This window comes from Chaetodon auriga, chromosome 17, assembly GCF_051107435.1.
Source record: "Chaetodon auriga isolate fChaAug3 chromosome 17, fChaAug3.hap1, whole genome shotgun sequence".
Taxonomy (NCBI): Eukaryota; Metazoa; Chordata; class Actinopteri; order Chaetodontiformes; family Chaetodontidae; genus Chaetodon; species Chaetodon auriga.
In genome coordinates, this window is record NC_135090.1 from 5,181,392 (window position 1) to 5,324,810 (window position 143,419).

At 43.3% G+C, this 143,419-nt stretch overlaps 6 protein-coding genes across 12 annotated transcripts; 3 read left to right on the plus strand and 3 right to left on the minus strand.

The window, feature by feature from the left end:
* Nucleotides 1-3,943: 3,943 nt before the first annotated feature.
* On the minus strand, nt 3,944-17,442 carry zdhhc18b (zDHHC palmitoyltransferase 18b). Of its 2 annotated transcripts, XM_076754690.1 has the most exons (10): nt 16,571-17,435; nt 15,726-15,886; nt 13,856-14,005; nt 13,485-13,622; nt 13,168-13,219; nt 11,561-11,663; nt 11,182-11,291; nt 9,753-9,855; nt 7,595-7,676; nt 3,944-6,152 (listed from the first exon to the last, which is right to left on the minus strand). In XM_076754690.1, exons 1-9 carry the CDS (start codon nt 16,819-16,821, stop codon nt 7,635-7,637), a joined length of 1,110 nt encoding a protein of 369 aa, XP_076610805.1. In that variant the 5' UTR covers nt 16,822-17,435; the 3' UTR covers nt 3,944-6,152; nt 7,595-7,634. The 2 variants fall into 2 exon arrangements, with proteins under 2 accessions (XP_076610805.1, XP_076610804.1); XM_076754689.1 differs by lacking the exon at nt 7,595-7,676 and having other exon boundaries at nt 16,571-17,442.
* A 657-nt stretch (nt 17,443-18,099) lies between these two features.
* Nucleotides 18,100-23,296, plus strand: kdf1b (keratinocyte differentiation factor 1b). Its single transcript, XM_076754691.1, has 4 exons — nt 18,100-18,181; nt 19,164-20,110; nt 20,216-20,302; nt 23,129-23,296. The coding sequence occupies exons 2-4, from the start codon at nt 19,183-19,185 to the stop codon at nt 23,221-23,223; spliced, it is 1,110 nt and encodes a 369-aa protein (XP_076610806.1). The 5' UTR covers nt 18,100-18,181; nt 19,164-19,182; the 3' UTR covers nt 23,224-23,296.
* Nucleotides 23,297-25,277: 1,981 nt separating this feature from the next.
* LOC143335667 (nuclear receptor subfamily 0 group B member 2-like) lies at nt 25,278-26,255 on the minus strand. Its single transcript, XM_076755236.1, has 2 exons — nt 25,709-26,255; nt 25,278-25,618 (listed from the first exon to the last, which is right to left on the minus strand). The coding sequence occupies exons 1-2, from the start codon at nt 26,253-26,255 to the stop codon at nt 25,380-25,382; spliced, it is 786 nt and encodes a 261-aa protein (XP_076611351.1). The 3' UTR covers nt 25,278-25,379.
* Nucleotides 26,256-27,983: 1,728 nt separating this feature from the next.
* Nucleotides 27,984-34,936, plus strand: nudc (nudC nuclear distribution protein). The gene is made up of 9 exons (XM_076755290.1): nt 27,984-28,175; nt 28,955-29,032; nt 29,139-29,351; nt 29,437-29,517; nt 29,631-29,744; nt 31,776-31,970; nt 32,085-32,168; nt 32,257-32,375; nt 34,602-34,936. The coding sequence occupies exons 1-9, from the start codon at nt 28,101-28,103 to the stop codon at nt 34,651-34,653; spliced, it is 1,011 nt and encodes a 336-aa protein (XP_076611405.1). The 5' UTR covers nt 27,984-28,100; the 3' UTR covers nt 34,654-34,936.
* An 8,593-nt stretch (nt 34,937-43,529) lies between these two features.
* Nucleotides 43,530-46,072, minus strand: tbxta (T-box transcription factor Ta). The gene is made up of 8 exons (XM_076755136.1): nt 45,888-46,072; nt 45,284-45,548; nt 44,873-45,007; nt 44,718-44,779; nt 44,573-44,634; nt 44,171-44,344; nt 43,946-44,069; nt 43,530-43,788 (listed from the first exon to the last, which is right to left on the minus strand). Exons 1-8 carry the CDS (start codon nt 46,070-46,072, stop codon nt 43,530-43,532), a joined length of 1,266 nt encoding a protein of 421 aa, XP_076611251.1.
* A 36,298-nt stretch (nt 46,073-82,370) lies between these two features.
* Nucleotides 82,371-136,202, plus strand: arid1ab (AT-rich interactive domain 1Ab). 6 transcript variants are annotated; one of them, XM_076754843.1, is made up of 20 exons: nt 82,371-83,666; nt 103,517-103,738; nt 106,383-107,156; nt 108,017-108,133; nt 122,518-122,788; nt 123,476-123,565; nt 123,967-124,161; nt 124,698-124,998; nt 125,655-125,800; nt 125,940-126,037; nt 126,131-126,340; nt 126,464-126,668; nt 129,178-129,310; nt 130,131-130,306; nt 130,388-130,517; nt 130,705-130,824; nt 131,017-131,113; nt 131,331-132,150; nt 132,633-132,763; nt 132,869-136,202. In XM_076754843.1, exons 1-20 carry the CDS (start codon nt 82,767-82,769, stop codon nt 134,789-134,791), a joined length of 7,059 nt encoding a protein of 2,352 aa, XP_076610958.1. In that variant the 5' UTR covers nt 82,371-82,766; the 3' UTR covers nt 134,792-136,202. The 6 variants fall into 6 exon arrangements, with proteins under 6 accessions (XP_076610958.1, XP_076610959.1, XP_076610960.1 ...); XM_076754844.1 differs by having other exon boundaries at nt 123,967-124,140; XM_076754845.1 differs by having other exon boundaries at nt 122,518-122,758.
* Nucleotides 136,203-143,419: the final 7,217 nt, after the last annotated feature.

Below are 143,419 nucleotides of genomic sequence, written 5' to 3' on the forward strand. Positions count from 1 at the left end.
GGTTGACTCATTCCAATCAACAGCAAACATAGCTTCATCAGACATCAGTGTCAGTCTAACATGTTACTTCCCCGAAATATTCTATGGCCTAGATATCTGCTCTCTCACCTGAGCCAATAAGGTTTAAGAGAAACTTAGTATTAGACTGGTATGCAATGTTTCACTGATCAGAGCCAGCACACCGCTGACGGATGTGGGAAGCTCTGCTGCATCTGTAACCACACCTACAGTGATGTCACAGCATACTGACCGCACCCTGGAGAACATTTCTACCTCACTGCAGCACGATGAGAAGTTAAAGCACTGCGGTACGAGAGATTTTTAGATGGTCTAAATGGTCACTGAAGAAATGGCCTGAAAGAATCTTTTCTGGTGGACTCTTTCAATGCACAAATGAAGGCTCTGAACAGTCATCCTTTAAAACCCATGTCAGTTGAACGTTAGCTGAAGCCAGTAATGATGACATGATCAAGCTCTGGAAATGTTCCCTTTCTTTCCTGTGATCTTGACTTTGACTGTTGCAGAGAGCCTACACTAAATGAGAGTTGGTCACGGTATCTGATGAGATGTTATCAGAGCCAAGAAGTGAATGCACAGTGAAGGGTGATGAAAAGTTTTAACCTCAAGGCTAACACACAGACAAAAACCCGCTCATTAAGCAGCTGGGGGGGGGGGTCTCCTTGGCAACAGCACTGTGTTTTCATGACACAGCCATACACAGCAGACAAGGAAGGGGAGATCAGCGATGTTAAGCGGCTGTTCGCCATAAACATTTATTTGTTCTTCCAAGGATCTAATTAAACATTTTCTTGGCCTGGAGCGGCCTAATTTGTCTTGACATTCCTAAGATCGTATGGGGAGAGGGGAAGCCCCACTTCCCCTGTAAGCTGCACACAAGACAGACAGGTAAACTACCAGTTAGACAACTGCAAAAAAAAAAAAAGAAGAAGAAGAAACACCTGTTCAGATAGTATACTGCTGATTTGCAGTGTTTCATATGGTTGGTGTAAGAATATGTCGACTCTTGACTTCTTCATGGTATGATAAACTCATATGTTTTATTTATGTTTCAGACAAACAAAAGTGGTGATACATGACATCATATGAGGTCAGTGTTTTAAGATGTAAACACAGGGATACATCTTGTAATCCTCCATTGTATGTTTGTTTTAATAATGACAGATTGTAAGCAATTGACCAGCATGAAGACGATTTGGCTGCATTTGACATTAATGACTAAATCATTTCAAATCTTGCTCCTTACACGGACATTATCAGAGTTCATTTTGTTTATTTTCAGACATCATCATCATCACCGTGTGTATGCCGATGATAGCCCAATGGCTAATTTCCACTGCTATCCCTTTGTCATATGGAAAATTAGCCATTAGAAAATATACGGTGACCCTGTCATTAACACATTGATGGATTTTTGGGCCATTGTTGGGCAGCTGAACAAACTTTAAAAACAACGTCTGACATACCTTATAGAGTTGTTACTTCTAAACAGTTGCTTTTATGAATATCTGGCAAGCAAGCAAGCAGCAACGTTAGGAAGTCCAATATTCCCTCTCCTTTTAACTCTGTTTTTGTCTCCACCATCTTAAGAAGCGAAATGTTCGAGGCCACTTTGTCACAAGCTCGTGGCTTACGAGTCATGATGATAGTGGCAAGAGTGAACCAAGAGTTAAGTTGCTGTCCAACAAACCAAATCAGTGAGCTAAAAGTTGTTAAAAAGCTGCAGAGTGTTATCTGTGGGTATCTGTGGGTTTGTCACTACAAGTGACAGCTTTCAGCTTTAACGCTATGCCCCAAAAATATCCTTTCACAATATCATTTGAGATCACTGAGCACCTGCAGCGAGACGTAAACTGTTCTACTAACAGACAGCTTGATTTCATTCTAATCAACCTGCTGCTGACATAAGTAGAGTTTCTTCAAGGTCATAACGCCGATAATAGCACCACCTCTGGTGATGATAATGATGGGAACGATGTGTGCTTACCACTGACAATGAAACATTTCTTCTCACGTTGTGAATTGTGGACACAGCCAAGAAACACCACCTTTTTTCAACAGCAAGCCTGACAGGCAACCTGAAGAATACAAGGGTAATGACATCTTGCCAGTCTTCATTCTTACTATAGAGATCAAACGCATGTCAGGGAGAGATGGTATGCAATGGCATGCATGAGTGTGAAGTGCGCTTTAAAGCCATTCCAGTAACATACAGTGAGTGATGTGAAATACAACATACCCTGATTGTGCTCTCAGCACACTTCGTAATCTGATGGTGAAGTCTAGTTTACCTTGACATTTATGTTTAAATAAGACACCACATTGGCAATATTGAAATGTAAACAGGACATGGAACATTAGCTGCTTTCATCCCTTCAAATCTGGGAGGTATTTTTACTCCTGGAAGACTACACATGCATTCCTGAACTTTCTATGCAGCAGCATATGCTGCCAGTATTTCATAAAAAATCAGCTTTAAGTGAATTCAAACTAACATGTTCTTTGTTTGAATTTGGTTTCTGCACTTTGCAAGCAATTTCCATTCGAATGACTGGGCGCCACTTTGGAATCCGATATCCAATTTGTATAACACGTACATGAGGGCAGCAGGACAGCAGCACAAGGGGTCAGGAGGACAGTGCATTTTGAAAATGAAGCACACTGTACAAGACGTAGGCTCCAGCCTTCCCGCAACCCCGCAGAGGATGAGCTGATGTTAAAAATTTGCAGGTGAATGGATGTTTGTGATTTGTACCAAGATAACAAGCATCTCTATATATTGCAGATCCAAAAAGTGGAATCAAATTTCAGCTCAAGCAATGTCACCAAATAGCTGGTGTTCCGAGAATTGGAATTTGGTAGTTGAGTTTAGTGGGAATGGATCCTTTTTCACTTTTTCAGCAGCCTGTTGAACACATCAATGCCACTGACAACCTTTCTTTCTCAATTAAAAGCTTTTTTCCACAGCTCTGCTCACTGGTTTGAGGTGGGCAGGACTCTTTTGGACAAAGAAGATGTCACAAATTTGCATGGACCAGGATTTAGTAACATCAGAGTTAGAATCACAATCTCTCATGTTATCATCATCTTTAATTCATGTTTACTTCACTGATGATTATTATTATTTTATGTATTGCTTTTACAGTTCATAATTTATTGTCTATCATTGTGTTGCATTAACTGATGAGAGTTGTTGAGTTTTATTATGTTGCCAGGGAGAGGCCATAATCAATTAAATGTAATCAAACCGCACCCATGCTGTTTGGATGAAAATTATTTGGGCGTTTAAGAGTTAAACTGTTGTTAAATACACCTGTAAGTTGTACAAGGAAGTTAATGTTCTAGAAAAATAATTAAGATTTCAAACAGATCTGTCAGATGCTTTAACAACAGAAAGCACTTACGGTGGTGATGCTGATCAATGAAAGCTGCTGACAAAGGTGAGAAAACCAGCCTTCACTTCCTCCATCTACGGTTTCACAGACAGCTGTGGAATTCAGATCAGAAACCAAATGGTCACGTGTCCACGTCTCTAGCCTCAAACAACCACTGCACTCCATTTTAAAACACCTGTCTGCTCTCAGAGTACGGTTCTGCCTCCAGGCATCAGGTTTCACCAGGTTGTATGGCTGACTGGATAAACCCAGAGAGACTTCACAATAAAGACACAAAACGTTCAAAGCACTCAGTGTTTTCATTTCACTTTCAGTTACCAGCAATTACCAAGAAGGAGAGGAAGACAAAGAGAAACAAAGTCAGTGGAGAAGAAGTCTGAGGCGGAGCGGGAAGAGGAAAGTGCGTGAAACTATGTGTAGAGCATACAGTGGCTGAGGCTGAATGATCACCCGCTCCGTGTTCATAGGTCATCACTGTCATCTAGTGGTCAACTGCAGCATTTCAGTGGCATAAAAACAAACCGAGCCTCTTCAATTCACTGAACTTTATTTTCCTTTTCCTTGATTTTGACAGTGTTGGCTTCAGTAATCATACAGTTTTGTACAAATACAGTACAATATTTTTCTGCTCAGAAATGCACTGCTTCATTCACTCTCAGCGACATCTACAAGGTGTTGGGATGACTTTTGATGAAGTGATGCTGCTTTATTAAGGTGAACTACAGACAAACAGTGCGTGTGTGTGGGTGGATGTGTGTGTGTGTGCGTGCGTGCGTGCCTACGTTTTAGTGCATGGAGACGATTGTTCACATCGTTGCATTTTTGTGCAGCTATTGCCATCAGGTTACAATGTGGATAACATGATTCATGACACAGAGAACTTGCATATTGAATTTCTAACCCCTACAGCTTTCCACCTGAGAACAAACTGACGCACCCACCGTTCACACACATCTTAGATTTGTCTAAGCGCACAAAGTAAAACAGTTTTAAGTAGGAGAGAGCAGGTATTGCTGATACAGAGTGTGCAGGAAGTGGACATTCGAATAAATCATTGTGTGATGTTGATGATAAGACGAGCAGGCGGTGGTGCAGCGCAGGCAACAAACAACACTGCCGAAGCTCAGGTACACACCTATGTTCAGGATCCAAATCACAGCGTCTCACAAAAAGTGGTACAGGAACTCTCAGGTGTATAATCTGATGTTTGAATGGATAAAAATTAACAAAAAGACCATAAAATACACCTTTAGTCATTGTCATGCATTGCATTCGCTGCCATTTATACAGCACAGACATCAGAACGACACACACCGATCCAACTGATACACACTTGACTCACTGTGCTGTTTGAGCAAAGATAAAGGGAAAATCCACACAAAAACAGAATTCACATGTGCAGTTTCAAACCTCTGGATAGTACAGTCAACATCTTTAAACCAAGAAAGCAGTGATGATGACGTCACATGTGATTTTGGGGGATGGTCCATTGACACTGAATAACTTACTGAACTCAGTGGGCTCATATACCTCTGTCTGTCTTACAGACGTGTGACAAAGGAAAATCAAAATAAATGTTTGTAGGCTTTAAGATGATGCGAGTCTTACACTAAGGCCTTCACGCTCACTATATCCCAACCCAACTTAATACCGACTGGAAATTTTGGAGCAGTGCGTTAGACAGTGCCCTCCATCCAGGGCCAGAATTAACCTGCTGAAGAGCCCAGGGCAAGAGTGACCCCCATGACTTGGTCCCTAATTCAGTGCCTATATGGCTCAACTAGACATCATCAGTGCAAAGTGCCTCTTTGTTGTTCAGCTTCAGGAGAAACTGACTCATGACATACACTGAGCTGCACTGCTATAGAAATGACATGTGAATTCTAGATTTGGGATGGACTTTAACTGTAACTTTAGGAGCAAACTTTTCTCCTTGCAGATGCAAACCAATTCTGACCTTTAGCTCTCAAAGCTAACATCAAAGCTTCTATTTCACAATATTTGATGGATGTGACATGCTGGTAATATTCATGTTTAACATGAGAATCATCAGAAAGACATTTGGCTCAATCAGAACACCAACTTTCAAATTCCCTTGTCTCATGTGCTTTTCATTCTACACCAAAGGCTTTTCATCCTTTACAGCCAAAATAATCTTGACCCACTCTGCTTTAGTGTTCCTATTTCCACTGGAAACTCATCACACATTTCCGTATCTTTGTGATTGTCATCCTCAGACACAATGACTTGACCTCAGCGTTCAGAGAGCCAACAAACAAGAAAGAAAAGTTTGAATTCATACCACTTGTATCTGACTGTGTTACAGCATGCAAGCTTGAAACAATGTGTGTTTTCACTTGAGAAAGCTGTCATTCCAGTCAGTCAGTGCAAAGGGGAGAAGCTGGCACCTTTGTGGCCCCTGGCTTTGGAGCTGGGGCCAGCATCTGGAGAGGTAGGGGACACAGGGACATCGAAGGCAGGGTTGGGAATATGCAAAGCCGCTCCTTTACTTTTCTTTGACCGACTCTTGGTGTGATGTGGTGGAGAGGAATCCCCTTGAGAGCTAGCGGTATGACGGGCCCCGCAGCCCATGGAGAGCTCTGGTGAGGGGTCAAAGTTCACGGCGGGGCTATTGTCTGGGCAGGTATGAGCTGTCTGAGGTTTCCCCTGAGGACATGAGGTGGACAGGAGCGGGGAGCGAGTGGCCGACTCCAGCAGACCTTTAGTTCCCTGTGTGCACTGGGGAGGCACAAGAAAGAGGAGGGGGGGGAGAGAAGACCTAATGAGGCAAACCAGAGAAGTGAACAGGTCAAACAGCAGCATGCTAAATCACTGCAGTGAATTCAGCAACAGCTGTGCAAGATGAATCAAAGGCAAGCCGGGAGTGCAAGCAGGTCACACGAGTGGTCCCAAGCAAGAGGTCACAAATGTTTCATGCCATAGACCTGCATGGAGGTGCACATTAGACCTACGGAAGCATGCTTGATAGATGTGTAGCTCACATCTGAGAGCCATTTGGTGTTGTGCTTCAGTAAATTTTGGAATCTTGGAAGAGACGGATTTAAAAAATGATCCAATTTGAAGCAGCGGATGCCGAGACATCCTGACTTTTTCTCCTAAAAAGAAAAAGAAAAAAAATGGATCCTGCATGTCATATGGTGCAACTCAGCTGTGTCTGCTGAAGATCACAGCTTACAGGCTGTTTACAAGCTGCAAACACAACATTCACATATAATCACCTACAAACCAAACTTGACATAGTGGATGTGTTGCCTATTTATACATCCAGAAGATTTGTTCTGTAATTTGTCAGGCAAGGGAAGGGAGATGTATTTGTATAGAACCTGTCAGTAAGAGGGCAATTCAGCTTGTTATAGAAGACAAAAAGACATTAAGACAAGATGTTAAAGAAAACGGGCAATATAAAAAGACAATAGACACATTTTAAATGATTAAAACAAAGTAAAATAGAAGATTTTAATGTTCAACAGTCGAATAAAAATGACTGTGCCACTACAGCACAGAGCCATTGAGCCATTGTTCACATAAAAACATTGATTAATGCAGCTTTAAATGCTGCTTTTAACCTAAATTAAGTTTAAAATGTCCTCGACCTTGAAGCTATAACACACTCAGAGTGTGAATAATGGATGAACCTCACGAGCGTAAAGCCTTGGGACACATTTTTTTATTCAATTTTAAAACATTAACTGCTGAAGGCTGAAAACAGTTCACTGTGTGAAAAGCTCTTTAAGTTTTTTAAACAGCTAGAAGTTTAAACGGCAGCCATGCTTTAATTCCAGTTCAGTGCAGCCTGGCTGTCAGCAAGTCCCCACAACACTTCCTGATTTGTGCGTCCCCGTATGGAGCTGCTTCATAGAAAATCAACTTATTGGAGTAAAACCGAATTTTGGCAAATCTGTGGCATGACAAACATGAAATTTAAAGATATACTGACACAGTATAGTGGAATTGAGCAACAACTACACATTGTGCATTGTGAATTAATTTTATATACAGTACACCCTGTGCTGTGTTAAATTATGTACTGTGCTATGTTTTCAACATGGCAGCGTATGAGTAAAGCCGTGCAGCACTGCAGCAGCAAGCCAGGAGGACATGCAGACGCAGCGGTGGGCACAGAGGCTGCACTCGCCTTCCCCTTCTCTAAACAGGCTTACCAAGCTCAAGCATCGCTCTTCCTGCACTGACAGTGGCTACTCAGCCAGTGCAGGACACAGCAAAGTCTAGACATTTCTCCTCCTAGTGTTGGTGGCAGGACAGAGGCACAGAGACAAACCACATACAGAACAGCAAGTTAGGACTGGGTGAAGAGACACGAGGAGAGCCTACCGACGCCATGACAGGCTATGAACAGCTTTTCTTCCCTTGGAAAATAGAATTATACTCCAATATGCAAATTAGGAGGGTGGACGAACAAAACAATTAGGACACACAGGTGATGAATTGCATAGACAAAAATGAATGCTTTATTCCATTTTTAGATTTTCAGATATTGACAAAATAGAAATATGTATAAAAACAGAGTGGCAAAATGAAAAAAACAAACAAAAAAATGGAATGATGGCATGAAGGGAAACAAGTGGGAAACGCTTGGCTCCGTGTGTCATAAATAATTTGGCACTTTGACCTTTCATATGCAGACAAACACGACCATTAACATGAAACACGGGAAACAAACGTGGACGTGTTGGTGCAGAGAAAGCTCTCCTCACAGCTTGACCAGTGCATCAACTCAATTACACACTTCAGTTTACACACACACACAAAACAGATTTCAGACTGGAAACACTACAGCGTCAACCGGCTCTCGCTTTATTCCGCACACACAAATAAAACAGGGTTATGGCTGTCTTGTTATTTTGGCGTAAACAAAAAAAAAGAGCTGTTTGTCAAACAGCAGCTACTCTACTACTGTGGCTCAGGCTGCAACTCTATCTGAACTGCAGTAACGCCTTGTAAACAAAGTTGCTGTACAACTCTCCAGGCATCCCTTTATATCCCTGGCTGTCAAAGAGAACAAGAGAGGAGCTCTGTGAGGAGGCCGACGAGCCGGAAACAGCATCGGAGTCTTCACGTCTTGACTCCTGCTCTCCTTCTACCTCATGAAAGACCCTGAGTCAATATACTGCACAGGAAGAAAACGCTGAGGCGTAGATTGTGGTAAAAAACACGAGAAAATAGCTCATATTAAATATATATAGTGCATAGTGTCTCAAAAGAAAAATGATTTGTTCATTTCCACGAGGTAAAAATGACAAAGTTGCACAGAGCTGGTGTCTCATTAACTCATGAGATGAACGAAGCCAACCACATGTTACTAAGTCATAACTCAAAAGAACACTTTGAACTTTTTGTGAAATAGGCTTCTTTGCTTTTTTTCCCCTCAGAGAAAGACGAAAGGATTGATCCCACTCTCATGTCTGCACGCTGACTGTGAAGCTACTGCTAGCAGGCAGTTAGCTTAGCACAAAGACTGGAAACAGCAGGAGCAGCTTGTCAGGTTTGGTCCAAAATGAAAATACACCCACCAACACTTGTAAATTTGTCTGATTTGCATCATGCGTCTGCGTTGTTTACCCAAACACAAACAAAAAGTTTAGCTCCAGCACAGTAGCTCCACATAACCTCACAGGGAACGTGTGAGCTTCAGAGGTGTTGGGACTGTGGGTGGGTTTTTACACTTAGCGAGGCTAAACGCGTCCAGACTCTCTCTCTCATATAGAACAAGATGAAATCCGAGGCGATAAAACCCACCAGCGCTCAGGTCAGCACACTCAGAGGTTTGCTGCGACAGCCTTAACCAGTCTGCTATGACCAGTAGCTTGTTTTGGCTAATATTAGCAAACCTAAATGGATATTGCTTCATAACTGACATAACTGAGTCAGTCTGCGGCGTTTTTGCCTTGTCTCTGCTGGTGCTACCGTTACACTATGTTTTAGCATGTACATCCTGGCACCATTCAAGGCTAACACACAGACATGAGACTGACATTGAGCTTCATCTCATTCTCTGTCATTTTCCCAAAAACTTTCAATTATTCTTTTAACATGCTTCTCAGTTTGATTAAAACTAATCCAGATAACGCCAGCGTACACTAAGTTGACCTATCTGAATGATATGTGAACCTCTGACTGGTGTAAATTCAGTATAAGTAGGGATTGACCCGTACACAACAGTCAACAACAGGCAGCAGACAGATGCAGGCAACAAGGCTTCTGTCAGGCAGAGGAAGAGTTTTGGTGGGAGTTGGGGGGTGCAGGCACAGGAGAAGGGGGTTCCTGCAAGCCAAAAGCCAGCTGGGAAGATCCTCCTACCACGTTTATCTCGCTTTTAGTGGCCAGAGTGGGCAGCTCGATGTCCGTGCCGGCTGTCTGGACAGATTCATCCGCCGGCAGGAAACCTCGTCTGTCGATCAGGCTGAAAGAGACACAAACAAGGAAGATCTAAGCCATTAGCTGTTTGTGTTCCTGAGTCTCCATTTTGCAGAAAGAAACTCGAAAAGCAAGCACAGGCAATTCAAATACAGGCCTTTTTCAAAATAACACTGCATACTGTAGTTGAGGAGCAAATTCAACTAAGCGTTTATTTTATTTTGCAGAAACAGTTAGAGCGACAACAATGTTGATATTGGATTTATTCTTAAACATACCAAATGCAAAACACTGCGTGGTTGATTCATCAAATGTGTTCCTGACTGACAACCTGGCGTTGGGTTACACTGTGGCAGTGCCAACAAAAATTGAACCATTGTGGTTACTAGAGCTGCACGGTATTGGAAAATAAAAAAACGTTCAGTTCCAACGCATGTATTAAATCAAGCAAGCAAAGGGTGTGTGAGTGAGTGTGTGCGTTGGTTGTGCACGGTTAAAGACTCGTCCCACAGTCCCAGACTTCAATCCACTTGGTCGGGAGTCGGTTTTGTTTTCCCCACAACCCCAAACGGTTCAGGTCCAACATAGTTCAAAACCGCAAATAGACTCAAAAGTCTTCAAATACACTCTTCCACCTGATCATTCCTCCTCGTCACACAGAGACCAGGCTTGAGTTTTAACACAAGTTGGCTAAAAGCGGCGTGGACTTTATAATGTGATCTGATGCACAGGATAAGCTGGCCAAGAAACACTGGCGGCTCTGAGACGTACTGATGGCTTGCTGTGCATGCAGAGCCTGCATGTCACTCACTGGCAACAAGCTCCATGTATCCAAGAACCCTGGCATCAGAGGAAATGATCTCATATTAGACAGACTTCCCTTGTAGATTAGTCCTGGAAAACGAGAATTTGCATTTTGCTTGACTTGATTTGCACGTCCTGCGATGTGTGTATTGCACATGATCACGCAGCCCGAGTGGTTCCACCTTCACTTGAGTGTGCACCGCAGCCAGTTGTGAATGTTCTATTTAGAGTCAGAGGATGTCAAGACACGGAGTCCGTGGTTGCATCACAGTAGCAACAGCTCGCGACTGAACGTGTCAGTTTGTATTACAGCTTCATACTCGCTGCACCAGTCTGGTAAAAGCGGTCGATGCATTTTTAATCTCTATCAGAAGCAGGCTGGGGCTAAATGAGTTTTCTTAAGTTAAAAAAAAAAGAAAAGATTTGGATATCTGATAGAATTTTCTAATAATAATGTATTAGTCCTAAAAATAGTTGACAGATCATCTGATGATAAAGCCTGCAGACATAAATATTATGACCTGGTGCAACATGCATGAGGCATACTAATGTAATGTTTGAGACTCACCTGGGTGGCATGGGTCCACAGAGCATAGTACAACAGTTGACAAAGATGTTTTTATGACTGTATGGGTTGGTGACATTTTCTCCACTCTTGCCTGACCAGGAGCCTTTAATCTGGAACACACAAGATTAAAAATTAATGTGCAACAGTTCATTTCTGAGATGCTTTCCTCTACTATTAATCATCATTATTATTTGACATATTTTTCTTGTGCATTTCTTGACATTCTATTCAAATGTCATTGTAGTGTCATAATAATGTAATAATATATAATCAAATCTATGTAATGCTTTTATTTTATATTTTATATTTCATTTTGTACCAAAAGACACCAAACAGCTATAATTATAACGTTATAAATGTAAGTCAAGACTGGACTCACGTCTTCATTCGTGGTCAAGTTGGAAGCAACCAGGTATGTATGGAAGCCTGAGAGGCCCAAGATGGACCAGACTGAGAAGAAACATATCACCAGCTCCACTGCGGTGAAAGGTTGGGTCAAGGAGAACATCAGGAATGGGTTGCACCAACTGGTCTTTACTAAGCCCGGTCTTAACTGTGAAGCCAGCCTGTTCTTTGTGAAGACAAGTCTTTAGAACAGGCTTTACGCTGGTTGCACCAACCAAATATCTTAAGAGATACACGTCCACGTGAATGCCCACACAACTTTGGCTATTGCCTGGCAGCGTGCGTTGCTAGGACGCGTTGCTAACAATTTCCAATGAGTTGCTAATTTGTAGTTAATCATTTCTAATCTGCGGCAATGCTATGGAGGAACAAAGAGAAAGACAGTATCACAGACACTGACATATGAAAATGAAGAGCTTTTATAACCAGCACAAAAAACACTGGCTGCAGAGGAGTCCAACGAGATAAAGAAGAGGAAGAAGAAGAAGCATTGTTGACATAAAATAGATGACAGCACACAGTCTGTTTCAACTACCTTCACCATTGAATTACTAACTGCAAGACTCCCTTAAAAAATCGTGCAATTTTGAGAATGTTGACGTAACAGAAACTTATCAAACTTTGCAAAACAGCTACAGGAAATTCTTAATCATTCGTGGTTTCTTGTAAATCCATCATTAAATGCAAAACGTCAAGTTGTGTCTTTCAGTTGTTTGCAGCATCGCTGTACCAGCCTGTCAGCTGCTTTATGTGTCTCGCCTGCCAACATTTAGCAGCTGTTTGAACACACGGTTTCATCTGATTTCACCATTTACACTAAATTTCTGAAAGACACTGCATTTTACTGACACTAAACATGTCAAATTTTACAACTACACTAAACAGTAACCAATATACTGTACTTCATCACCTGCGGAGAAAGTCCCCAGACTCCCTTAAAAAACCTGGCAAATTTATGAAGTGTTGAGCCAGGATAAACCTGAGATGCTTTAAGAAACACTGTTGAGGACACATTCTTAATTTGGGCTTTGTTGTACATTCAGCAAATGTTATATATTCATAGGTTGTGTCTTTATGTAAACAACATTGTGTCCATTTGTCCCAGCATGTTAGCTGCTCTATGTCTCGATGAATTATGTGCCTCGTTAATGGCACATAAAAGTCAGCTGGACAGATCAGTGCAGTGCACACCGTTGCACACATTTATTCCTTAATGAATATCATTCATTCGCCAACTTTATTGCTTTCACTTCCCTCACAGCTCTGCAGCCTTATGTTAGATAAAGCATAAAAAAACAATGTGTGTTATGTAGCCAATGCTGGCTGTATATCTGTATTAATCAGCCTAGATTTTGACTTGGTATAAGATTCACAACCGGTCTTTGCAAGACGAAGGCTTTAACTTAGATTGTGCAACTGGCATAACTATTAGCTCGGACTTACTTATCTTAAGACCAGGCGTAAGCCCTGTTGGTGCAACTGGCCCCAGAATATTAAAGGGGGGAGAAATAAATAAATCATACTCACTGACAGTGTTCTCTTGCTCAAGAAATCTTTAAAGCATTTGTGATTAAAGGATATCTGCCTGGACTCTCCTGCAGAGCAAACACCAGGCCTTTTCCACCCTGAGCCCCTGAAAGAGAGGACAAAAGACACAAGACACATAATACACTCACTGAAAAACAAAACAAAAAAAACCTTCAGTGTATTTTTCTTATCAGACACCTAAACTGCTCTGACGTGGTAAACCTCGCCCATCTGGCCATCCATGCCAGACAAAACAAACACTAACACTTACTGGCAGGCGCTGTTTGAGCCCGGTGTGTTAGCAGTTATTATCAGTATGATCCGGGTTGCTTTTCAGCACCTGTGAACCAGCAAAAAAAAAAAAAACGTACTCAGCGCTAGATGTGTGGTGACACAGCCGAAGATGAACGCCGTCAGGAAGGAGAGTGACACGATGAAGGTGTAGAAGAAGCGGTAGTTGCGTTTTCCCACACAGTTCCCCACCCACGGACAGTGATGGTCGAACCGCTCTGAAAGAGAAACGCGCCAAAAGGAGAATCGACAATGAGCGGAACCGCTGGCATTTTCATTTCAATCTAAATGTAAGAATACTTCAGCGGTTTGAGAACTACGCCGATGACCTTAACGTCAGTCCGGCCTGAACTAGAGTCATGCAACAATGTGCACTGTCGCCCCTGTGAAGCCTCCATTCATTATTTATCGCTGGTAAATGTCAGAGTGTCGCCGTGTGGCCCCAGCTCACCCACACAGTTGTCACACAGGCTGCAGTGGGAGGTGCGTGGAGGCCGGAACATCTTGCAGGTGAAGCAGTATTTGAGCTTCACCACCTGCTGGTTGATGAGGACTTCCTTGGTGCGCGGTGGAGGCCGATAGCTGGCGTTTCCAGTGTTGTCTACAGAGGAGAGGCCAAGAAAGAGACGCGACATTCACTGATCAACCGATCTGAAGTGAGCGTGCCCTTGTGCTATCAGCACCTAAACACTAACCATGTAACATATACTATAAACTACTACACCAGCCTTTTTTTCCACACAGAAACCATCTGTTTTTTAACTGATTTGACTATAAAGCCAGCCCCTGCACAGCCATGGTCCAGGCTGAGACACATTCGGAGTCAATAGCCGTGCATTGACTCACTCTAATTAGCTCTGCACAGAGTTCAATCTGACTTAATCTGACGAACCCTTAAATGGGATCAGTCATTGAATTCAGTCTGTCTGAGGCACCTGTCCAGAGCATCCTGAGTCAAACTGCATGTGGAAAGCATTTCCTTATCGATGGAGCAGTAGGTAAATATGCAATACTTATGTCAGAGTCGCTTTCAAAAATAGCTGGACCGACAGCAGCACAGTTGGGTAATATCAGCATCTTACATCACCGCTGCCTAAACTTCGGTCATGAGTAGGAGTTAACAAGGTGCACATGAAGCCAGCTTTAGACACTAAAGGGCCTCATGTTTAAAAAGATGTCCTCCAGAATGAGTAAAAGACACAAACGGATAGAGTGTCACAATGGCAGTCGTTGCTGCCAGGGTGGGGGGACACGGCATCTATAAATTGGAAATGATGCTGCCAGTTGATGATAAACATAATCCACATAAAAGATGAAACTATTGTGGTGTATCAGTGGTTTTTCGTAGACTGCATCACACACACAGCGCAGCAACTGGAGTGGAAACTTCCATTTAAAATATTTGCTGAGTTTCAGTAATTTATAGTTTGCCACCACCAACTGACAGCCAGACAAGAGTTTGTGGGACGGGCTGCACATTCTCATGTCATGTTCATGTCTATACACCCCCTGTGTGCATGACAACCAGCACACACAACCTTTTAGTACAATATGTGCACACAGTTTACACTGTACATGAGCCCAAGGTCATTACATAGAAGCATGCCTGAAAAACATGAAAAGCAAAGACACTGCTGGCAAGACTTAAACCTGACAGTGAACCTAACCGATGGACCACTGCAAACAGGACGGTGGAAGAAAAAGGACAGATTGTGGTACAGGACCGACCGTAGAGATAAACTTTCCAGTCCAAACTTTAGAAGTCAGCAAGACACATTTCATCTTAACGGCTGCCAACTGACATTCATTCCACATATGGCAAAAGAGTCTTTAAAAAAGCCACTCAGGACCTTTGATGTGTCAAAGGTTTCATCATCATTAAAATGAACTGGCAGCAGAATGAGTGGTGACTGTTCCATTGGAGCTTGCTTTATGTTTCAGTTTCAGAGGAAAAAAGCTGACGTTGGCAGAACAATGCCTTCAGTCTCAACCGTGAACTGGGCTCTGAAGCAAAACATACAGTGTGAAAGCTCTTATGACAGAGCCCCAAATAGTACATCCTTGAAGTCCGGGGAGGGGAACTTAGAGAAAAATGAGCTGAGCTTAGCCAGTGTTGGGCCGCATTGAGCTTTCTAGTGGCAACATTGGCAAAATTCAGTGCCATAAACTGGCAGAATGCCACTCTGGGGGAAACACAGTGTATTCAGTTGGTTGCAATCTGCAACTTCACTGCTAGATACTACTAAATCCTACACACTGGCTGTTGAAAGCTATGATGCTGATGTAGTTCTGACTCCACTTACGACCGAGTCGGCCCTTACCAATCTGTCTTTCAATGTCGGCAGCCTCATCTGGAGTTGCTCTGGGCAGGATGCCGGGGTCAGTGAAGCTGGTCTGGAGCAGGGTGATGACCACAAAGACGAAGAGGCCTCCTCCAATAACAGGTATGCAGCTGGTCAGGTGTTTGACCAGGAAGGGACAGCTGTGATACGGGACAGTCACACACAGAGAGGATGATTATCAAGACACGCTGAGCATATCAAAGGCTGGGAAGGATCGGAAAAATAAAGAAATAAATGAGCCCTGTCTCCTACAACTGAGCCTACTTTATTCACCCACCAGGGGATCTATTTTAATTAACATCCAGTGCCTTTAATCACCGTCGGTATCTCCGGAGACAGAGCACACTTTTCACTGTTCACTGAGAGAAAGAGAGCCGCTGTCATATTCAAGCACTATAATACAGCAACTGTCACATTAACAGCTGCAAGAATGAGCTAAATTTTGATGAACAATCAAAACAGATATCCACACACTGTAAATCCAAATGATTGGATAGATAGTCTGATATGCTAATTTTTGTAAAACCTTACCAGACTGCATTATGAAATCTGACCTTTTTTAGTTGAGCTGTGTATTAGAGAGTAAACTGCGCTTGAAAAACAGGGATAAGGACGTTTTATTGATCATTAGGACCTGTTTTACAGTTCAGCTTACATCCGATACACCAGACAGGAGTCAGTTCAAAAAAATGTCAATTTACAGGGCTGGTTTGCCTCATTGTTGTGGAAACTGAGAAATTTCGTCCTGTACATTTCTACCTTTGTCGCCTGAACTCGCAGGCGATGTGACGCCACCGCAGAGCCAATATGAAACATGAACTCACTCAAATATAAAGAATAATCCACTTGTGACGAGAATGAGGCCCAGAGTGAGGGGCAAGACCCCACTCTGTCGCGCCACGATGATCCGTCCATCGCAGTAGAAGCGATTCTTTCCGGGAAAAACTTCCCACTTCCTCCTCGGTCTTTTCGGCTCCTCTTTCTTGTCACTGCCGTTTCCATGGTGAGGTGGAGGGGTCGGTGTTGGAGTCGGAAGTGCCTGCAGGTCGATCTGCTGATACTCGCAGTTTTTCATGATTTATTATATAGTTTGGCTGCTCTGTCCCAATTCGGACAACCAGTGCATTTGTCCAGCGATCAGCAGCATCACCGACGCTCGTGTCTGAAGCAGCTGAACGGAGCAAATGTCGTCATTCCACGTAGAAAACAAGCTAAGCCTATACAATGTGTATCCAGTTGTAAATAACCCGAAGACCCCGAGCTACAAATGACATCCTCGCTACTTTCCATGCCTCTTCATGTATCCCTCTTGAAGTACGTTTCCAGAAAGACTTGGCACAAATTCAGACGATGAACCACTGGTCATCGTTAGCTTGTTAGCGGTGTCACTCAGACGAGCCAACTCAGCCAGCTGCGGAATATTTCACATCAGTAAACCCAAAGTACCGCTACCTCAACCCCTGCTAGCTTGTTAGCCTGCTCGTCATCCTGCTCGCCTTGCACAGATTAGCTAACCTTTTAGCTAGTCTCCTGGGGTCCAAAAATGCACAAGTAAAAAGGGGCATTAAAACGTCATAATTATTGATGAATACCGCGCTCCTACCAAGAGATCTGACACATTCGTGACTAGTATTAGGGTGCTGTGTTGCCTTGGAGCAAAGCGTCCGGCTATATTGTCCGATGTCAAACTCAGCACAAAGAAAAATGTATTTCCGGTTAATTTTATTTCGAAATAAATATCCGATTAAAATATTAAAATTTTAGGTATAATGACAATGACTCAAATGTCACATATTGTATTGGTATTGGGACACTTTTTTGCAATGAATGTCAAATGTTTACAAATTGTCAAATGGCTACCGTCCGGTTAATCGAGCAGAACATGTGCAGGTTATCAACAGGACTCGGAATAACAGCAGAAACCGTATCAAAATAAAAGTGTAAAAATGTTCCCGTGTGTGTGTGTGTGTGTTTGTGTGTGTGCGGGTGTGTGTGCGCGCGCGTGTGTGACTGGACGTGTATGTGAGGACGTTTGCTCATCCAGTCATAGCGAACAAACGTCCTTGACATCCAGCAGTTCGGGTTAGGTAGGGGGCTGGGACTGTGCTGCGTGATTTAAATACATCTATGGTGAACGACTGTTCATACCTCAGGAAAAAATAATTCTAAGATAAAATGACAGTGGCAGTTTAACTTGCGTTTTATTTTAGATGTCAGAACCGGAAGTCGAACCTCTTGCTGTAGCCACCTGGTGTGTTTACTGCACCTTGACGCTCAGGTATACGGAGTTGGTCGAAATCTTTCCTGAAACTGACATTTTCTAGCGGAGCTGATATAGGGGACTTTCAAAATGGATTGAAAACAGACATGTTTAATGTAATGTGGAAAGGACAACATTAAGTCGGGAGTCTTTTGGTGGACGCACCGTGTACACTGTGAGTAATGTTAAGTGAGAAGTTCCCGAGTCCTCTAATGGAGGAAAAAGCCGCGATGACAAGTCGCCATGAAAGTGAAAATTATTTTTATACACTGAAGGAATCGTGACTTCATGTTTTTCAAACAATAACGTGTAATAAATCGCAGTGGTTAAATGTGGGGGGAAAAAAGCAGGAAAATAATGTTTCCATTTCACTTATGTTTTGATTAGCTAAGTATATGGTAGGACTACTGTAAACATTAGTTCCAGCACTTGCCTTCGTCGCATTGAACGCCAGATAGTATCAGAGAATCTGGCAATTTAAAAGTTTTTATGTTTTCAATGTATAGGTATACCGAGTAAAACATAAACGAAGTTAATATCAGATTCAATAAGATTTGTTCTTCAATTCGGCTTTCATGTAACCCATGAGAGTGCTCGCCTTTTCTAATAAAAAGATGTGTTTTTATAAAGCTTTGCTTAAATAGTGTCATAATAGCTGTCATCAGAATAGCCAAAATGGTTCTAGCTAACAGCCCAGGGGGGTGGTTCAGTTCGAAGATTTTTAAAAGGGATTTGGTCTGCCTTCATTCAGCCTCACCGTGTAAACACAACAGATATGTTTACATGCAGCAGTTGTCATTGTGGTTGCATATATTGTTTTTTTTGTTTTGTTTTGTTTTGTTTTGTTTTTTTAATTTTTACCGTTAAACATTTAGTTCCATTTTAGAAGTGACATGAATTTGAAGTGTGAATATTGTCTTTGACTGTGTTCTTATGCACTCTCCAGAGAACCAGTTGGGTTGGTTTACCTGCTACCTGGGGATAGTAGTTTCACATTTGTCTTGAAGAGAGATGCCCTCAGGTGGCTACAAGTGATTTTAGGTTTTGCCTTGCAGATTGGACTGATAAAAAGCACGATGTTTAGTCATGCCATTTCAACTCCCTCTTACCATTTGGTTACGCCTCAGTTGACCTAATTTTCTCTTATACTTGTCCAGACCTTGGAGCCAGTACGTCATGTCTGCCAGCAGCACTGGCAGTCTGAGACACAGCTCAGGACCTGGCGGCTACAGGCATGGACCCAGCAGGAGCAGCAGCCAGAGGTCATCCTATGAGGAGCGCTGCGTGGACCCAGTGGAAGACCGGCTCCCAACCCCAGAGCCAAAGACAGTCCACAAAGCCCACCTCAAAGATGCCAATGGAAAGGAGTCTGAGACCGTTGGCTTCATCCCGGGCGTAGCTGCCTCTCCCCCTGCGGCACAAACCTGCAATCCCTGTGCTTCTCCAAGGAGCTGCAGGACCTTTATGTGCAGCGTGCTCACCTGTGGCCTGTACAGGTTCTGCCAGCGTTCCATCCTCGCTCCATGCCTGGCGCCAAACGAGAGCTCCCCAGACGAACCAGAGAAGGTGAGCCTCCGAGCTGTGAACCCAGGAGACAACAAAGATGACGACGCCATAGACTGGCTTGGGGACGTCCGCATTGCTGGAGTCAAAGTTGACAGTCCAAGAGAGTATTTAGATGTTGAAACCAAATCTCCGTATGTGCCTCCGCCGGGTGGTCTAACACAGCCCAGCTATCCGTCCCTGCATGAGTCCATGAGGTTTGATGACTGGGAGGATGGCGAGGAGAACGTGGACTCTCTGATTACAAAGAAGCTGCTGGAGCTCTACTCTGAATATCAGATTGAGGAGTTGGTCAGGTGCACCTCAGACTCCGTGTTTCTAAAGAAGAGCAAGGCCATCAACCAGCTCATCAACTCGCTGGCAGAGGAGCACAAAATGGACGAGCAGGAGGCCGAGTGTCGGCTGGTGCGCGGCATCATCCGCATCAGCACTCGGAAGAGCACAAAGAGGAGGCCGCCCGTCTCCAGGAGGGAGAGGACGCTGTCGGACAGCGGGAACGAGACGATGAGGGAGAGCGATTCCTTTTCATTCAGCAACAACAGTAAGTTGTAGTTTTTCATCTCTTAGCTCCACACCACCTCTGAAAACACCATACAGCTGCTTTCCTGCCATCAGCCATCACTCTCATTTTCTCTGTTTCCTCAAGATGACTATAAATCCAATCCAAACATCCAAATATCTGAGCTGACCTCTTCTGACAAGTGCGCCAGAGAGATGTGGAGGAACAATGGAGGTAAGAATCCTGTCTGTGTTATGTTATTACACACACAGTAGATGGTGACATATACTCCTCAGTGAATTACATGCCTGTTTTGTTTTCCATAACTTGGCTGTGATAACGGGGGAAATCCATCATGCATTTATGTGCCAATGTTGGCTGGGATTGTTTTATCACCTGGTAACACTGGTTTAACTTCCTGATTGATTCTGGTACATCCACTTTTGCTTCTGACTAGACAGAGATTCAGAATTTTAAGGATATTAACATCATATTTCACTGCTGTAAAAGCAATTTATTAGATTTTTTTAATTAAATAATTTTAATTAAATAACAGATAGGATGTCTCCCTGTGCGGGCAGAGGGCCGTAGCCTAGATTTGATTAACAATGAGGTAATGAGTCCCCCACATGCACCCTGACCTTGTGATTTTTGAAAGAAAATCTAGATTAGGATTTTTCATATTTAATGTATTCATTTCAGTATAAATTTCTGTAAACTCTATGACCCAAACTGAAGGTCTAAATCAGTGCTTGTCAAACTTTTTTCTTTCATGCTAAAAAAACAGAGTCCTTCCTTCCCTACACAGAAATCAAATGAAACTGTCCAAAGCTGTCAGATCTAGTCAACACAAAAGACACATGTCTCTCTCTCTCTGTACTGATGGGGAACTTGAGAGCACATGACTCTGTCATATTTGACTGGTGTGTTTGGGCATCACCTGTTTTTCTTCCCTATCAAGTGTGTCATTGTGCAAGAATGCACACTTGAATTCTGACTGCGTGTCAAGCATCAGAGCACAGTATGTTTTCCACATTTTCCCACCCTGGTCATGCATGAGCCCCCCAGTTTGAGAACCACTGGTCTAAAGGGAGTTTCAAAGCCCTCTCTGCACTACCAGAAATAAAATTTTGGTGGGGAACATAGAATCTGTCACACATTTATTGTGTTGGCCTAGTAGTAAGTAGGTAGTAGTAACATATAAATATAGAAATAATGGACTCAGTCTATAAAGTATTCTTAATGTATGCATTGTTAAATGTAGGATTAGGGGTGTGTCATGTGTTATTCACAATAACACCAGTGTTATTTGTATTATGATTAAAAAAAATAAGTTGTTTCATGATACTCCAACTTGTTGACATAATGACATCATCCTGTTATGCACAGCAACAACAATCATGGCTGAAAGCGAAAGTAACATTGCTGCCTGCTCCACGGTGGAGGAGACGCCTCCAAAAAGGAAGCAGGTTTAGTCGTGTGGGAGCAAACCACAGTAATATAAATGAAGAGTAAGAAGACTAACAACAAAAGGCAATACAACAAACTTATTTCACCACCTCAAGCAGTAGCGCTCGGTTGAGTACGAGGAGCTCCAAAAATCCTGTGAGGGGAGCTCACGGCAGTATTTCAGGGCCGCATCATTCACCCCCTACGTAGAGTTTAATCTCCCACCAGGCTTCGGACACACACGCTTATTCCACAGAATAAATACAGAGGCCATGGCTGCTTTGTCCTTCATTGCAGCAGCAGTCCTGTGCAGGTGTTGGACTGCTGCTGTTATTACATAGTTTACCTTTGTGTGATTAAAAGTAGCCATTCAAAAAGATTGAAAGCAACACAACACATCTTAATGTGCCTTTCAAGGATGCACAAAGTAGCAGAAAAGAGAAATAAATGTAAAAGTGACTTTTAATTTGAAGAATTTACACTACAATAACAATGAGTTGGCACAAATGACTTATACAAAGTCTTGATTTTCTTCCATGTAAACTGTTTGATTGACTGATTTGTTAACATTTAGTCAGTCAACCATACAGGAAACAACCCAGACAGAAGGTAAATATTCATAAGGGGACTAACAAATGAGCATGGAGGTAAAGTTAAAATACACCCTGAGTCTATTCACAGGGCTTCACCAATGACAAACCAAGATGTAAATTCTTTTTATCAGTGCAGTGAGCCAAAGCCAAGAGGAGCAGGGTGTGCACTCTCCTCTATAGACTGGACACTATAGTGCGTGTCTCCATTGTAGTAAAATAACAGTCATATCTGTGTGCAAGATTTTAAACTGGGAATGTAGATACAAAGAGAAGAATACACAAAAACAGTAATGGCCTTCACACAAGAGCATTTTTGTATTCTTATTCTAAATCTCTCTGACATTTTTCTGAGGCTTGCTGGCACAAATATACAAAATTGGGTTCACCAAACTCTCTCCACCGCACAAACTTGTCATAAATGACTTGTTTCAACTTGATTAATGCAACCTGTTCACCTGCTGCTGCGGTGTGTCATCAGAGCAGTGCTGTGAACGTGAAGTTAGATGCTAAAACAAAGTGCCCTTTGATGGGAGGCGGGAAATGCTTCACTGTCAAGTGCAAAGGAAGATGTTCACCTGGACAGTCACGGGCATAATCGTTGTCAGTAAGCTGAAGTTACCATGCTAAAATAACATATGCTAGCAGGCCAAATACAAGAAGCATTAAGTTTATTTTAGTTGATTTCAGCATCATATTTAAATGCCTATGTGTTTGGAGTGGTGACACACCTGTAAACCCTCGACTCAGCATCCTCACATTCCAGATGGATGAAAAGCAACCTCTCACTGATTCGCAGATGAGAACACATAAATGCAGATTATTCAGCCTATAAACATTTTGGATGTGCGTGATCAAATCTCACCAAGTCTGAAAGATAAACTCTCCTGTTTTATATTTTTTTATCTTTCCAATGTCTGAGTGTGTTTCTACTTGCAGTGCAATGTGAATAGAAATGACAGCAATCAGAATGACCTACCATGTTTGTTCTCTCTTTTTATTTCTTTTTTTGCTCTTTTAGGTCACACTTCTAGTTCTCCAACAGCCTACTCGCCCTCTCACGCAGAAACTAATTCTTCAGGTGTCCCACTAATCCGCACCTCTGTGAGAACATGATTCCCGCTCCACACTGGCCATCTATGCTTGAATTATTTGTCGTGCTGTCTCCACAAGGTCACATACGGGACGTTGAAAGGCGACTCTACTTGAACAGGAGTCTCTGGCTGAGCCAAGCTCTTTGTAGAGAGAAAATGTGAACGTTCACATGTCTGAAGGACTTCAGTGAACTCAGGGCTCTGCGTGTAGATATTTATGTCTGATAAATATTATGTGTATATTTGAAGGATTGCTTTATTGAGGCAGACACCAGCAGTAGCTCTTGGTGGCTCGTAGATATTGTATCATGATTAACCGTCCCCTCGTCCTTGAAGGAGAACTGAGTCATGTTCATAAAACCTGACCAGGTCAGATTATTCTGCTGTTTTGCAAAGGACATTTTTGGATGTAGTTGTGGAAAAACAAAATCTCAAGTTGTGTTTTTGTGACACATTTCATTATCATAGATTTGATATTAAGCAAATTTGTGTGATTTTTAAAGTATATTCAGTGCCTTAAATGCTTTGGTTATGTATTGCACATGTACATGAGTGATTGATCAGAAATGATGATCTGATAGTTTCCATAATTTGATGTAAGAGTAATGGGTAGGAAGAAAAATATCATGGTTATATCATGGTTCAAAATCCTGTTGTTGTAATATTGGATAGAGATTTTTACGTGTTTATGGTGGTTTTGGTAATTATGCTTATTTGCTTTCTTGTAGAGAGTTGTATGATGCAGCCACTTAGCCTAGCTTAGCATATAGATTGGAAACAGCGAACCTGGTCACAAAATCCGCCAAGGAACTCCTCTAAAGGCCTTTCATTAACAGGCTTTTTGAGGTTCTGGTAGACATATTTTCACATTTGGACAGAGCCAGGCCGGTTGCTCTATGCTGAGATAACAGGCTGCCAGTGGTTGCCTCATGTTTGCCACACAGATATTAGAATAATTTTAGTGAGTCAATAATGTGTTATTTTTATTAAGAAAAACAAGTTGAAAGCTGCAGAAAAAGCTAATAAGTGAACCTTGAGTTTCTTTTTTTTTCTGTGTCAAAATTCAGGGTTTTTTTCTATTGTAACTTGTATGGTGTATGATGCTTTTTGATGATTTTATTTTCCCACAACAAATTATTCCTCGTGTTATGACATGAAGCCCATATGAAGCATATAGCTCTTAAGTTTTAAGTTAACCAGGTGTTTGAGGCATTCTGGGTGCTGTTTGTGGCCGTCCTGTCTTTAATCCAAATTGAATTGAAAGCTGGTCTGAACTGCAGACTTACGATTTAAGGTTGTATTGTGTACTATAGCTGTAATTTATTAGTGACATTAAGATAACTCATGAAGTGAATGTTTTCTTACCGCAATGTGCTCGCTGTGTTTGCTCCTGAGTGCTGATGGGAATTTGGCCTGCTGACTCAGTGGAATTTATTCAGCTCTGTGTCCTTATCAGCATTAGATTATGGTTACTGTTGGTCATGGATCTATCCTCTTCTGCCCCGTTTCAATTCTGTTATTATATGTTAACAACTTGTGTGACTTCAGGTGATATGGATATTTTAAAGAACTTAACACCGCAGTTTATTTTAGTGTGTCAAGAATTTGGCTGCAAATGGTGTGAAAGCTACTTGACCATTGACTTGACCAAGATGAATGTGTCTGTGTTGTATAAATGGCTAACTGTAACTATCCTAGTACACTTAAACTGGTTGAATTCTCTGCTGAAGGAAAGCATTTTCTTTTCATAATTTAAGTGTTATCCTTCGGCCTCTCACTGTGCTATGGTACTTTATATTTTCAGCAAAGTGTTTGTGTGTGTGTGTAGGCGATCTTTTAGCTGATGTCTCATCATAAAAACAATAAAGTAAATGAAGTGAAATGAAACATTTGATGTTTTTGCCTGTTTGCCACATAAGGCCACATGAGGGAGTCAAAGTATACTTTTTTCTTTTAGATCAGGCCACACTGCTTTGAAATTCCTCCTTCATTAGAAAGCTTAATGTAATACAATCATTTCAACGCTTTCACAGAAGTTGTGCATTTCTTAAAACCATAACTCCATCAAGCTGAAGAAGGTATTAAAAGATTTATTTCATGTGCTTTTCAAACTTGGTTTACTGTATAAAAATCCATTTACAACACTCACATATATAAGGCTTTCTCACTAGGATCTTATTACAAAAACAACATCTCTGTTAATAAATGGGACATATTTGTGTTGCCAATGACTGGCTTGAAGAAGAGCTCTGTGACGAGGCTGTGGCTGACAGCCTGAATGCCGGAAGCTGCTAGAAGGATGTGACTGAAGCGAACAGTGTCCTCGGGGTGCAGGAGGTGGATGACTTCTTGGAGAGCTCTGTGAGCTTCCTGTTGGAGCCCTTCGATGAACGGCGAGGCACTCAATCCTTGAACAGCTGTAACAGATGAAGAGAAGTTGCTTTTTAAGTTCACAATGCATATCCAACAAACTAATTAGCATGGCACTACTAATAAAAATGTCTTACCTGGGTTAAACAACAAAGCACCCTTCAGGTAAGCATATTCCTTCGGACTGAGATCCAGATTCCACAGATAATGCAAGCAAGTTCTCAATTTGTGGACTCCGGCAAGAGTTGGTCGGTGAGCCTCCCTTTCAGTGAGTCGTGGTCCGAGCAGAATCTGTCTAAGGATACTTGAATTCGGAACATTGGTCACTTCAAAGACTATCTTTTCTTGGGCAAGACCCAGAACAAATAAAGGAAGCCAGCAGTGTCTTAACAGCGATGACTGATCTCCTGATGGAAGCTGACTGAAGGATGGTAAACTTCTCACAAAGCAGATGGTTTTGACCAGCACGCTGGAGGCAACCTGGCAGGTGGCTGCTGGGTCCTTCAGGCAAACAGTCCTCCTCTGCTCACAGTGGCAGTTGTGTGCTGTTATATTCTGGTCCAGTTTGGTGTTGAGGTAGCCACTCTCCTGCCCGCTCAAGATGCTGTAAAGAATAGCGTGAGGATGCTGATCCAGGTAATGCGAGCAGGTGCTGTGTGTAATCTCTTCCAGAGGAAACATCATGAAAGAAGAAGTATCCCCAGAGGGCTCTCAGAAGGAAAGAAAGCAGACCGGTAAGCTGCAGAAAGCATGAACGGTGTCCTGCAGTGCCTACGCATGACTCCAGAAGCGCAGGGCCTATTTATCAGGATGTCACCTGCTAACGACAAGCCCAGCCTTGACCCTCCTTTAAACCATTGCGTTTCAGGGAAAAAAAACTGACCGTATACTCACCATGCAGAGGGAGCTAGGTTCCCTCCACGTGGCGGCGATAAGGCTAGTTAAACTCAGCAGCTGCGGGCAAGTGAAATACAGAAGCTGGTGGGGTCAATAGCATTTATCATGTTTACCTCAGTCATAACTCAGCCTGTACCAGTCTATCAAGGACTGCCGGGGTCAACGCACAAGCTGCCACCTGACCTGTGCCCCAGTTACTCCTTGGAACAGCATGAGAGGGCATAATGACTTTTTTTATATAGGTTTTAAGGATTACAACTGTGCTGCCGGTTTCAGAAAATACTTACATTTCTAAATCATTTAGTTTCTTGGTACAAATTCTGCCTTCATCAGGTTCACCTGACTGTAATAGTTAAAGATATTCTGTAATAAGCATCTTGTATATATCAAAATACAGACCCCAAACTGTTTTGGAAATCCAGAAAAAAATAGCGAGCTGAGTCAGTTTATGCATGAGTTCACAGATATATAATCTGAGCCACAGACAGAGTTGTGAACTCTGCTCCTTATCACTTTCTGGTAGTATCTGTGGTCATTTAATTATCAGTGAAAATGCTTTTTATGATGCATAACACATACTATACTGTTAATAATACTTTTACATTTTTTAACATCTTAAATGTATTGCTAGCTGGCTTATTTTTTGATGCTGGAGGCTTGATGCCAATACTCGTTTTATCTGACCAACAGTCCAAAAGTCAAAAATAACATTTGAAATGGTCTGAAACAGGGAAAAAACACTTCAACCACCTCAAAATCATTTCACCTATTTTGGCACCACCTCAGTCTTAAATGCCAAAACTTAAACGTGTTGGATGCTCAATCTCTCTTAAACAGCTTAAAGTGTAAATTAATACATGGTACAGTATTTCTGTGGCTTTTCCTCAGTGACTTTAAAATGTCTTGCAGCTACAGAAGTGATCAGCGCTGCAGGTGCTTTGCATGGAACAGATGGAAAACACCTGCTGTGAAATCACTGACTGGTGTAACAGTTTGCAAATGAGAGAGAGAGAAATAGAAAACTGCATTCACCTGTTCAAAGGATTAATCAGTTAATGAGTTAGCTGACTGAGAGATTAATCTCTTAATTAACAGGCTAGAGTTTTGATAGTCGTATTAGTCATTTATCAAGCAAAAAGCTGGAAACACACACAAGGGAATCAATATTTTTTGTTAATTTTAAGCTACTATATTATTATTAGTAGTAGTAGTAGTAGTAGTAGTAGTAGTAGTATTTATAAATATCCACCACAATGTGTCTATGAACTCACCAGGGCAGCTGTGAATTTAATTATGCAATTATACTCCTTTTTTTTATTGCGTCTTAAAATGATAGTATAGCGATTTAAAACTATACTCACAATAAAATGTAATTTTTTGGGTCACTTCTCCAGAAAATTCTCGTTCTTCCTGAGCACCTCAGTTGAGCCCTGAACCAATTCCCTCACTTTATTGGATATTTCGGCTGTCATTTAAAATCTAGTCTTCCAATTGGCCAAAGCAAGCGTAGGCGGAGTTTGTTGCCAGGAAATGAGTAGCGTGACTCTACGGGCCTCACACTGTCGCTAACCCACTTTTCTGCTTGTCATCTCGCAGATAGCGTTTTATTCAGATTTTTTGTAATTAACCAAAATGGGTGAAGATGAAGAAAAGTATGACGGCATGTTGCTTGTTATGGCGCAACAACACGAAGGAGGTGTACAAGAGGTAAGTCAGTGAGCTGCTGACAAGCTAAAGCTACCGTGCTAATGCTGGAGGTAATGTGGTTAGCTTGTAAGCTAATAGGCGCACCACGCCTGTAACGTTAAGCATTCACGTATAGAAAGAGGAAACAACTATTTTACAGGTTTTGGTAAATGTTTTTTTTTTATTATTATTAATAGGCATTCTTGTTGGACAGACCACATCCTTACGTTGTTAACATGTGGGGTGTTATTTAATTCGACATACATGTCACTAACACAGCAGCAAGAAATTTCAAGATCTCATTTTAGCTCTTAAACTCATTTTCATGATGGTCTGTTTTCAGAAATAAGAAGTCATAAGTATTCGTTACACAAGTAAACCTTTATGCAGCGCTGAGGTGCTGGGTCCTGGCTGGATGGTGTCAAATGGCTGAAATTTCTAGAACAATCTTAATTTTCCTTCCGCACATTAAGAAAGGATCATTTGAGTCGGTGAAAGGATGAAAATGATCTTGTTCAGTAGTTCGCTCAACCACATTCAATGCAAAGATTTGCAAGTAGACCAAAAAAGAAATAGTTAAAGGTTATGGAGGATTGGAAGAAAAATTGTGATGTTAATGTTGATCATATGCAATGGAAGCATGAAGCTGCAGCTAAAGGTTCAGTTACAGTGATGCTGTTAAGAAGTGCAAGCATGAAGCATATTTACAGACATCAATCATGTCAACGATTCTCTTGTATAAATTAAAGTCATAATCTGTGGGATGGGGAAAAAATGACTGCCTATTTTTCTCTCTACAGTTAGTAAACACATTTTTCAGTTTCCTGCGTCGCAAAACTGATTTCTTCACTGGTGGTGATTCAGGGGCTCCAGAGAAGGTGAGCACTGCTAGTGTATCTGACATTTAAGACTACATACTGTCCTGTGCAGGTACAGAGGAACACCTCCACTTATCTCTGATTTCTCACCATCTCTGTCTTTCAGCTTGTCAAAGATGCTTTTGCCCACCACAGTAAGCTTGCGCTGAAAGCCCACAAAGACAAGCTGATGAAGCAGGAGAAGGAAAAGAAGGAAAAAGCTGAAAGAGCTGCCAAGTTAGCAGAGGAAGAGAGGAAAAAGAAGAAGAATGAAGACGGTCCCAGAATCCAGGAACTAACAGATGAAGAAGCAGAGAAACTTCAGTCTGAACTTGACAAGGTGAAACCTGTGCCAAATGAGAACCACTGCCTTTGTTTCGTTGAGAATATTACTTTATTTACTTTTTGGATTATGTGTATTTTAGAAAAAGAATGAAGAAGAGAAGAAGGTGAACGCAACAACAAATGCAGAACAGTCATCTGACAAAGCAGAAAAAGAGAAGGGGGTGAGTGAACAGTTGAACAGTTTGAGAGTGAAACATCAGTCAAAGAGTTTGGTGTTGATGAGCATACAAATCTGGCTTTGCTGACGTACTGATCTTAACTTCCATTTCCCCAGTCTGACTCAGAAGGAGAGGAGGATGAGAAGGACAAGGATAAGCTGAAGCCTAATGCAGGAAACGGAGCTGACCTGCCAAACTACAAGTGGACGCAGAGCCTGTCTGAAATCGATGTGAGTGCCTTTTGACTTCAGGGTAATGCTTTTCCTAACGCTTCTTCATCACCAGCTTCTTGCTGCTTAGACAGCCAGACTTTTGCCAAAAGCTGTGACAGTGACCTCACAAGACAGATCCTCACCTCTTTTCCTAACTGTTCTGAAATAACAGGCACAGTTGTACTCGCCTGTGTGTTGTACTGACCTGGACCTTTGTTCTACTGAGCATGTGCTTGTCCTATGTCACTTGTCTGCCCAATAATGTTTATTTTTAACACTGATTTCATATTTATATTCAGGCTAGTGCCTGAATTTATAAAAATGTTGCAGTGTTCACTTGAATGTTGTTAATATTGTATTCTCACACCGTTCACTGGGTAAGAAATTTTTCAATTTTTCAAACAAATTGCTCCACTATGTATGTGGAATTCAAAGGTTGGAGCACATGCATGTCATGCACAGCGTAAAAGTGTCCATAGGGATTAAAATTTTATACCAAGATGGAACAAAAAGATGAAAAACAAAGATTGTGACAGGTGACAGTGTTCATGTTGGCACAGGAATCAACTTAAAAAAAAAAACCTCAGTTGCAGACTGTTTTCTTTCTGTGCACGTTTCACACTCCTGGCTCTATTTTTTGATAAAACAAGAGGACACAGAGCCTGATGGAGAAGGTGAAGACAAGAATGAGAAGAGCTTTCCAACGTGACTAGTGAACCAACAGGTGGCTGACATGAGACAGCAGCTGCTGAGAACAATGTTGAATTTTGCATAAAGACATTAATATGAAATAGAATGAGCACTAAAATCCAATTCTAAAATGTTTCATATTTGTCCAGTGTAGTAATACAGATTGGTATTGATTTGGCATCATTGGGTCACATGACATGGAAAAAAAATGGCCTTTGCATTTGCATAACTAATAACTTTCGCACTAGCAGAAACAAGTTGTGAACACAACAGTGACATATTGTAACCTTTTAAGTTAGTTATTAAGTTATTATTTATTACTATTAAGTTATTAATTAGCAAACAGTCGCTTGTTTGCATGTCTAGCATTTATAGAGCAAAATGATCCGTCATATGGAGTCATGTTTGTGGCCACCTGGCAAATAGAAGGTGAATATTCACTCTATTTTAGCTCTGTTTTTGCTCTCCATCATCTCCATAGTAAAATATCTGGCTCTTAAGCTGCTAAGTGTTCCATTATGTTCACCAGCTAGACGATAACTGTGTCTGTCTGCTGTTTGGTGCTGAGCAGGTAGCATAAAGAGGCTTCTTTTCTGAAGCTGCCTGGTTCAGTGTAAATGACATAATGACAGCAGTGAGAGTGAACCCAATCAGTAAAACTGAAGTCAGACAGCGAAACTGTTAAGCTGTCAAGTGATGGACTGTTATTGTAAAAATATTGACTCTAACCACTTTTAAGGGCAGTACACACCAGCAGTGTATTAGGTGTCAGCCCACCATTGCCCATTGTTTTCTGTGTAAGCCCATACTCTGGTGGTGTCTTGACACACACCATTGCTGGTTGACACACCTCGCCTCATGGGGATAGTGTTGACGTGCATCTTCCCAGGAGAAAAGCAGCTCCTGTATGTCGTGTCAAACAACATTTTATGTCATTTATCACCACAACCTTTGCAGTCCACAGTATATACTACGCGTGGTTTTACAGAGAAACACTGCTTTGCCATTACTTAATTACACATAATTCTATTTTATGAATCATTAATTTATGTAATCTTCATTTATTAAGTGTAGCTGTCGCCTTCCAACAAATGGGCATTTTGCCACTGAGCACATTTGTACATAAATGATCCAAATCGTTCATCTTTAAGCTTTACGTGGTTCAGACCCAGGAGAATTGTAAGTATGACTTCATCCTCTAACAGCTTAGACCCAGTGTGCCAACCTTAACAGTTTTACCAGTCACCAACACCAGGTGTTTCCATCCTCAGTGTCCTCTGCTGCTTGACATTGTAATCTTCATAGCCATCAATAAAACGGAATCTAATTCGCAGTTTCAATTTTAACATCCTCCTGCAGCTGGTTGTGCCTTTTGATGTCAAGTTCCGCATTAAGGGGAGAGATGTAGTGGTGGACATCCAGCGACGCTCCATCAAGGTCGGCCTGAAGGGACACCCTCCTGTTATTGAAGGGCAGCTTTACAACGAGGTGAAGGTAGAGGAAAGCTCCTGGCTCCTCGACGATGGCAAGGTGGTTACAGTCCACTTGGAAAAGGTGAGAACAGAGGAGTGTGTGTGTGGATGTGTGCCAGTCACTACAGACAGACAGACTATATCCATTGGTTTGTGAACTGCTGAGTTGTTGTGCCTCATCATTCTTTCATTTCAGATTAATAAAATGGAGTGGTGGAGCAAGATTGTTACCACAGATCCAGAAATCAACACCAAGAAAGTCTGTCCAGAGAACTCAAAGGTAAAAGATGTTCAGTTTAAGCCTTGAGGTGTTTTCTGCCCCCGATGCGTCTGGCCCGTCCTCACTGTATGCTTTTCCCGCTGAGCAGCTGTCAGACCTGGACGGAGAGACGCGTGGGATGGTGGAGAAGATGATGTATGACCAAAGGCAGAAATCAATGGGCCTGCCTACATCTGAAGAGCAGAAAAAACAAGAAATTCTTAAAAAGTAAGTTTCACATCACTGCCAAATAATGCGCCTGCTCATTTGCTTTTAAAGATCTTTCATTTTCTGTGAGCTGACATCTGTGCTGCTTTATTGGCGAAGTCTCCAAAGCAGACTCTGTATCCATAGTCAGTTTAATAGAATCTTTATGGTGTATAAAGATTTTATTGGAAGGGTGAATTTGAGAGCCTGTCTACTTTTGTCCTCAGTGTTACATATTTGTGCTCAAGGCCAGACTCACCTGCTGTAAGTACAGGCAATAAAAGATAACATCGGGCTTGTACCAGCTTCTGCCATGCACAGACATGACCTCGTTCACAGAGACACAGAGTCTGACCTGAAACCAGTGGGATTCTTTCACTCTATGTTTAAAATGCCATGTTATCTAGCCATGAAATAGTTTATTTTATGTTCCCTTTGTGATGGTGGCACCTGGTAACCTCATAGAAACCTCATACTTAGACCACAGGTGGTCCCAGATGATCTGTTTGGGTTTTGGTGTGCTTACATTACTGTGGTTTTTGCATATGTAGCCCATTAGCTACATATTGTGCTATTGTTTTCAGTTGGTGTCTGTGTCTACAAGGTGATTTTCACAGTTTAATGCTGAGATGTGTAATCAATCACAGAAGACGACGAGGTGCCTGAATCTTTCGTCAGTGTTGTGTCAAATGGTTTAACACAGTTGCAGCCACAGACCCTTTTTGAAGCTACTCTTGGTGGTGCATTTAAAGGACTCCACAGACTTTCCACATCAGCATCCGTGAAAAAAAGTTGTTCAAAGCCTTCTGTGTCTCCAGAGGAGCTGTGCGGAGTCTGATAAATGTTGGTCATGTGATGTCACCTCATCAGCATCAGTCAGGCCTGAAGAGAACATGTCTGAAACTGAAGCTGTGGAGTTAGAAAGAAGATGCTGCGTCGTCTCTGCCGCAGGCGATATTAGCCACTGCTAGCATAACACTCCAACTCTGACTGAGCTGTCGGTGGTACAGTAGCATTGTGGGTAATGCAGGCATTCTTGACAATGACAAGGCGACTCTGAAAGCTCAAATATCAGAATGTCTTTAAACACACTGACTGGAAGAGTGTCAGAATAATTGTTGCTTGGAGCAACACAAATATAAAGGCAGCATGTTGTTCCCTGTGATGGATTACTGTGGTCGAACAAGTTTCAGGTCTCTGCAGCCTGTTTTTGATTTGATTGCCTCTGATTTTGCAGTCAGTTCAACTGAAACCAAAGTCATCTCATGAGTAAAAGGTCTGCTTGAAGTGAATGGTCAGCCATAAAGTGAAGTACATCCCATTCATGGCAAATGAGCTAGAACATAAAACCACCTGTGTGCTGTTTTAATGTGCATATCAAAGAACTGCTGCAGCTCCTTGATGCTGAAAAATGCAGAGTGACCTCGTGATGATTGTTCAGGACATGGCGCTCATGATGTTAGTGGGTCATTTTAGGAACAGTAGCCTGAGCTTGTGGTCCAGCCATGAGGAGTCATGTTAAATATTAAACAGAGCAGGAGGTAACTGAGATAAGACCTGGATGTGACCGAGCGTCAGAGCTTTGAGGCAGATGTGAAGGATTCTCTCTTATCACGGTTGGTCATAAATGACCCCTCGACGTCCTCTGCTGCTCTCAGTTCAGACCAGAGGAGACATGTCTGCTGTTCAGTTCACCTCCACTTCCTCTTTAAACTTGTTAAAGCTGCCTCTCAGGGTCTTGTATAGTTTTATAGAAGTTAAACAATACTGCTGTGGTGACTGTAGTCAAGATAGCTGCGCTGAGTTATTTTCTTGACACAAAGGTCAAATGTTGTCCGTCCAATCAAATGTGAGGGGTGATGCATCTTTTTCCAGTTTTAAGCATTTAAACAAATCATCAGGTCGTCAGATGGAGCTGCTTTAGCTGAAGTTGAAAAATGTCCTGTCTGTGCCCAGCAGGGGAATGTTGGCAAGCCATACACACACCAGCAAGAGAAACGTTTTGGCTGCGCTATTATGTAGAAAGTGAATAAACAAACAGAGACATGTGGAGAAATAAATGCACCAGAACCAATCTGTCATTTAGAAAATGGTTTTCTAAATTTAATGCGATGCTTATTCCCTCAACAGAGTCACGTTTTCTTTAATAATGAAATCATTCTGTATTAAAAAGCAGCCTGACTTCGGCTTCCTTTTGTGGACAGCGTCTCGTCTCTTCTCTGACTCTGACGTCTTGTGTCTCTGCAGGTTCATGGCTCAGCACCCAGAGATGGATTTCTCTAAAGCCAAATTCAGCTGAGACTCGCTGCTGTCAGCTTCACCTGTCCAATCCACGTTACGATCCATGTCCATCATATCGGAGCCAGCATCAAACCCCCCCGCCCGCCGCTTCTTCTGATCTCTCCACACTGGACATGGTTTTTGTTGACTAACTTGTCTTGAGTACATGAGTTCATGCTTTGCTTTTTTTTTTTGTCATGATAACAAGGTTGATGACTGTAAAGCTCACGTTGTCCCATTGCAAGTCGTCTCAATATTTAAAGATGTGTCTGGATTTTTTAATAAATGAATTTAAAATCAAAGCGATGTTATGTTTCACTGCGCTGTCAGGACAGCCTGTAGTTGAGTGTCTGTGCCCCAGTATAGCAGAATGAAATGGAAAATGAATACAAGGAGTCAAGTTAAAACTCTTAGACTTTTGCCTGCTCACCTTGGTATTTTTACTGCTGTTTGATTGAGAAGCTCATAACCTTGAAGAGTTCAAGGCCAAGAGTGATGATTTTAACCGTCACCAGAGTCACTGAACTCAGCCATATATTCTGTTTGGATCACATCCAAAGGCGACTGGACGGCACAGAGCCAGGTTACACTGCCAATTACACTGCTCAAAAAAATGAAGGGACGATCACAGTATAACACCAAGTCAGTTAAACTTCAGTGATATCCATCTGTCCATGTAGGAAGCACAGTTGATTGGGACTCAGTTACACCTGCTGTGGTTCAAATCAAAGTGACAACAGGTGCACAGGTGTCACAGACAATCACTCTCTCCTTATCCTTCTTGACTGACTCTTCTCTAGTTTGGACTTCTGTTAGTGTCCTTGTCACTGCTGATAGCATGAGGCAGTACGTGCAGCCCGGTCAGGTTGCACAGGTAGTCCAGCTCCTCCAGGATTTCACATCCATCCATACATGCAGTCTCAAGAAGGTTTGCTGTGTCTCCCAGCACAGTCTCAAGAGCATGGAGGAGACACCAGGAGACTGGCTAATGCACAAGGAGTGCTGGCCAGGGCCATATGAGGGCATCAACCCAGCAGCAGGACTGGTATCTGCTGCTTTGTGTGAGGAGGAACAGGATGAGCACTGCCAGAGCCCTACAAAATAACCTCCAGCAGGCTACTGGTTTACATGTTTCTGACCAAACTGTCAGACACAGACTCCATGAGGGTGGCATGAGGGCCCGACAGGCATCAAAGAGTCTGGAGACGCTGTGGTGAACGTTACGCTGCCTTTAACATCATCCAACATGAATGCTTTTGGCGGTCATAGCCAATGGTCCTCTGATGGCTGTTAGGTGCCGGCATGAAATCGATTGTCAGACCTTACGCTGGTGCAGTGGGCCCGGGGTTCCTGGGTTTGAATCCTGTCCTCAGTGGGTTGATGATTTTGGTTTCCATTGACTGACTGTTACATAATTTTCTTCTCTTGAATAATTCGTTCATCATGATCCGGTGTGTGATTCAAGTGTTGCCTTCATTTTTTTGAGCAATGTAAATAATACTGGATGTCCTGTGGATGGAATGAGATTATTTTTTTGGTTAAGTTTATATTTAAAACATGTGACTATTGAAATGGTTATATTCTTCACTTCACTACTTGTGTACCAATGAAATGCTTAGACACTGTGCAGAGGCAGGAAAGATTTTTAGCTTTTGGGCCACAAGGGAGCAGTGTTCTCCTTTTAGTGTTAAGAGTGCTTTTGGAAGGTTGAGTGTTCGTCTGTATAGTTTTTCTCCAATGAGTGTGAACATGAATCTTACAAATGTGGACGATGACCATGAAGAAACTGATTAAATAAGTATCGTAGCTGTAAGTGAGCTTCAGTTCATATTTAACTAATTTCTAAAATTTCACTTGAAAGTGAAACAAAGTTTCTCACCAAAATGGAGTCTAAAACATTATCAAATGACTTCTACTTTGACTAGACCACAGTGTAGGCATCACCTGTGAGAGTGATCACATGAGGAATCATGTACAGGGCAGGTATAGCCAATCAGACGGCAGGATTTGTCTGCCTCACAGTCCACTCTTTAAAAAACAACATTTTCTCAGTGATCTGGTATTCTGCAGAAACAGATGCATGGTTTTCTTTTTTCAAAGGTTCATTTTATCTGTGTGAAATCATTATTATCCAGCAGTCATTAGCAGGTTCAAATAACAGTTATTTAATGTACTGCATACACTGACGAAAGGACAGAAATTTGGCTGCAATTGGGGGAAAACTAATACAGGGAGGAAAGTCTGAAGTGAACGTAAACAATGTCAGAGCTACAGTAGCTTTATTCTTAATTACCTCCATTGCTAATCCAATGTGTAATACTATAATGTAACGTCCTATCAAAATGTGTGTCTGAGCTAGCAGTTTAAAAGAAAGCAGCAGCTTAAACTGGTGAGCCAAACCCCTAATCTGAGTTCTACATAAGGCTTCACATTATGACCAATAATTTATTGTAGTGTCACTCCATGACATGAAGCAGCACGTTGATTTTCTGTGAGATAGAAAATAAAACAGTAACGCTGGGTTAACATGCATGTACCTTTCCTTGTGTGAAGTCAAGCAGTTTGAATGCTGGACTCTGTCATGATCAATGAAAACTACTACACAGAGAGAATTACTGAATTTAAATACAGTAGATGGGTATTGCTGAAAAAATGCTGATTATGAATAATATCAAACCAGTTTCATGAAGAATTTAAGGATTATAGCTTTATATTACAAAGTCAAGTCAAATTTCTATATATATTATTATGTATTTTACACAACTTTTTTCACATACTATCTGCAGTAGTACTCCCATCACCTTAAACCCGACTTTGATGTGTAAAATTATTGGGTTTTCCCTTTAAGTTTGTAAGTGGAGGTAAAATGAACGGATTCTTACTATTAACTTTCTTTCAAACTGAAATCACACGAAGTCCACCATAATCACCATTCAGACATATTTATATACAATAATTCACTCTTTGAGGACGGTACTCTTATGGTACTGACTTGCGTGAATGCAGTGATCGGCAGTTCGTCTGAACCCTGAGGATAATCAGCATGCTGCTACCAATGAGTGAAAGACACGCTTTCTCACTCAGACCACACTGGATATCATGCACCTCTGCTAAATGCTACTTCACTGAAGGCCAGTTTGCTTACAAGTCTTTTCTGCCTGTGTGACCGTCCACAGCTAACTGGACTGGCCTGTCGGGATGGTGAGAGACTGTCACCATCGCTGTGGTGACCGCTGGAAACATACATTAGCTTATGCTGCCTAGCAAGTCCTCCTAATGTGTGAAATTGCTCATGTAGTTCAAAAACGTTCCTCGGACATCTGTTTCATCGGGACAGTAGCGTTTTTGCAAAGACTGACTTGCTGACTACAGAGTGCAGGTCACCATGTTTGGTTTGTGGGCTGTGAGGTATATTACCACATAGAGCATATCACAGGCCGTTCATGTGGAGAATTTACTCTACAGTGGAGGTTTATCTGCAAGAGTTCTGACATCCTATGACCCAAACCTCTTCCAAAGAAACAGTTTGTGGGTCAGTTTTCAGTCATTTTCATGTATAAATGACTCGCTTCCTCTTTCTGATTATGTCCATTGTTTGTGTCCGGCTGTGTTCCTTAAAATTTGCCAGAAATGTGTCTAAAAGGAAAAAACATGGGAAACATACAATATCAGAGTTGCCTCTAAGCTTGACAGCAATCTACAGCTAATAATAACATTAAAAAATGAAGACATGCTGTCAGCCATCAGTTGTTACTATGCATCAGAAATTTGATCAGTGTACTAAAATTTCGCTAGCAATATGAAATGTGAGGATTCTGCCACAGATTGGGAGCCGTTGCAGTGGCCCAACTTCCAGTAGTTCCATTAACTGCGAGGGAGGTGAAGCCAGAGGCCTGATGGGATTGCGGATGGGTGGGGCGGCTGTATGACTGTGCAGGGGTTGAGGGCACGGAGGCGGCAGAGTCTGCTCAGCTGAGAGCAATGTCTCACCAAGGTACCAGAATTTCTTCATTAACGAAGACACACAGACATCAGAGGGACGGGGTTGGGGTTTTTGGGTGGACGAGGGGGCGGTCTGCAAACACACCTCCCCGCCGCTGCGCTGACTCGCTGTTCCAGACTTGACAACTTGTTTTTTGGCAGCGGCCCCCTCGTAAATCACCCGCAAGGCCCAGCACAATGTGACTCACCGTCATAATCGTAGTGTTTGTGGAGGCCGCTTCACCCCTCTGCCTTCTTCCATAAGGCTGCTCGGTGGCTTATTCCTGGAAGTGGAGGAGGGATACGTGAGGGGACACCAGGACAATGATGGGACAGGGGATGGCACCTTCTTCATCAGCCAGATTTAGATTTTCACTGTGCCCCAGTGGATGAAAACACAGCTTTGGTCCCTGTTTGTATCTCCGTTCTGTCTTTCAGCGATTGGTATTCTTTTAAGTTGATGTAATTAATTAACTTCATTTGTCACAAAAACAGCAACGGTGACCCAACCCAACATCTGCGTGTGTTGTTTAGAGTCCTCCGTCCTCTACACCTGGGTGCTGAGCACACTCTGTAAAGCGTATTTGGAACACACACTTCCAGGGGTGGAGAGGAGGCCAGCGTGCAAAGTCAAACTCCAATTGTCAATTAGTGAAGGCCAACACAGGCTGCAGGCTGGGGTGTACAGAGCAGATCAGCCATCTTGGAGGACAAAGGCTTCAGTCAGTTCAGGGTCCTCAAATCAACACACACACACACACACACACACACACACACACACACACATGCAACCACAAGGGAGGGCAGAGATGGCTCTGGGCCCAGCAGGACCTGTTTATCACTCCAGACTGAGCAAAGACCATCAGCAAACATCCTCCCCACCAAGTCTGGACAACTGCTCATAAACAGGCACTTACACACACATACACACACATGCATACATACACACACACACACACACACACACACACACACACACACACACACTGAAGATGAAACACAGGGCTCAGTGACTCTTATTTTTGACTTTTGTTGTGTACTGAACACAGTGAAGTCATTCAACTTCAAACTCCAGTTCAGTAGCTATAAAGAAAAGTACCTCGGAGAGACTCACCTTATGACATAGACACAGCAGAGTTACGAAGAAGTGATGAGCCAATATGATTCACAAATACCGGTGAGTACATACATACAGTATGCACAGTACTGTATGTGTACATAACATATATGTAAATGTTAAAAATGAATAACTCATACATTGCTCTTCTAAATACAATGACATCCTGAGAGAAATCCTTTCTTCTCCCTCCTCAGCATTAATGTTTTCTTCACACCATTTTTTTAATCCTTACAGGATTATGGATTTACATCTACTGCAGAGGTACTGTGATTTTTTTACCTCCTTGCAACTGGATGTTGATGACCTCAGAAGCATCGTCAGATGCAGAAAAATGCCAAACAGCTAGTCTACTTTAAAACAGCTTAAAACATAGGATCAAAGCTATCACCTCCCTTATTCCACACATTGTTCTCCTTGTCAAAAGCTGACCACGTTACCCACAATGCAACTCAAGCACAGCCAGTTCAGTCAGAGATTCAGATGTGTTAGGCTCAGGTGGTCAGTCCACCACGTAGGTCCAGACTGAAATGTCTCAATAACTACTGGATGGGGTGCAATGAAATTTGGTACAGACATTTATGTTCCCCACAGGATGAACTGTAATAAAATTGCTCATAACTTAACTTTTTTATGTCACACTATAATCAGGTCAAAAGTTTCCATATTATGCCCATCAGCCTCAGCTGTATTTAGTGTTTAGTAAAATGTGCTAACACACATGCTAACACGCTGCTATGTACCTGCTGGACATCATCATGTTAGCGTTGTCACTTGTGCATGTTAGCATGCTAATGATAGCATCCACAGCTTCATAACAATAACAATAGATCAACTGACTGTTGAACGAATATTTTCACCAAACTCTGCAGTTCTAGTAGACCTTTTAGCTTCTTTTAGAGCTTTGTTTTAGGTTTTTGAGCCTCCGCTCCAGTCCCATCAGCACAACAGTTGTTTTAAGCAAGAAGAGTCTGATAAATCAGCTGTATTCTACCTGCCTAAAAGGAGGGTGACAATTTATATTCATCAGGTGATCAGAGACACAACTCCAAATAATGCTAATGTTGCTTCGTGTCAGCTGGATGTGTTGTTTGTCACCACAACATGCAGTGATAGTTTGTCTGAACTTTTGTTTTCAGCTATTTTCACCCTTTTTTTTCTCGCTTCCCTCAAGTGCTAAAAAATGAATAATGCAGCATTAACGATCATAATTCACTGCTTATTAGTAACAGAAAAACAGCAGTGGAAAAGTACATTTAGTGAAGTACTGTTCCAAATTACAGTTTGTCTTGTACTTTGCTGTATTCCATTTTCATGTTACTTTGTTCTGCTGCTTCACTATTGTTCAGAGGGAAAGTTAATTTGTTAATTAAGATTGTACACACAAAACATATGATCAGTATTTAAAATATTCTACAAATTCATATATTAAACCTGTCAGTAGGCAGAATGACCTCCATCTCAACCAATTACAACATTAAAATGCATCTTAAACATCAATCTACCTGTAAAAATGATAGAAATGTATGTTAATAATATAACACGTTGCTCTGGGGGTGCTTGTATGTTTGAGACTTTTACATATTATGTACTTTTACTTCAGTACAACTCTGAATACTAATAATTTCAATGTGAAGAGTTCTGTATTCCACTGTTACAAAGGATTTGTATAGTTCATCCTATTGGCCCAACATATCTCATTACTGCTGCGGCGACACTTGCATATTCTTCTATGATGACAAGATAACAGCCTTCTCGTCTGAATGAATATTCATAATCTGAAGTGAAGGTGGTGTTCCGCAGAAATCCACATCTCAACTTAACAGTTTAACCAAAGACAGCTCCTGTATTTTGTTCAAGCTAATGGAGATAAATTCCTCCGTTTGGAAAGGCAGTAAAGTGGAGTTTTCAGAGATGTCAGCGTTTCATGAAGGGACCTTTGCTCCGCTGCGATCGGCCCCGCCAGCTGCAGGTCACATTGCTGCTTCATTACTGTTTGCCTGTGGCCCCGTGACCCTCCGGCCTTCATTTGCACCTCGGTGAGGACCACTCCATCACCGTTCAGGGGCCGAGCCTCTGTGGGCCTGACACACACATCACATCACTGACATCATGAGTGCACGGCCAAGCCACTGGCCTCCAGTATGAGCTGGAGCTGAATCAACCGTTAAGTACTTTTACTGTATATTTGAGCTTTTTTCAAGTGCATTTAGGGGTCAATTACTTTTTATGAAGAATTGTAAAACCTTATATGAATTTTTCCATGAAATATCCTTTCTTCATCTCACTTATACGCATTTGTGCTCTATTCATAATAGGACATAGAATGAATTTGTGCCACAATCATTGTTGTCATGATAAGAAGGTGGTTGAAGTTGTGTTGTCCAAATAACAAGTGGACAAACTGATCTTGGTTTGTTTGGTTTCCTGCTCATAATTCAAAGCTGTGTTGCATATCTCAGGTTATTATATTCAATCCCAGGTGTTAGCATTTTGGGTCCGTATTCAGTACCTTTGACTTTCCTCACATGCAGATCTGAATGTGTTCGCCGTATGTCGCACCACAACGCAGATTGTAACAAAAGGGTGCCAGTGATGGAAAAGTACCCTGATAGATTTCTTAAACTGGACACTTCTCCATCACCTCCTCATTTCAATGACATGCCAGAGAAGTCGCATTCACTTAGCGTAGCTGTGCAGACACTGTTATTTAAAGAAAGCTCATATAACGGGGCTAAAAGTCTGATGGCTGAGGTTTGATGCTGCACGGCAGTGACTTACACCTCACGACTAAACCCACGGGTTCAAGATGAGAAATGTTATTTTAAGTTGTCTGCTGTATGACCCTTGATGTTTTTCTTATTAAACCACAGTGGCCCTTGTTTGCCCTTTGACCTTACAGATAATAATGCTTCCCTGTTGATGTACATGGTGTTTTGTTCTTCCTCTTTTCTTCCTGTGTATTAAAAGCTATGTTTTGAAAGACACACAACACACTTATTGTAGTGCTCAAAGCTGAGAAACAAGTACTAAGTGTGCACCAAAAAGGCAAAATGAAACCCATGTTTGAGAAAACAAACACTTTTAATTTATTATTAAATGACATAAATAAAACAATGAGTTCAAATACAAATACATATTTATATACAGGTGTTTGTGCAGGGGGGGTCTTTATACCTGACAAAACCCTGCGAGGATGCAGAAGGCACTTGTGACTCTCAGACTGATCTTGAAACATTCATTGCAACCAGAAAAGGCACATTTATATGGAAAACACTGGACATTAATTTATTCTATTTACACACATATACACGTTTATGTTAGCAAAACCATTTCTTTCATCTCATATGTTCAAAAATAAAAAACAAAAATATCAAGGATTGTTCAGTTGAGTTTGGTTGTGTAGAGCTTTTAAAAAAAGGTGTGATAAACATGTTATAAATGTGTAACAAGCATGTTGAGAATTACTAAGAGCAAAGAAGGAGTTCTGACCATGCAGCTATTCTGAAGATTAAGATTCTACTGTGATACTGTCCAACATGGAAGGAGATTATTGTCTCTGAAGTCGTGTCTTTGCATGTCAGCTTTGTTCAGTATGATTCTACCCTAACTTTACACCTTTTTAAAATTAGACATCTGGAATGAATAATCTAAGCTTTTTTCACAAATAGGAGCCAATAGGGATCCTTGCAGGTCTTGTGAAGTCTCCACATCTCCTCCAGGATCTTTTATTTATGGGTTTAGTCCTGCTCCTAAAGCCTCCGGCCTTCAGAGATGTTGAAATCTTTAGCTGCTGCTCAGTAGCTCTGAGCCACAGGCGCCCAGGATGCGGTCAGCCTGGCAATGGAGCTCTCGAACTGGGCCTCCCCAACACTGACCTCGCTCAGGCTGGGGTCGTACATGGAGGAGGGCGAGGAGACGGGCAGCGAGGAGGTCAGGCCCGTGTAGGAGGAGCCCCTCAGGAACTGGGAGGTCAAACCTCCAGGTATGGAGCCTGAGGCCGAGCCTGAAGGGGTGAGGGTGGTGCCAGCTACAGACCATAGGCTGGGGTACTGACTGTGGACGAGAGGAGCAAAAAGATATTATTATAGTGAAGGTTCCAGTATGGCCACATCATGGATCATTGGGTCTTCCCAGCCCATGGAGTGTACCTGGTAATGTTTCCACAAACTGCCCCTTACACACAGATAACCATAAAAATCAAAGGGTTTACCTGGAATTAGATGTGGAGTTGGTGGTGTGGGACAGAGTGCCCATGCCTGTGGAGTTGGGGATCTGAAGAGCAGACCAGCTGTCATGAGTGGGCAGAGTCCCTGAAGTGTTGTCCATGTAGTTATCTGAAAATGAGGTACAGACCACAGTTTAATTGCAATTCTCCCATTTATTGTGATTCCTGGGATATATACAGACACATATAAAAGATGTGCGGGGGTCTTACTTGTGCTAGAGGTGCGGTGGGGGTAGTGGCTGGGATATGGGGCCGCTCTGTGACTCCTCAGGCTGGAGTAGCGCTCGCAGTAGGAGCCGGAGGAGTGGCCCGCTGTGCCACTGAACTGAGGAGGGCTGCTGCTGGGGCAGATAGGACTCTGGCCTGGGAGGAACCAACCTCCAACTGTGGAATTACACAAAGAAAATTAAGTCATAGAGCATAGCACAGGTCTCTGCGTGAGAATACAGAAAGCAGTTTGTGCAGTAACCACAATAATAACCTAACCCTTCCTCAACTGAGGACTTTTTCTACACATGCTTTGATGAGCAAACCTCCAGTGGAAGTTCTTTGCAGTTTTCTTAAGAACATAATTCTGATTGTTCAGAAATGTTAAAAATAAATGAAACTCACGCTGAGAGTAGCCAGACTGTTGGCTGTCTGCACTGTGATCGGGGACTTCTTTATGGTCACTCCTGCAATCAAAACCAATATTAGATGCTACGCAACGAGAAACCCAACTTGATCATTTGAGGAAACGTCAGGTTTGAGCCTTTACCTTTCTTTGGCATCCAAGAAGGCCTTAGCAAAGGGGTTGTGCTTTATCTTCAGAGCAGTTATCTGTGAAGATATGACAGCTGTGAGCATTTCAATTCATATTCAAGACAATTTAATAGAGTTTCAGAGAGGACATGTCCTCCATGCACATCTTACCTCTTCATTCTGGTAAGCAGTGACAGCGATGAACTGTGTTTCAGGGAAAGACTGGCTGCTGATCATCTTCTGGATACCGCCAACCTTCACGATGTGTATCCTCGGCTCGTATTTGTGCAGAGAGTTCAGCATGATCTGTGGGGAAATTCCAATTCATATTAGTATTGATTATTCACCCAGTCATTTTACTATTGCTCCCAGATCAAGTGACAATAAAGCAGTTAAGTGACTTAAAAGCAGTGATGTCATGAGGAAAGCACACCGGTTAATATAATTAAGTGGCTAATGATCCACATTATCCACACCAGATTTTAAAATCCGACAGTTCCTAAATACATCTGAATATCAAAATATACAAATTTATCTTCCAGTTTGTGTTTTTAATCCGCATTGCGCATCAGTCCTCCTCACCTGTCCGCCGCCGTTGAGTTTGTTGGAGAGTTTCACTTTGCTGAAGGAGACGGGCGCTTTCATCCAGTGCGCTCCGAAGTTGGGAGAGTCTGGGTGGATGTAGACGCAGCTGGGGCTCTGAGGCTCCGGTTTGCCACCGGGGACCCACTCCCCGTTCACGTACTTCCACCGGTTGTTGTCCGCGGCCACGAAATCCAGCAGCACCGAGTACATGGCGTTGGGGTCCAGGCCGCTGACGCTGGCCCTCAGCACTGGAAACATCCTCCTGGAATACAAGGATGGAGTTGGTAAGAATTTGTTTAGATTGTGAGCGCATTTAGAGAAAGCTGGCTTAAAACACAGTTATTTTAGCGTTTATTGTAGCTCAAGTTTCATTCGTTTTTAAAAACCTCCCATGGCCTCTTAGACTTGAAGAGCAGCACTTTTGACAGTGCGTGAGCCCGCTGGCTATTAAATAAAAACCTGCTTTACACCTTTAAAAAAAATGTAACATTTTTAATTAACTAACTTACACTCCTCACACTGAAAACCCCCGTGCGTAAAAACGCTAACATCAGCGCGGCCTGTGCGCAAAGACAGCACCTCGGCCTCCCCACGGACCTACCTTCCAGTTTTGGTGACAATCATCTCGTTGGTTAACTCTTTGAACTTGATCCATAAGTCTGCATCATCCAGCGTCAGTTTAATATCCCTCTCGGACGCGTCTCCCTTCTCGCTGCCCTTCTGGAACTCGCTCTCGACGGCGCTGAGCAGATGCTCCAGGCGCTGGTCAGGGTTGGAAGAAGTCATATTTCCCGGCAGTGAAGACAGACCTAAATCCAAGACGTTTGAGTGCAAGGGTCAATGACTCCGAGACAGGGACAGAAGGCCCAAGTGATACTGGCCCCTGTAGCTGAAGGCCTCATCATTTAAGGGCTCCCAGAGACCTCATGGGGTCGCGGGGCGTGGTTTGTGCGCTTACATCTCGCCTTCTCTGACCGGGTTCAACGTCTCCAAACGCCGCCCCCACGTCAGACTGAACCTCTCCCTGCAATATAACAGATTTTTACAATTTATTAAATCGACTTCTACCTTTTAAGTTGTATTGTGCTCCCCTCAACCAAACTCCATTCAAAAAATCCTATATTTTTACAGCTTTAATGAACGTTAAAAGAACGGGTTTGCTGCGAAAATGCTGTTCAAAGTAGGTTTGGGATTTACAGTTTGATACCTAAAAATCTGTTAAATCTATTGCAGTTGATGTCCTACATATTCAAAGCTGTGCCTTCAAACAAAAGAAGGGAAGCGAGGGAAGAGCTGTGCCTTTGAACTCAGTTGTATATTTGCAAATAGTGCTAATCTTTTGTTGTCTCAAATCCACATGGGAGAGAGCTTGTGTTTACTGAGTATGGGCCATTAGGGCAGACTCTGTGTTCCTGTTGTGCCAAAGTGTGGACGGCCCACAAGTGATGCCTGGATTTGCATAATGGGCCTGCAGGACTCCCTCTGAGGCTGTGATATTAAATATTTCAGCCAGCTGGAGGCATGGGAGCTCAGCAGAGGCTGTTTCTTTTAATTTGAATAAAAACGTGAATTTACTAAACCAGAAGTTGAGGAAATATCTCACCGTCTTATGTCGTTTACCAGCAAAGCGTCAGCCAAATCTCTCTGTTCTCTGAGCTCAGTCGGTCTAGAGGGAACATTTGCACTAAATGGTGAGCTGAATGTGACTTCTTTCAGTGGATTCCTTCCTTATTTTGCTCTGTCTTTGCTTATCAGTGATGGAAAAGTACCTTTACTCAAACACTGTCCTTACATACTATTTTGAATTACTTCTTTTCACTTACTTCTTTACTTCTTATGCTGCCTTTTACTTCCACTCCACCACACGCCAGAGGGAATGTTATGCTTTTATCAGTGAAACTGTTTTTGAGAGAACAGACCGAAGCCTAACAGCTTACATGTTCTTACTCTTTCCCTATTCTTTTCAAGCCAACATATGCATAACTGAGACGAGATAAACACATGAAAATGATAGAAATAAATGAATTCCATTGACAAAAAGATCCAATACAATGTGCTTCACAAAAGCACTCACATGGAGAGACAGATACATAATTTAGGGGCATTAAAACAGAGGGAGTACTTTGCAGATTAAGCTTTCATAATCAAAACCTACTGTGAGTTTGTAGATGATGATGTATTGTTACAGAACTATCTGAGTGTATGAAGTAGTTCAAAACAGCTCCCCCTCATCAGAGAGCTGCTAAATCTAAAAGTATACACAGTAATAAAGCATCACACAGTGATGCTGCTACTTTTTGAAGGTCTGAACTCTTCTTCCACCACTGCTGACCACTTCTTGCTTCTGCTCTCCAGTCAAGTAAAGTGACAAACTAAGTCTAATCAAGTGATGAACTTCAGTCCAAGTCTGAGTCACTTCAGAGTTTCCATTCTTCTGCCGTCACATCCGCTACATATAATTGTTTCTTATAATAATAGTATTACTCCACTGGTTTTCATTGATAGCTCCAACCTCCATCTGCTGTAACATTAAAGTGCTTCCTACATATTAATGCCTTTATCACACCGATCCAAAAAACGTATAGAAAACAGCTGTTTTCAGCTTTGTTACAGTGCATCTCTCAGATGATCCAGTGGCTTTTTTAATGGTTCAGTTTCAGAAGTTGCATCATTTCCTCAACCCGGATTGAAACACCTAATTCTTCATTTGATCTGACACACTCAAACTCGGAAATACATGGTGTTCACCGGACAGGACAACATGTGAAATCTTCTTCCTCCACTGTGTATGAATACTGAGCTCCCAGCACTCCTCATCACAATGCTTACATTGTCCCCTCTGATCCTGAGAAAGGTTTCTATGTTTCACATCCGGGCCTCCTTGTTTTTTTCCCGTCGCCTCTGATTCCACTGTCTGTGATGTACTTGGAATTGAGTGAGGGCTGTGGAGCGTGACTCCACTTTACTACACCACTTCCTCCAGTTCTACAGAGGCCATAAATGTAAAGGGGTTCTCTCACACCTTTCCATCCCGTATCATTCAGCAGCCTCTTCCTTTTCCCCCCATGTGTGTGTGTGTGTGTGTGTGTGTGTGTTTTTTAATTTTGGAGGCTGAGAGAAAGACACAGGGAGTGTTAGAAAGCGGCTGCATACAGGACCTAACCCCCACATACCAGGCCTGTGGGCTTTGCTAACCCCCGACACTCAGGAAGCTGCCTCATAACTCCAAACTGAGGTTTAATTCAGCACTCATGCCTGTCTGATCAGTCTGTGACGAGTCGTTTGTAGCTGCAGCAACAAAACAATTGTCCGAATTCTTAAAGCTCAAAACATCCTCCCGGTTTGACTGACAGGCCGAGTCCAAACTGAGGCAAAGGAGGAGCATCTGAAGCCCACACGGTGAGCGAATGTCTGCTTTGAAACATGAAGTTTACTTGAAAAGCCACCGGAGGTTTCCCACAGCCTTTCTCCTCAGACACACACTGCTGCTGCCCAGCGAGCCGAGGGTTAACCGACACAGGCCCTGCTCTGGCATCGGCACACACTCACCTAGGTGAGAAATATTGCAGAGGTCTGGTGCTTCACAAAGGAACAGTTATAACGATGCATATTTTCCAGAGGACTTCGCTGGCCTAAATAAGTAAACACAAGGGAGGCGGATGAGTCAGTCCTGGGAAGAAAATACACACACACAGACTTTTTTTTTTTCATGAATTATGACATAAGTTAGTTACTGTGCAAAACAACACAGTAACACAAGCTCCAACGTTACTGATAAGCAGCAAAAATAAGTCTAAAGTGGATGGAGTACTTGCTGCTGATCTTAAAGATCACGCAGCTCTGTGATGCATCAGATACACAAAATGTCATTTATGTAAAATGTGTTATCTGTTTAATGTTGTTAGTATTAGTGTAATTCACTTTTGCTGCGGTCAGGATCACCGTTTACACCCCTCAGAAAAATAGAACCAGACACCAAAAAGGACATTTCCTAACGTTTTTATGTTTTTATACTCAATTATGTATATATTCTGTAATTCTTTTCATTTAAATACTTGAAGAAAACAACTAAATTTTTTATTTGTTTTGATCAGAACAGTCTTGAAAAAGAGAATTTTTTTTATTTTGCAGAGGCTTTCCTGCTTAAATGAAAGTTAAACAATCAATCACAGTGAAAAAAGATTATGTGAATGTATAAAAAAAAAGTCTTTTATAGATGAAATAAAAAATTTTTCTGTCTCCTCGGGTTTTATTTACTCAGTATCAAGCCATATGTGATCATTATTCAATCGTAGAAAGTTATGGAGGTACTCAGATTCTTGAGTATCTAACTTTTTCTGAACAGAGGCAATTAGAGAATAACAGCACCTTCTACAGTATCTCTCGTCTCCCAACATCTTAGATTCAGCTGCTTTGAAGACGCCATAGACGATCAGACTGAGCTAACATGTTGTGTAACAGTAGCACAAATACACATGAGCCATAAAGTCCAAACCAATCCAGAAATACAATATCTGTTATATCTTAAGATAGTTAATATTAGCCACAATAAGCTACTGGCTGTTCCAGACCAAGCAGCAAAGCTCCTCAGTGAATTTAATAGAGTGCAGGTCCGTTTTACAAGAACAGCAATGTGTTATGTTTTCTTTCAAAACTAAAAAGTGTTGCTGTAAGTAAAAGTACAAATACCACAGTGTGATATTCATCTCAAGCAAAAGTCCTCTGTTTTATTTAGGGACATAAGTTAAAACTAAAAGTAAAATATAATGCTATCAAATATACTATTATACTATTGGATTGTTGTTGCTGATGCATAAAGGTGGAAGAAGCATTTCAGTGTTGTAGCTAGTGGAGCTAATACTCTTTATTTATTTATATATATCTTAATCAGATAAATTCAGTGCAGTTAACTTGTGTACCTTTAATGTATAAAGTAGAAAAAACTGGAAATATTCAAGTTAAGTACAAGTGCAGTACTTGGGTTCTTAGGTACACTACTTGTTAAAAGTAGAGTTGATCACTGAGGGTGTTTGTTAAGTCTCTGAGCTTTGACTCAGAGACGCTCCGTGTTGTGTTTCAGTGTCACTCTGTTATTCTAACTGCAGCATTGTGTGCATGTAAAGAAAGAACAGCAAGAGGAACAACCACCAGCCACCACCTCCTCACATCTCACAGTAAGCCTACCAGCAAAGACTGAGAAGTCTCCAAAACACACACACACACACACACACACACACACACACACACACAGCCCCGGCCCTCTCTGATGTGGATTGAGACCTTAGCTTCGTCTGACACTTTTGCGTTTCCACTTCAAGTTCAGGAAATCTAAACTTTCCTCTTCTAATCACCCGTCCCTTTGAAAGGGATAAAAAGAATTAGTGGGGACAGTAATTGCCCCCCCTCGACCCCCACCGGCCCTCATCTAGGTGCCCCACAGTAGACCTTGGGACCTTTGGCATGCTAATGATAGGAGGCTCAGCTTTGACACTAGCGGGACTGACGCAGCCACTTGTGGAGAAGGAGAGCTGCTGAGGAGACCCCAGGGAGGTCCGTCTGCCAGGCCGCCGTCGAGATGTGTCAGTTCATAAAATTAACTAGAAAAATACAACTTCTGAGTGTTTCACTGTTAGTCTGATGCAGGGCATTGCTGATAGGAATGAATAAAAGTTGAAGGACTGTAGAACTTTAAAACATTCAGGAAATGATGATAAATGAGAGAACTTTGAAAACTCTGTCTATTGGCTGTATGATATTTAGACACAGACTAAAATCTAAACCTCTGTCCTCAGGTGAGACATTTCATTTTGTTTAGTACAACCACAGAGTGAGTCTAAAACCTCTTTAGACTTTAGACTGCTTCTTTATTGATCCCAATTTGGGAAATTACTTTGTTTCAGTAGCAATTAAACATACAGACAAAAACAGAATGTAGACAACAATTGTTTAAAAAGTAAAAAAAAAAAAGATAACCGGAACTAAGTATAACTAAATATATAGTTATATAATATGTATTATAATGTATAATACATATGATATAATATTCTAATAATATAATAAAACAGTACAGTATAACTAAGTATATAAACAGGTATTTACAGCAAAAAAAAAAAAAAAAAAATTCAGTTCCAGATGATAAATAAATGTAAACAGCAGACCATATGTGCAATAATGCAGTAGTGCAGATAATATGTAAAATATTGGGGTTTGTGAGGTTGGTGGATTAACTGTTTAAGTGGCTATTGTACAGTGTGGTGGCTCGTGGCAGGAATGATGTCCTGCAGCGGTCCTTGTGGCTTTGTTCCTTCTTCAAGTGAAGAAAACACTGGCTTGATTTATCTTGGATGAAGTCACATTTGTTCACATTAGAACAGATTAGATAAAAGTTCACTGCTTCTCTGTGAAGGAAAACCCTGCATTCATTCTTGATCTTGGAAAAATTTCTCTCAGAATATATTTGTGTTTGTTTTGTTTTTTTTTTCACTTTCAAAAAATAAGGGATTAGAATGTGATTATAGACTAAAACAATGCACTAAGAGGGACATTTTTGCTTAATTACTAACCACAAAGTAAAGCTGTCAGATACATGCAGTGCTGTAGTACATTTGCCTCTGACATGTCCTGGAGTAGAAAGATGAGGCAGTATGAAATGAAAATACTCAAGTAAATTACAAGTACTTTAAAACTGTACTTCAGTGGGACACGAGTAAATATACTTAATCACTTTCCACTACCATGGAGTCAGATGGAGTTTACTGAAGCAGCTAAAAACAGACATGCAGTTAAAAAGAGAGCAAGAGCTGGGCAATAACCTATGTACGTACAGGCTCAGGCTCAGAGTGCACATAGTGCAAAGAATGCCTGAGTAAATACTACATGGATAATGAGTCACTCTGTGTACAGAGGAGGGTCAGTGTGTCTATTCCAGGTACATGTACAGTATATGTCCCTCCTTCACGCTGCATTAAATCTCTGATTGTTGTTTTACTAATCTGGGATGTTAGTTTTGTATATCGTCTGTATTGAGTGTGTTATGTGCATATTATGACAAATAAAAATAAACCAAAATGAAGAAAACTTTGAAGAAATCAATATACTGATATTAAGACCGTATTCTGCTCTAATAAGACACAAGTGTGAACTCTTGATTTTTTTTTTTCTTTGATGATTCGAAGAAAACTCCCTCAACTATACAGCAAAAGCTTGACGGACAGTGCCAGTGATATATTTGATCCATGATCATCAATACTACACTGCACTATCCGCAGACATAGAGCTGTAGGAAGCCTTCTCGTTCATTGGACAGTGAAGGTGTACTTCACACACGTTTCCTTCCTTGCAGGTTTGTTTTTGCCTGTTTCTGTTTTTTTTTCCACTGTGATCGGTACTGCCTGATGTAAATATGAGCAGCTGAGGTCAGCAGACACCAGTGTGTGAGAAAACACAGTTAAATCTCCCCGCAGCAGCCCTCAGCTGTGTGCACATGCACCCACTCACACACATATTAACAGTCAACCCCGCGGAGTGAGATCACACTTCAGCCCATCTCCATCTGACGTGAAGAGGGATCGACTTGGGCTGTGCTGAGAAGCTGTGAAAGACATTAGCAAATATTAGCAGATATTCATCATGACTTCGGGGTGGATCATCATAACCGGGCCCCGCTGTCTGCTCGGGAAGCCTTTTTATAACCAGGACGCTCTCTCTCTCTCTCTCTGCTCTGACCTGGGTGGCTGAGTTTTTTAGTGGGAGGCTTGAATGGGCAGGGGGGAGATCAAAAGGAGCGAGGCCAGTTTCCACTGACAAACAGTAAGTGTTAAAGCCTGAGGATCAATGATAGGTGCAGTCAGGAACATTATTTACCCAGAGTCAGAGGACGTGTGACTTCAGAGCTCATCACCCTCTTCCTCCGGCGGCACTTCCTCTCTCTATAAATGCACAATTAAAATGAGATGTTCACACAACAGGCCGTCACCTTCCGATGCATGACCAATGAGCTATCAGCACCTTACTTGCTTCTCACATAATATAATAATAATGACACAATTATATGGAAGGCTAATAATGGCGTCTTATATGCAGGATATGGGCAAACCTGGAAATGTCGGTGAAAAAGGACTGAAGTGCTAAAAAGCTAAAGGTTATGAGCAAAAAGTATGTTATTTTCCACAGGTGTCACTGTTACACGTTGTCATTTCAGCCACAATCCACAAAGTTTCTATCGCTGCCTGCAGTTTCCAAGAGTCACAAGATAAAACTGCAGAGTCACCAGAGGATTAACAGGGTAGGAAGGGAAAGGAGGCTTTGCTAAAATCGAGGGGTTTGTCCTGTCATTGTTCTCTTTTATCATCTAATTAAGTGTTTTTCTTAAAAATTACTGCCTGAAAAATCAAAGAAAACAAAGAGAAGGTCATAGACCCTTTAACCCGATCTGTGCTTCACGCTCATACTGAGCTTGAAAAATCTGTTTTCAAGTACTACACCAGATAGAAACTCTTTAAATATCTTTCTGAATAACGTCGAATAGAATTTGTTGAAGATCTGGAAAACACCATACTCAAGTGTTTTCATGCCTCCTTCAATAATCTATCATACATTGATGGAACCTTCAACTTTGAGCCTTATGGTCATAAAAAAGTGAATAAAATAAATAAACAAAGTTAGAGCAACCAAAAATAATCAGAATACAAGAGATACTTATTGAGCTTGTAGTTGCCAAAAAAGCCAAAATGAAACAAAGACAAAAACATAAGATTAAATAGCAGCAAAGACAGAAAAACAAGAACTTTGACGTCAGTAGGATCAGACAGGCTGGTTATTCCATGGACCCTCCAGCCCTTCAGCCCTGCAGCACCACGGCTGCTCCCTGTTGATACTAAATCTAAAAAGTCTTGAAACCATTGTTCTTAACTGCCTTTTCACTAACATGCACACTGTTGGGTGGTTGAATATACGAGTCCATTCTCAGTGAATGTGCACTGAAGCTCTCAGGTTTCCACTCAAGTTGCATTTTGGACCATGATTGGCTACCAAACAAATTGTGGTGTCACTCTTTCTGGTACACCCACCTGTTAAACTGAGATTTAAGGTGAGCGCAGAGAAGTGTTAGCCCTTCAGCAGCTGAATGTGAAACCAAACCCGATACAGACATCGCTCTGCACAGTCAAGATCAACCATCCAAGTGAGGTAACAATCAGCAGAGTGGACGGGGGCAGTGTGTGTTTGTTCTTCTGCACAAGCACCTCTTAAAAAGGAGGTCTTGACCAAAGTGACATTACCTAATGAATCAAGTGGATTGAAATATGGAAACACATATGTATGTATATATTTAGCATTGAAAGCCTTTAAAGGGCCAGTTCACCAAAACTCAACTTTCCACTTCATATATCACATTTGCACTTCTCTCAGGAGCAAAAATTAATTTGCTGTATTTGTTGTTGGGGCCATAACTCCCAGGATGCTGCTGCAAACTACAGCACTCCTTTACCAATGAAAACTCTTCTTTCCTCCTCTGTCTGCATCTGTATTGATGCTTTGCTGCTCTCTTTCAAACATGTCAGCCCCATTCGGCATCAGTTTTAAGGCTACACTCATTTCCTGCTTCTACTGTGAGGAAGAAACGTTGCCTGTGAGCCCTGGCAGGCAGCTATACCTCTCCGGGTGTCCAGGGGCCCCAGAGAGGCAGCCAGCGTCTGCCTGCAGAGTCTGGAGGCCAGGCAGGACTATAGGAAAAGGGGGGGCTCTGCACCGTAAACTGGAGGGGGGTAAACAAAGGGGCCGGGCTGCTTTTACTGCCTTCCCACGCCAGGCAGCAGCAGCAGCTGACTGGAAAGTGTTACCTGGAATATGCCGAGTCGCCCCCTCCACCAGCAGACAGCCAATCTGAATGCAGGCGCAGTGGCCCAGGTGTACAAACAGCAAACAGTGGGGCCACATCAAAGGGTCTCATTAAAAGACAATAGATGCAGCCCTCCTCCTCATCTCCCCTGCCTCCCCCTCCAGTCCTGCCAGAGCTTTTAACACAGCACACACCGCATCCCTCTGAGACCAGCACACTGCCCCCTTCTGTCCAGTGTGGTGGTGAGAGGGGGCCATCGCAGCTCCATCCAGGATCCAGTCAAATGATGGCAAAAACAGGCAGGAGGGAGGAAACATTGTGTCTGGAACATCAGTGTGTGAAATAAATGTGGCTGCAAACGTAAAGGGAGCAACACTCTTTATTAATGCTTATGGTGAATTATTGCTAAAGCCTCGGTTCTGTTCAAAGTGTGCCACCTGATGTTTTTTCAAGTTCATCTCATCAACATTCATATAACATCCCAATCCAGTTACAATGAGACCAGGCATAACACTGGTTTCTACTGCTGTGGACCTTAGAAATCTGGTTGTATTGTATAATTTTCTTATTGTTAACAGATCTCATGAAAGGAACAAGCCTGGTGTTATTCCTATTCATTTAGTACAAATCACTTATACATGAAATCAGAGCTCACTGCATCATTTTCCAACCCACAATGCAATACTTTAGTAATTTGTACTTTTTTGTCATTCACTGTATCCACTGCTTTCTAGTCATTTTCATACTATATGAACATCAGTTAGCAGACTCGTGACACTGGCATGTAATCAATCACAGAGAATAACAAGTCTGCATTAGTCTTTGTGTTACAGTGCTGCAGTGAGGGAGTGCAGTGCAGGCTCTTCATTTCATCAGTCATCTCAGGGATTTATAATGCATGAAAGTCAAGGGCTGCCTGGAACAGTGGAAGACATGTGTCCAGGAATCATAAATGGTCAGAAAAAAGGTGATATGGTCCTTCAAACATGGAGCGTGGATGGTGTGTGTTTTGTTCATTTTCATTGAGCTTTTATCGAGTATCAGTTATCACTACGTCATTACTGATGTCAGATTTCAACATGGTTTTGGTTGTTTTTGGGGGGAAGTGGGAGAAAGAATGTAGAATTTAGTTTAATTTAAAGGTATATTTTTCAAACTTTTTGTAGTTGATCTTCATCTGTTTGTTTCTCACATTTGAAAGCCAGCTGTAGTTTGCTTAAGGGCTTTCTGGAAAAATAAATGTTCCTCACAGTGAAACTACCAGCTTCAATATAGAATAAACACTAATAAAGCAATGAAGCTCGAGCTCAATCCTTTCATTTTGTTCCTTATCATCACCTTCTTATTATTGCCGATGAGCATCACTCCCAGCTGTCAGTGCAGAGACGTGACAGATGTGCAGTTGATGGTAATGATACAGGAAGTTAACACCTTTGAAATAAAGTTACTGTTATTATTAGAATTTCTCTCAGAGCAGTCAGCGATCATTACAGGAAAATTACTTCAAGGTTGAAAAAAAAATCGATTAGAGCACTATGTCTGCCTCGCGCTTCCTCATCCTCATATCAACATCACTGAGAGGCCATCTCTGGTGTCAACTCTGAATTTGAAATTGGGTCGCTAAAGTCACCGGGGAAGCTCTCGGGATTACTCGCGCAAGCGTTTCTGCATCAGTCGGGAGATGTGAAATGCAGGCAGATGCCATCGCTCATCCCTGGAAAAAGATAAAAACACACACACACACACACATGTTCTGAAGCAGCACCCTACAGGCCTGCGCTGCACCGTCAGATGTGAGCTGTCCTGGGAAAAGCCTATCTGGACTCCACAGACAGCAGCAGCCTCCAGCTTTGATGGGGAAGCCTCTTTGTAGTTGGCCTGGAGATGGCTTGTTAGTCAGTAAAAGTGAGGGCTAAATGGCTCCCTAACAGGAAGCAGTTTACACGGTGACGCTCAACCTGCCTGTGGCCCTCTATTGTCCTGAGCCCCATGTCCCACTTCATTACCATTTCCATAAGAAAGGAACAGTAATTGCCCCTTTTCTTCTGCTGCCCCTTCATCTTGGAGTGTCTCCTCTTTTTTTTTACTTACCCCCCTTCCTTCTTCTCCTGCTCAATCCCTCTCTATCTATCTGTCCTCTGAGAAGTCCATGCAAACTGGAAAATACTTCATTTGATACTTTCTGTAAACTACAAGTAAGGATTGTGCGTAGATTAACTTAGAGTGAAGAAACCAAATGTATTTTTTTTAAACACTGTTTCTTCACTTTTTAAAGTACATGTTGAGATTCTTAGAAGCAGAGGGTGGGACTGAGGCAGACCCTCACACAAGAGCATTTTCAGTGTCCCACTACCTTCCAAAAGGACCCAAACGGTCCAAAGCATCAGAGCAGTGTTTGCACTGGAGGCAGCCTGAGACTGTCCTGACCTTTGACCTGACCTTAGATGGAGGACGTGTCTGACTGAGCAGTACAGAGAATCTCCGTCTCCCTTAGTTATTTGTTTATTTATTTATCTTATTTCATTATTTCTTTTTTTCTATTTCATGATGACCATATGTTGACTTTATAACTGTCATGTATTCGTTTATTCATTTTTACGTGTATTCTATATTGCTACTGAATCCATTCAAATCATTATACATGCAGATGGAAATAACCCTGTTTGCTATATCTGTTGCTGTCCTGTGACAAACATGTATTTCCAAAACATGAGCTTTTCATTTGCTGGGAATAAAAGCCTTGCTTTCAACTTTGCATATGGATGTAATGTATGTTTCAGAGAAAGCAGCTGGTTTTAAAATGCTTTATTTCGCTTAATAAGTCAGAGAATTTTAAGGAAAACTTAATTTATCAGAAAAAAAAATTGGAGATACATGATTTTCTTTACTTTGTGATGAATAAAAAGCATATTTTTCTCTGTGTGGTTTCGTCTGTAGAGTAAATGCATGAATAAGTCATCTTATGGGAGTGCTTTCCTGCTAATGATTTTTGATTCTGAGAATTAAGCACCCATTGCAGTGTATAGAACACATTATACATTTGTCTGAATTATTATTATCTGTCTCCAGTAAAATATGAGGAAACATTAATGGTTCCATTGGGGAACTGGATCACTGCTGCAAATAGTTCAACCAAGAAAAATAGACTATGAATAAGAATAAAACAAATTGCAGCTTTCAGCAAATACGCTCAACAGACATTTTAAGCAGTTGTATATGTTAAGTACCAGTAATGGATGAAATATGTAAGAATATTTATCATTTTAAAAAGGAGCAGAAAGAGCAGAATCAAGCCCATCACAAGACATTTATGTGGATTTTGAGATAAATACACACACCTAGCAAAACAGAGCCATTTCAGAAGGGTGCCTGGAATCAACACTTGAGAAGAAGAGCCAGAAAGGATACACACTCGCTCACACTTTCACACTGTGCCCCATCACAGGCCTTCTTCACCTCACTTTGAACTTCCAAGGTGACAAGAGGTGAATGCAGCGACAACAGAAGAAATCTATGCGGAGAGAACGATCAACAGCCTCGGTGTGTCAGTAATCCTATCAGCAGCAGCGTGAGTACACGCAAAGAACCAAAGTCAAACATGTTGCTTCACACACACGCTTGGCGGGATACCTGGATCCCACTGATCCCTCCACAGCAGAGGCCACTCCATCATTTCAAAGGTTAGAGTCGCATATGCAGGTTATACCTGCATTTATATATCATTTATGTGACTGTCAGTGGCTTGAGATGTTCTTCCACCCAGATACGGACAAACGTCAGGCAGAAACACTCCTGTCTCCTCAGTTTCCTGAGGCCCTCCATGGGAAGGCTGCAGGTAGGGCTGCTGTCAAGGGAAGGGGAGGGCCACAGGACCCCCTTGGTGGGCTGAGCTGTTTTAATCATGGCCCCATGTGGACCCCGACAAAAGAGCCAGGTTGGAATCACCGTCTGCTCTTTTGTTGGAGGGGGAGCCACTGAGGCTGGGAGTGGGCTGCAGGCTCAGTCGCTGCTCCCATCACCACAGCAGGCCTCCTGTTTATTTGCTTTGGAGATCGTTTTATCCCAGGTGACAGTAAAGGTAGCAGGTTCCCGGGATGATATATTGCACTGTAATGGTTTTTACCAGTCGACCAGTGATGGTTGTGAGTCACTGTGGGACACACACACACGCACACACACATGCCCCACCGCTGGGATAGACCTTCATTCCATTCCGTGCAGCCATTTCTATAACAGGAAGATTACAGTGTGAAGCACACGGGTCTTCTGAAGTAATCCAGACATAACTGAGCAAGCTACTAATAGTAATGATAAGCAATATGTATTCAGATGTAATTTATCTCTTCCATCCGTATTCCAGCTGCATATATTATGTTAGCATAACTTCCAGATGTTTCTAAAATCTTTATCTGTCTATTATTAGTAGTAGTAGTACTATTATTATTACTGCTTGATTTATTGTTTTGTTTAGATTCAATTTCCTTTTTTTGCTGATTGGCTTTGATTAATCATGAAAAATTGAATCTACAATAACCTCAGATAAAGTTCAACATGGCGAATGATTATGAAAATATCTAAAGATACTGAAAATATATTAAGTCAAAAATTAAAATGATGTCAATATATTTTATAAATAACATTTTCTAATAGTCTGAAAGCGATAACGGATCATCAATGGGATTTAGTGGCATCGAGTGGTGAGATTGCAAACTACAACCAACTGAGTAACACCCCCACCCCTTTTTCTGTGTATTTAGTGTAGTGGCAGCAAAACTCCGAAAAACACAAGAGGCCCTCTCTGGAGCTCTGGGCTACTGTAGAAACATGGTGAATTCTGGAACAGGTCCCGGTCTGTAGATAAAAAAGCTCATTCTAAGGTCACAAAAACACAACAGTTCTTACAGTTCTTTTTACACAATATTCCAAAATAAAACCTGCTTAAGCCTAAGCTTCGAGCATGCAATTTCATTTAAAATAAATCTGTTTGAAATGTTATCAGTCTGGTAATATATTGATGAATAGCTTGACAAAAAAAAAAAAAAAAAAAAAGCTTTCAACTACACCAGGTTGGATTTTCAGAGGCGTCATGGTGATGGCTCATTTGCTCTCACATGACCTAGTAGCGTACACACTAATGAAAACATAATTTTGAATATTATATTCCATTTGTGCCAATGGAACCACTAAACTTTACACTCTGGTTCTTTAAATTATGGTCCACTTGCTAGTTTTCTGTATGTAGACCTGTCAACCAAGACCATGTGATCAGAGCTCAGTACTGGGTCATGTGACGGCAGAGCCATCACCATGACACCTCTGCAAAATCCATCCAGTGTAGCTGAACGCTCCAGAAAAAGTGAGGGTTTTTTTTGTTTGTTTTTTTTGTAAAGCTATTCATCAATGAATTAACAAAATAATAACATAAAAATAGGTTTATTGAAATGAAATTGGAAGCTCGAAGCTTAAGCTTAAGCAGGTTTTATTTTGGAATATTCCGTATTTTGGGATGCATTCACCGAACGAAATACTCAAATTCAAGATATCATGTTCTCTGTATGACTGCAGCATCATATCAAATGGAAAAAAATTTGAAGTGGACTTAGGTTTGGATTTCAAAAAATGTCAAAACACCCTAAAGAAAATCTGTAATGCCACAATGGTGACAACTAATGTGATAAATGAAGCCATTCAGATGAACCAGCTGATTAATATTGATCACCAGGCCCTTATACATGTGTCCTAACTCTCCTGTCACTCCTCTGCGGCTTTTAAGAGACACAGCTGCCGACACTCTTTCGACGTTTGGTGACATTTTCATTGATCCTCGCAGTGATCTCTGGCTAAATGGCCCCCTGGTGTTTATTACAGAGGAGGACGGAGAGGAAAACATCTGTACAAATGAAGGGTTTGGATAGGAAGAGTCTGCTTAGAGCTCTCTGAGGGGTGTGCACAGAGCTGGGGGAAATGTGTAAAAATCCAAAGGGACTTTTGAATAAGATGTCTGAACATGCTGTTTGGCTGCTTTCTTATTTGCAACTGGTCAACCTATGGAGTTTTTGCTTTCCCATACTCATTGTCCAGTCTTTAAATAATGCATGGTCACCCTCTGGTGGCCACAACAGTTACCACTATTCTTTATGTACCAGTGGATTTATTCTCATGCACAAGCTTTGCGTATCGCTGTGCATTATGTAGATGATAATAATTGAATCTTCTCCCAATGTGCATCCCAAACAATGTACAATCTCTTTTTTTTTTGCAACAGCATGCACAAGATTGATGATGAATAAGCCACAAATCATATAGAGAGGCAACAAAAATGCACGTGTCTCCACAGTTTCACTTTTCTGGGCCTGCTTTTGTTGCCATGAATATTACACTGAGAATCAAATTACAGGCACGGGCTTTGTGAATGATTGATATAATGCAACAGCATGCAGTAAAAATGACTCTGGGATGTTTTATTCATGAGGGGTTAGATAAACAATAAAACCTTGGCTGAAACGTGAACACCCACAGAACAATAGATTCATGAGAATGGCAAACACATTAGATTGTTGTATAATAGTTCATTCTTAGTGTTATCGCTTGAAATGTATAAATTTCCCAAGTCTGAATGTAATTTGGATTCTGCTGTCAGCAGCGGGCAAAATATCCCCTTCTGCTTTGTGGATTTTGGCTTCAGAGACACATTTTTGAACACATCTCATCAGACATTATGGAATTTATATAAGTGAGTTTGCATTCATGTTGGACCTCTTTTCCTCTTTCCCGCTCTTTGAATTGGACACTTTCATTTGCACCAGTGTCTTTCACTCTTTCCAAACCATGACAAACAGATGCATTAGTACCCTAATTGCTGAGATTACCAATGAGATGCCTTATGAGTTACCAGGGTTGCCTCCTAGAAATGAAAGCCCCAGCCAATTTGCATGGAGGTAATTGAATCGCCTGCAGTGAGGGAGAGAGGAGACGTGCTACGCATCACAGCCCAATTGGCTTCTCTGAGAGGGTGGCATGAAAAGCCATTTTCAAGCACTGAATGCCAAGGGTTTGCTCTCTCATTCATGTAGAGTCCACTTCTCGCAGCCTTTCCCATCCACTCCAGTGTTCCTCTGAGCGGTTGATGGCTGTTGAATGGGGTTGCGTTGGGGGGGCCCTCACACTTATGAGGAAATGACCAATCACTCCCTCATGTGGAAATCCTGAGAACAGTCACAGAAGAGGGGGGGGGGGGCAGTCTGTGGGGATGTGGAAGAAGATAAACTAGTGCTGTACAATTTTCTAAAACAGGGTTGAGGAATGCGTTGGGACAGCGGTGAGATGTAAATGTCATATGTTATCAACATGTGCAAACTGATGAGGTGAATAATCACCGTGCACCGACACACATGGCCAGGCACCATGGACATTTGTATTCCCTGTTAATGTGAATATAGCACACTTATATACGAATCCCCATACGCTGCAAGTAATGTATTTTCCAAATGTAATTTATTGACATTTTGATACATTGAAATACATTTCCCACTTATTCTTGCTGCAATATTTCATATTTGTCCTCATTTGCATGTTTTTTATCTCTTTGTCTCTGCTTCATAATGCTGACATGACACTCTCATAATGCTTGTCTCATGTTTTCTATTGTTTTGAGTATATTATATGGCCAATAGTATGTGGACACACATACCCATATGCTTTCAGTCTGAGACTGCCTCAGATTAATGTGCAGCATACACTGATATTTGAGACAAGCATGTGCTTCTTAATTTATGGTAACAGTTTCCAAAAAAATATGGTTAAATAACTTGACTGGCCTGCACAGAGCCCTGGGACCATATCCATAAGATTTAATAATGGCTTTGAAGTAATCAAAAGATGCCTGCCTGCAGCAGGAACAGCCTTATCAGAGACAAGAAATTACACTACAGCTGCCACGTTGTCCATGCTTTGACTATAATCCAACATTTTTCTCAGTGGTATGTTATCCTACCACGTGTCATGAATATTTTTTTTTAATAGTCCTTAATATCCTTGATAGAAAATACCATGTAGAATTAATTAATATTATGTCAATAAGAATCAATATTATGTAAAATAAAAATGCAAAGTGAGATCTTTTAGAGGGTGATATGTTCAGGTGTCCACATACTTTTGGACACATAGCTTAAGCTCTATTAAATACATGCCTGTGCAGTGGTTAGCACTGTTGCCTCACAGCCGGTTCTGGGTTCTGGAGCTTTTCTGTGTGGGCCTTGCATTTGTCCTCATGTGTGCATGGGCTTCCTCCAGGTGTCCAGAAACTTGCAGGTTAATTGGTGACTCTAAATTGCCCTTAGGTGTGCATGTGTGTCTCTGTGTGTCAGTCCTGAGATGAATGCCAACCTCTCTAATGCACCTCGCCTCTAACCCAGTGTCAGCTGACAGCTCCAGCCCCCTGGAACACCCCCAGTCGAGAAGTGGTTATAGATAATGGATGGATGGATGTTATATGGGGTCATTTACTGCATATGCATGTGTTCATGATGGTGAACATACAATGCAAACTGAAACAAATGGAGCCTTTTATCTAGATGGCTTCACGGCAATGAAAGTGATGTGACAGTAAAAACAATATTAATTTCCTGCACTCTGCGTCTCATCCTGATGCCTGTCAGCATGGATGGACAACAGATGAGGGTCTCTATCCTTTTCATTTGCTGCCTGTGCATCTCTTTGTCATTAGACCACAGAAAAGGGAAACACACTCTGCTCTTATTTATTTTTAGTCCTAGCCGCAAATGGGAATGAGGCGATTACACTTCCAAGATTGACAATTTTATGCTGCCAAATTAAAAGAACCCTCTGCATTAGTCAGATAATTGCATGCAATCTCCCTTTAATGGGCCTGTCAGTGATTACTGGCTGCCTCGACCAACCCTATCAGTGGCAGGGGAGGGGAGTGTGCTGAAATGAAATGTCAATCATATTAGAATAAATGAGTAAATTAGTGCGAGTAGCTCATTGTCAGAGCGAATCAGCCCTAACGTGCCACCCTCCTACCCGCCGTGGGGACTGACACCGTGAGGAAGGGAGGATGAAGAAGGCGAAAACAGAGAAAGGGAAAGAAAGAGAGGGAGGAGTAAGGGAGACAAAGGAATTACATGAGCACATGGCGCTGACAGCTTATGAAATGTACAATTATTATCTTCAATTGGTGAAGCACAGCGCTGTGGCAAAGAACAGTCGACAGTAATTTCTCTTCATCTTCTCCTGTTCATTTAGTCGATGTTGTCTGCTGCCAGCTGCAGCGCTCAGGGCTTTCACAACAGCATTACTGGAGAGGAAGACGTTTGAGGAAGTTCTCGAAGAGGGCTTTTAAGTGCAGTTCCCCAATATTTGCTTAAGATTAGTCTCTTATACAGACCTTTCTTTGTTTCCCACAGAGGAATTTTCCCAAATATGATCTTACCTTCCACTGACAATGTCAGCATGAATAAAAGAGGGACTTTCCTGTCTGACTGCAGCTCATAGAACTTTCATGTAGGTTTAGAACAGTGATTTATTTATGATTCACTTGAATAAGTCACTTTAAGTAGAAGCGGTATATTGATTTCTGCATTTTTGCTGTGAGCTTATTAATAAATTAGTCGATTTCTCACTTCTGCTTTTGAGACGAGCAAAAACAGAAGTGCAAAGCCTGCACACATTTCACAATATGCATTGTCGAAGATGTTTGTTTTAAAGCTGTGCTTATTAATCTTTTGGCCACGTGGGGCCGATAATTTCTGTGTCCCAGAACTAGAGAGGCATCACCAGACTGTGGAGCCACATCACTGGCAGTTATATCTAAATCAAATGTCATATTTACACTAACACAGCAGATTCAGCTCATTTAAACAGGGCTGTACTCTTCTTGTGTCACCGTTTCGCTTGCTGACAAACAGCTACAAATGCACAGCACAATGAAAGTAGCTAACTTACTGTATTTATCGGGTCTGATGCTCCAACTGTGGTCCAAAAAGCATTTTCCCCATAGACCACCATTAAAAAAGAGACGTCTGTAAAGCTGTTGACAGGATACCTCCAACTGGAAACAGGCTCCATTATTACACTTTGTATTATGAATTTTTAAACCATTATGGTTTTATATTATTTAAACTTTTACAGAGCCTAGAAAAGCCATTTTCATGCCCTATTTCATGTGTTTGCCATCATGCCAATGTAAAGTCTATAGGCTGAGAGGAGGAAGTAAACTTTCTGTTCCTCCTGTTTTACCAACAGTGCATGAATGCAACCATATAAAGCTGCTGTGTCGAGCACGTGAGCAAAAGGCTGCTTCTCATTCTCATTCTTTGAGTTCTGCTTCTGACCGTCTAACAAAGGTAACTCCAGTATTCACACTCCCTTTAGCTTTGCTTTAGTCTCGCAACTCCTAGAAAAATATGTGGCTTTTCATCTGCTAAATGTTAGCTGGCAATGCTGTCTGCCATTTTGGACAGGTAAAGTACAGAAGGTCTAGCAGAGCAGAAAACAGCTGCCTGGTGGAAACAAAGTCGATAAGACTTCAGTTTGTCAGCTGGAAAACCAAAACAGTTTGTGAAAAGAGGCTAAAAAGCATGGTGTAGGTCAGAGGAACTGTAGATGTGTGTGATAAATCTCAGTGGCCCTCTCACTGTGAGTGACACCTCTCACATCAGACAGTCATTTAGCTCACTGTGAATATAAGACTGTTGATCAGAGCAGCTTTAAGGAATCCCTTCAGCAAATCTGGTGAACGTTCCATGACGACCCGACGGAAAATGAAAAAAGGGGCACGAGATATTCTGATCTGCTAGAAGAGCGTCAAATTCCAAACACTCTGGATCCGACACTTCCCATAGTGCAGCCAATAGAATCTTTTCATTAGATTCCTGGAAAATTCTAGTGTCTTACAAAGTCAACACAGTTTGTTACATAAGTTTTCTGCAATAAATAGCCAAGCCAAGTAAGTAATCATTAGGGGCAATTTTCTCAGACTTGACAAAGCTCCTTCACAGCCACAGAAGACATTATACAGTACAACTGTTTTCACAGGCTGAATGGTAGACTTGCTCATAACACCCAGTGAAAATGGCCCCATGTGTAAAAAGTTTGTGCAGTTCTCCATTAAGACCTTTTGAAAGAATAAAGTTTTCCTAAAAAGGGCACTTAGTAGTCTAAGAAGTTTGGTATTTTGGTGAACAAAACATGTAGCCTACAGTACATTCTCTAACTTCTATGACTCTTAAACTGCACACTCTCTGCATCTCTCTTTCTCACACACACTCGGCGCCTTCCCCTCCGATTTCCCACAGGCACTGGGAACTGTGTGTAAATCAAGGCGAAATTCCTTCAGTTCGACAATTCATTTGTCCACAGGCTTGTTAGGCAGGAAGAAGGAGGAGAGGGAGCGCGTGTCAATAAATCATCTGACGCCTGGCTATATTTATGCCCACAGCAATGAGTTTAACAAGGAGAGCAGTCCTTGAAGCAATATCCTAAGTGGCACTTCATCCCTGTCTCCTTCTTCTACCCCCCTACCCTCTTCCCTCCTCATCCCACCCCCCACCTCCTCATCCCTCAGGAAGCTTCTGATTGTGAAGTGGCAAAAGATGCTTCAGCTACAGCACGCAGACAGAGAGAAGACGGACCGAGACACCCGCTGCCGTCTCTCGGCTAAAATTATCCCATGAGCCAGAGATTTGGAGAACTTCATTTCCTTGTTCATAATTAAACTCCTCAACCTTAATCTGACCCAGTCATTCTCCTGCTGGAGCCGAGCTGGGGCTTCCTGCAGAGCTTATTGAGCCCCGCTTATTACAGGGATCAGAATCCATCCTCCACTTCAGCTGCCAAGTGTGGGTCACCCTATTCAATTATTTTTGCCATTCATAGTGTAAGGAGATGATAGATCCTGGAGATACTGCCAGTCTGTGCTTTCGCACACTAGTGAAGAGCGAGTTCAGGAGAGGTGAGTGGGATTTCTCTCTTCACTGTGCACAATATCTTTGCACAGTCCTGCTCAATGCATACTATAACTACAGAAAAAAGACCTACAACAAAGCACTTTGGATGTCTCATCCTGCATTATGCTCGTCACACCACTAGGTGGCAATCCTGAACCAGCCCTCTTGCATCCTCTCCTTCTTTCCCACACTCTTCCACCCACTGCTGGTGTAATTACTGGCATGAAAAGGGAGCTGTTTGTTCTGTTCGCTCCACATAGACCATCATCATTCCTCTGACTGAGACAGACACTCTTGTTTTGCTGTCAAAGCAGTTTGAAAATCAAGAATAGCCTGGCTAAATAATTCAAAAACGGAGCTTATTGCAGTAAATCAACACTGAAAATAGCAGCTGCCCCTTTCCTCCCGACCTTCTTTGCCAATTATCTTTTCCTTCAAAGAGATCTTATTATGAGGAATGAAAGAAGAAGAAGAAATCAAACATATCTCAGCCGGTTTTTCCACTTGAATACAACAGCTCTTGATTAGCTCACGGTCTCCACACCAAGGCACCTACATTGTTCAGGTAAACCTAAGGTGTCATAATCACCCCGCAGGGTTGGCTGCTGCTGCTACACCTTATGACCTGCATGAGCACTAGACAACATCTGAAACGAAAAGGGAGCATGTAGGTTATCAGGCACTTTCACAAGCTGTGACACAGAGATAGCCTGGAAGTGTGTCTGACACCGTGGCAGTATTAGTAGATTTGTCAGTGTCAGCCCCACTCCCTCAGCATCGGTTTAATATCGCAGAGAAAAAAAGTGGGATCCATCCAAGTTAACCCTACAACCATGTGGGAAGGAAACAGCAGCAGCCAGATGATCAGCTCTGTCTCCATTGTTGTCGCACCCTTTATGAAGCTGATTTAGTGTGAGCCCAGAAGTGTGTCTTGTGCTCGGCTACATGATTTGAGCCGGGGTGGAGAATGGGATACAAGCTTGGCTCCATACAAAAGCCCCCGCGCTCGGGTCGCAGTGGTGAGCCTCTGACCTCTCCCTCTCAATGGGTATTGTGTGGCCCCGTGGATCGGAGGGTAAAACAATCCATATAGGTTTAACAGGCATGAAACAGGACGGATAAAGCTGGGGGACGATGGAAGGAGAGGGTGTCGTCCGAGCCAAAGGGCCTTGCCCTCAGTGTGCCGCAGGTCAAGGGCAGTTGGGTGATCCGCGGGGGAAAAGGTCACCGACATGTAGACAGGAGCTGGTTCACCTGAATCAACTATGATCATGTCTGCAGCTTTCAGCCTCGGCTCTAATCTTGCTCCTTTGAATTTGTTGTCTAACGTCCTCTCGTGCAGTTTTACAAAGTCCTCCGCTTCAAAATCTATATGAATAGCAAGCAATGGCCAGCATTCAGTGGGTAACAGCCCAGACAAGGGGATTAGTATGCAATGACCTGCTTTACACTCAGCACAAACAATAGCCTCTCCTTTGTTTTCCATTTATCATCTCCAAGTTTCATGCACCCCACCTTTGCTGAAGTGTGTTTTTTGCAACATGAGCACAGCGAGGATGTGACCTAGCAATACTTTGTGTGTGCATTAATATCGAGCCTCTCCCTGGTCACTACGTTCTATGATGTAACCTACTTTTTTTTTGTAATTCTGGTTCAAAAAATGAATCTAGAGCTGAATTCCAGGATTAGGCCCTGTGTCAAATTAATTCAGTTTTACCGGGCTATGGAACAGATGGCTGTTTCATTCAGGACTCAGGGTAGTTTTGTTGCCTGGCAATCAACCCAACCAAATCAAAGACCATAAACTGTCGCTTAGGGGCAGTGGAATCTGGTTTTGCACGCAATCTGACTGTGAAAGCATCAGTCATCATACAACCACATCACGCTACTCAGAACCTGGTCAGAAATTAATTGATAGTTAAGATGCAAAGCCGATAAGGAGCTGCCTCTTTTGGGCGCCTCCCAAGAAAGACTGCAAAAGTAAGACTGTGACAAATACAGTCACACAGCAGCACAACCAGCTTCGAACCCCGTGTTATGAGAGTATTTTAGTGATATGAAAGGTGATAAAATATAAGATAAAAGCACTGCAGACACACATTTGAGTGGCACAGATGTAATTTAAAGTCCCTACAGGAACATGATATAATGGAGTGTCATTTTATTGAATAGCCTTGTTTTAGATAGCCTACCTACTATATTCAGGGTTTAGTTTCCCACATTGATCAAACTAATCAGGACTGAGCTGATTTTAACACCAGAAAGCTACAGTTTTGGTTTAAATGTCAGTTGAAGGACATGTTGACTTTGTAAAAAAAAAGAATTGAGATATATTCTGTTGGATTTGCACTCTATTACATTATGTCTTATCATTTTAAGGCTTAGAGAGGTTACTATTCCCTGTTAATAAAGAGGGGGTGTTATTCATACTTCAACATGAAGTAGCCACTCATTTGTTGTCCATCAGTACTTACTGTAGTGGACGATGAGTACTGAATCATTTGGTATGTAGGCCGTTTTGTTGAATAAATTGATATTTCTCCACTCTGATACGTGTGAATCATTATTTCATTACGTGATCACCGTGTTCATTATACCCAGCAAACTTGATGTGTGCTCTATAATGGAATATGAACTCCAGTGTGGTTGCTGTGGGACTGGTTGTTTTATAGGGCTTTTCCACTCGCTCTCGCTGTTCTCCCTCTATGTCTCTCTGCCTCTCTCGCTCATCGAGTCAAGGCGGGAGTTTACAGGAACAGCAGGCAGGCAGGGCCTTGTCACACCGCGGAACAACACAGGAATGTATTGTATGCGTTAGAAAGACAGGACAGCTGGGGCAAAATAGTGCACCAAGTTCCTTAAACCTGGCCTGCGGATGTGGAAACGCATTGCATTTGCTATCCCGTGAAAAGACAATCAAAATGAACTATTACACCCTGCTTAACGTTTCGTTATGTGCTACGGCCCATGTCGTTTTGTGCTGTAAAACAAGAGTCACATACACGCACACACAAGTGAGCCGCGGAGGAATCCTTAAGGTTGCCAGTGAGTGCTGCGGCACTGAAAGCACACACAGTAAATTGAGGCTTCGGCTTTGCGGAAAACCCGGACTGGAGTTTGATGTTAATCTGAAGCAAAAACACGTTTTAAAAGTGGAAAACTAAAAGAGGAAAGTATAACAGTGTGTTACAGCGCTGAACAAATGTCTTATTATCAAAGTGTGACTGTCATGTCGTTCATATTCTCATCCAATGTTCTGTTTTCAGCCTGTGTTTGCTCATGATCTGCCTGTGTGTTGGAGGGAGCGGTTGCTGTACTATGACCTCTATCTAGACTTGACTATCTGTGGCTCAACTGTGAGAGCGCCAGACACTCCATGCGCAGGGAGTGGAACTGGTTTTCTGGTGGTCGGTAAACTGGAACATCCTTCTGTGAGGAATGGTCCCGAAGGTCACAGCAGTCCACAGAATGTCCCAAAGAAATAAAATGGAGAGGCTTTTCTGGTCTTAGCTGTTAAATGCACCTGTGAAGCCTCTGCACCATGGCAGACATGTTGAAATGTGGAGGGAAAGTTAGCATGACGTTAGCCTCCACGCAGTCTATAAACTTTATGGCTAGTTTCTTATCAAAAATCAGAGTTTATAGTCTGCATAATTTTCTCTATAAAAATGTTCGAAAAACTCGATATAAGTTATTCCTAATGATAAAATACCCTATATTATTATTTAGTTCAATTCATTTGTTTTATATTTTAATGTTTGTTTGTTTGTTTTTTTACTTTTGCTTCACTCCACATAACACTTGTGACTGTGATTTGTGTATGTTTCAGTGTTCGTTGTTCCTCTTCATTTGAATTGCAATATTTTGGCTCCATCATGCTGCTGCAGTAATCTACTTTCATATTGTGTTTTATGGACAAACAGGTATTCATTTTGCATGATATGAAGTTATATGCATGCTGAGCTGCTCAGGGAGGCATATAACAAAACCACAGCCAGTTTGGCTAAAGAGCATGTTGAAGGCCAGGTCTGTGTGACCACAGACATGTTTAGATCTACTGTATCTAGCTGGCGGCCCTCATCCTGTACAATCTCTCCAGTCTGTCTGCCCTGGAATGCCGCCACTGACAGCGATTCTTCCCTGGAACAACAGGGAATTATTTGGAAAGGGTGGCAAAATCAACACACCGTCTGTCGATTATCCCCCTGCTATTCTGGGTCCTTTGGCTCCGCTGTGTGTTCAGAGCATCAAAGACCCGTCAGAGATGTCGGCCTAAGGGAGGCGATGCACAGTTTAATCAAACATTTGGGTGCCTCTGTGTTCAGTGTCATGTGCCACCGTCTCAAAGAAGTGACATATTAAGAAAAACAATGGAGAGAAATCACCCCCTTTGGAGCGAGGAGATTTCAAATCTATGCACATGTGCCCGTTCCCTTTTTTTTTTTTAAGACCCAGGAAACTGCATTGAGATGCATTTGGTTGAAATGCCACCAAGAACATTGTTGGGTGCACTTGAAAGAGAAAAATCCTCTCATCCATTTCTGCATCATAGAAGGCCATAATTTCTGTTACCCCTGGGATGAATTGTGACACAAGAAAATATACTAGTGGGGTTTCTATTATTTTCTGCATCACATTAATTTTACAGGGTCCTGATGGCCCAGCACTTGTTATCAAGTGTCACACAGATGCAGCATGTTACATGACATTTGATAAAGGATCTGGGGGAAATGTTAGCCTCGTGGCTGCACTGCTGTGTTGATTTGTACTCCATCACTCAGTGCATTTGTTATGGGGACTGTATGCCTCTGCCTGGCCTGATAATACCCTTTCTCTACCCAGGCCCTTTCTTGACTGTCACGTCTGGTTGACACAAAGTGCTGCCACACGGATGGGGGTTCACCCATCCCTTGAAAGCCCAGCTGTCAGTGGTTACATAATAGCAGAGCCTTGTTGGCCTCGCCGGACTGCTTTGTGCACCTGTCAGTGAATGTGATTGTGGGTAAGATTAAGCGGCGGGTGAGAAGCCACAGTTAAGGGGTTCCTACCTGATCTCCAGCAGAGACGACAGAACAAACAGAATCAGAGGTTTTGGAGAGCGCTTTAATGTGGCTCAGCAAGAATCGTATCCCTTTTTCACACCACACATTGTGTTGATGAACAGCGCTTCTTGCTTACATGCTTTTATGCATTGCCTAAGTGAAGACCTGCAAGGGAGAAACTCAGCTCCATGGGCGACCGATTAACTGAGCATCCAGAAGTGATATATTTGAACAAATGACATTAACCAAATGCCATTTTTTCATGGATTTAAAGCCGTAATATAATTCCTCTGTGCAGACTCAAAAACCAAAGGCTGTGCTGAAATTCTGTAGCCCACAGCTACAATCAATAACTGCTTATGAAATATCATGTAATGTAATGAATTCACCCAAAAGGAAAAAAGGCACATTTGAAATCCCAACCCAACAGCTATACAGCCAGGACAAGGACATGCACATGATCCCAGTAAACATGATTTAATAATAAATGTGTTATTGAGCTTGAAACCATAAAAATCATGGATAGTGGTTGGTTGGTGGGGGTATACGGGGGTGGTTTCCAATTTATTGTAGAGGGACCTGATTTCCCCAGGGCTTGTGTTGTTAATTCAGTGCATTATAGCACTGTTTATCCAAAGAGGGGGCAGGAGCCGCTTCAATAGGGGTACCATCCTCTCTGAGAAGTCGCCTCCCAGGGAGACTGTCCGGTCGGCCTAGGACCAGTGATTTCTGCTGGACTGAATCCTTTCAAAAGCTCCTCTGAGTGCTCCATCAGCAGGCTAACCGGCATCCCTCAGGCCGCTCGATGAAACTCTGCCTCTTCCTCTTCTCCTCTCCTCTCCTCTCCGTCTCCCTCTTCCTGCCAGTCCAGACCAGCTTTTTCCTCTCTCCGCTGCTTATAACAGAGCCAAGCCTTACATTAAATCTGTGTTTCTGCATAACCGGCCTTGTATGTTTTTTTCTCAGTCTGCTGGGCCCTCTTCTGTCTCTCTCCTCTTTCTATTGCAGTGGAAATAGCACAAGCCAAGCCTCCCAGTGCCTCGCTATCAGCGCTTTCTGCTCAACCTGAATTCTTCCAACACAACAGCAAATAAAGACTGTGGCAAAAAAAAAAAAAAAGGGGGGGGGGAGTTACTGTGTACAGCATGAAAGTGCCAGTTAAAACTGTGGCTATGGAAACCCCTTTGTCTTCCCCCTTAATATGTGTTTACGTTGCTGGGGTTGACTGACAGATAAAGGCACACTCGGGGAAGAGCCTCTTTTAAAATGCATTGTCTTCAGCACCTCCTCCCTCCTTTTTTATTTTCTCTTAAAATAGGCCTCACTGGCAGGTTAAAATGAGGCAGAATAAATTACTTTAGCTATATTTTGCCCTTCTTTCCCTACTGTTTTGATTTGTACTGTTGCAGGAGAGAAATTGCTCTCCTCGGTGCCTGAAATTAAACATTGCTGTTGTCCCTGACTGTGTTCCTAGAGCCTTTTTTTATTGTAACAGTCTCAGTGAGGATTGCGTATGTGGCGCCTACTGCTATCAAACGAGGGATATCAAAATCTCTGAGAGAGGCATTCAGCCAAATCCTTTAGAAAGAAGGTTCGTGGTAAAGACACTGAGGCAGTATTGTGTATTTAATTGAGGCTTTCTTACTGTTTTATGTGCAATAGCGAGTATTAAAGTGAACAAACAATAAAAATAGGATACTCTTATTTTTTTTCATTCACCGATACTGTGAATCCATATGCTAAAAGCTGTTATTGCTTATTGATTTTCCTAATTAAAATCCAATACAAACAGACAGCTAAGGTTAAACAGGGCTAAAACACATATGGAACCGATAATATTTTGCACCTTTGCTGTGTGTTTTAAATTGATCCTCATTCTTGCACCTCTCATCCCACTGAGACACTGAGAGCTTTTTAATGAATCACTTTCAGTTTGTAATGCTTCTGTAACCTAATGCTAAGTTGTGTTTGGGCCAGTTGTCTGGAGGAGACAAGCCATACTACAGAGACACATGCCAAACAAAACCCTTGGTTGGCACTATGATGTGGGCATCATGCCTTTGCCAGCCTTCACTCTGTAGGGCCTGTGCCAACCTTTTATAAATGCCCTATTTGGCAAGAGCTGTGCCCAGCAGTGTCTCTTAAGGTTCTGGTTCAAATACCCTCTTCAAATGTGAACCTGATCCAAATCCTAAATGATCCAAATTATGCGTTCCAAATTGTAAGCTCTCATATCATATTCAGAGGAAACCGTGGATTATGTTTTATCAACTCGACTGGCAACAGATGGAGAAAAACTGGAAAGTCATGCACAGCCTCGTTTTTCTTTATTGTCACACATTATAGTAGATTTTGTTCGTTAATCTCAGCATCCTCCTCCCTCTCCATGCATGGAGAAAAGGGTGGCAGCTGCAGCACATCAGTGTTCATGGTTTGTTTTCTTGGTATTCTGCTTGGAGGTGTGTCACCCAGAATTACTGCAAAAGAGCAATTACAGCTGAATGTCCTCTCTTTCATCAGCATTTCAATGCAAAGATTTGAGATCTGACCCCCAGCCGGTTCCACCCCTATCTCCAACCTTGCCCCGCAGCCTCAAGCCGATAATCAGCCCCAAAGAATAGTTTCTGCCTAGAAAAACCTTGTAGCCCCCTATCTTGCAGCCTCCCCACAGAGTCAAGATAAAGTTTTGTTTACACACTTGACTGGTGGGTGGTGCTGGGACCCCCCCCCCCCCCCCATCTGCTGTCCAAGCATGGTTGCAAAAGGTCATTCCTAAAGTGTGCCGCCCCACATGGAGACAATTCTCATCACAACGGAGGGGCCCTGAGATTACCATCATGCCCATATTGGTGCCTTCACTGACAGGCCACATAGCTGCCTTTCCATCCAACCCATTCTATCCTGACGCTGTCACTGTGCTAAGATTATATGCCAAAACTTACACCCCATTTTCCCAGACAGTCTCTGCTTGAATTCATCCCACTTCAAACAGAACTCTCTTGCTGTTTCAAAATCGACTCCAGCACCTATCTCATACCAAACTGCTATGCTAATGTATTCCCTTTTTTTTTTTTTTTTATCATTGCCCTTTGTAAGTTGAGGCACTCATGCTTGAAACAGCACAAACATCAGCCCCCATAAGAGGGAAGAGTTCAGGCACAACAAAAAAGCGCATCTGTAAACAATAGGCTAAAAGAGTGGGACAAGAAAATGATTCAGCTGGCAACGGCTGAAATACGTCCAATTTCAATATATGAGAAGATTGGTCTCTTGAGCATCTCAGGGGCGTAGGGAGTGAATTACATCAGCCGTTTTTCAATGTAATGCTTTGTATCAACATACTGATATTACACACAGAAAATGGTTTCTCCATAAAATGCTCCTTTGGTTTCTACATAGACTCTATTTTCTGTGCTGGGTAAGTACAGCTGCTTGCATTACTTTTTTCTTCACATCCATTCATTCGCGTCCAATTCATCTTCTCACCCTGCCACAGTTCATATTGATATATGCTCAGGGGCTGTTCTGTAACAGGTAACTTAATCACTCCGTTTTCAACATGTCAATTTCGTCCATCTCTCTGCCAGCCCACTGCTGTTCATCATGTCTACATTACAGTTAGCTATTTCACCTCAAAACAAACGCAGGTCCCCTGACTGCCACCATTGATTGCAAACCTATGGCTTCTGAATCACTAATTCAAACATGCATATTTGGTTCAATTACAGTTTTAAATATTCATAGTCCAGCCTAGCTTTCTATTTTGAATGTATTGCATGAGTAGAATCTAAAGGCCTAGAGTTAGGGTTACGAGGACATAGAAAGGAGGGCAGTGCCATCATCTTCTCCATATCACACTGTCATTTATCTTCTCCCCTCCCATAGGTGCAAGATTTTAAAAGAACAGAATTTTTGGAGTTAGAAAGTGCCTTTTGTTTGTATTGTTGTATACTAACAATATACAATTCCACCACTTATTATTTCAGTATGTCCTGTTTCCAGTGCTTTCATTTCACAAGGCCAATTTCTGACCTTTTATTGTTTTTTAATCTACGGAAGTCTTTGTCTGTGAATCGAGACAAACAGGACAGGGCCAATTATGTGATTGGCTGCCCAATTTGTCTTGATTGACAGACAGATTGAAGACTGTAATGAAAAGCAGCATCATGGAAAAGAAACATATTTATTTGATTATTTTGCAATTTAATGTTTATATAAAACGCCATATTTTGTCTCTGTTTATTCATACTATTTATTTCACATTTTCTCATTAATTTATTTCATTTTGAACACTGTGGGTCTCATTAGAGTAGCCTAGGCTGTGAGGTCACATTCCACTTTTGGTAAAGTTTGACATGCACAATTGCACTGATGGGCAACAGCAGCCTGTCTCGACAGCCTTGACCTATGAGTCCAAAATGGAGAGAGCTAATGTGACTTATTAGCTATGTGTCACCATGGAGTTTTATTTAACCCTCCTCTGCTATAATCTCAATTGTTCCACAAAATAGGTTTGCCTTTAAGCAGTTATGAGCCAGGTTTCTGTTCAACTGTTTGACAAAAATACATCTTTTAAATAAACTGAAACTTACTGTCTGATTAGTAACTAAGCTGGCTGGTTGAGCTAGCTAGTCCGGGCAGCTTTCTCCCTGACCTCAATAGCCAAACTCTTTATTGAATGAAATTATATACAATCCTGAGAAGAAAATACGAATAAACAGCAACAAAACAGACAGAAAGAAGCTTGGAGAGCTGCTGTGACGCCATGCTTCCAGCATGCTAGTGTGTTCGCCGTTAGCTTGACAGCAGACATCCATTTTGCTAAGATGTACAGAGGACTTCAGGCATGACAAGCCCTTCGGACTGCTACAGGAAGAATAATAATATAAATTTATAGCATTAAAATCTAAGATTTGTAGTTGTAAAGCTGAAGTGCGGCCTACATTTATGTTTTGAAAGAGCCCTGGTTATGTTTTTCCCTGTAAGACCACTGCACTGTCTTTCTCTGCTCTCTCTTTTGGCCCTGCCTTGCAGCTGAAACGCTGACAAGATGCTCTGTGTGATTTATAGGAATAGGACTGTTTGTCAGTCGAGTAGAAGCTCACATACTGGGCTCTGTGACCCACGAGCAGTTCCCAGTGCGCTCGCAGTGATGGCTTCCCTTACTACAGAGATGATTCCCCGCACAGTTTCTTTTCATCCCCACTGAAAAGAGAGTGAGCACTTCTCCATCCTTGTAGGGTGGACACCATAATTTTGAGTGCTCTTAACCTTGCCTGGCTTTGTTGAGATCAGGGTCCCTCCTTCACTTCACTTGAAATTTGTTTAGAATTCTGCCCATGTGACTGTGTGGATTTTATGAATTCAGAGATTTTCCAAAAATGCCTCCTAGCAAATCATCACCCCCCGAAACACAAAGAGGTAGATAAAAGTGCCCCATTGTAACCTGAATATGTCCTACCAGCTTTGATTTGAAAGCCTGTCAGGGGGCACCGAGGTCCCCCAAACTATTTTCACCTGAGGAACACAGAGGATTTCACTGCTTGGGAGAAGATAATACAAGGAGAGACGTGCAACTGACTGAATGTCTGCTAAGCAGTTCAGGATGAGCTGGTGCTCCTGAAAACTTTGATCCCACTTGATCAAATCAGGAAAGAACAACGGTTGAAAGATTAATCTGAAATATGACCTTATAAGGCAGTGGAATAATTCCACAAGTGCTTTTTAATATCCTCTCATCTATCAAAGCTGTATGTTTGGATTAAATGTATACTGAGGCCCTGGAGAGAGACTGTGTTTTTTTATAGCCAATATGAAACTGATTGGCTGCATTAATTAAGGAACCCTGGAGGAAACAGTTGCAGCGCTTTGTACTGCGCATTCCTTAGACCTGCGCTGCTTACAAAGTGGTGGGTGTGTGTCTGTCAGGTGTAAGTTTAAGCGGCAGGTTCCACACACGCACACACAGCGTCTGGGAACGAGCCGGATGCCCAATGCACTTCGCAAAGTGGCACTTCCTTCCTCTACACACTCCAGACTATGCGTTGAACTGCTGCCTGGCAACCATCTGGACAGGACCCAACTGTTGTGATTGTGTGCGTGTGTGTGTGTGTGTGTGTGTGGCCAGGACGTCACTGTGGGATTGCCGCTGATGTTTGGCACAGGTATGCATTAATGAAGGACTCTTGATGGCCATAAATTCTCAGTGTGTACATTATTGTCAGGTATGAGCTGTGTTTGGCTGTTGCACACGTGGGTGTGTGCCGTGCATCCGTGTGTGTGTGTGTGTGTGTGTGTGTGTGTGTGTGTGTGTGTGTCTCTGAATTCAGCTCCACTCTTGTTAGGAAATTCCACGCCACATTATTGGGTTGTCTTGGTGATTGTATGGCTCCATTCCCAGACTGGATCCCTGGGGATTAAAGTAGGACTAAAAGAAAACCTCCTGAATGATCAGTCATCAGTTAACTTGCTCAACAAGAGTGACACATTTATTGTTCAAAGCTGAGATTAATTGAAGAAAGTTACTACATTAAAAATGCATATTTAAGAATATCAAAGGCTTACATAAATTAACAGAAATAGAATATTTTGGTTTCGTTAAGTTAGTAAAATATTTATGACCCTAGCCTGTCCACTGAAATTTGTGTTTTGCATTCATAACTAGATTTGATGACATGAATAATGAACTCTCTAACTCTGAGCATCTTTGAATGCAGCTTCTCGCCACAGCTTTAATTGTTGCTGTATCTCCCTTCCTTCTAATCAACCCCTGATATCAGTTTAATAATGATTACAGGAGAAAAAGCCAGTGGATGAAGTCCAAGCTGCTGCCTTGGTGACAGCCGGGGAAACCGCGGCATCAGGCCTGAGGTGATGCATCATGGTCATCCTCGCAGGGAGGCGGTGGTGGGGCACAAGTAAACACTCTTAAATCATCATCCTGGGGCAGATGGGGGGTGTCACATGCCCCCCACTCGCCAGCCACCCTTGCCTTTCCCTCTACACACACTATCAACAGTCCGAGTGAAGAGACAAATGTGACGGAGTCCAGACAGCATTTGGAAAAAGTTCAGATTTTCTTCTTTTGTTTGAATGATTCTCAATTAGACAAAAGACACGGGGGCACAGGGCTAAGTGATCATGTGGGAAGTGTGAATGTTATTCTATATGAGCCAGACAGGATTATGACAGAGAGTTACAGTGAGAGGTTTTCGTGGTAACACCTTTTCGTCAAGTCATTCTTTGCCTGTGGGTGGTAACAGTTATAGTACAGTGACTTCATATGAACAACAATTGTAATATCCAATGTAGGCTGAACTACTGTAGACAGCCTCTCTCTAGTTCAGCAGCAGAGTTTCAGAATAAAAGACTCTGCTTTCCAAGTCATATCATTTTCAACAATCACATTGGCCCTGCTAATTCTGTGTTAAGGAGGTCCTCATGCTCGCTGCTGAGCTTGTCTGGACAAGCAGCATGACATTTTAGAGAACACCATATCCTTGTAAAACAAGAATCACATGAATAAATGCATGACACTTAGCTGCACAGGAGGTCTTTAGCATCATGTTGTTGCTCTCCCACAGAGATTTAACATACCATATGATCTTAGTGCTTTTAAGTCACTTTGCAGCTTCACAGAGCCACCGAGGCGGGTGAACAACAGATAAATATTTTTCAAGGTGAGCGCTGAAAATACAGCACATTTTGAAGCCACTTCTAAAATAAGACCAGGGAAACAGAGCATAGAAAGCAGATTATAGTGCCCTTTTTAAACATATGAAATACAGAGGAAAGACTGCACACGCTGATAATAAACAGCAAGTTTATGCTAGAAAGAAAAAGAAGCTCCCTACCCCCTCCTCCCTTACAGCCCAGTCTCTGCGCTTTCTGCTAACACACACATGCACACGCACACACACACCTCCCTTAGCCTATATAAGCAGACAGCAGCTGAGCTGACCCCCTCCACCCTGCAAACTCTCCTTTATTAAACACACAAAAGCAGTATTTGCAGCTCTAAAATACATGTGGATATTTGTGTTGGTTTCTAAGTAAAACTTCAAGTAAAGGAGGATCTCTTTTCCACGGACAGAGTGAGCAATGTGAGCAGAAAGCCCCGCATTGTAGAGAGAAAGGGCTGAGCAGAGCAGAGAGCTGATGCTTCCCATCCCCCACATTCACATAGCAAAGTTCTGCTGCTTTTGCAAGCGGTGATGCTGCCTTCACGTGCTCCACCCGAGGCTCGTGAACGCGCATTGTCGCAGCATTCAAGCGCTCCCTGGCTTGAAATAATATACTTTATGCTGTTACATAAGGGGGAATTTACTTCCTAGGCTCGTTGCTTGATGCTTTGTGTACCTTTGAGCTACTTTACGAAATTAAAAGCAGACAATGCATCTAATGCCCCAAAGAACAAAACAGAAAAAATAATTATCACACTATCTTTCCAAGTGAACAAACACAAACAACGATTTATATTTCAATGTCGTCTCATTTGTCAAGAACTGAGTGAATATGGTTTTTATCTATCAACACAAAAGATATTTAGGCCAAATACTTTTGTTGATTATATTTTCACATGTATGTTCAACAAGCCAATTGTTACTTTGACAGTATCACTACATTCTACGATCAATCGTATGTTTATATTGTAATGTCAGTCATTTATAATCTTCATTATTCCATGATTGTTTGCTCCTGAAGTAGATATCCCTACACCAATGTGCCTGGTGTAATGTATGTGTTTTGGTGTATATAGGCCTATCACAGAGCTTTCACACACTGCGACGGCAACAAAGGTAGGCTGTGATAGAACATTTCAGACTTTGCTTCGACACTTGTTCTTTTCATTTCACACTGTGATAGTGGTTCGTTTCTGCTCACGGTGTGATATGAAAAATTCCGAGAGGACGGGAAGGCAGCATGAAGGCTGCTGCTGCTAGGAGAGCGCGAGGCAGGCAGGCAGAGAGCACGAAGAAAGGGGGTGGGGAGAGAGAGAGTGGTGGAGAGACATAGCATGTCTGTTCCCATTAATTGTATAGGGCGACTTCATGCTTTCTCCAAATCTCTTCTCCTTCTCTTGTGTGTTGGCGTGAGATTTGACTTTTAACAGATAATATGTGATGTGTTGAATTTCATTGGCGTATACCATGTCACTTTTCCACCACCAGTTTCTCTTTTTGTATCTTCACTTCCTGCTCTGACTGGGCTCAGTCCATCCCCCATCCTTCTCTCTCTCTCTCTCTCTCTCTCTCTCTCTCTCTCTCTCTCACACACACACACACACACACACCATGCACAGACATGCACAGGTTGTGATTTCATCCTTTCCTTTACTCTCCTCCGCTGTAAACTCACATCTCTCATTTGCTGTTGTTGACACATGGAAGCAGTATGGAGGTAGTCACTTCCACCCATTAGCCCACTGTAACAGAAGAAGCCTATTTTGTTCCACTCCTTTAATGAGCTAATACGATAAAGTGCACAAATGAACGTAAAGAGCAATGCACAGCTCATGCATGAAGCAATTTTTGTAATCAGAATGGTTGAATAGTTACATTTGACTTCAAGGCAGAGTAGCATAGTAAAGGAAGGGGCATTTTAATTGTTTTATACCACAAAACGACAGACACAAAGTCTGGCTTTTAGCAGTGTTAGACAGAAACCTTGCATATGAAAGCTGTTTTGACCATATTTAAATGAAAGTTAAATAAGAGACTGGTCATAGTTAAGGCCAGGGTTGTAAAGACACTGAAATGGTGTTTACTTAATAGGGCAGACAGCTCTTTAGCAATGGAAGATTCTTAGTTTATACCCCGGCAAACAGCATCAATAAGATGTATACATTATAGACACTAGTACTATGAAGCTGTAGAGGTCCTCCAAATAAAATAAAATTAAGTAGCTGATAAAGACCACTTTTGTAAAAGTGTATAAAATATACATCTACTAATCTAAATCTGCCTCACTTACTATGTCAGAAACCCTATTGCTGTGCATCTTCATTAGCATAAGCTTTTCACCTATATGCAACACTTAATTAGTCTCAGGATGACCAGTCTTTTATGCTAACAAACGGGGCTTTTCGAAAGCGTCGACATTTTTATGTATGAGAGCAGTTTAAAGCGCATTAGACCTACAATAATGGCTTTTCTTGGGTATAAACAATGTTGTTATTAGACAGTCAGCGTGGTCCTGATCCAGTTTTCGCTCTGTGTTCCGCTCCGGGTTTTTATTTTCTCGCGACAGGTCGGTAAGATGGCTGTGTCTCGCGGAGCCTCGTGCTGGTTTGGGTGATTTCTAGCTCGCGCTCTCGTTCTGTAACAGAAGCCCCCCCCTCCAACACACACACACTCACTTGTGTCGGTGAAATTCATTTCCTTGGCTCTGTATTTATATATTTTTTCTTTCCCAAACTTTCCCCTCTGTTTTAACTTTAAACGGAGTCGCGGTGGATTACCGGATACCGGTCCGGGCGGAGGGCAAAGGGGGAATGAACCGGGACAACGGGTACGTTGTTATAAATATAATTGTATTTATATTCAATGGTTTTTCGGAGTTTGATTGTGAGTGAGTCGCCGTGCTGAGAGAGAGTGAGGTAGAGAAAGAGTGGGGGAGAGAGAGAGAGGGATATCATGGCCGCTCAGGTCGCCAGCGTCGCCACTCTCAACACTAGCCCGCCATCCGAACTCAAAAAGCCGGATCGGGACCCACAGGAGGAGTCGGTACCGGGAGAGAAACAGCATGAAAATAAGGAACCGGGACCTGACGGCGGATCTCCTGGCCAGAAGGAGCTGCAGGACGGGACCGATGCTGGGAATGCTGGGGGAGGAGGGGATCCTGACATGAAGAACGGCAACGGGAATTTGCCCAGGGTAAATAATAATAGCAGTAATCAGAATGATACAGGCGGGCCCGAAGGGAATAACCATCCCGGGATGGGACACCACCACCCGGGCCCCTTTCCTCCACCTCCTTACGGTTACAACCAGCACTACAGCCGGGCCCCTTTTCATCAACATGGCGGACAACAAAGCCCTGGCATGGCAGCTGCATCGGGGCCGGGCATGATGGACCCTTACCCCCCTAATTCACACGAACACGGCTACCCAAACCATTATAACAACTACAGCCCGTTCCAGAACAGGACTTCTTATCAGGGCCAAGGATACGGGGCCATGAATTCCCCGCGTAACAACCAGCCTCCGGCGGCTGGGGGGCAGCCAGGCAAGCAACAGCCAGCAGGAGGAACCACAGCTATGGCTGCCTCTTACAATAATCAGAGGTATAACATGGGAAACCAACAACCTACGTCTACGCCAACTTTAAATCAGCTTTTGACATCCCCCAGCTCTGCCAGGAGCTACCCGAATTACCCCCAAGGAGACTATAACAATCAGGAAGGGGCCAATAAGGGACCAGGAGATATGGGCAGCAGTCAGTATGGTGGGGTCCATCCGGGTTGGCAACAAAGGACCCACCATCCGCCTCCTATGAGCCCGGGAAACACTGGACAGCCTCCAAACAGAAATCAGGTAAAGTTCACTTACTGCTCGGACACACTTTGACTGAGTTTGAGTCACCCAGTAGCTCAGGAAAAGCACTGTAGAGTTGCATATTGCATTGGACCAGCCATTGTCTATGTAGCAAGAGCTCTAAAATGGCTGCCTCTCTGTTTCTCCCAATACCACCCCCTGCAATAGTGTTTAGACAGAGAAAGAAGCCGCATATTCTGTTGGAAACAACTTTCTGAGTCGTGGGTGTCGGTGTGTGTCCCTGCTGGGTACAGGGCAAGAGTTTGACTAAGTAGAGCCAGAGTTTGTCAGGGGAAAGTGTGTGTGCGTGCAGAGGGAGATGAGGGGAGATGTCTTCGCAGTGCTCCTTCAGCCTCATTGGAGATCCAAGTGCTGTAATCGCTGTTATTTCTGCGAGAATCCGCCGCGAAATGGCTTCTTTTCGGTGTTGTGCTCCCACCGGTGCTATCAAAGTTGTGTCAATGGCTGTCAGGGCAATAAACAAGATGCAAATGACGGCGATATCCGTTAAATAACATTTGCATAATGATTAAGGACAGACCCCTCTCTGTCGGTGTCAAAGCCGGCGCACAGTCAAGTGGAGATGCGTCTCACAGTCCGGTGAATGGCAACGATCGCGTCCGCTAAGTGTTTACTCGGATCAAAGTGTGATTGTGACCGCGATTGATTCATCCTGACGGAGGGTTTCATTCATTGCGGCTCCGTCCGCCTTTTTTTGCCTGCGTTTCTCCGCCGTGTGCCGCCTTGTAAACACGGCCCCGCCGGTCGGAGTTGGCAAAGTGCAGATTGCCTTTGCTTTGGGATTTGAATTATGGAGGTAAAATCCTGCTGTCAGAGCCAGGAGACAGTTGGTCTTAGGTTGACATGCGAGCCGAGATCTGATTGGCTCCCCATCCCTCTGCTCTCGGCCATTTATAATTGCATCTAATGGAAGGCTGCAGAAAAACAGCCCCCTCTGCCCGCTTATATCCTCCACACTGTCAAGACATCACAGTGCCTGTGTCTTTTTGCTCCCTTTTTATTCTTTATGAGCAATTTTGCACGCATTTGTGTAACCCAAAAATTAATTTAGATATATTTTGTCATATAAATATATCTGATTATTCTCACCAAACCACAGGAATACACACAGAGAGCACATTCTCCATTCACAATGCTAACTTTCTCATTGGTTGTGTTTATTTAAAGCATTTTGAGTACATTTTTTGTTCACTTCCTCCCGCTGCAGTAATTTGCATGATGACTGGACTCATGTAGACCCCCCCACCCCCTTTGTTTTTTATTTGTTTGATTAAACCTTAAGCTCTCTTGTGCTGAGTCACATCTCTGCTGTCATTTTTATCTGTTGACCTCAGACGTGCACCTGAAGTTTTGTGCTGTTGGGTACACCGTGTGCGCTGCTCCTTCAAATCGGCTGACTCTGGTACAGCAGATAGAGTAGGTGTGGTCATGTAGCCCCGTTGTACAACTGTGCTTTCCACTGTTTCCAGATCAGGAGTTGAGGAGACTTGCGTGCCAGAACGTCTGGTGGCCACGTGAGAGGGTCGGACTGGCCGCAGTTGTGTTTACAAGCAGCCAAAGGTGTCAGCCAGTGTCACAGAGGGCCTTTTTTTATGTTTAAGCTGGTTTACAATAGCCTACTTTATTTCCACATGCAAAAAGTGTCACCATGTCAACAGGGCTTACCTTACCTCCATCCAGGGAATGAAATCAGCACCTGCCACCTGCCAAACAAAAGGTAAATGTTGGTTGTAGCAGGTGACAATTTCAGGTCACCTGCCACCATGGCAGGTAGGTTTCTGAAGTGACCGGCTGACATGCGACAGTGGCAGGTGAAGACCCTGCCTGCTCTCTCTACAGTGATAACATGTGCAGTGTCTTTACTCTACAGTTATGTGTCATGTGTGTCACAGCGGAGGACTAGTTTTATTACTAGCATTTTTAGCTTTGCTCCTTTTTATTCTGCCAGTGACAGTATTTTTTTATGTATTCTCTCCAGATCTTCAAAGTCATTTTGACCTTCCATGATCTCGCTTTCTTTTCTTATTTTTTTACTTGTGGGATCTACTATCAAATATGATGGCACTATCATGGCAAAGGTCATTGCTGCATGTTTGTTGCTGTATTGTGTTATTTCTGCAGGAAGGTAGATGTGCTGTGCTTTCCTACTTTATCTCCAGCTAAAGAGTGGTCATTAAGGACACTCTGCTCATCTGGAGAAGTGATAGCACCACCACTTGTTGCTTGAAACTTTAAGCTGCACACTTTTCACACATTTTGCTGCTTTGCCACTTTGCTGAACCACAGCAGGGTTAATTGCGGACACTTAAAGCTGCACAGTGCAATATTCGCACATTCATAGCTCTGCCTAAGTGTCCGCAAAAGGTTTCAGCTCGAAATGTTTGAACCCAGATGTCCAGTACGCATGTAGAGAGATGAGAGAAGTCACACTGATGAGTCTGTCACTTTCTTTAGTGCTGCTCACTGCTGCTTTGGGGAAAGTTTGGATTTCCCTTTTTCATTTCAGTTTGTCACTTCCTGTGTGCAGAGAAGTTCCATACCCAAGGGCGGCTTTACATGAAGGCAAACAGGGTGAATTGTCTGCGTCTTAGTTGTTGTGTATGAGGCACTTTTCTCTGTCGAACTCCTTTCTGGCCATCAAGACAGGCACCTTTTTACAGTCAAGTGTTTGGACGAGCTGTAAACATTCATGTTCATGCTGTAGAGTGCCCTTTTTTTACTCCACTGAAGTTGATATTGACCATCATGCATCATTCTTTTGAGGCCATGTTTTTAGTGGGACTACTGAGATGACCACACAGGCTGTGTTGTTATTTGTTGACATTACATTCAGTGAACAGGATATTCATATTGACTTATTTTAATTCTATATTTCTTTTTTTATATTTTTACTTAACATATTTTAGAATCAGTGTTTCTAAATTGCACATATCATGTTTAGTTTCTGTAATTTCTCAACTGCCAGTTCCTGATTTGGACCAGACTCAGTAACACTCTGGTTGTATTACAGACAAAAAAAGAAAAAAAGCTGAACATTTTCTTTGTATTTCAGGGCTCAAACTGAAGTTATGAACTTGGAATAACTGTCTTATCTTGGCTGTAACGTCTCAATGTCCCAGAGAGCAGCGTGCAAAGAAATCTGCCGCTACTTTTCTTGAATTTATGGGTATAATACTTGCTGTAGGTGACAGTTAGATTAAGCTAGTGACAGCACTGTATTACCATTAAAGTACACACACGCTCACACTCAAAGTTAAGGTGATAATGGTGTGATTACAGGAGTAAGCTTTGTTTGTGTTCATTTCCAGAAACTCATATCCTCTCAACATTTGAACCAAGGAGACTGATGTCTGTCCCAGCACTCCTGACACTTTCTCATCACTAGATTTCCACCCATGCAGGTTTTTCATGTGCTTTCAGAGCTGCTCTTTGTTCAAGAAGCCCAGGTTCATTCTCATTGTGCGAGTTAAAGAACAGTGTCGGTTAAAGTAATTAAATGTTTTGGTTGTTAAGCACACTTAAAGGTAGCAGGACTGTATTTTTGCTGGAGTCCAACAGGCTGTGTCACAATCTCATTAGTGTCAACTAAGAATTGGAATCAGTGTTTGCATCAGTGTTGCTGTCAGTGGCGCAGGTGCAGAGAACACGTTACCTTCAGACACAGCACCTGGAGGACGGGGCCTTTCACAGGAGCCAATGGACAGAAAGATGGGATGAGTCGTTTCCATTTTTGGAACACGAACTGGTGTCAGATGATGGCGTGGAGATGTGACACGGAGGCCACCACTTCGTGTACATCATGTTAAGTCAGAGAACTTGTGCGCCTGATGTGTGACCGCGCAGGCCGACGTGGCAGCCAGTGGATGTAAGTTAGCGTGCAGAGTTTCTCAGCAGAGGAGCTGTCCATGATAAGTGCTGTTGGCCGTACTTCAGCAGAGTTTATGAAATGCTTCAACTCTCCATTCATTAACAGTGGCACGAGCGGCTTTTTAATTTACGGATTTCTTGCCGGTGATCATTCCGTGGCTGATTTATTATTATTTTTCATACGTTCATTATTATTATTTTTTAAATGGGGCCACTCCACCTGCTTTGGGCCACCTGCTGAAGATGAGTTAATGTGTTTATTGAGTGGTGGATGAGGGCTCATATGGCTTTTCATTATGCCTTGCACACAAATCCTCAGAAGTGGACTGCAGCGGGGTTGTTTTGGATGCTGTAACGCCAGGTGTTTCCCTCCGCCTAACACATGGGAGCGAGCCATCGGGGATGCCCTCTCAGCTCTGCAAGGCTGCCTTCCCAAATTGAGTTTGAATTAAATCATAATCGAAGACACTTTGTAAATATTTCTTTGAGAAAGCCCCACAGTTGAAAACATAATGAAAAACACCAAAGCAAGGGTGTTAAATTGACTGCTGCTAATAGACGCACAGCTCTGCTGCTGATGTACAAGGGAAGCCCCACTGCAAATTGGAAAGTAGCGTACAAATAAATATTTTCATGGCAGCTTTACTGTGTCAAAAACTCCCAAGAAACGAAGATGGAATATATTTAATATTTAACAGAGCAAATGTCTTGCCTGGGTCTGTATTGTTATTCCAAAGTAAAACTAATTAAAGCATTAGACAGAACCGTATGCTCTTACTTAGCACACCCGAGCTGTGTTGAGTGCGCTGTTTGTTCAAGGATATACTGGAAATCTTATTTGAGATCATACTGGAAATTTGAAAGTACGCTGGGAGCCACATGGCAGAGGGGCCGTCCCGAAGCAGGAGTTTAAAGTCATTGCATTTATTTTTTGACACGAGATTTGAAGTGATCAAACGGTTGATGCCGGAGCTGAAACTGTTGGTCATTTCTTCAAATAGTTGTTAAGAGCTATTTCAGTAATTGACTCAGTCATTTTCAGGCAAGAATATGCTATTATCTGACATTTATAAAAAAAAAAACAGTTCATCTAATTTAAAAATAACTTGTCAATCACTCAATAATGAGCATAACTGTTTGTTTTAGCCCTGCTCAAGTGACCAAACTTTCACTGGTTCCAGCCTCTCAAATGCATTATTTCTCAGCTTTCTATAACTGTAAATTGTACCACTGAGTTGCAGACTTTTTATCAGACACATCAAACAGTTAGAAGTCATTATCGTGGTTTATGAAAAATCATAAACCTGCAAATTTCATTGTTTAGTTTGATCGACTAAATGCTTAGTTATTGAGGCTGTCAACGAATATTCTAAATTCGAATAGATAATCAAACGGTGAAAAAATCCAGACATTCGATTGTGAAAATGAATATTTGATTGCGGAAAAAGCGGCAGCACTGCCGCGGTGGATGCCCTGAATGCACCGCGTGATGGACAAAAGTCACAAAACCTTTTCCTTTGTCCAGTAATTATCCCAAAAATCTGTTGAAGTCCGACATATTTAGATCTCTCCGCTCATAACGTCCTTTGAAAATAATTCCTGAGTTAGACGTTGAAGTATTCCTGCTCTACACGTTGCTTCCCTCACTGCTTCTCTGATGTCCGCCCTCACTCCTCTCTTGATTTGGTGAATTAAGGATTCATTTCGACCAAACGAGAGTTGATGATCTCTGCCGAGATCCTTTCCATAATGTTGTCGGACACTTTCAGTGGACGTACACTGACGGTGCTCAAACACCTGGACGGATTCCGTTGTAGCTCGTGGCTGCTGCGCTCTTGCTCAATACTGGGAAAAACTTAACAGTTGTTGTCTCCATTAGTCACTCAAAATGGGAAAATAGGGTCCATAATCAGATAACATTTGACCGTAATTTCTCCCATTTGTCCGGGACATTGAAGTCTTCCAGGACATGTGCAGCGGCACCAACAGGACGCTCTGCATATAAAGTGTAAATGTAAAGTAGGTCGAGCTGAAAGGGCGAATATTTCAACAACGCGGTGCAGGACTTTATTTAGTTTATTTTGTAATGTTTGGTATGTAGATCATGTTAGTGTTGAAGTAATACACAAGTAGTAGTATGTCTCTCACATTGGTTTGCCGTCTTATGGACAGAACGTGCAAAAATAGATATTAAATGGTTTGAACCTTTGTGCTTTTTTAAAAGAAATAAGGTCATTTTCGACCAATTTTGACAGCCCCTTACTTGAATGAACATATGTTTTGTATTTGAGATTTTCATGTTATGGTAACTATCTCGGGGAAAAGACATGCTCTCACTGTATCATAGCATATGATATTGCACAATTATTATTTTTCTTATTCTCAGTTACGTCCCATAAAGGAATGAAGACAGAAGGCTTTTATTGGTTGAACAAATTTTATTATAATTTAACAAAATATTATGTCCTGACTGACATTGAACTTGAAATATTTTTAAATAAAACTAATACAACAGAATACAATACTGTAGAAAAGCAAATATAACAATGATTTTTGAAATGGCGCATAAATAATCCCTATTTCAGACATTACGTTTTATGGATATTGGTTTGCTTTACTGGACTGTCCTCCAAGTATCAGCCTGTGCACAATCACTAGAAAGTGATATACTGTTCTGTGACAGCCGGCCCTACACTTTCTCAATTGTTCTTAGTCACACAACACAATACGCGGTTCTAAGAAAACATACAGAACTACTTCCAGCTACTGTTTCGACTCCGTTTTGCGGGGGGTGGTGCCGTGGAGAAGAGGAAGCCCGAGCGTTCAAAAAGGAAGTTCACTCTCAGCTCTTTAGTCTGCACTGCTGAGTAATGATTCTCCACAGGCCACATGGACAGCATGCTGCCTCCCGGCAACTGTGTGTGTGTGTGTGTGTGTGTGTGTGTGTGTGTGTGTGTGTGTGTGTGTGTGAGTGAGTGTGAGTGTGAGTGTGAGAGACTGGATGGTGCGTGCACATGAGGGAGAAACGGTGTCAGTGATACCCAGGGGAGGAGGGGGTGGGTGTTTTGTGAATGATCTTCGTCTGCCCCTGACAGCTGTGTGTATTTGTGTCTAAAGTGCGGTGGTTACTTGGTGGTCGTTGGGAGAGTGTGTGTGTGTGTGTGTGTGTGTGTGTGTGTGTGTGTGTGTGTGTGTGTGTGTGTGTGTGTGTTTGCCGCTGCCTCAGGAGCCTCTCTGACCTGCTCTTACTCCACGTGTCACCAGCCGTCCGTCGTTCTTTAGCAGCGAGGGCCTTTTTCATCCCGCTGACGACAACAGACAGTTTTACATTTTCCTCCTCTGCCTTTTTCTACACTTAATTGTTGTTTTTTCCTCAGTTGCATCATCCTTAGGACCCCTTCCTTATCTCGATAGGGGGTGCTCCAGGAAAAAACAAACAAACAAAAAAAAAAACAACAGCAGGGTATGAAGCCTGGCCATCATGTAAATGCTTATAGATTTGACTGAACACTTCCAGGGTTATTGACCTCGACAGGCGATGGAGAGTTTTCTGGCTGTCCCTGGCGGTGCAAATTATTAATCAGAATAATTGGACGCTCCGTTTTGCACATTGAAAATACACAGAGGGAAAACAACTTCCTCTATGGACAAATGCCAGACTTGCGCTGTTGCATCAGGCCATGCTGGAATGTAAACGTAATTCATTTCTTTTGACATTTACCTTCAAAAATGTTCCAGATTAGCATAGTAATATCCTTCTCGGAGTCTGTGTGAGACTACAGACTTCATTTACATGACGTATGGTGTGTGTGTGTTTTCGTGGAATAAAGTGGTTAACCTTTAAATTGGTGCAGTTGTTGATGCTAGAAGGCAGAGAATGATACTTCCTCCCGGCTCTCACCTTTGCTCTGTGCAGAAGAAAAGCCAATGGCTCATATATACAGTATCGTATGTATTTTACATAAAACAGGAAAAAGGCAACATTGGCACGCGAGGACCAGTTGGCTGTTATCTCTTTATGTCTTCTGTAGTTGTCAATGATGACATCAGTTTTTGTGGATTGTGCCCTCTGGTCACAGCCTTGCTTTCTGTTTTTGCCTTCCTGTTTTTGTTGGCACCAGAAATACGAGTTGGTTGAAGTAACTATTCCAGTGGAATCAGCTCATCATGGAATCAGCATGGGACAGAATAATTCCTGTACAAATGCATCTTAAAAAATGAGTTTAGAGTCATATAGTCAAGTCATCCAGTTTGGCTCATTTTGTACTTACTCACAAATTCATCTGCTTATAGTGATGAATGTGGACATATGTGATCACTGTAAGCCATTTCCACTGTTTTGTGTTTTAAAAGACAACGTTCATAACACGACGTGCAAAGTGGCACCCATTTAAAGTATGATTTGGTTACACAAGAATGTGTTTGAGATGGCTCTTATCACATACACAATATTTTTCTGACAACATTTAACCTTATAGATTATATTTTACTGAATTTGAGTGTTTTTTTGACGACCAGTCTTAAGTTTTAACTTCCATTCAACCATCACGGAAATTAGTTGCCCTGTCTCTAGTGCAATTAGTGATGGACACCTAAATCTTGGATCCAGTTCAAACCTCACGTTCTAGAAGAATAGAAAGTAGTATCTTGTGCTGACAATGTTAAATAACAAATAATTATTGAGGCAAAAATGAAAAGTGTTTGCTGTTTCCAGCTTCTTAAATATGAAGGTTTACTGCTTTCATAGAGCTGAAACTGTAATATGATTGATTGATTGATTGGTTGATTGACTGAAAAGTAATAGGCAACTGTTTTGACTATTGCTCAATCATTTAAATATTTTTTTAAACCGAAATGCCAAACCTGACTGCGTCCAGCCTTTCAAAAGTGAACATTTTCTGGTTTTCTTATTCTTCAGTCATATTAAGCAAAATATCACAGTTTGGGCAAACCAAGTGATTTGAATCCATCAGTGTGGGCTTTTGGAATATTTTTAAGCATTTAATGGCTTTTTGTGAACCAATCTATTAATCAGAAAAAGAATTTCCAGGTTTATAGGTGATGAAAACGATCAGTTGCAGCCCTAGATTTTAATCTGTCAAGAGAAAATTAATCACTAACTATTGTAATTAATTGTGTAATATTTTTAAGCAAAAATGCCTAAAAACTCACTGGCTCCACACTCATATTTGCTGGTTTTCTTAGCCCTCTATGACAGTAAATTAAATCTCTGCAGGATTTGGACAAAACAAGACATCTGAACTTGTCAGCTCAGCTCTGGGAACTTTTCATGACAGTTTGCTCTGTATTCTAACAGGTTATTGACCGAATGATTGATCAGTCAAGCAAGAAAGCAGTCAGCTCTGTAACTGATAATGAAAATAATCTTGCAAACCAAAACTGAAACCCTCCTGGGTTTTGGACTGGTGTTGTTCATTTACAGATAACCAAGTCTGGACTGTAATTCATGATGACCATGATACTAAAATGCAGCCTAAGCAATAACTACACATCGTGCTGTACGACACAATACTATGAGACAGACACTAATGTTTATAGCTGGAGTCTGTCTGTCCAGTCCAACAGTCCAAAGTAAGCCGTTCAGCTCTTTAAACAAGTATATATGCTAGTTCTTCTTTTCAAGTGACCTAAATAATTCATGTAAATGTGTCATAGAATTGGGATGTTTACACAAGCACCTCTTTCTGTGCAGCAGTGTACCAGGCGGCCAGTTAGCAGCCGGTTTGATACACAGCCATTGTTTTGTTTTGATTTGATCGGCTCATGGTTAAAAAAAAGAGCAGTCAGTGGTCAGCAGGGACATAGTTGCACAGACAAAAGCGATCGCAAAAAGGCTGTTTAATGTCATTGTTTCTGGCTTGTGTGGCAGGTGACAGTGATTTATACACCAGAGACACGTTTGAACAGTGCTCGGTGCCCGACTGATGCTAACTTTGGACTTGTGTTGTGATACTCCACAGTGTGGTGGTGTGAGTGTGGAAAAAGCAGTAACTGTCGTTGGCGTGTTCCTCTCCCGACTTGAAGATTTGCATGGCAGTGAATGAGTGCATCTGTTTTGTCAACGGGAGAGTGCAAATGAACAATCCCAACGGTCTCTCCAGTCCAGCTCAGCCCGTCGCTCATTAGTCACAGTCCTTCACTGCAGCCTTAAAAGTTAATATTCAAAAGTGGACCGCGCTGCTACAATGCACGAACTCCAATGAAATTACTAGTCTGTGATTCAGATTACGACTGAGCGTGTTTTCCTCTGGCCGTGTGTGTGTGTATGTGTGCAGAGAAGCGTGTCTGACGTCAGTGTCAGAGTTGTGACTCTAACCATGAGGCAGGCAGTGACCCAGCCAGGTCCTTAAGTGGCTTCGCCCCATTCAGTAGCCAGGGTATTTTTGGCATAGTAGTGAGTGACACACTTATCGTAATGGGTCGTCCAGGGTGCCAATGGTCAGCCTGAATAAGCATCCTTCTCGGCAGCGCGAGCCGAGCCTCGGCAACGTGATGTAACCGATCACTGTCTTGCTTCCAGTGCTGACCGAGGAGTCGCTGCCTGCTAACGCATCAAGTGGCTTATCTCTGAGCAGGGGTGGAGAGCGGAGACCGCTTTTTCTTCCCTGAGCGGTCCTGCTGAAGTGCTCATGTAACCTGAGCGCCACTGCCATTCTTGCGCTGCACTCACATTGTGGCCTTAAATAAGCCACACTGCCTTGTATTATGGGATGTCAGTCGACCGTAACTGTAAACACTCTTTGCAACGGTAATGCATTGTAACAGAGAGCTGTTAAGTGTCACTGCGTCGCTGTTTAGAAGTTTCGTTCAATTTCAAAATGTTTAATTGATTAAAGTTTAAGAATTGATTTATGTACGAGACACTTTCGTAGAGCTGGCTGTCATCAGAAATTTGGTACCAATCCCAAAACAGTAGTTTTTTTATTGTACACACTTTGAGAAATCAAAACAGGTTTATTACGAACCTTTTTCTCATTGAATAAAAACAGTGCTTAAACAGTCAGTGCTGTGTAAAAAACCCAGTTTGCTTGACACAAACAACATGCAGAACTTTGCCTTTCATACTAGTATGAATCTGCATCATTCAGGTCGTTACCTTGACTGCACTGGCGGCGTATCTTTTTCTTCTCCGAAAGGGTATTTTTTTAAAAGAATTTTTCTTTTGAGTTTGAACATTCATCACATTCTTTAAAGAACTGTCTGCAGGTGCAGCATACATCACTCAGAGTTTACTATTACTCCATTGGTAAAACTACGAACATGTGCTTTGCCCTTTACCATTTGTCACCACAATGTGCACCATACCCACCGGCCGTGCCTTCAGCCTTTCTGAGCTCCCACTCCAAACACCCCCTCCCCTTGTTCCATTCCCGAGAATCAGCCAGTGTCACCTGGAAATATAAGTTTGGCCTGACAGGTTGACAGCCTGCAGTCAGGGCGAATGTTCACTCTCTTGTAGCCTCAACCTCAACATCACACTGACAGGCCAGGCAGCATCAGGCAGACCTCTTTTTTTTTTACATCAGGAAATAACTGGGAGGTCTCAGCAAGCTGCTCTGATCTACCTAACGAGAGATTTATTATTTTTTTTTTTACAAGGCACACTGGGCCTGTCAGTGCAGTGGTGGGAACCAGTTAACACCTAGAAAGTACGTTGTTATTCACCAGTCAGCATTCGCTAATCGCCATAGTCAAATAGGTACCAAAATAGGTACAAATAGGTAGGTTTATATAGCCAATTCATGAGAAGTAAAGATGTGTCTGCTACCTGTAGATGAACTGTGCTACTGCCATCCATCAATTTGATCGCTCAGATATGTTTCCGCTAAATCTATAGCTTCACCCTTGAATTTTCACTCTGTGATGTTATATCCACGTCGCAGGAGTTAGGAGTTAGCACTGTTTGCTTGTCTGATTGCTGTAGTGACAGTGTAAAAGCTACAGAAAGACTCCACTAGTCTATGAAAAGTTCGAAAATTCATGTGCTGTTCTTCGGGAAATGTGTCCTCCCACCCTTGAATCATAAAGGTGCCGTCTCCTTGTTGTTGTTGATGTTTCTGTTATCATCCTCAAATAACCCTGCCCCCCCCCGTCTCTCAGAGATGTGAAAGATGGTTTTGTCATGCGAGGATGCGAGCTCCCTTCTTCCTCTCCTCCCTGAACATCTTTTGCATCTCTTGGAACAGCTGGGTGAACATCTGGGTGAGTAGGGTGCTGTTGCCTCTTCATGGTGATGATGGCACCAGCAGGCACAGGCTGCCACCCCCCCACCCCCCTCCGCCGCCCAACCCAGGTCCCCCGTGCTTTTATCCAGAGTCATGCAGCGGTCAGCTCAAACTCGCAACTTCTCAGGTTGATGCAGTGGGAGTTTTGGTTGTTTCTTCCCCCAGTTTCTTGGCTTCTTATACACTCTACCTCTCAGGTACTTTCCCCAGCTATTTGCCTACCCCAGTTGGCAATACTTATGCTTGTTTTAATGCTTCATGGCTGCTGTTGCTGCTGGGACCTAGCTGTGTGCTTTCCCTGTTTGTTTTGACGTCTGAACTGTTCATGAAAAAGGGAAATATTCACCCAGTGTCTAACTCCTGTCTAACGCCTGTGGTGTGAATTCTAAGAGGACTGATCAGTTACGTTTGCACAGTGCTGAAATGTGAATGTTCCGTTTTGATATCATCAGTATCTCATGGGTGACGTTGCTGTTGTGGTCTGGTGTTGGTTGTTATTTATATAGAAGTCGGTTAAGACAGCTTCGTGGTTTTGAAACGTAACGGTCAGGGGTCATTTTTGCATTTACTTCCTGTCAGGGCTGGTTTTCGTTAAAAGAAAACTCAATACTAGTGCTGAGATGATACCTGAGTTCTGTTACTCTGGACTATGGGATGGACAAAACAAGCAATTTGTATGTCACGTCTAGCTCTCAGGAATTGACATTTTTCTTTTCTTTCGTCTTGTTTTTTTTTTTTTGCATTTTCCTGGTGTTTTTACGGGCCGATTAATCTTGAAATGATCTGTTCACCAACTTGTAATGGAAATAGTCCTAGATTGCCACTCTAAAGGGTTCAACTCTTAAAAGACACTGAGGATTGATACCAAGCACTTGTAGAGTATCTACCTGTACACTACCAGCTTAAAGTTTGCCTGTGTTTAAGTGTTGTCAGCAATGCTCCTCATACAGCTGGGAAAGTATCAGTGGAGAAAGCGGCTGAGGATCGCTGTCGCTTGTCCTGGGGCGAAGAGCTTAACCCTTCGCTTCTACAGTGGAAGTGTTCAGGACTTAAATGGTGAAAGACCCGTCCTACTGGGCTGCTCCCGCTGTGACTGTGGACCACGGCATTAATGTGGAATAAACAAAGTGTGCAGATTGACTAGGCTTGCTCACATCTCATCCCTAAAGTTGACGTTGGTGCTAAAGGGTAGGTTATCCTGTCCCTCTTTGACGTGTGATGTGTCTGACTCCACTGCCATATGAGGGCGGCCTTAGCCGGCGTGGGTTTGCGCTAGTGTGTTGCGTGTCGAAGGGCTTTAACGCAGAACAATGGTGTGTGTGGCGAGCCGAGGCCATGTGGCCGTGTGGCGGATTAAATTAGCAGCAGTTGTTTATCGTCTGTCCCCCCCACCCCCCCCGGTCCATCTGCTCCGCTCGGCCCCATACACTCCAGCTCTGCTCTCAGGCACTGCTCCAGACTCACACCCCCCCACCAACCCATCCCACCCTCCCCAACCCCTTACAAATCCCTATCCTCATCCCCATGTACACACACACACACACACACACACACACACACACACACACACACACAGAGCTTTGAATAGTTGCAATATCCACCAGCAGCCCAGTCATGACACAATATACTCAGTGCAACCTCTTCTGCCAAGAGTGCTCTGGCTTTCCTCTATGCAGATTAGCCATGTGCTAATTGTGGTTATTTATTTATTTTTTTATGGAAGAGAGAAGAAAAGGGAGGGGAAGAGTTTCCTCCAGAAATTGATTAGATGACTGAGCAGAAAAAAAAGAGACAGTGCACTGCTGTGAGCTGAGTTGCCATCAGTGTGCATGTTTGAGACTTTGTTGCTCTAAGTGGAAAGTTTGTTGGAAGTCTTGAAGCTGCGTGAAGAAGGGAACACTGTCAGGAATATATTGGCCTTTTGGTAAGAATGAGAGTTAGAGTCATCAACCTCTGAAATCTGTTTCAGAATTGAGATTCTTGAGGAAACAGTGAATAATCACATTGTTTTTCATGTACTATTTGCTTGATTTTTCCAGCCAAAACACAAAAGCACCATGTTCAATATTTGTTTCAATTAACATTTTGGAACCTAAGTGATGATCTCTCTATCTTAGATCTATCAAAATATGCCTTGACCTTTTGGAATGAAAATAAGCCTGAAACCGTGTCAGAAACAAATAGGTGGGATGCTGCAAAGCTTCTTCAGTCGCCTTTCAATCCGCCCGCGTCAGGGAATCTCCCTATTTGTCATTTTTGTAGTCACATGGCCTTTATAATGATATACAAAATAAGCATTCAGGAAATATTTATAATCTCATTTAGGGATAAATTATATTGAGGACAAATTACACTGCGATATTTGTGTTTGCAGTAGGCATTGAGGCAAAATGGTGCACCAATTTACTGGTAACTTTTGATTCATGTAGCTTTATTTGGGGAAAACAGAAGAAATAAGAGCACCTGTTTTTGTTCCATATCCTATTTTTTTAATCAAACTACTGCCAAATAAAAGATCTAGTTACTTTCTGATACTTGTTGGCTCAGTCCTGTTGTCTTTACTCATTTTATTGTTTTATTGCATTGTAAAATGACTTAATGTAACTTAAGCTTAACAGTGGTAGGGCTGAACTCAATGCCCTTTTTTCTTTAGCAGATAGAAACATGTAGGGAATTTTTGGAAATTATTACATTCATCTTTTTTCAATAAATTTGACTTTCGGACTTTGCAGTGCTCTGCAGTTATTGCAAACTGGAACTCGAACAATCCTCTGCAGCCACCACTGAAATCTAATTCTACAAATAGTATACTGTTAATGATATTAGTGTAGCCTCATTCTTATTTACAACTGTGCAGAAATATTGGGTTTAAACAGAATGAATAGATGTGGGGAAAAACAAAAAAGATGTGCACCATTCAAATGTTGATTTGGCATTAAAATGTCAACAGTCTCCCAAGCTTTGGACTATTCCACAAGTGGCAATTGCAGGATCATGGTAAATGCTAAAACATAGCCTAACACTAGCTACAACAGAGTGGAGTCATAATGTCAGTAAACTAGTTGTAGAATGTTAGTTATCCAGCTATATATACACATAAAAGTTTGCAGTCATACCAGACCATCATGTTCAAACATGACGGGCTGGACTTTCTATAAAATAGCTGGTTTATGTGCAGTAAGATTGTTTACTTTGTACCATAGTGAGCCTAAATTGGCATAATACATTGCCTGCTTTGAGCTGTGACTGCACATGTGTGTGCATTGTGATGCTGATACTTAAATGATGGGTTGCAGATTGTCACTGTGCTCAGTAGTGTTGCATGCCTTATCATCTTTCCACTGCGTCTTTCTTGCCCTCACCACCTCCAACCCTGACATTTTCCTCAAGTACATCAGAAACAAATCCCTTTCTGTGCCGGGCCCTGAACAATGAACAACCCTGCTGATTTCCAAGACAACAAATAACAAGTTTGGCCATTTTATTGAAGGTTTTACTGATGTAGGAAAAGCGAGTGAATCTAAATGTTTAGTGTTTAACATTGGCTTGCATGGTATTTCAGCTTGAAACACGTTCTCCATTTAAATAGACCAAAAACTGCAATGCACGTCATTCCCTCTGCTGGCATTTTTTCCCTCAGCCTTGTCCCTGTGATATTTAAAGTAATGCTACTTTCAATCATAGTTTGGTTGTGATTTAACTCTCAACTCAGAGTCTAAAACGTGGGAAAATAAATTCAGATGATCAAGGTCTTTACTCAACAGCAGCGGTGCTCCAGCCTTGGCAGTGCCCTTCAAAAGAGCTACTCATTCTATAACTAAGAGAAAGAGGAACAGAGCCTTCTATGGCAGTCCCTGACCTCTATACACAAAGATGCAGTAGAGGTTGTGCGGTGTGGCTAAAGCGCGCACACTCACACACACACTCACAAAGGCCTCAGACAAAGCTCTCTGGGATCTTGGAGGATGTATAATGGTGTGTTAGATGTGAACAACTTGAGCAATGCGAGGAAAATGCTGGTAAACAGATCAATGAAGGGCCGAGCAGTAGACTGGCCACAGCTATCTCCCAGCGTGCAGCTCACAGATGTGTTAACATGATCGAATGAGGTCGAGGAGTAAAAAAACAAGACATCTCGAGCAGGTTTAACATCCTGGATTCCCTGGATTTATTCTGGACTGCAGACCACATACTCTTAAAGCCATTATGACATGTCATGAGTGGTATTGGATAATATTAAGATTTAAGTTTAGACAGGAGTCACAGCCATTTGTTGTGCACATATTTGAGATGGGCGATATGACCTGAAATTTATATCCCAGCATTTGTATTTCTGTTTTGGTTTTGCCATGACTGTCCTCTCCATCGCCGCTCAAAAGTATTTCTGTTTTCACTCTACACACTCTATCTTCGGAAAGAAAAAATTCTCAAAAAACAGCCTACGTGTGTTGTGGGGGGAATATTCTGCCACAAAATGTAGGTAAATGAGTAAATGTTATGGGATTGATTCAACAGAGTTAGACAGGGGTTGAGCTTGTGTTACAGTGTCAAGTGAGGAGATAACTTTAGCTCTGACTTTGACACAAAGAGCAACATGAAAAAAAAAGCAATAAACCACATCTAAACTATTACTCTGGTTATTCAAATGACACTCAGCATTTACAGTTCCTCATAACTCGCAACCAATATTAAATATACCAGCATTGCTCCAGCGTGTGGGTCTACAATAGATCCTACTGGCCACGTTAGCTGTGGAATGTGCTAACGTCAAATTCAACAGGCTGAGCAGCAAAACAAACAGTAAAGCAACATAAAAATGGCAAAACTTACAGGGTCTAAGTTTGAAGTCAGTATTGATCCACCCTTGAGCTTCAGTTTTGGAGTGAATCCTGCTTTTTATTTGTCCCTCAAAGGACTCAAAATAAAACAACACTCACATATATACTGAGTAAATTTTTGTACAAAACAGTCAGCTACATTATTTAAAATCTAGTTTATATTTGTGCAAAGTGTATATTTGTCTAACACTTGGGAGCACAGTGCACACTTCTCTCTACTGTCTGATCATGTGGTCAAATGCCCAATATCCATCCATTTAGAGTGAAATGAGACATAAAAGAAAGAAAGAGAGTGAGAGAGAGAGAGAGAGAGAGAGAGACGTGTTTTGGGGATGTCGGCGCTGATTCTCCACGTGGTTCAGGGAGCTGGAAACCCTGATTGTAGTTGAGCTGTACTTTCCAGGTCTCTCCCTGCTGAGCCGAGGCCCGAGCTGTCAGGCTTCTTAATGGAAAAGCGGGTACACAAGCTGGTGTAGAAATATTCTCACCGCCGGCGAAATATCGACCGAAATTGGTGAGGAAAAAGGTTGATTGTTTTATGGCCCCGGTCATCGCTGGGAGATTTTGTCTAAATGAGAAATAGATTTTACCTTTAGTGTTGCTGCTCTGTAGTTTGTTAGCATTCTAGTCATTTTTCATGTGGATTGGAGGACGTTAGCGGGTGATTCAGGCCTCTGTGGCACACTTTACGGATGACACAGGAGGCTCTGCCTAACTGCTTAAGCAGCTCATTAGGAAAGAGCGATAGCATATTTGTATCCAGTGAAAGAAGTCGCTCCAGCTTTGTTAGTGGGAAGGAGAATTTCTTCTTGTTGTTTGCCATAATTGGACAAAAACACCTGTCTGAAATGGATCGAAAACCAGCGACAAGGTGGTGCCCACTTTAATATTTTCCACCGGTCATCTTTAGGGTTGAGCAGTCTGTAGTGTGGCATGATGTCAGATGGGGGGAGGCAGGTATGGTGGCCTTCCTTGCAGACTGGGGTTAAAAGTGCATTAGAGGTCACAGGAGAGTGCCTACCGGGGCCTGTTGCCTCTTTCCCCCAGGTGTGGTTGGTAATGACCCAGGGGAGCGTAGTAATACCCCCACCCGCTCCCTTCACCTTCTCCTTCCACACACACAACATAACACAACACACACACATATATATATATAACCTGGAGGAGCTCAGGAGAGTGTGGCCTGGGGGAGGCTAGAGGGAAAACCTGGAGTGGAATATGTTATCTTGCATAATGTTGGTTGACCATCCTGACAGCCTGTTGATCCCCCTCCCCCCTCCCCCCTTCCCCAAAACACCTACAGGATCCCCCACGACACACACGCTCACATACATATACTTTCACACACACTCGTCTCCTGCTGAGACACCCCCCACCCGACCTCCTCTTTCTCATTGCAGCACTGTCATTCATAGAGTGCCAAAGCCTGCTGCTTTATTAAAGCCCAGGAAGAGCAAGGCCTGGCCCAGGTTCAAACAGCAGTGCAGCTGGGACCTGTTACATTTTCGGCAGACTGCCCTCTCCGTCTCGCTGGCTATAAATAGCCCCGGTGGTTGTATCCCTTAACCAAGGAAAAGAGGTTTTCGGGGGAGGAAAAAAAAACACACACACAGATTAATAACCGTGGGAAGCAATGAAAGCTTTGTGTCTGCTACTCGAGGTCAGCAGGCCAGGAGGTGTTGCTGCTTCAAAGCCCCCATTGCGGCTCATACTTTCAGATGCAGCTGCGGTGGGTTTGATGGGAACACACACGGGCTGCCAGCGGTGTGATGAGTTGATGCCACTGGATTGCGCCAGCCAGGCAGATAACCCACACAGCCCTGGTGTGGGTTCTGTTTTTTCAGATTTGCAGGGGATGACCAGTTCATTTGCAGTTCAATGGAATTCCATTTTTTAATTGTATTTATTTTGTGTTGCACTGGAGGAGTGTTGTGTTTGGGGGGAATCCACCAAGCTCATCTCTTATGTACACACACAGCATCAGACACTTTATGACCTTGGCTCCAGCTGTTGACAGGCGAGGCTACCTCATTATCAGCCCCCCTTCTCTTCCTCCCCTGCTCTCTGTTTCCCTCCCCGGCTCTCTAGCCAGAAAGGCCGTCTGGCCCAGTAACATTGCCTGCCCGGGCCATGTGGATCTCCCTGAGTCCAAGCCGGCCAAGGTCAGCCCCCTCCACCACCACCACCACCCCTTCCTCCATCCTGACGTGGCTCCAGCTGAGGGGTGGGCCCAGCTCCAGCCACCGCAGACACTTCCACTTCCTTAAGCTTATTTTCATAGAAACCCTCCCCGACGTCTCCGCCGAAACAGTATCCACCCACTGGCACAATGATCTCCTGGGCAGGGAAACGCTCCTGGCGGATATAGTGGGCTCATTCATTCATTCATGGCCAATTTTTTCCCTTTCTAGTAGGAAAGTAAATCCACTACTGTTTTTCCCTCCCCCTTCTGCTTTTTGTTCTATATTTACTTGATTATACTGTGACTGGTTTATGAGATGATGCTCGCACGACACGCTGCAATGGTAGAGTTATCATTTGTGTTCATTGCTGAGTAATGCTTTTTCAAGAAAACCTACTAAAAGGTTCCAAAATAGCTCGCGCTATATTTGAAGTGGACTACATTCGCTCAGTTTTTCCTGTCACATCACTGGATTCTGAACAATCAGTTGCATCACGACAGAGCTTGTTATAGCTTGTTAGGGTGTGTGACTGCACAGTCTAATAGGGGCAGAAGACACATCATAATCATCAACCCCAAAACCATGAGTAAATGGCAGACAATTATCTCTAAAGTCAGCCCCTTTTCATATAGTTTTGCCAGTCCCTCCATCCACTGTTTCAGCTCATTGAAACATTGTCTCTGTCTGTCCTCCAGCCTCCAAGCCCAATGGACCAGGTAGGGAAGATGCGTGGCCAGCCATATGGAGGACCCAACCCCTATTCCCAGCAGCAGCAAGGGCCTCCCACAGGGCCTGGACCCCAGCAGGGAGGCTCTTACCCAGGGCAGGGCTATGGACCACCAGGCCCTCAGAGGTATCCTATGGGCATGCAGAGCCGGACACCTGGCGCAATGGGCAGCATGCAGTATGGACAGCAGGTCAGTAATTATTGATTTAGATGACTTTCCCTGCGTCTCCATTGTAACCTTACACAAACGTCTCTTTGAAGTTTTAGTTTGACATAAAAGACGCTTCTACCCAGAGTCCTCAGTCAAAGCCTCAGCCCAGTGATTTCAGTTTAACTTCTCCCATCTTTGTACCATGTGGAGAAATGAGAAGAACCTTTGAATGATATTTACTTCAAAATGGAGCAAGTTCAAAGTGCATCATGTGATCAGGGTTATGTCTGGCTCCAGAGACATGTTGGCCAAGGTTAAAGGATTGTGTCATGTTCAAAAAGTCAAAGTCGAACCTGAGCCGTCATCAGCATGAGTGTTGAAATCACCAAATATTAAGTCACTGTCCCGGATGTGAACTCAGATAAGGTTTTTGGGGCAGCATGTTATAAACAGTGAGTTGGATTCATCCTGCCCACGTCAGAGAGGGTGGCACTGTTTTTACAAAGATGTTCCGAACCACCAACACAACCTGTTGTTTTGCTCGGTGAGCAGAGAAACAACGGATCACCAGACCCAGGCCAAATCTCTGTTGTGAGTAAAAAGTCTAAACCAGGTGAATCCACTAAATTACTAAAATCATAAGACTTAGGAGAGGACATTTAACCGAGCCATTATGAGTGTCTGCAGTACAGTCATGGTGCAGGATATGGTTTGAGGTCCAGACCATAAGTTGATATGGTTTTTACATTCCTGTTAGTTGAGGCAGTAGAACGTTTATTTGGTCTGTGAATGACTGTTATGGGAATGGTGGAAATGGTAACGTATTGCAGGAGTTCAGAGCCAGTTACTTGTTCATAGTGAGTAATCATGATTCACATAAATGAGGAGCATATCCTTTTAGCTAGAGGTGGAGCTGATGGATGTAGCTGCACTTAAAGCAATAGTTTGACATTTTGGGAAATACCCTAATTCCTATCTTGTGAAGAGTTAGAGTCGGAGGAAGTCGATACCACTCTCGGCTTAGCATAGCATAAAGGCTGGAAACGGAGAAAAAACCTGGCTCCTTCTGCTTCAGAATAAGAAGTAGTTCCACATATAAACCTTCATAAAATGCTTTTTTCTGTATGGATTAAACACAGATTTGTATTTGGTTGCTCCCAACAGAGCCAGGCTAACTTTTTTCCCCTGTACCCAGTCATTATGCTAAGCTAAGCTAAGTGACTGCTTGTTGTAGTTGAATGTCTGGCAGACAGACAAAAAATATCACTCTTCCCACCCAGGTCTCAGCAAGAAAGCAGATAAGTACCTCCAAATTCCCAAACTCTGTAGCAGGGAGACAGGAGAGCACCATCGATGATACACTGTTTAAGACTGCTAACATAACAACACAAGACTGTAACATGCCAAAGATTCCCACTCCTATTGATCATAGACGATCCGACCAACAGAACTAAAATTCTGTCCTGAAAATGGACTGAAGATAAAAGCTCTCAGAGGAACTGACTCAAAGAGAGCAGTCCATCAACGTTTCACTGTCTGCTTTATTTTCATGCTCAAAAGCAAAAGTTGTGGAAAATTCAGGTTGTGTGTACGGTCACAGTGGGAAGCATTTTCCGACAGCGTTGCCCAATTGAAAACAGCAAACATCCAGTTTGTCATAGCTACTTACTTATAGCTAGGTATAAGACCCTTGTTGAACTCTCTCAGCCAGGCAGTCCGCCTTAACAGAGAAATGCATGCAGGGAATCCCGTAGAGTGAAGCCTTTTCTTCCACGTCCACTGTCTGTGGTCTTGTGCCCATTGTGTGGTGTGATTATCTCATACTGGCCTGCCTGGTATCTGACCGTGGACTCGATAAGTGCCCTGCAGAGAAGAAAACTGCTTCCTTCCCTTTGTCAGACAGATACAATATAGCCACTTCATGTTGTTTAAAATGTGTGGCAGTTCTTTACAATCTCTTATTTTCTTTGAATTCTGGAGTAGCTCAGAACCCTCCCAAAACAACACGTGGCTCTTTTTTTCCTCTCTCCTTTTTTATTACTGTGTTTCCTCACAAGGTCAGGGTTTTCTCCTTCCATGCTCCTTGAGGGTAATGAAACGAAAACGCTGTATTGAAAGGCTTTCCGTGCACAGGATCGGGCAGAATATGAAAAGCCTCATATTGAGGTTCAAGGAGATGAAGTCAAAACTCAATTTTTATTTTCACGGCTGTAATTTAAAGCGATACACGGCTGAATTCTTACACTTAGATGGTTTTTCTTATGCGCTTTGACTGATCAGTTTATAGCGAGGAACACACTCCTCTCTCTTACAGACGCTGAGAGCAGTTGTCTTTCCCTTTTAATCTGTGAGTAAGATGAAGAGATGCTCTGATTACTCCGCTGAGAATGAATGGTAAAAAAAAATCAAAGAGGTGACTGGATATTTGGTTATTTTTACAGAATTTTGCAGCTTAAGAAAGGATCCTGACAGTGCACAGACTGTATTCAGGTAGTGATTGATATTCCACAGAGAGGCTCAGGATAGTAAAGCTGTAGTAAAATCTTTCAACTGAAGAAAGCTGTTTATGTTCACAGGCAGTTCAGCTGTGCTGGGTTATATTTACTCACATATCCTGAGTGTTCTTCCTCTTTTTAAGGCGAACTATTGCTGACCTGACTAATCGCTCTGTGTTCATGTCTAGATTTCAGCCTATGGACAACAGGGGCCGGGTGGCTACGGCCAGCAGAGTCAGAGCTACTATGGTCAGCATGGCCCCCCTCCTCACCCTGGCCAGCAGCAGCCTCCATATCCTGGACAACCCCAGGGCACCTCTGCAACCCCATACCCTCAGCAGGGCCACCCGTCTCAGCCTCCTGGCCAACATGGGCAGTCAGGACCCCCCTTCCCACAATCCCAAGGTCCCCATGGCCCTACTCCAGGTCAGCCTCCTTATAGCCAGCCCCCACAGTCACAGCCAGGACAGCCACCTTATATCCCTCCCCAGCAGCAGCAGCAGCCTCAACAGCAGCAGGGACCAGGTCCTCAAAGTCAGCAGGGCCCTCAGGGTCAGCCTGGCTACCCACAACCTCCCGGACCAGGGCAGCCGCCGCAGCAGCAAACCCCGCAGCAGCAGCAGCAAGGGCCACCACCTCCCCCACAACAACAACAACAACAACAGCAGCAGCAGCAACAACAACAACCAGGAGGTCCACCTCCTCAAGCCCAGCAACCTCCAGGTCATGGCCAGCAGGGTCAACCATCACCTTACTCCCAGACACCCCCTCTGCAGCAGCAGCAACAACAACAACAACAACAACAGCAGCAGCAACAACAACAACAACAGCAGCAGCAACAACAACAACAACAACAGCAACAGCAGCAGCAACAACAACAACAACAACAGCAGCAGCAGCAGCAGCAACAGCAACAACAGCAACAACCGTCACCATATCAGAGGTTCCCGCCTCCTCCACAGGTAATATCCCCAGCAGAACTGTCAGTACAGTAGGCCGTATTGGCTCATCTTTGTTTCTATTTCTGTTTGCAGCAGCAGATTCCTAAACTGACACATGCTCTTTGCTTTAGCTGTACTTTAGCGGTGCTCTGTAAATGTGGTCCATGCCTCCCTTACAGTGTTAATACAAACTGAAAACTGTCTGCAGCTGCTTCACAGTGCACACCTCCCAGTCACCTTCCCTTGTTTCATGCCTTTTGGTCATATTTGACTTTGCTGTGCAATAGACGGTTAAAGTAAATAGTTTGTACTTAGTGTTCCTTAACATAGAATAACTGGTCCAAAAATGGGGTGAATATCTGGAAGGCTTTAGTTGTGAAGCAGCTACTGGAGGGTTTGAGTGAACCTTTGCATAAGCCATAAAGGGCTAACTTGTTGCTTACGTAAAGTTCAATTATTTACGTAATTATAGGGGCTTCCGTCTGTTGAAACAGTGGGATTTAGAACACACAACCCCTACATTACACAGGAGAAAAGCTTTGTTGTTCAGTATAGGTTGTTGGTCGAAAAACGCTTCAGATAAAATGAGGATGAAGCCAAGTGAGCTCTGCTGGCAAAAAGCTCTAAAGTAAGGCATGACTTTTTTTTTTTTTTTTTTTTTTTTTTTTATGCCATGTCTCGTATGGTGACACAGACGTGCCATGCAGTAAGTTGTTGGAGTTGCTCCTGGCACTGCACACTACATTTATCCAGCCCAGTGGAGAACTGTACATTGCAAAGAGTCAATAAGCAGTAACAAGGCGCTTCATTTGGGGATTTTTTTTTTTTTTTTTAAATGTGTGGAATCCATTGTATTATCTCCTTCTTGTCCCCATAATCAGGAACTCTCCCAGGATTCCTTTAGCTCCCAGTCCAGCGCTCCTCCTTCCAACCAACCCATGGCTTCCAACAAGAGCAGTCAGGAAGACAGCATGCAGGGCCGGCCATCCAGTCTGCCGGTGAGCCCTCTGTCTTCTCATTTAACATCTGACTTGTGCTTGTTGTAGCTGGATTTCATCCACTGGGCATCCATGGCCACCAACAACCTCCATTATTTGCCCTGTTAATATATATCTAATAACCCTCAGACAAATCTAGAATCACACTAAAGAGGACAATTTACAACCGGAGTAGTTTTTAATCTTATGACCAGAGTCAGTCCAGCGGTTGGTAATCATGCTCTCCTGCAGCCATGGCCAGAAAAGACAATAGTTCGTAATGTTGCACTGCAAGTAGCTTTTTTTTTTTTTTTTTTTAAACGAATAAGGGACTTGGACTTGGATTCTGAATTTATAGTTTTATTTGTCAAAATTGGGAAAGCAGCATGTGATAGAAGGACCATAGGAAATGCCAGCCAGCTTCTCTGCCGTCCTAACCTTAGTCTAATCTTCATTTGCATGTTGACAGTGTCGCTGGCGGACTAGAGCAGATTTTAGACCAGATCTCACTCACATGTTTTCTGGATCTGCATCCAGGTTCATTGAAAAGGTTCATTTTGCTATGTAGGAAGGCAAACCGCTTATGGATTTACACTTAACTGCCACTGTGAAGGCAAACTTAGTCGTTTGGGACTCACTCCCGTGCTAGTCCAAATTGTACCACAGTGAAGGACCGCTAAATACACAGTTGGTAGCGCTGCGAATCTCCACAAATGTCAGTATTCAGTTCTGATTCCCAATATGTTCTTGTTTCAAAAGTAACTGTCAGTTGAATAAATCTAAAGGGCGGCACTGTTTTCAGGATGTTCCTCCACTGAAAAGCAATGTGAAACAGAACTGGCAACCAAATGGTTATGTTGTTGTGCTGAAGTCTGATTTACTGACCAGCATCACTGGTTTAACTTTTTTTTTTTTTTTTATGTGAGTCAATTTATTTCCCTCACCCCGATCAGTTAATACAAGGCCCGTACTGAACAGTTCGAAGCTGAATGATCCAATTTTCTGTATTTGTTGCAGTTTTGCCTTTCATCAAAAGCAACATTTTCACTGCGGTCAAAACTGTGAGAGGCCCGCACCTGTATTAATGAGGTGGTGGAGCAGCCATCTAACATTGCCATAAATTACATTTATATAACCACTGTACCAAAAAAATATCTTTCCTCTCCAACACTGTGAATTACTGAAGTCATTATAAAAAAAAAAAAAAGGATGATATCATGTACCTACATTGGCTTGGCGTGCAGTGCTCCATCAATCACCAGTTTTGAAGCATATTACTTCATGTCTTTATTGGATTAGCCACCTGCCTGCATGTATTTATGATAACAAAACTGATGAGTTATATTTATTAAAAAAGAAGATTGATTCAGAAAAAAAAACACATTTAATCCAATGAATCACTTTATTCACATTGAGGCTATTGTTCAAGGATTTCTTTTATTTTAACTGTTTTGGGGGGGTGATGGTGTCATTAAATATGATGGCAAACATTTGAAGCTTGATGAATGTAAAAAACAAAAAAAGACATTCAGCGCAGCCCCAGTGAACAGCTGTCCTTTCTTTTCCATCTCCCTTAATGTTAAACATAGCTGCTTTTAGCCAGTTCATTTTCAAAGCTGTCATGTAACCAACATCACTCGGAGCCTGACTTTGTTGCATAATCCAGCAATTATCACCCACAGCAGTAAGAGTTAACCATAGAAGTAAGCACAGCCATAAACTGAAGTTTTGTCTCCGTGGGACCAGAGGTCTTTGAGTGGGGAAAATACATTGAAATGTGGGATAAATGTCAGATTTTTGGGCACAATCTGCAACTGATTGACTACCAAACACAAATTCAGCTGCACCGACCCTTTCACAGCAATGTGATGGACGTTTTATGCTTTTTCAGACCTATAACTGCTGTGGGTATCGCATGCTTTACTAGAGCAGGGTCAATATTCAGTACTTTGGACTGCTGACACTGTTGGATTCCCAGGTTTGTTTACTGCTGTCTGTTGACATGCTTGCTAAATTACTGGCATTCAGGTACTGAACTCTGCTCAAAAATTCCAACTTGTCCTAACATGAACTTTTTTCCTCCAGTTGGCATATAGCAATGTTTTTTTAATCTGATATCTGGACATTAATGACTGAAATTTGGGGCTGAGCTGATCGTTTAAATGTTAGAGGTAACAAGAGTAAAAATCTACGTTCCTACTGACATCTTTTTGAATTTGGACCCCATCTCTGCTGCCTCTGACTTCACAAAGCACACAACAACAAGCAGATGCCAAGAGTGAGTAAAGCGTGTTGGAGCGGTGCAGGTTTCTCCTGACTTGTTAGACACAAAATTCTGAGAGGGCAAAAAAACATTTCTGCCAGGAAAGGGATTGTTGAAAGTGAAGCAAATCTGGCGTCTGATAGCCCTCTGGCTAAGATAAAGGTGAGAGAACTCCCTCTCCCCCCCCTCCGCCCCCGCCCCCGCCCCCCACCCCCCATCTTCCCTGTTAAAGAGGTGTCTCGCTGTAACACGTTGCAGTTTCCATGGCAGTGTTTATAGGTCAGACTGCGGAGCTAACCTCATTCTGGGCCTCGGGGAAGGAGAGTGAGAAATGAGATCATTAATGAGAGAGAATGAAAGTGAGAGAGCGGAGTCGGTGGCGAGGGGGGGGGGGTGAGGGAGTGCAAGCAAATAACTTCAAATAGTGTGAGTGATTGGTTGGAGTGGGAGATGCTGTGAGTGTGAGGGAGGGAGGGAGGGATGAGAAGCAGTGCTGTCTATGCCAGTAGGGGATGCCCTCAGGATGTGTTTCCCTCCTCTTTTATTTATTTCTCTTATTTATTAATACATCTCTCAGTGGGCTCAGCCATTGGCCGAGCAGGCCAGGCCAGGGCTATTTTTATTTATTTCCCTCCGACTTCTTGGGGATTCCCTTTCGATGCTTTGTGATTGGCCGCGAGAGCCATTAATCTGGCTAAGTAAGAGACGAACTGATCCCTTTCTCTTCATCTCCCTCTTCTCTCTGCACCCCTGTGGAGTGGACATGACACTGTTTGCAGATTAGACCGTGCCGACTGCCTGTGTCAAAACAGTTGAATTGGCTCCTGCACGTGTTCAGAGTAAATATACAGTAGTGTTATCTGTTGTACTGGAAAATGAAGTTATTTTGATAACCAGGCTAACTTATGAGTTTCTGATAGGCTGCTATTTGTAAAATGTATAGAAAGATATTGTTCAGAAGAGGAGAATATCTGTTGCATTCGACATTGTCAGTGAGGAATCAGCCTGCGTTGTGTTTAAGATGGAAGCAAACCTCTGCCATGGCGGGTGTCAAGAAATGCTTCAAAATTCTTTAAAATGTGTGTGATTTGGTAAACCCTTTAGTCTGGTTAATTTATTCATTAGAAATCACAGTTTTGATCATTTTTGCTTATTTTATTTGGCAAGTTCCTGTATGACTTTTTTTTTCTATGAAGCCAAATTAAACACTTATACATTTTTGAGAGTTTGCTTAGAAATAGGGATTTTGCAGGGAAAAAAGCTGTATAATTCAAAGTAGGGTAATACAAAAAAGTATGACAGATATTGTGTTAGTAGTGTTGAAAATTTTCAAATGATAGCCAGCCCCGATGAGCAGTTAGCAACCTTATTTTTGCATTAAAAAGGAAGTGCACCACAAAGAAAAACAACCTTATTGTGTAGCCAGGTGTCATATCAGGTGTCATATTTTCTGTTTTACGTGGTGGATTGACAAACACATTAGATGCAGTGATTCCTCTGATTGATCGAGAATAGGGGATCAGTGCTCACACGTGCCTGTGCCTCTGTGCTTGTGAAGTGTTGTCGAATTCTTAATTAACTAACTTTTCTCATGTTAAACAAAGAAGAATGCTTTCCAAATTAAAATACACCTGACAGAATGTTCGGTGCAGATTACAGATCTGCAGGTTTAATTTGTGTTTATTTTGCAAGAACCTGCAGTGATTCGTACAGACGCATTTGTTTTCATCTGCCTCAGAATGTGTTTGAATCGTGATCCAACAGCGGCGGAGGGGTAAGCGCCATTTAGCTACTTTAGTAGCTTTCGCATAGAGCCAGCCAGACATCACCTCATCCAGAGCACAGATGGGTCTGTTTGAGCCAGGTGCTAAAAACCCAGCGTCTGTTAAGCTGCCGTTGAGGTGGGAATAAAGGAATACAGGCGGCTGAGCGCCTGCTGGAAGGCGCAGGTAGGAAAGCAACAGTCAGTTTGAGGAAAGGCCTGTCGATAAGAGGTGGAGGAGGAGTGAGGGGAAAAAACAGGCAGCATAGTGGAACCAGCTGAGCAGGTCGAGCTGGTTCCTGGCTCCAGGACACACATGCAGTTTGACTGCTGAGTATTTACCTCGATGTCAGTTCCCTATAACCGTTGTTGTCTGCATGGAAATCCTTTAAAACCTTTACAGTGTACGCTAATCTAAAACAACTTGGAGTGAGCACAACACAATTAACAATACAGCTGGAAAGTAGACGTCTCTGTGGTCTTAAAATGTTCCTGGTATTAATGTCATTTCGAGGAAAGGAAATTAATTAAGAGCTAAGACGAGGGAGAGAAAGAGGGGCCTTTTTTTTGCTTTTCTCTATCAAATGTGTGACATTATTGTGTATAATGAATATCCACGGATGCTGATTAATGGGGCACTCCTACACACATGAAAGATTTTACTCCTCACAGGGAGGACTACACAAACAGTCGTGTAGAGTCTCCTGTGACTTTGAGCTTTTAAAATGATAGTAAAAATAATAGCCCACATGATGTCATTATGCTGCCACCAGGGTAATATCAGTTTGAGACTTTTCTAATACAAACAAATAGAAAGCCTCCGGCCAGAGGAGGTGTTGAGTTTGAAAGATGTGGGAGTTTAGGTAGCTTTACTGCTGCAGTATGGGAAGTGTAGGATCCAGAGTTTGTGGAGCCTCATGCTAAAAGTCAGACTGTGTCAGTGTCTGCTCGTTGAAGTCTCACCGTTCTTTTTTTAATCTGTCCGTCACAAATCACACAACTTTATGAAATGCTAAATGTGAGGGCTGCAGTGGCTATTCACAGTGAGTGCTGCTCAGGTTTTTGGAGTAACGTTCTGTGCACAGATAGTGAGTCCAGTGTCTTTATTTAAGGAAGAGAGTTATAGTGTCCCTCGTGTTATGAAAGCTCGTCGCAGGAGGTCATACCAAAGCCCACCAACTCCAGCACAAGTGAAGCAGACCAGAGTCTTTGCTGTCACTCTGGAAGTGACACTTCCTCTCCAGCTCATGGGAATGAGAATTACAACCGGACCACCACCACCAGCACCCCTCCCTCCCACCTAGCTCCTTCCCCTCGCTCGCTCTCTTTTTCTTTCTTTCTTTCTTTTCTTCTTCTTTTTTTTTTCCCCCCAAAATCTCCTTGTCTGCTTCCATGTCTTTTGTACCCCCTTTCTCCACTGTGGGGCTAATCCCACTCAGGACCGCCCACTGACTGTGATGCTACTCTTTTCTGATGTGTCTGAATGTGCTCAAGACTTGAGAGGAAGGTCACATGTTGGTCACACACTCGCGCTTGAGTTTGTTTTCTCTGTCCTCCATCTTCCTGTTGCTCTTGCCTCTCCAAATAGGAGGCTTCATCTGGGGTGGTTTAACTTGAAGGAAGGGCCCAGGGTTTACTTTGTGTCGGGGATGTATCTTTGCCTGTTAACCACTATTTAGCCCTACTTGAAATTCACAATTTTAGTATAATCTGCAGTAGATAAGAGGCCTGTAGATGGAGTTGTTTTCTGAATTTGGTGCTGGTCTTTCCATGTCAACTGGAGGTCCTAGTTTTGTCCAACTTTTCCCGCCTTTAAATTTACCACCACATCAGGACCCCACCCTTGCATGAATTTAGTCTGCAATGCATTTGCAAAGCCCAGGGACCACCCACATCACAACATCAGACCCCCCCCCACCCCCCAAATGACCTTTAATGTTATGTGCCAAGCCTCCTGATCTGGAACTGAGGAGTCTTCCAGTCTTGGTGTTGATCAACTCTGAGTGTTCCTCCTGCAATCTCCATTCCCTGTTCAGCCCAGCCCAGCTCTGCTCTCCTCCTGCAGCTAAGCTTGTTTTTGCGACATAGCTCTGGAGCAATCAGCCTGACAAGGCCGGCCCACTTTTTTTCCTCTCCTACCCAGCCCAACCCCCTCCTTGCCTTTTTTCAATATTACACTGTTTTTTTGCTGCATTTCTCTCTTTCATTCTGTTTATATATATATATTTTTATATATATTTATATATATAAAAATTCACTCTCTGCCTCTCTCCCGTTCCTCTTTCTAAATTCTCGTTTTCTCTTTTCCTCGCCTGCACCCTCCTCCTCCTCCTCCTCCTCCTCCTCCTCCTCTTCCCTTCCTCGTTCTCTCTCTTCTCTCAGTAAATCAGCTTTCATAACGCTGTGCAGCGCAGCCTTGTTTTGCGAGCCTCTGACGCTGACAGTATTCAGAGTCCGGGGCCAGTTTCCTGTTGCTATTCTGGGGCCCTTGCTTCCTGTGTGGACATGTCTTATTCAGATTCCAGGGTGCCTCTCGCTCGCTCTCACCCCCCTCCCTCCTCCCAGCCTGTCTGTTTCTCTCCCTTGCTCCCTCTCTGTCTCACCCCTTTCTTTCCTCTATGTGATTTTTAATTAATGTACTTGAGAAAATTCAATCTGCTGACAAAGTGTGTTGTTTTGCAGTTGCTTCAGTGAATTGTTTCTCAGCCTGCTAAAACCCGAGCCCTGTTTTGCTCTTGTGAGCTTGCACGCACACACACACAGGCACACACACACATACAGAGCACTCTCCCTCTCCCTCTTGCTCTCTCCGCTCACTCACACACTCTCACACTCGCACACACACTCTCCCATGCCCCTCCCCTCTGCCTCCATTTCTGCTGGGCTGAGCTAGTTTTGCAGCACAAAGACTGTGGCTGACTGCAGCACTGTCTGTGCTCTGCTTTCTCCTGCTCTCGCTGGAACAAGCTGCTGAGCCTGGATGGATGAAACCGGCCTCACAATCAAATTAACTCTCGCTCTATGAAATAGCCTCTGTATTATTTTTTTTTCTCCCCCTCTACCCAGTTAATTCACTGGTGGCGGCAGTTGCTTGGATAGCGCCCCCTAGACACGCTGTGTGTGAGTGTGACAGTGGGAGGGGAGGGGCGTTGCTGCTCTGGAGAGCAGGCAGACTGGCTGAAGGGGTCTGGAACCTCCCCACCAACCCAGCCCCCCTCCACCTCACCCCGAGGCCCCTCCAGCCCCCTCGCCCTCCGTATCCCAGCACCCCTCACCTCGGGCTGGGCAGCTGCCTGCCTCACTTGGGCATCTGTGCGCTGCCCTGGGACTCCCTGCTACTATTGTGATCTCTACAAAAGGCCCCCCACGCACACACCATCTCCCCATTATTCACAGCAATCAGACCGCCCCCCTCGCCCTCCTCCCCTTCACCACCTCCCTTCATCTACTCTGTGTTAGCTACACACAGGCTGCTGCAGTGTTTGTGTGCCTTGCACACCCTCTTTTTTGTTACCCCCACAGAGAAGCTCAATTAGGAAAATGTGGAGCGTTTAAAAAAGAACTCCCTACTCATTGATTAAGATTCATAGTTGGCCTTTATTTTCTTTTTGATTGCAAGCCGGTATCACACAGGAATGTTAAAGCAGAGCAGTATTGATCACTGTCAAGTGAATTGTATTTTTTATGCCTTAGCAGTACGAGACTCTTTTTCTGAATTATGCTGGTTCACTCTTTTATCTTGTACTTTCTTGTCCGTGTTATTATCCTTCCCACGTGGCTGCTGGTGATAAAGTGGAAGTGTAATGGTGATCTCTGGGGAGCTGGAGGTAGCTCGTCTGTGAAGGTAGTAGACATTGTTTCTGTGGCACTGATACTCCAGACAAGATATGTAACCCCTGCAGGGTACTCCCAGGCTCCGAGCGTCGTGTCGCCTTACTGCTGTTTTCACTCTCCGTGTTTGTTGTTAGCTTACATCTTGGAGAAATGAAACAACAGATCACAGGCACGTTCATTTCATCCACCGAGTGTTCTTTGAACCATCTTCTCAACAGCTCATATTTATATCGTGTGGATTGGGTAACAGTCGAATTGTGCACCTATAGGTTGCTCCAACTGTGTGTAGAGAGTTTCTCATCAGCCTGTGCTGTATGTGAAACCCTGTAATGGCTGCTGCTGCTGCTGTATGAGGCAGGGGCCTTGCTTCTCCTCTTTTCTCCAGTTCTTCCCTCATAGTGGGATGGGAGTGCCCCCTTATGGTTGAGCTCAGCCCTGCAAACCTCGAGCCGGGGCTGGAGCTGCCTCTCCCCAAGCCTTCTATGGACTTCCCAGAAGCTCCTCATAACTCGGCACGGCCACTGGACGCAGGTGGGACCCTCAGGGCAAGTGGCGGAGGCGTCAGCGGCACCCTCCTGTCCGTCTTCTCGGTCAACACCTGAACGTTTCCTCCTGTCATCTCATGGTACTGCAGCACAGAGTCAATACAGGTGGTTTCACAGACTAGACAGCTAAATTTTGTTTTGTCTGAGCGCCTGCAGTCTATCCGTCATCTGTGTGTGCAGATAGACACGCTGTGATCGTGGTCTGAAGATATTACGCTTCTGGGCTCAGTCAAGTCAGCATGTTCAGGGGCTGAGCTGGGAAAAGGAGAAGAGAAACCCCTTTAGAAAACGTGCAGCGAAATTCTCACTTGATCTTAAGCTTAAAAGGGAAGAGATGACTTTTCCCATGACCCTGTTTGGATATCAAAAGCCCACTTTGCCCTGAATGAGTGGTAGATGCAATGCGCTGCAGTGTTATCACTGACGAGGTCGCCGGCATATAAACACAAACATCAGGGACTCGGGAAAGACGCCGAAGAAGTTCAAGGTTTTGCTGTTTCGTGTTTGTCCGTTCTGTGTGTGTGTGTGTGTATGTGTGCGTGTCTCCCAGGCCTCCTCAGCGCAAAAGGCCCGGAGGCTGAGTCTGTAATTAAAGCGATGGCGGCGGTGGAGCAGGAGCAGTGGGGGGAGGAACACGGCTTTGGTGCGTCTGCGTTTCCTGTAACAATGACGGGCTGCTTCTTTTGTAGTAGCTGACTGCACCGTGACCCTGCCAGGCACGCAGGGAGGCCGCTGAGAGAGGGAGGGAGAGGGAGAGGGATGGCAGCAACAGGGGGGAGGGACTGTGTCGGCTCTAATGTGTCAACCACGTGGATCACAGTAACCATGGCAGCCCTTCAGATGCAGCCTTTTTTTTTTTGTTTTTTTTACCTCTCGTCTATCTCCCCCAGCCTCCCCCCCTCACTCTTCCCGTGTTCATACTCTCTCTTCCTCAGCTATCGCCCCGCCACAGAGGATGTGTGAGCACGTGTGCGAGCAAGTCTGGAGTGAGTGAGCGCTTTGGTTTTTTTTTTTCCCCTGCATATTGTGTTTAGCATCTGGAGGCCTGAGAACAAGGAAGCCTGCCAACTAGGCGGTTGGTGAAACCCTGAGGTCTGAGAATGACAGAGGAGTGGGTCAGGGAGAGTGTGTGACTGAGGGATGAACTCTGCCCCCACCCCCACACCTCGTCTCTCTCCTCACCACCACCCTATCTAGTTACACACTACTGGCCGAGGTCACACAATCCAGATATGTTTCATTATCCTCGAGCCGCTACACTACCGCTCTTCTCCCTCTTTCTGTTTCTCATAACCTACAAAAAAAAAAAAAAAAAAAAGAGGAAGAAGAAATCGGCTGGCTTGGCAGACTAATGGCTCTGGTTGGGCTTGATTGATTCAGTGAAGTAATCTGCAAATGGAATACATTAGGACGGCAGAGAGGAGAGCAGAGCAGATGACTCAGAGACAGCACAGGCACGCTCAGAGGAGCAGTGGAGAATATGGGAATAATGGGAATAGTAAAGACTTTCTGCCATTTCCCACCATCGCGAACAATAATTGCATTAGAAGAAATTTTCTTGAATTTATTTTCTTCAATTCTCAGTGCCACACTTGGTGCAAATCTGCCTCTTTTTGCCTCTCCTCAACCCTCAAACACCATGAACACTGTTCTGCAGTTCTCAGCTCTGAAGTTCCATGTTAGGCAGTGCTGGGAAAAACACAAAATGGCTGCCATAGAGAGGAGCTTGAAGCTCCATAGAAAGAGCTGCAGCTCTCTCCTTCTCTCCACAACACAGCTCGCGTATCTTCCACTCCTCCCGCGTGTAGAAAAATAGTGTGTCCTTAAATAGTTTCATGTTATCAGCTGTTCTTATTGTCATAGATAGTAGTGCTGTAACCTTCCTCTGTGCTCATAAACCCCCACGCTCAAACTTAGCCGCCCCACTGTCCCTCAACCCCTCCGAACGCCTCATCCACGTCCTCTTCATCATTTGCCTTCTGATAATGAACGTGTTGAATAGCAGGACCACAGCAGCATCAGTATCCCCGGCCTCCCCTCCCCCCCCTCCTCCTCTTTCCTCTCCCCTCGCTGTCCGGCTTGTGCAGTCAGCAGAACAGGCTGGTGCTGTGCAGTATTGAGCTGGGAAAAATCAATGACTGCAGAGTGGGAGTAGGTAGGAGTTGTGTGTTTGAGTGTGTGTGTGTTTGTGTGTGTGTGTGTTTGTGTTTGTGTGCACTGCTTCTGCCTATCCAGGCTGAGGGGTAAGAGCTGTCAGTTGTCAGATATTTACAGGAGACCTCGCCCTCTGTGCTGCATACGTGCTGGTGTGGCAGGTGCACGTATGAATATTTTTCTAGATTTGCTTTTTATGTTTTTTTTTTTTTTTTTTTCAGTTATTTATTAGGGGTAATAAACATTTTGATGAGATTTTGTCCTACGAAAACCCCTTCAGGAATATTTTTGTTTTTGGTTCAATGTTGAGTTGAGGCGAGTTTCATTGAAAACAAAACCTTCTTACTTTGATGAGTATGAACATGTTTCTTCTATAAACTCCCCCTTTTCCATTGAATGAAATAAGCTAGACTAATAAGAGAGTAATCAAACAGTAATAACACTAAATCCATTTTTTTGAGTTGATTACACTGTCACTTTCTAATTCTGTCAGTTGATTCAGGTCTATAGTGTTCACACATATGGTTGTTCTTGGTCTGTTTCCAGAAGAATTCTGGTCTGCAAGTCCTCTAGACCAAAGGAAGTCCAGAAAAAACTGTCACGTTGACTCCAGTCTGGACTGACCCCCTTTGTCAGGAGTACTCTCCCACAAGTATTACATTTAACAGATGTTTAGTTACACACTTTAGAAATCCCTAATTTAATTCAAGATAATGGTGCATTTCCTTTGGTTGTCAGTGGCAGCATATTCCCCTTTACCCCCTCTAGTCAACTTCCTGGGAAACACAGGAAACACCATCAGATGAAACATCGCTGAGTGAAGTCCGCAACTAAATGTAACATGAATTCATCTTAAATACATCACTGTTGTTGTTGGTGAACATCTCAGGATTAACCACGATATATCATCAATAATGGTGGTCGTTAAACAATGAAGACATCTTCACGATGTCAACAAACGTTGTTTATTTACATTGTTTTGATTGAGAGACCCCTAGTGGTGGAAATTACATACTGTGCGATAAACAGATCTGGATCATTTACCAACGCTAACCCCAACCCTGATCTAGAATAGTGCTTGCGACGGGAGCTCATCGCTAATAAAACCTGGAATCGACCCTGGGCAGTGTGGAATTCTTCCTCACCGCCAAAGATTTTGGAAGTCTAGGTATCATATTCTGTTAGGTGGTCATGTGCCATTCATAGTCCAGGGTTTTCCCCATCAAAGTGTTTTATGGATGTATTACGCCACCCGGATCCTGACCCAATAAATCTAGCGTTCAGTTTAAACGACGGCCTCTGCAATAGCTGCTCTAAATGTAATGAAATGCCTCTGCGGTTGCTGTCATGATGTGAGCAGCGGTGGTCTTTGTTCCAGGTGAGATGATCCCTGTCTGCTACAAAAGCAATGCTGGAAATCCCAGGTTACACACATAACTGGTTTGGAGCTGGGATTTGAGAGCGTTTCTGACAGTAGTTTTTCTGAGTTTACAGCTGAGTGAAACACAAGACGTTGCCCTGCTGTTGTTCGCGGTAGTGCTAAAACTGAGACAGCTGATGGATAACAGTCTCCACTAAGGCAGCTGTAGAAAAACCTTCCTTCAATAAAAATCTGTTATCTACAATTGGCGAAATTGGGATTTAAATGAGAAAGTGTCTCATCAAAGAAAAAGTAAACAGGATCCAGTGCTAGTTTTTAGCACTTGATGGTGTTTGATACTTGACCTTAGTGCCAGAAATGCACAGAGGATCAATACCCAGCCATAGTCTACACTTCCTGAGGTAATAGAGGCAAGAATGAAGACTGTTACTTCTCTAATTTTGCTGCTTTCTGGTGGGTTTTTGCTCCGCTGATCCTCAGGATGTATCTTGCTTGTCAGACTTTCTAGCTCTCTTTCTGTTGTGTGACTGAAGTGTGTATGTCTTGTGCAGCCGTCCACAGTGACCTCCTGCCGAGACGTGACTCCTGGGCCTTACTCCAGGAATTGACCCCTGACCTTTTGCTCCTGTGCCGGGACATGACTGCGTAATGATCTCTGACGTGACGAGCTTGGTAGTTTGACGTGCTGAGTGTGGCAGCTGCTGAGGTGGTCATCTGGCGGCTGGCCCCGGGCCTTCAGACTGAGCCCACTGTCAGATGACCAGTCTTATGATGTCTGAGTGGAGGTGGGGTGGTGCTGGTTGGGGAGAGGGGGGCGGGGATGTAGGTCAGCTGACGATTCTGGCTGCTGGAAAAAGGATCCTGCCACGGTTGTTTAAGCAAGGAATGTCATGCTGTTTGATCTCTGCTCCAGAGCATTAAGATCTCACCGCTGTGTGTCGTTCACCCAGCGTGGCCCTGCCTTGCTCTGACCTGTTTTTACATTCGTGAACATTAATTGGGTATCAGCCAGTGAAACACTTTAGAGGATGATTCTCATACATAAAGCCCTCCTGCTACGTTTCGCATGGTTTTGTAGTTGCCACATCTTCCGTGCGGGTCAGAAAGGCCCGCGTTTGTGCAGTCACTGAAGTGAGAGGAAGAGATGGAGGGAGGGCAGAGGGAACAGGGTGGGGGTGGATTGGAGAGGGGGGTGGGGTGGGGTTTGGATTCTGAATCAGCGTTCTGCTCCTGTCACTCCCTCTGGGGTTCCTCCATCAGGTCACATCCCAAAAATAGCAACGGGCGCTGTTTCAAGTGCAAAACCGCCGGCTTCGGGGCTGCAGCCAGCCTGCGAGTGTGAGATTTCTATGGGAATAGTTGGCCACCTTCCAATGAGTGCTTTTTTTTCCCTCCTCCTCCTCCCTCCCTCCCATTTTTTTTCCCTCCTCCGATGTGACTGGCAGATGAGCTTGCATTTCTGAGCAAGCACATGGGCTCCACGTGAGTGGCCAGTGTGTAAACATTCACCTTCCCACAAACATAATCATCGCCGGCTGCCTTCCTACCTTCTTGCCTGCCTGGCTGTCTTTGTGTCACAGCCAGCGAGGCTCAATAACAACACCACATGGCACCAGAGCCTGTGCCCAGCACCAATTATTTCAACTGCCTCCCGAGATGACTTGCTTCAAATATTTTTTTCCCCCACTTTCTCTTTGCAAGCCACACAAACAGAGTTCTCTGTGCCAGGATGGATCATTATCAGCATTATAGGAGGGATGTGGAGTATTTTTAAAAAAGCGGAAAAAGAAGTCATTGCACCTGAATGTGTGTGTTTGTACCTTAATAGGGCTGGCAGTGTTGTATGAGAGAAAAACAGACACACCCCAGCAGAAGCAAAGATTGCTATAACGCATCAGTGGCCGTTTGGATTTCCACTCACTCGATGTGACTTCACTTGACTTTGACTCGACTCTCACCCTCCTCATTCGAGTATGTGTGGGGAAAAAACCTCAACAGGATTCACATTCCCTCAAATGTTTTCTTCTCCAGTTTTTTCACATTTCAGAGTCTGAGCCAAACTTTATTTACATCCCTGCTCATGCTAACGCACACCGACACACAGACCGTTTGCCTTTGATATCGTGTTTCAGTTTGTCCACTTAATGTCTCCTCTCCTCTGTCGTACTTCCCATGTAACCCATCCCATTACAAACAGTTGAAATGGTGCATTAGGTGTTCGAAAGCACATAAACCATCAAGAATGCAAAGTGTTTTGCTTCAGCTAAGTTATCCACATTTCATGGTTTCACAAGAAAAAGAAATGTGCTTGGTAATATTCAAAACTTCCGCCTCCGTCTTTATGGTTACCCAGTGTTAGATCGCCCAGTCTTTGAATTCTGCATCATTATTTCTTCATTATTCTAGACTAACCTCATTTTCCCTGTAAAAAAACACCATTAACCCCTGTTGCTCCTCTTGTTCCAGGATCTGTCCGGCTCCATCGATGACCTACCCACCGGTACAGAGGGGGCCCTGAGCCCAGGCGTCAGCACCTCAGGGGTGTCCAGCAGTCAGGGTGAGCAGAGCAATCCGGCGCAGTCGCCCTTCTCTCCGCACACTTCGCCCCACCTGCCAGGCATACGCGGGCCATCGCCGTCACCCGTGGGCTCTCCTGCTAGCGTCACCCCCTCCCGCACCGGTCCTCTGTCCCCTGCTGCTGTGCCAGGTAACGACAGACTACTAAAAACACTTAATGGTATGTGAAAGATCTAAATTTGGAAATGTTGATCTGATTTTTTGCTCATGTACGACAGATTTTGACAGATCTTTGTTGCTTGCCTTAAAGCTGTTCACAGCAGTGTTAGAAGTATGATATGCAGCTGAAATACATTACCAAACACATCTGGACTTCATGTTTCTTGACCACATTGTTTTGTTATTTATAGTGTTGCACATTTTTTGTTTAAATAGTATTACAGCTTTCGTTTACAGCGTTACGATACCTGCTGAAACACCTAACCAGGAAAAATAATTTGAATCCATTTTTCATATATAGAGTCAATGGTGTGTGAAACATCCATAAACAGACAGGAGGAAGATTTAAAGTTTTAATTCAACACTCGCTCGGTCACAGATACAACGGATCACATTTGTAATTCATGAAGTGACTTGCCAGATGGGAACATTTTCTCCACACATGATGCTAGTAAACCATCCAGACTCCGGAGAAACAGAAGTTACGATGCCACCAACAACTCATTGTGGCGAAGAGTTTCACAGGCAGCGGGCAGGACGCTGTCATAATCTTATTTTTTGTTTGGATTTGATTGGCTTATCATCATATGATGATTAATAATGTAATGACAGTTAGATTTTCAAAGGTCTGAAGGTATTTTACTCTGTTTTCGAGATCCTGAGCCCTTGTGTTTTTGCTGTCCTGCAGGTAATCAGATGCCTCCCCGGCCACCCAGCGTCCAGTCAGACAGCATCATGCACTCTTCCATGAACCAGTCAGCCATGGGCCAGGACAGGGGTGAGTGCTTCAAGACATTTTTGAACATGTCAGGTTCAAATCGAGGTCTCTTTAGAACCCCTCCTCAGCTATGTGTGCACAGTGCAAGCGTGTGTGCTTCGTCCACAGCAGGTGGGCTTGTGTGCATTTGTGTGCATTCCTTCCTCCTGTAAACATTCCCTCAGGCTGTGTCTTTAAATAAGAGTATGCTTATAGTCTACTTGCCAGGTCAAATGAGGGTAACTGCAGAAAGACACACTGCTGTGTGCTTGTGAGGAAATAAAGAGCTAGGTTCTTCACATAGTCATGTGTTTATGTAACAGTGTGTTTGAGCACATGCATGGATTTTTTAAAGTAATATTTTGGTGCTTTATGAATGAAGAATAGTGTTTCTAATGATGTTCCTTTCCAATCCTCTCCAGTTCAGTACATTCGTAACCCTCCGATGCCCCCTTACGGGTCCCCTGGACAACCTGGCTCCGCCTTATCTCCACGCCAGTCTTCGGGAGGCCAGATGCATAGTGGGATGGGAACCTATCCCCAGAACAACTCCATGGGAAACTACGGGCCTCAGGGTGGCCAGTATGGTCCACAAGGTGAGGCCTCGGGGCAGAAGTGTAAGTGGTATTGCATCAAAAGGCTGTCTACACTGGATGCAGTAGTTTACAGTAGTAAAGGAGAGAGGAGAGTACAGTGTTAAGTGGTGCACTCTGCTGTCAGTTTTGTTCAAATCCTAAAAATATTATGAATGAGTTTACAGTTGGCGTCCTGCGACCATCACAATTTCATAGATAGCCCAGATTTTAAAAATTGCTTTGAAGTTTCCTCTCACTTCATATATTTATGAAATTATATCACTTCACTTTGAAGCCTCAGATGGTTTCTGTGGGCTTTGAAGAAGTTCTGCTATGAGTCATAGCAGTGAACGGCGAGGGCCAGATAAAGCCCGCTTCATCAGGGCTGCTTGTCAGAACAGGCAGCACAGAGGTAAATTTAGAGCTGGACTGCTGAAACTCTTTATCTCAGCAGGGAGAGAAGAGCAGAAGTCCTTCCACTAATTTCTCAGTTTTAGCCTGAAACACAGTTTCTAAAATCAGATGTTTGGGTATAGCAGGCTAAAATCAAACTTTCTGTCCATTTGTGACCCTTCCAGGTTACCCCAGGCAGCCCGGCTACACAGGGATGCCAAATGCCAACTACCCCAGCGGTCCCAGCATGGCTGGCACCATGAACCCCATGCCTGGTCAGGGTGGCGGGGCTCCGTACGGAAGCATCCCGCCTGGTAGAATAGGCCCAGGGCAGATGGGTGCTCGGCCCTACGGTCCTGGGATGGCCTCAAATATGGCTGGCATGCCTCCTCAGGTGGCGTCTGGGATGTGTCCTCCTCCAGGCATGAACAGGAAGGACGGCGGTCCCTCCATGCACCATGGACCCACAAACTCTATACACAACAGGTGGGTGCTTACAGCTTCAGTGTGTCAATGAGACATAAGGGAGCCGCTGACTAGCAAAGGTCAGTTCGACTCATTGTGTAAAGGCTTTTGAGCCTGAAGAGGTTTTTTTTTTTTTTTTTTTTTTGGGGGGTAGCTGAATGTGTGTGCATGTGTCTCCTCACTTATATGTGCTGGTTGTGTGACCATGAGAAATGATTGGTTCTTCCCACGTGCAAGCCGGTCTGTTGTGTGTTTTGGTGCCTGAGTGTGCTGCAGAGTAGATGGCAGTAGACCAAATGCTTATCTATGAGAGAAAAGGAAAAAGTGGAGAGAATGAGAGAGCAGGAGATGGTCTCTGACATCTCTGAATCACATCTTTCCCCAGTGAGGCTGCCAGCTCAGCCTACAGAGAGGCACTCGTGGGCTTGGCAATTGCTAGAATCATATGACGTAAATTGATGTTTCCTACAGAATAAGCTGAACTCAGTGAATGCAAGACAGGGAAAAAGCATAGATTTGTTACAGAATCAAACAGAAAGGCATGAAAAGGATGACTCTTGAATTCAATTTCAACTGTAAGATATTTTTTTATTTCCTTTGTGATAATCATAATATGGTTTCATTAACTCGTATCTCAGTTTTCTCAAGTGTCTCTAAACAAGCATTCTCTTCTCTAGGCCACCTGGCTACCCTAACATGTCCCAGGGCATGATGGGAGCAGGCTCTCCATATGGCCCTGGCATGAACAGCATGCACGGTATGATGAACCAGGGAGGGCCAGGGCCGTACCCAATGGGAGCAAATATGGCCAACAACACCCCTGGTAAGTAAATGCTACAAAGAAACCTTGATCATGGGGTTGCAGAGCTGTTGTGGCTTGGATGTTGTGTCCATAATATGGTGTTCTAGACTGCTCATCATTATTTTCCCCACTCTTCTTTTTACCCCCCAAAAACAACCAGGAATGGCTCCCAGTTCGGAGTTTGCCATGGATAAAATGAACCCTGCCCAGAAGATGAACAACAAAGTGGAAGGGACTCCCAAGCCTGAATCCAAAAAGGTAGCAGTGCTAAGTCCACACAATGGCATTCTTGTTGTTACATTCAAGCTTTTTTTCCCAACTCATGGTTTCCTCCCATCATCTGTGTTGTAGAAGTCGAGCTCCTCCACCATCACCAACGAGAAGATCACTCGTCTGTATGAGCTTGGCCCAGAGCCAGAGAGGAAGATGTGGGTAGATCGATACCTGGCGTTTGCTGAGGAGAAGGCCATGGGCATGAACAACCTGCCCGCAGTGGGACGCAAGCCTCTCGACCTCTTCAGACTCTACGTGTCTGTCAAAGAGATTGGCGGCCTCACCCAGGTATGCCTGGATTCCCCTTGAATTTGATGTGAATATCACACATTGGAACAGACAGCTCTGTAATTCTTCTAAGGCTCCTGTGTGTAGTTATCTGAGCCTCCTCCTTCCTCTATCACCCACCAGGTGAACAAGAACAAGAAGTGGAGGGAGCTGGCCACCAACCTGAACGTGGGCACGTCGAGCAGCGCAGCCAGTTCGCTCAAGAAACAGTACATCCAGTGTTTGTACGCCTTTGAGTGCAAGATCGAGCGTGGCGAGGACCCGCCCCCGGACTTTTTCAACACAGACACCAAAAAGAACCAGCCGAAGATCCAGCCTCCCAGCCCAGGTGAGCACCGGCATCCCCCTCCTCCTCTTCACCATGTCGTTCCCCCACTGAGTTAAATCACACTGGTATCCAGTGACTGAGAGCTTATTTCATTTTCCCTCTCTCCCCGGGGGGACAGTGTGGTTTCCATGTAATTCATCACATCCTCCTTGCTCTATTTGCCTCACATCATCTGCCCTATAAACCAGTGTATTTTATTGTATCCTATTAATTGCGGTGTTAAAAGCCGATCTTAGACCATCGTTTGTCATCTCCTATACAGGGCTGCCATCCCCCATAAATCACTGCTATTTTGGCATATATTGGAGGAGTTGTAAATGACGGTGCTGTAGTAAGTCACAGAAGCGCATCCTCTGGACAGTTCCACGAACACATCTCTGGGGGGAATACTCCTGGCATTTGCACAGGACACGACGAACGACTTGTCCTTTCCGACTCCCCACGTCGTGTTTTTGTGCCACCAGCATGCCAGATCTTTCAATGAACTGTCAATGTTGGGTAAAAAGTCAGTGTGTAAACTGGCAGTCAGTCAGAGGTTAAGGGGGGATGCAGTGGGGGTCTCAGGATGATGTCGCCTGGAAGCTGTTTGTTTTGGAGGGACTCTGGTTTTAGCTGCCAGGAGCAACCGCACCAGTAGCAACCACGTGTTGCTTCAGTCTGGCCGAGACCCAGGCTGTCAGACATGGGGCACTGAGTCAGCGCCGTGGTGTTGTTACAGGAGACATCAGGGTGCTTGTCAGCTGGCATCAGCCCTCTAGTTAGTACGAAGGAAGAGATGGGAACGAGGGGAGGAGGGGTGTGGGGCGGGAGGTGATTTGGCGATAGCAATGCCCCGTCAGTGGCGTGTCCTCACCGCCTGGTGCCTGGCCCAGGGCTACAGAGGCAAGGCAACACTCCCTGGAGATTAGTACTGAGCCAGAAATGATGAATGGGGGGAAGAGGCTTGAATGTGTGTGTATGTGTGTGCTTAAAAATCACGCGATTTCTCTCCCTCTCTCGCTCTCTTGCTCTCTCTCCCTCTCTCTCTGACTCTGTTTCTACCATGCTATTTTTTTTCCATCCTCACGAGATCCTCCCCCTCCCCCCTCCCCTTTCCTCCCTTCATCTTTAGTAGAGGGAAATCCCTGCCCAGAGGGAGGAGGGGGGAGGGGAGGGGGAGCCGATTAATGTGTGTGTCTGTCTGAGAGCTAGAGAGGCAAGAGGGTGATGTGAGAAAATGTGAATAAATGTGACCTGCCAGTGACCCTGGTGTTGTGTGTGTGTGTGTGTGTGTGTGTGTGTGTGTGTGTGTGTGTGTGTATATGTGTGTGCCAGTTTAATGAATGGGAACCTGTGAGTCATCAGACTGGCGTGCTAATAGTGAGAAGTCCTGAGCTGAGGTTAAGGATGAGCGCTACTATGTCTCTCTCTCTCACACACGTGTGCGCACACACACACACGCACACACCATAAACAAACAATTACTCACTCTCATGCACAGATACACATCTTGCTGTCTCTTGTCTCTACAGGTCAGGCAGTAATCTGTCAGAGTCAGGGTTTAGATTATTGCTTCCTGAGCCATTCACACATGCAGCGCTACTCTGAACTTCTCAGGACATTACCCGGACAAGTTGTGTGTGTGTGTGTGTGTGTGTGAGAGAGAAGGCAAATGACATGAACTGGACTTAAGCGTGTCACCTCCCTATTACAAAGTGTAATGGCTGATTGAGCCCATGCGTGAATAGAGCAGGTCATTGTGAGAGAATTGACAGCGAGCGAGTGGGCGTGTTGATAGCATTGCATTGAGTGTAGCTGCTTTGTACTCTTTTCTGCTTGCCTGTATCTTGCTTTTCACTTTCTTTGAAATTTCAGACATGTCCCAATACATGTAGCATTGATATCAATGCAAAAACAGTCATTACAGATGAGTCCTTCCTCCTCCTGCACACTCTTCCAAGGCACAACCTCCCACCTAATCCCAAACACTGTATATCCAGTAGTTAAGATCGTGTGTGGCAAGGGCAATCTCCTGTTGTGTTACAAATTCTAAAGGGCAACTCTGGACCATGTCCGGACCTGATTCTCCAGACATTCTGTTCTGGAGTTCATTTGAGTAAGCCGCTCTGGTGACTCCAAGAGCTGTCAGTGGTTGAGGAGGAGGGTGGTTGGAAGTGGGGTTGAGTGGGTGGTGGATTGGCATGCTGTGATGAGCTGGAAGATTCAACATTTTCGCTGGCTGTGCACTCAAAAGCCAGTCAGCTTGACACAAACTGTGTTCCTCTGTGCAGCGCTCAGGAATTTCTTAATGGGATTTAGGATTGCCAAAAGCAGCATGTGTTCCTGAAAGCCCCCAGCAGTGCTCAGCCTATCCACTATCAACTCTCGCCTTTATTCCTGCAGTAAAGGGAGGAGGAGGGGATGTGCTTTGAATTCACTGAAATGAAAAAAAAAAAAAAAACATTTTACAAACTGGAGGACTTTTTTTTGTCATTTCTCAGTTTTCAGTGTGTATATCCTTGTTTTGCAGCTGGTTCTGGATCCCTACAAGGACCCCAGACTCCTCAGTCCACCAGTAGTTCGATGGCAGAAGGGGGAGACCTGAAGCCCCCCACCCCAGCCTCCACCCCGCACACGCAAATGCCTCCAATGCCTGGCGTCAGGTAAAAGTCAGAAGCCACAAGATCATGTCTCTGTAATGTTAACAATATCAGGAGTCATCACAATAAAAATGATCCCTCTGGAGAAATTGCATCAGGAAATGGAATTAGAGCACAACAAGTAAGAAAAAGTGCCGTAAAGTATTTTGTGGTAGATCATGTTAAGATACATGCACAACCAACCAGCTTATTAATGGGAGTGTTGTCTAAGTATAATAATAAAAGTATGAAAAACTGTTGTTTAATTTATGTGCTTGGGGTTTGGAAATTTACTGCTGCAAAACACTCAGAAGTGACCTAGTGATAAAAACCCTACAGAGGTTAAATACCTGGGACTCCCCACCAGTCCCTTAGAACTGAAGAAGTCCTTTAAATTAGACACAGAATGTTTTCAGGTTTCTACAACAAAGTCCAGTTGCCCTTGATTCAGCCCTCCTTGGATAACAATGACCTGGATGACTTAGAGTCTCCATAGACACTGAAAATGATTTTTCCCCTAAAAACTGCTGAATAAATACTGTCGATGCATCCACTGCACATGGTTCCCACACTGATTTCAATGTCTTGAGATGGAAATTTGGTAATACTTGACCTTGTCTGATATCAATAATGTAACTCAATTCATATCTCTCATTTCTTAAACTTGTAATATATCTTTTTGGGTGCGAGTTAGAAGGGGCAGGACATCAACTCCTTCAAAAAGAAAAGACATTAATAAGAATTTTGAAACACACCAATTAGGAGTCCTAAATATATTAAAAGTATATGATATGATACCAAAAAAAGTCTTAATTTCACTAACAAGCCTCGTGCCCTCTTGTAGGAGTAGCGTTAATCTGCAGGACCCCTTTGCTGATGGCAGTGACCCAGTCTTTTCCAGAAGGAACGCCATGACTCCCAACTCACAGGGCTACCAGCCTGGGATGGGAGGTCCAGAGATGATGGGTCGAATGGGTCCCTACGAGTCCAACAAGGACCCCTTCGGTGGCATGAGGAAAGGTGAGCAACAGCTAAATCAGCAAATAAGATGCTGTGGGGGTTTCGTAAGAGCTAAAGCTAACAAACAATTTTTATTTTAAGCTGGAGAGCAGTTCATGCAACCAGGCCCCAACAGTGGAATGGGAGAACAGTATAACAGAGGCCCACCAGGCCCTATGGGCAACATGCAGATGGGCCAGAGGCAACAGTTCCCTTACGGATATGACCGCAGGTAAACATCTTGCGTTATTCTACCGTAGTCAGCAGGATTTTCTTATTATGTATATCTGTAAAACACATATAAAAGGGTTACAAAAAGGCTTAACAAGCTTGGGATCCAACCTGCGCTATTCCAATGCCATCTTATACATCCAGTTAATGTCAAGTAAACTGATGAATGTTCTTTGTTTGATTTATAGACAGGAGCCAGGCATGGGTCCTGATGGCAGTATGGGACCAGGAGCTCCTCAGCCAAACATGATGCCCTCTGGAGCTGACACAGGGATGTACTCGCCCAGCCGCCCTCCACCGCAGCAACGGTCAGTACCATTCAGTGTTAAGATTGTATTAAAGGAGAAGGAGAGAGGTTGTTTTAAGGCGTTTTACCATGTGTGATAATTTTAGAAAACTGCAAAATTATGAGCGTTGGAGTTTCATACTACAACTGTCTGCATTTACTGTAAAGAAGAAATGTGAAATGTAGTGGTGTGAACTTTTGTTGTTGTTTTCAGGCATGACTCCTATACCAATCAGTTCCCTGGCCAAGGAGCTCCCCCTGGTGGCCCATACCCAAATCAACAGCCAGGAATGTATCCACAGCAGCAACCGGTGAGAACAATTTGTTCAGTATTTGCAGTGCTCTTACTGCAACTTGATTCCTCTCTTTTAAGCATTTCATAATTAAAGATATTTGTTTACTTTTTATGTATTTAAGGTATGATTTCTTATCTGTTGGGGGATCCTACTGAACAGATTGAACCAGTGATCTTTCTTGAAGTTATTGTATAAAGATACTCAATTAATGCCGAATGTTGTCTTCTGACAGAACTACAAGCGTCCTGTAGATGGAGGGTATGGTCCTCCGGCCAAGCGCCATGAGGGAGAAATGTACAACGTACCCTACAGTGGTCAGCAGCAGCCAGGACCCCAGTCCTCTGGACCCCAGGGCCAACAGGACATGTACAACCAGTATAATGCATATCCTGGAGGGGACCGCAGACCACCAGGTCCACAGAACCAGTTCCCTTTCCCCTTCAGCAGGGACAGAGGACCATCATCTGCAGGCCCCAACTCCCAGTCTCCAATGCCTCCCCAGATGATGCCAAGCCCCATGCCTTCAGGCCCTGATGGCCCCCAGGGCCCAATGTGGCAGGGCCGCAATGAGATGGGCTACCCGAACTATCCCAGCCGACAGGGACCTCCTGTACCGGGCCAGGGCCCCGGTTACCATGGCATGAACCGCTCAGAGGAGATGATGTCATCAGACCAACGCATGAACCACGAGGGTCAGTGGCCCAGCCACGTCAACCAGCGGCAGCCACCGTTTGGTCCTGGTGGTTCTGGACCTCCAATGACCAGACCCCTGCCATCCACCTACCAGACTTCCCAGAACCACATTCCTCAGGTGTCAAGCCCAGCACCCATGCCCCGGCCCATGGAAAACAGGACATCACCCAGCAAGTCACCCTACATGCATCCGGGCATTAAGGTGCAGAAAGCTGGACCCCCAGTGCCCGCCTCTCACATTGGCCAGGCCCCTGTGCAGCAACCCATGATCAGGAGAGATGTGGCCTTCCCTCCTGGCTCTGTGGAGGCCTCCCAACCCCACCTTAAGCCCCGCAGACGGCTCACCATGAAAGACATTGGTACAGAAATTTTATTTCATTCCCTGTTCTGTGTTGTCAATAGACATGCACATGCACTGAACAAAATACAGTTAGTGACAAAAATACAATTCTAGCTGTATAATTTCGACAAGATGACATTGTTTAAGCTACAAAGTTATTGACTCAAAAACAGTTTGACAACAGTGTGTCACACAGAGCAGAGTGGGCTGTGTTTGATAATTTTTTTTTAAATGAATGGCCCTAGTACTAATCACCACTAAATGCTTAATGAATGACTGACTGCCTGACCTGAATTTGCCATTTGATGCCCCTGGCTGTGCTATGGGAAACTGAACTGAACTGAGCTGTATAACAGATAAAAGCTGCTTATTTGGAGTAGGTGGCATAAGTAATTAGGAGTGAGATTGATGCCAATCCTGATGGTACACATTAGTGAACTTTTGAAATACCTGAACATGATCAAGTTGGCTCATATTCATTCTGTTTTTGTCTTGTCACAGGCACTCCTGAAGCTTGGAGAGTGATGATGTCACTAAAGTCAGGCTTACTAGCTGAGAGCACCTGGGCCTTGGACACGATTAACATTTTACTGTATGATGACAATAGCATTTCTACTTTTAACTTGTGCCAGGTAAGCCATATCTGTTAAAGCTGCATCAACAAACTAACATGTCTTGTCACATTCTGTATGAATTTATAGGATTGTTTTGGTGACTTTCTTCTTCTTCTTTCTCAGCTACCTGGATTCCTGGAGCTGGTGGTGGAGTACTTCAGACGCTGCCTCATAGAGATCTTTGGCATCTTAAAGGAGTACGAGGTAGGAGACCCTGGCCAGCGCACCCTCATAGATCCCAACGCTGCTGAGGACTCTGATGATGAAATTCCCATGCCAGAAGGCGAGGACGTGGACATGGATGAAGAGGATGAGGAGGATGAGGAGGTAGAAGAAACAAAGGCTAATCCTGACACCTCCTCACTGGTCCAGGTGAAACAGGAGGAAGAGAGCTCACAGAAACACAAGTCTTCAGAGGATGAGGAAGAGGAGAAGGAAAGGGAGTCTTCTATCAAGGAACCCAATACCTCTACCTCAGGGTCCTCCCAGGACCCCAACCTCCACTCGGAAAAGCCCAAGCAGGCTAGCAAGTTTGATAAACTACCCATCAAGGTGGTGCGGAAGAAGAATCCCTTCCTGGTGAACCACTCATCCAAGCTTGGCCAGCGGCAGAGCTTTGACAGCGGCCTGATACACTGGAGCATTGGTGGTGGTGACACGACCGAACACATCCAGACCCACTTTGAGAGCCGGATGGACCTTCTCAAGCAGCGGAAACGCACACCAACAGCCGCTGAGAGCCGCAAGAAGGTCCAGGTGACTGAGACTGTGACGGAAAACCCAGAGAAATCCAAGTCCAATGGGGAAGACAAGGCTCGGCAGCAGTCCCAGTCTTCTGAACCTCAAAAGTCTCCAGCGGAGAAGAACCCTCCCCCTCTTCTTCCCATTGGTGCACCAGTCACTGCCACCATTGATGATGTACTATCTGCCCGCCCAGGGTCAGTCACAGAGGAAGCGGTTCGTGGAGGTGCTGAAGAACAGAAGGAGAATGGGAAGTACCTGTTCAGCATCAACCCTGACCTCCAGAGCCGACGTAACGTCAAGATCCTGGAGGACGAGCCTCACAGCAAGGATGAGACACCGCTCAGCACTCTGTCAGACTGGCAGGACTCATTAGCTCGGCGCTGCATCTGCGTTTCCAACATTGTGCGCAGCCTCTCGTTCATTCCAGGGAACGACCTGGAGATGTCGAAACATCCAGGGCTCCTGCTGCTGTTGGGCCGCCTGGTGCTGCTCCACCACAGGCACCCCGAACGCAAACAGGCTCCAGTTACCTATGAGAAGGAGGAAGAGGAAGATGAAGGCGTGAGCTGTGAGAGAGATGAGTGGTGGTGGGACTGCCTGGAGGTGTTAAGGGAGAACTGCCTGGTGACTCTGGCAAACATCTCAGGCCAGCTGGACCTTTCTATCTACCCAGAGAGTATATGTCTGCCGCTGCTGGATGGCCTGCTCCACTGGGCTGTCTGCCCCTCAGCTGAAGCCCTGGACCCCTTCCCCACGCTGGGGCCCCATGGCTCACTTTCCCCTCAGAGACTGGTCCTTGAGACCCTCAGCAAGCTCAGCATCCAGGACAACAATGTCGACCTCATTCTGGCAACGCCACCATTCAGCCGCTTGGAGAAGCTGTACGGCTCCTTGGTGCGCCTGGTCGGTGAACGCAAGGTGGCTGTTTGCCGGGAAATGGCGGTCGTCCTGTTAGCTAACTTGGCCCAGGGTGACAGCCTAGCGGCACGGGCTATTGCTGTACAGAAAGGCAGCGTGGGTAACCTGCTGGGCTTCCTGGAGGACAGCCTAGCTGCCACACAGTACCAGCAGAGCCAGAGCTCCCTGTTGCAAATGCAGGGCGCACCTCAGTTTGAGCCCACCAGTGTGGACATGATGCGGCGGGCAGCCCGGGCTCTGCACGCCTTGGCTAAGGTGGATGAAAACCACTCAGAGTTCACTTTGTATGAGTCGCGGCTACTGGACATCTCAGTGTCCCCTCTTATGAACTCTCTGGTGTCCCAAGTGATCTGTGATGTACTGTTTCTGATTGGCCAGTCATGACAGCCGTGGGGAGGTTTCAGCTCTGCCTCTTTCCGTTCCCAGTCACCCCCTCCTCCCCTTTTTTTTTTTGTATGTGTGCGTGTCTGTTGCGTGTGAGTGAAAAGAGTAAAACTGACTGTCCTGTTTTTTAATTTATGCAAAATCACCTCGGATTCCACTGTCTTTCTACCCCTGCTTCTCACTAAAGGAAGGAATATCATGAAGTAGCTGTGGATTTTAAACGTCTGAAATGGAAAGATACTGACAAAGAAGAGCAGATTGGGACCCAGGCATAGGACAGAGTGCGCTGCCCTGCGGAAAGGACTTGTTTTTTAATGAAAAGAAAAATCTCCAGAAAAAAAAAAAAGAAAAAACTGTAACCAAAGTTGCTGTCTCGTTTACAGTGAGTTTGGGGGATACATGTGCTCGCTTTCTCCCTTGGGGGGTCGGAAGGGGGAAGAGGGCACGGACTAAACAATATTATGGTTCATGTTTGGAGGCTTCATAGACTCACGGACTGTGGTGTGGTATAATTGCTGTAACTTTGGATGCTATATACTCAGCCCCACAGGAACCACATTATTGGCTGTGAACAGACATCTGTCATGGGAGGCCTGTGCAGTAGATTGTAGGACTTTTTTCTGTACTGTACACCTTAAAAACTGTAAACATACTGTAATAATACTGTTTCACACTGAGATACGCTGGCTTGGCAGCAAACTGTAGTTTTTAAAAACAGTTTTAGTTAATGTCAAGAGAGAAAACGGCTTTCCCCCCAAAGTATGGTGAACCTACAACACCCCGACCTCTTCTCTTTGTCCCTTGATTGTATGACTTGACCCTTATATTAAAAAGTCACCTCTTTAGGACTGGTCCTCAACTCTAGATGCAGTCCAAGCTGCAGTGTATATATGATGTTGTACATTACACTTCTCTCTCTTTCTCAACTTCTGTTGCTCTTCACCATTTTTAATCTTTGCCGATTACAAGTTTCCCTGCATCAAGTACGCCATGTGATTACTTGACGCCCACCCTCTCCGTTACTTAGGCGCCTCACCCTGCTCGTATCGCGCTCCAGGGGGTGTTTAGCTGCTGTCCAACGCCACCCCCAACAAACACAACTTCAAGTTTCAGTTTGTCTCCGGTCTGGGTGTAGAGAATATAACAAAAATCATGTCTGCGGTTCCATTTGAGCTCCTTCATAAATGACAAACTAGACCTTGATGAAGAAACCATTTTAATTTTGTTTATTTTGTTTATTTTTTTCCAGTGATGCGGATTCTACATATTTGTATTTCAGATGATGTAGCTAAAAACTTGATGTAAATTCCTCTTTTTTTTCCTTTTTTTGGCTTAATGAATATCATTTATTCAGTATGAAATCTTTATACTATATGTTCCACGTGTTAAGAATAAATGTACATTAAATCTTCGTAAGACGTTTGCTGTGGATTTATTTATTATTCCCCTCATACACAGTTGAGGCTGCAGGTAATAAAATCCAGAATTTTTCCACTAGCTCGCACTTCACCTGCACAGAAACAATACGTCTGTAGCGGCAAACAGTGTGTTGTGCTGATGGTTTTCATATTTACACATGAATGCAGAGACAGCGCGCAGCCAGCTCTGTGGAGTATGCTGCTTATCAAATGCGCAGCCATGTTTTCCATCCGTGCATTGATTGACATCTCACCCCGATGTGGCACGGCTGTCCCTGTCCCTCGATCACACGTGCTGATATTTACATATATATTTACATTAGTGGGGAAATGTGAAGAGGCAGTCTGCTGGAGGCACACAAATAACCTCAGAGGGTGAAGGGTGGAAAAACATCTTCTCCCAGAATATTGTCTGTGAAGTTCATTTGTGTTACTTTGACAGAAGCTGCATTCTTTTAAGAGCGATCAGTGGGAGAGATTTTCTTCATGTGGTTTTAGATAAACCCGGCTTATTCCTACCAAAGCAGCAGTAAAATAAAAGCATGACAGTAGAAGTGTTGAAATATTTATTCCCACTGTAGTCCTCAATAGCAAGACAAAATAGCATCCATAAGAACAGAACACGATCAGCATGAGCTAAATGTGGCACCGGCTATGTTTTCAAAGACCTCTCTGCTGTCTCTTGATGTGGTTTTCCTTAGTAAAGCTCTGTTTATTCAGGAAGTCTCTCTGAGATCAAGATCTCAAAAGAGACAAGAAAACAAAGTAATCCAAAGTAAAGTCCTCACTTCCTTTTCACAACATCCACTTGGTTAAATGCATTAAGACACATGGATCCCCTGAAACACACCTGAGTGCACTGGTAAGATGCTAAGAGCCTATTCATGAACTCTAATAATATTAACATTACAAGCAGACATTTATATAGCAGCTCTCATATAGAAACCACAGCTTAAAGAGCTTAACATTAAGAGAAAACATCAAATCAGAGCAGAGGATGTAAGGATTTGCCGTTTTGAAATACCTTCACATACTCAGTCCAAGGAGCAGGAGACTGTAACCATGCTAGCTGCTCTGTGAGGCTGTACATCGTCACATTGATGCTTTCAGCTAAATGCACTCCAATATGTTGATGTTTAATAGGTATGATGTTTACCATGTGCACCATCTGAGCAGTACAGCTGAGGATGACGGGACTGTCATTAGTTTTGCCTTTTTATTGGACAAATGAACATTTTGACCTGGTAGTGGCACAAGTTTGGATTTTTTCTAATTGTCTTTACCAAATTTTAGAGCCATACTTGCAATATTTGTGGAGATATTTCACTCAGAACCACACGTCAGCCTCATGGTGGCAGTAGAGGATCAGCAGAGTCAGTTGGGTTCATTCTCTGGAGATATTTCAAGCTGGACCGAACTGGTGAACCAGTTGACTGACATAACCATCAGATCAAGAGCAGATTTTAGGTGAACGTAATGAAATGATAGTGGAGTAGTGAGAACAGATTCCATGTAAAAGTCACACGAAAAAAGGTAAGTTGGATGTTTTTAGAAGTAGCTTTTAAAAGACTTGATGAGGCCCCTTTGTAGCTCCAGAGGGAGCTTCAAAGAAATCTGGGTTCAAGATTGCAGAAGCAGCCTCGTCACAGGTTTAAGAGAGACTCTCAGAGAGACGCATGTGGGACAGTCGATGTTTTCTGGCCTGGTTTTCACATCATTCTCATGACTGTGCACCAAACATTGGCTTTGAGCTCATGTGAGAGTCCTCCTGACACTGGTGCTTTCATTGTCTGTCCCATTGCGCTCTCTAGAGGACGTTTGGAGGTAATGGCACAGTGGTACAGGCCACGAGCACTCAGTCTGCACTACCATGATAATGTATTTGAGCAAGTAATATGGAATATGATAACATTACAACAACTCGTTCTGCATATCAGGATAAAGGGATGGATATTAGGAGAATTATTCTCACTACAGGCTCTCAAAAGAGATATTCTGAGCCAGTTGTGTTCAGTATCTGATAGACATGACCTCTGTGCTTTAAGATTTTTAGCTGGATATTGTTTGACTAAGACAATAGAGTGCAAAAATGAATCTTGGACAGCTTGATAATGTTTCCAAGGTATTCTGCTGCTCAGGGTAGAGGAAGAAAAATAAGAGGCAACAAAGTCAAATCTGAGGATCAGGTTATGGACATTCTTAATCTACACTGTCAGTGGTCACTGAAAGACCATCCAGAAACGATCAGTGGACTCTGCCTGCCTCATCTGTGTACTGAGTGCACAGTCTAAGCTACAGGTGCCATTAAAACAACCTCAGTGACACATTCATTGACAAACATGAGATTCTGCGCATTACATTTCATTCATACCGGCACCTGAAGCTCGCTGAGGCTTGAAGACATCTGTCATGGATATTTGGAAGAGCCATGACAAACAATCATGGCAGCCAGTAGTAAACACACACTGCCAAAGATTTTCCACGGCTCTAAAGAGATTCCTGATCCGTTATAATTACATCAACAAAGCACCTAACAAATTTTTCAGAGCTCCCCCTCATCCCTCCATCCCCTCTCATGTGGCTTCGCTTCCAACATGCTGACAGCATTGATTGCAAAGGATGTTGTGAAACAGATTCACTGGAACGCTGTCAGTACCCCAAACAATATGCTCAAATATTGATTTCAGCAGGAGTCACATTCATATTTGCTTTGATAGGTTGTAAAATGAGCCTTGCATCATAGTACGTTGTATTTAAAGCTGCAAAGGTCCACATGCACCAGATAGAATATATTATTAACTCAAATTTATGATGATTTGTGTATCAACTGAGCATCAGTCTATTTCAGGTCCTAGACTATAATTCAATTTTGTTTTTTATGTACATATTTGGTCAGTTGTAGCCAGTATGTGTGTCATCTTGTACTTCAGCTGGCTCCTCTCTCCTCCCTGAAAATATAGCGTCCACATGAAGGTCAGAACTACAAAATGCAGTGTGCCTCAGTGGGGTTCTGTGCCTCGTGCTGTGTGATGAGGTATGATGTACAACAAGGCACCTGAAGGTGCTGCTATAATGCTGCAATATACAGAGCACGATGGAAACAAAAAGACTGTTGGGAGAATGTAGGTTTGGATCGGTTCATGTCAGCAGAAAGAACAATGAAGGTGCTCAATTAAAACCTTTGTTTTTTTGGCTTAGTGTTCCACTTCAATGAGTGTGTCTACAGTAATGTGTGCATTTTGCTTTCAGATTTTCTTTTTAATCTCATGTTGCATCTGTAAATAGACTTAATGTGAGTGAGCTCCAGTACATGTAGAAGATGTGGCGAGAGTTGAGTCGACCTCAGTGTCAAAGTCATTGTAGTTTCATGAATAAAGTTAGCTTCAGCTTGCAGAAAACACCAAACAACTATTATTTAATCATGATCAGTGTTTTCCGGTAAGCTAACACAGCCCTCTCCATCACCAGTCACTGCTCTGGACATACATAAACACACCCACACTGTTAGGTTTTGGCAAGACTGGAAAGCAAAAGGAAATACTGTGTGGGCAAAATAAGCAGTAGATAAATGATGAAATATGTGCCAGGACCAAAAAATAAAGTGAATATAGAGTATTATTTGTGAATAATAACGTTGGAGAGCATAATCCTAAGCAGTGTGTGTGTGTGTGTGTGTGTGTGTGTGTGTGTGTGTGTGTGTCCAATATAGACTCGAATAAAGGACCTTTTCTGAATTGTATTTAATTATCATTATTTCCTAGATATAACAAAACAGAGCATGAGGCCCAACATAATTATGCAAAAATAGAAAAATAGCTGTTTGCAGAGCCCCCAGAGTCCTGAAAGATTATATTTTTTTTAGTAACATTTATAAGGGTGGGCTATAAAACACAAGCTTAAGCAATGCTTGACTCATGAAAAACAGCATCTGTCATAATTTTATTTCTTTGGGGATATTCATGTTTTTCCTTTATTATTTTTTACGCTCACGCAGCGGACTGAAATACAGACATGCACACTCAGGGTCAATAGACAAGCAGATGTTGTGGAGAGACCTTAGAGTGATGGTGCTGCTGCCGCACAGTCATGCACCCAGAGGAGTTATGGGTGCGGCTATGGGTGGATATGGAGTATAGGCATGAAACATGTGAAAATATGGTCCTCAAGATCTGGAAGGTGCGCACACAACATAACATCACTGTGCTCACTGCGTTAGTAGGCCCGTACCACACTGACTGCACACGTTTCTACTGATTAGTTTGTACTGACAAAATACAAAAACGTTGTATACAAGTTGAAGCGATCAGTGTTTACGTGGATGAGTTTGAACTTTAACTGCACTGATTGTGCTGTGACTCATTATGATGAGACCTGCAGCGGCCAAGCTGTGTTTGAACGCATCGCGTGCTGAAGGGGTTCCTGATAAGTGATTAATTCAAAGCTAGAGAGCAGAAGTTATTACCTTGTTAAAATGTTATTTGTACATTTGTCTGGTTATAGAAAAGTACAGATGCTGTGAGCTCAGGTAAATATATTACATGCGCGAGATAATAACCCGTAGCTGCAAGTAATGACGTACGCACAACACAGAATATCATCTTCCGGGACTTTTGAGTACATTTAAAAATCACCCTCTCTCTCTCTCTCTCTCTCTCTCTCACACACACACACACACACACACACACACACACACACACGATGCATTTGAAAGCATGGGAACGCGGTGACGCGCGACAGAGGTCTATATAAGACAGAGCCGCGGGCCTTTCCACTTTCTCACTTTGCACTTGAACTTGACACGAGTTGACCTGCTGCAGGACCTGAACACTGGAGAGCTGAACTGTTAGGAGAGTGAGAGCACCTGGAAAACGAACCCTGATGGAGAGCTGAAACACCGGATAACCGACAGAAGAAGGCCGATCTACAGGAGGGATGGCTGTTCGCAGACCAGAGGGGCACCTGCTGCTTGTAGGCCGTGCAGGTAGGTAAGTAATTTTTTCTTATTTAAGGGTTTTCCTGTGTTTATTTCATGATTTAACTTCCCTAAAAATGAACATAATTGAATTTAAAGGTGGACAAGTAACAAAATATTTGGTGGTTTGTTAGGAAACAAACACTGAGTGGCACTCGACGTTTTCTCTGTGTAAACTTATTGTTGGTTGGTGTGAATGTATGAAAACTTCCGGGAAATTTGTGGAATGTTTTAACAACAGTGTTGTGATTTGTAAACACTGATATTTAAGTTTAAGACGTCAGTTTTGTAAAATGTGCCGTCGAAATGTTTACAAAAAAGATGGCGACCGGGCCTTTTTTCATAAAATGCATTAAATGTATATTTTTTGTAACCATGGAGACCATGGAACTATGAGGAGCAAACGTCAAGACGTCAGCACGCGCAGGTGTAAACAAACCAGGGCTTTTTCCTCGCTTGTTTTAAACGCATTTCATCATATTTGTGGACTCTTTTCTAAAGCTTTCTTAAAACGCGTCATCAGATTCATGTTGTCATGAGCGCGAGTGAAGAAGAAAGTTCACCTGAGCTACAGGTGTGACAGCAACAACCGCTGTGTTTAATCATCACTTCAGGATCGTTTAGGACTCTTTCACTTAACATGTTGCTCTTTTCATAACACTGAAGTGTGTTCATTGTTCCCGGTGAATACAGAGTGGTGGTTTAGTGGTTTGTCAAGCAACTGTGCGCGTGACTGCGTCCAGGATGCCACCGTGTACTGCACGCGCTGGCTTTGTAACTCATAAACCTGGAGAATAATAAGCGACTGTAGTATTCACAGAGGGTTATTCTGGAGAAGCTCTGTAGTTGGTTGCCTATAATCTAGTCAAGGTATCCAAGGTTCAGCGTGCGTAATTACGCATGCAGTTTTGCGCACATCAGACTGGTTGGCTCAATACTTTACAGAGCTTACTGCAAACCACTGGGGTGCTGGAGACTGTGACTTGTTCATGATAGTATTCAGTGTTTGTGATTCATATTATAGTAATGGTAACACTTGGTATTTAGAGATGAGAAAACTGTTAACCATTCTTGAAAGAGTGGAAAATAGATTTAGAATGTGCAGTCCTGACTTTAGTATTGTATGCACTGGGAGAATGCTTGGGAGGTGGAACCAGTTGTGCACTGTCTGAGTGTGTTACTATCTGTGTGTGTGTTGTGTTGGTTTTACCTTTAAAAAAAAACTATTTAGTCTTTTTTTGTGATTCAACCATCATGTTTATGCTTATCGGGGGTCTGAGCAAGGCAACTTGTTGCATGGAACCAAATCTATATATTTTTTTAAGAAGGTACAGTCAAGGCAAGAATTTCTGAAAATCAGTACAAAGTTGTGATGGTGCGCGCTCCATGTCTGGTTCCTGCGTTCTCCACTGTGATCATGTGTTGGAGTGTGTGTAGGGATCTGAGTCAGGATCCAGAGAGGAGCCGTGTGTGAGCTGTTTGATGTGTTTTCTTAATCACCCTCTCATATTGGTGATGTGCTCGAACACTGTTATCTGTTGAAATGAGAAAGCTGCTGCTTATTTCACATGAGATATTTGTACGTGTGTTTTGTCTGTTGTCTTCTCACCACTGAGAAGTGGATGAGGCTGTGGTGGAAAAACATGATGTCTGGTATTTTAGAATCACAGGCATAATAAGTAGTTATGTGTTTGTTTGTTCAAGCTGAAGCACACACACACACAGACACACACACACACCCCTGGTTAAGTGAAGTTTAAGTTATTAAGTGTTATTTTAATCTATTGTTTTAAACTGTTTTCAACTTTATAACTAAATACATTTTTGTTTTAACTTTAATTGTATCTTTTTTACTCAGAGATAATATATTTAATGAGCAGTACTTATGTTTTCTTCTGCTTTAACTTTCATAGACTGCGCTGCAGCTGCACAGTTCCCTGAGCTGATCTGGATCACTGACGATGAAGACGAAGGTAAACCCTCAGTTGAGTAGGAAGGCCCTGAAGAGTGACTCCCTCAACTTTTCACCCTTAGGAAATCCCTCAGAGAGCAACAGGATGGACGGTCCCATTGAATCTGGTGTTTGTGTCAGCAGAGTTGCTCAAATCCAAGATAGTCTCAGTGTCTAGCACCTGAAATATAATCTAATGTAATATAATATGTCAAGAATGCAGGTCTTATCTAATAACAGCTGGTGTGCTTAGTGCTAAGGACTTCCCCTAAACATAAGGGATCATC

Excerpts from the sequence above, each read along its gene's own strand:
- zdhhc18b (XM_076754689.1), bottom strand. The coding sequence starts at position 16,821 with ATGAAAAACTGCGAGTATCAGCAGATCGACCTGCAGGCACTTCCGACT. Across the intron at positions 13,623-13,855 it reads CCTGTGTGACAACTGTGTGG|AGCGGTTCGACCATCACTGT; the intron begins GTGAGCTGGGGC and ends TTTCTCTTTCAG. Across the intron at positions 11,664-13,167 it reads CTGCAGGAGAGTCCAGGCAG|CGCAGTGGAGCTGGTGATAT; the intron begins ATATCCTTTAAT and ends CCAACCTTTCAC.
- kdf1b (XM_076754691.1), top strand. The coding sequence starts at position 19,183 with ATGTCTGCCAGCAGCACTGGCAGTCTGAGACACAGCTCAGGACCTGGC. Across the intron at positions 20,111-20,215 it reads CTTTTCATTCAGCAACAACA|ATGACTATAAATCCAATCCA; the intron begins GTAAGTTGTAGT and ends TGTTTCCTCAAG. Across the intron at positions 20,303-23,128 it reads GATGTGGAGGAACAATGGAG|GTCACACTTCTAGTTCTCCA; the intron begins GTAAGAATCCTG and ends TTGCTCTTTTAG.
- LOC143335667 (XM_076755236.1), bottom strand. The coding sequence starts at position 26,255 with ATGATGTTTCCTCTGGAAGAGATTACACACAGCACCTGCTCGCATTAC. Across the intron at positions 25,619-25,708 it reads TGCTTTGTTGTTTAACCCAG|CTGTTCAAGGATTGAGTGCC; the intron begins GTAAGACATTTT and ends CATCTGTTACAG.
- nudc (XM_076755290.1), top strand. The coding sequence starts at position 28,101 with ATGGGTGAAGATGAAGAAAAGTATGACGGCATGTTGCTTGTTATGGCG. Across the intron at positions 28,176-28,954 it reads ACGAAGGAGGTGTACAAGAG|TTAGTAAACACATTTTTCAG; the intron begins GTAAGTCAGTGA and ends TTCTCTCTACAG. Across the intron at positions 29,352-29,436 it reads TTCAGTCTGAACTTGACAAG|AAAAAGAATGAAGAAGAGAA; the intron begins GTGAAACCTGTG and ends TGTGTATTTTAG.
- tbxta (XM_076755136.1), bottom strand. The coding sequence starts at position 46,072 with ATGACTTCTTCCAACCCTGACCAGCGCCTGGAGCATCTGCTCAGCGCC. Across the intron at positions 45,008-45,283 it reads AACTCAACGGCGGCGGACAG|ATCATGCTGAACTCTCTGCA; the intron begins GTGAGGAGGACT and ends ATTTCCCCACAG. Across the intron at positions 44,635-44,717 it reads TTCTTGGATGCCAAAGAAAG|GAGTGACCATAAAGAAGTCC; the intron begins GTAAAGGCTCAA and ends TTTTGATTGCAG.
- arid1ab (XM_076754843.1), top strand. The coding sequence starts at position 82,767 with ATGGCCGCTCAGGTCGCCAGCGTCGCCACTCTCAACACTAGCCCGCCA. Across the intron at positions 108,134-122,517 it reads GCCGGCCATCCAGTCTGCCG|GATCTGTCCGGCTCCATCGA; the intron begins GTGAGCCCTCTG and ends CTCTTGTTCCAG. Across the intron at positions 130,825-131,016 it reads CGCCCTCCACCGCAGCAACG|GCATGACTCCTATACCAATC; the intron begins GTCAGTACCATT and ends TGTTGTTTTCAG.